Raw genomic sequence first — 144179 nt, forward strand, 5'->3', positions numbered from 1 at the left:
GTCTTTCTGTGTGTGTTTCTCTCTAAGTCATCTTTGTCTGTGTCTCTGTCTCCGTTTCTATCTCTCTCCCTCCCCTCACTCCAGTTTTCTTCATTGGGAAAAAAGAAACAAACAAATCCCTAATGCAGCCTGCTCTGACGCTTAAGAAGGTATCTTAAGAAGATAATTAAAATAACATACTTTTAAACTTTTCTCTTCAACTTGAAGAAGATAGCTTATCTTTTTATATCTTAGGAAACTGCTCTCCAGTAAAACAAAAATGGCTTTATCATCACTATTATTTAACACAATCCTAGAAATACTAGCTGTAACAAGAATAAAAGAAAGAAAATCAAGGGAATAAGGGCAGGCACAGAGGAATAAAAATGTTGCCTTTTGCAAATGTTATAATGATTTACTTAGAAAACCCTCCAGGAACAATTAAAAATTCATTGAAGCAATAAATTCAACAAAGTTGCAGGATATAAAACAAAATTTTACAGATGATCAACATTCCTCTGTTATTAGTAAAACCCAGTTTGAAGAGCTAGAAAGAGAAAATTTATTTGGAATAATTACAGAAAGTATAAAATATTTGAGGATTTACCAAGTTACCTAGGAACTAGGTGAATTCAACCATTTTTAATGTAAATATTATTTTATTTTTTCTAATTTTATTTTTTATAAGATTTTGAGCTCCAATTTTTTTCTCCCTGATCTCTTATCTTCCTCCCTCTTCAAGGCAACAAGTAATCTGATATAGATTGTATGTGTGCTATCATGTTAAGCATATATTAATTCAACTATTACATGCTTTTTACAGAAATATAGACCTAAATGCTTAGAAAGTTATTATTTGTTTGTGGAAAGGTCAAACTAATGAAATAAAAATTATAATAATACCTAAATTAATTTACTTTTTAAGTAACATGTCAACCAAACTATGAAAGGATCATTTTATAAAGTCAGAAAAAAAATTTTAATTAAGAATCAAGTCAAAGACTCTCAAGGGAAATGGTGAAAAAAAAAGTGAAAATAGAGACATCTAAAACCAAATCTCAAAATATTCTACTATACAGTAATCATGGGGGCCTAGAAGGTAGAATGGTACTAGTTAAAAATGCAAACAATTACAGTAGCAAAAGATTTGTTTAATCCAACAACTCCCATTATTGACATAAGAGTTCACTATTAAGGAAAATTACTAGAAAAACTGGTAAGCATTTTGTCAAAAAATTAGGTCCAAACCAATGTGTCATGTATCCAATTGAATGGTTACCCATATAAACTCTAAATAAATAGGATCTAGACACAAAAGGTGACATCACAGAATAAAAAGTAGAAATTGCTTTTCATATGGATAAAAGGATGAATTCATGAATAAATCCCTGATAGAAAGGGTCAAAGAAGATAAAATGGAAAATTTTGTTTGTATAAAATTTTGCACAAATCTAAATGCATTACATATCCAACATATAAAGGACTGCTTGCCATCTAGGGGAGGGGGTGGAGGGATGGAGGGGAAAAAAATTGGAACAGAAACGAGTGCAAAGAATAATGTTGTTAAAAAAAAATTACCCTGGCATGGATTCTGTCAATATAAAGTAATTATTAAATAAAAATAAAAAAAAAAGAGAGAGAGAGAGAGAGAAAAATCTAAATGCATTGAAATTAGAAGAGAAGCTAGTAAGTGAGAAAATATTTGCAGCACATTTCTCTGATAAAGAATTTCATTCAAGACATTAAAAGTCAGATTTTGGAGAGTGTGAAAGAAAATAGAAGGAGAAGGAGAAGAAGCTCAAATTTTAGAAAATTTTCCTGAGGAATTTAGTCACAAAGAGTAGAGTACTTTCTTTTACAATTTTTGGAAATAATTTATGCAGCATTGATAATAATTCTTCTTCAAAAGGCTTATAGAATTTTCCCATAATTTCATCAGAATCAGGGCTTTTTTTTTCCTTTGGTAGTTTCTTTATAGTTAGTTCAATTATACATAACAAATTGATTTTAATTTATAAGACTAAAAACCCTTCCCTAATTGATCAGTAATCAAAGGATGTAAAAGTAAGTTTTTAAGGGAGAAATCCAAGCTATAAAGAGCCATATGGAAATAAAATGTTGCAAATCATTAAAACATAGAGAAATATATATTAAAATAATTGAAATTCTATTTCTCATCTGTCACATTATCAAAGATTACCAAAGACGAAAATGACAAATATTGGCAGGGATAGGGAGAAAGTCACACAAATAAACTATTAGTGAAGCTATAAAATGCTCTAGCTATTCTAGAAAGCAATTTAGAACTATATCTTAAAATCTGCTAAAGTATGTATAACATTTGACTCACCTATACCACTACTAGGCCCATATTTCAAAGAGATCAATTAAAGAGAAAAAAGAGATAGATAGCGAGATAGATAGATGAATGGATGGATAGATGGATGGATGGGCAATGTATGAGTAGTTGGATGGACAGATATATGCATAGTAATCATACAACTGTAGCTATATATATTTATATATACATATATAATTTATATACAAATATAAATATAGTAATTTTTATCTGCAAACTATGTGTGCCCACCTATTGGAAAACAAATCATGTGCCTAGAGGGCACAGTGGATTGGGTTCTAGGCCTGGAGTGTTCAAATTCAGCCCAACATACTTACTAGTTGTATGAGTAAGTAGCTTAATCTCTGTCTTAGTTTCTTCAACTTCAAAATAAGTATAATAATCTCACCCATCTCCCAGGGTTGTTGTGAAAAACAAATGAAATTATAATTAGTAGGTATTTAGCACCAAGTCTGCCAAATAGTGGATATATAATAAAAGCTTGTTCCTTTCTCTTATGATATATGAACATAACAATATTTTTCTGTAAGAAATGACAAAATGGATAATTTCAGAGAAAACTTGTAATACTGATACAGACTGAAATGAACAAAACTAGGAGAAAAAAAGTGTACAATGATAATCTTATTAGGAGGATAACCAAGTCTGATGAAAGACCTTATAATCTCAATCAATGAAATGATAAAATAAGTTCAGAGAACTGAGTATAAAACACTTCACTTATCACCCAGTAGAGATGTGATGAACTGATAACGCAGAATAAGATATCAATTTTATAAATGACCAATGTGAGAATTTGGGAGGGAGGGGAGTTACAAGAAAGGATTGAGAGGGAGAGAATGAATAAAACAATTATTTTAAATACAATCACTTAAATATAAAATTTAAATTTAAAAAGGCCATTAGAAAAGAAAGCTAAACATTGAAATATTTTTAAAATAAAGCCATACTTCATTTTTGTAAGAAAAAATTAGATTTGCCTGATGCACTTCTTTAAATGATTTGACAGATTGTAATTGTATAGAAAATTAGAAGCAAAATTCCCTAAAAGGAATTAGAAAAAATTACAATAGATCATGCAGTTACAAATTAAGCAATAAACTAAACTGGAAAATGATAATTGAGAGACTAAAAAATTTCTGGTTTGGTTCCCAAATGGTAAAGTTATACTATAGATTTTTTTAAAGTATGGAAGCTGGTATAAAAAAACTAAGTTATAGCAGTTTGGACACGGGTTACATGTTTTATGCATAGTAAATTGGTGCTAGTTTGCAAAAGGGACAGATTCAATTGGGAAAAAATTAGAATAATCTAGAACTATGATGTAATTTGATTATGAAACATGATTGAAAAATAGACATAAAAGTTAAGAAATCAAGAATGTGGGATATAGTGAAAGGAGGTAGAAAACAGAAAAGAATATCTAATATACCTTAATAAAGTCCACGTGTGAAAAATAAAGAGAAGATGACTCCTGTAGTATCTCAGCAAAAATAAGAAAAGTGAAAAAAAGAAAATCAGAAATCCAATAAAAATTCCAAAATGAATAAAAAAGTAAATCTTGAAAATTTTAGGGAAATAATGTTATAAATAAAAAAGATTATGTAATTGATAAAACTAAAAAATGGAGACTCAAAGAAATCTAACCAGATTCATAAACTTTTTGGCAATCTGATTAAAGAGAACAGAAAATCAGAGCAAATAAAAAATAAACAGATAAAATCACAGAACATACTGTACAGTTATATACCAACAAAACTAAGAATCCAAAAGAAATCCAAAAAGAAATACTTGAAAAATATTAAATATCTGAATAGAATATGAAATAAAGACCTGAAATAATTCAATCTCAGGAAAGGAAATCAAACTAACTATAAAGAAACTACCAAACAAACAAACAAAAAGCCCTAATCCTGATGGATTTATGAGAGAATTATATAAACCTTTTGAAGAAGAATTGATATTATTCTCAAAAATTTTAAAAGAAAATACTCTACTCTTTGTGACTAAATTCCACAGGAAAATTTTCTAAAATTTGAGCTTCTCCTTCTGTTCTCTTCCACACTCTCCAAAATTTGACTTTTAACCTCTTGAATGAAATTCTTTTTATGAAACAGAATCCTAATAATTCATGGAAGTATAAAGCAAAGAAAAACTTTTAAACGAACATTGTTACTACATATTAATTCAAAAATTTTAAATAAAATCATAGAAATTAATATTTTTAAATCATTCACTAATTCCAAGTTGAATTTATACAGATAATACATGTATGGATCAACATTGGGAAAAAAAATAAAGATAATTAATTGTGTCTTATAACATAGTATCCTAAACTAATGAATGCAGAAACAGTCTAGCACTCATTTATAATTTTTTTAACCTACAAAGCATAGGCATGTAATATCTTTTTTTAATCATACAAGTATCTTTCTAAACATGAAAGTATTATATGCTTTGAAGAAATACTAGAAATTTTCCTAGTAAGTACATTATAGCAAGTATGTCCAAACCCCCAAATCATTTGATGTACTTCTAGAACTACTAGCAATAAGATAATAGAAAGAAATAGAAGTTATAAATATTTGCAAAGAAGAGACAAAGTTATACTTTATTTGGCTGATGCCATGGATTTGAAAAATCCAAGGGATTCAAAGAAACTGATTGAAACAATAACTTCAACAAATTTTTAGTTACAAAATAAACTCACAAAATAAAATAAACACACAAAAAAACAATGTTTCTTTTTTTTTTTAATAAAAAAAATCTCTTTGACAACTAAGGGAAAGATAGATTGGAGTGGGCAGCCATGACCAGAGACGTGAAAACTAACCAGCAAGCTATTCCAACAAATTTCCAACAATGGAAGTGACTGTGTGAATAAAGACAATATGAAAGTATATGAGAAAAGTTTTAAAAGTAGAAATTATAAAGAATTGATTCAATATATGAAGTGAATGAGAATAAAGAGTCAAGAATAACATAAGATACCCTTGACAATAATAAGGAAATTCAGGAAGTGGGGTGGGGTTGGAGGAAAACTTAATGGAGTCTTTTTGGAACATATTAACTTTGAAATGTCTATCCATTTTGAAATGTTCACTAGGCAACTGATGATACATGATTGTAAGTCAGGAGAAATATTAATAGCTGGGTAAAAGGATTCAAGAATTATCTGTAATTGCACCTAATAGAATTGATGAAATAACTAAGGAAGATAGCTTAAAGAAAGAGAATTTCCATGAGAGATCAACACCCATGCTCAGTAAGCATGACCTGAATGGAGATCCAGTAAAGGAAACTGAAAAGGAGAATGGACACATAACAAGGGAGATAGAATTGAGCAGTATCTGAAAAATCTAGAGAGGAGAATATTTAAGAGAAGAGGGTGATTGTTTCAAAGACTACAAAGAGGCCAAGAAGGAGGAGAACTAAGAAAAAGGCTTTAGATTTTGCAATTAAGAGCTCTTTCATAATTTTGGAAAAAAGGGTTCCAATAGGGTTTAAAAGTCAGATTTTAAAGAGTTTGAAAGAGAATGAAAGGAGCTCAAATGTAGACAGCTTTCTCGTCAAAGTTATCCACAAAGAGGAGAAACATGAGATGATAGTTAATGGGGCTGGTTAGATCAAGTGAGGGTTTGGTTTTGAACAGTTTGTGTGTAAGCAGCTGGGAAGCAATTACTAGAAAAGAAGGGAGAATATTAATGAATGGGAATAATAGAGGAGGTGATTTGCTCTATAACATAAGATAAAACAGGTTTGAGAATATATGTAAGGAGGTATTGCCCTGAGGGGAAAAAAAGAAGTGGGGAGGAATGTAGATAAAGGATCACATAGTTGGAAAAGATTTCTCATGGTACAAATTGGGGAGAAAAAAGGAAGTTTTTGAATAAGTGACATTCTTTTTGAATACAGTATGATCAATTGAGAGTATAGAGGGAAAGTATTCCCTATAAATCTTGAGAACGGATACAAAGGTATGAAACAGCTATGATGATTATGATATTAAGTCAATTAGGAACATACAAAAATATTGTGTTGTACTAAATGCCCCATTAAGATTTTGTAACCTAAATTTAAGTGGATCTAGTCAATATGGTTTCATGATTTTCTTTAACTCTATTCAGCAGCATGAATAGGGACAAAGGGCAGGGATATGATGGAATAATCCAAAACTGAGACCTGGCAAGGCATGTTTAGCATAGGATAAGAGGGTAAGGGATGTGCATATATAATGTTAGTAGTGTGCTAATTATTACAAAATGAATTGATGTAGACAATCAGTAGCTGGAGAGAGGTCCACTGAGGAAGTCAGATGATTGGATCTTTAAGATCCTTCTCTCAAGATCCAACCTCTTAATTGGCAGATATGCTGAGTTCTCTGGGACCCAAGAGAGCCTCCTCACAGCATTCCTGGAAGAGTGTGGACAGAGAGGAACCAATAATTCAGGATGAGCTTAATATTCAGTGCTCATGATTGGGTCATGTCAATGTAATAAAAACGACAATACTACCAAAATTAATTTAGAGATTTACCAAAGTGATACTTTATTAGACAAAATAAAGACAAAAATTATTTGGAGATACAAAAGATCTATGAAATCAAGGGAGATGATTCATTTATCTATTTTTTTAATTAATACTTTTTTATTATAAGTTTTTATTGACAGAACCCATGCTGGGGTAATTTTTTACAACATTATCCCTTGCATTCACTTCTGTTCCAACTTTTCCCCTCCCTTCCGCCACCCTCTCCCCCAGATGGCAAGCAGTCCTATACATGTTAAATATCTCACAGTATATCCTAGATTCAATATATGTGTGCAGAACCAAACAGTTCCTTGTTGCACAGGAAGAATTGGATTCAGAAGAAATAACCTGGGAAGAAAAACAAAAATGCAAACAGTTTACATTCATTTCCCAGTGTTCCTTCTCTGGGTGTAGCTGCTTCTGTCCATCATTGATCAATTGAAACTGAGTTAGGTCTTCTCTTTGTTGAAGAAATCCACTTCCATCAGAATACATCCTCATATAGTATCGTTGTTGATGTATATAGTGATCTCCTGGTTCTGCTCATTTCACTTAGCATCAGTTCATGTAAGTCTCTTCAAGCCTCTCTGTATTCATCCTGCTGGTCATTTCTTACAGATCAATAATATTCCATAACATTCATATACTAGAATTTACCCAACCATTCTCCAATTGATGGGCATCCATTCATTTTCCAGTTTCTAGCCACTACAAACAAGGCTGCCACAAACATTTTGGCACATACAGGTAAGGGAGATAATTTAAAAAGGAAAGCATATAGGGGATATGGTACTTCCAGGCCTTAAGCTATATTATAAAGTGGAAATCATCAAAACCATTTGATCCTGGTTACAAAATAGAAATGGAGATCAATGGAACAGTTTAAACAAGGAAGAATCAGTAATTATAGAACCAAATTATTCAGCATTCAGTAAAAACAAATATACAAATTGTATAGGAAAAAACTCTGTTGGATGAGATCTTCTAGTTGGTAGCTTTGACTAACAACCTAAACCTAATTATTGCACAATAATTGAAGATATATTTTCTGAACTTTTAAATAACTCTGACCTTTAAAATCATACTATTAAAAAATCAGAAGAGAAATAGCTCGGGAATCTTTTATAGCTCTGAATAGGGGGTAAATTTACAACTGAATAAGGGATAAAGTTAAATGTAAAAGAGAAAATAAATTATTCTAATTACATAAAATTGAAAGGCTTTTAACAAAACAAAATGAATGTATCTATGATTTCTTAAAAGGAAACAATTAACTGGGGAAAGATTTTTCTATCAAATACTCTGGTAAGAGTTCTACATCCAAACCATATGGACAAATAACAGAAATATGTTACCAAAAGCCATTTCTTGGTATGAACACTTTTCAAAAGAATAACAAACCAATAATAGCCATATAAAAAACATTCTTTATCAGTAATAGTAATAGATATCAAAACAACCTTGATATTTTACCTCACCCAGAAAATGGTTAGATATTAAAAGATAGGAATGTTGCAAGGAATATAAAAAGAGAGGCAAACTAATGCATTATTGCTAGAGCTATGAATTGATCTGATTAATCTGGAAAGCAATTTGGAATTAAGCAAATAGAGTTATTCAACTATCCCTAGTCTTTGATTTTGTGATTTCAATGCTAGATTTTTAAAGAAAGTAACTGATTAAAAGCCTTTGTATGTATTAAAATTTTTTGGAGTAGCATTTTTTGGTGATAGCATGACCTGAAAACAAAAGAGATGTCTGTCAACTAGATAATGACTGTACAAGTTATAGTTGCATGAATGTAATAAAATATTGCTGCATTCTCAAAAATTAACATGATAAATCCAAAGAAGCATGGAAAGATTTAGATGAACAGATGCAAAGCAAAGGATACAGAGCCAGGTAAACAATAGATACAATATAATTGAAAAAGAAAAATCACAAAGCAATAAAACTGAAAATTCCAAAATTATAATGTCCAAGGATGACCCAAAACAAAACATATCAAAAGACTCAAACTTTTCCTTTGTAGAAGTAAGAATCCATGAGAGTAAAACATTAAATAGAATGTCAGACTTGTTTATATCTTGATTATTTTTTCTTGCAGAAATGTTTTCTTCCTATCCCTTTTAAAGGATGACTCTTTGAGATGGGAAGGAAGAGAGGCACAAAGGGAAATGGGGGTAATTTTTTAAAATTTCGACAAATGTACCCGAATGCAAAATATTTAATCAATAAAAAGAAAAATACGGATCTGTGACTTTCAGCAGAATCAGTCTGAGCTAATCATATTCAAGAACTGAAAGAAAATGATTACTGCACAGATATTAAATTAAAATGCAATTCAAAAAGAAATGAATAAAAATGCTTTTGTTACTAGACAATTAAAAAAAACTATGTATACAGCAGGTATTAACTGATCTAGAGCCCATGGAAAGGAAGAGAACAAACATTTATTAAGCACCTGCTACATGTCAAGTACTATGCTAAGCACTTTACAAATATCCCATTCAAATCTTGCTACAATCCTCTGAGCTGCGTGTTCATTTTACAGATAAAAAACCTGAGGCAAATAGAGACTGACTTGCCTAGCATCATACAAATAGAAACTATCTGAGCAAATTATAGTTGCATTATATAGTTATTAGTTATATAGTTAATTAGTTACATAGCTATTATATATATATACATATATATAATATATATATATATATATATATATATATATATATATAAAACCTGAAGCAAATAGAGACTGACATCATACAAATAGAAAATATCTGAGTTTGGATTTAAATTCAGGTCTTCCTGACTCCAGGATCGACATTTTATCTACCACACTTGTAAAGGGCTAAAACTCTTAAGTGAATGCACTGAGGTCAGTTCAAGCACTTAAGGCTAATTACTGATTGGATAACACTCTATAAGCATATGCTTGGAAAATGGTCCTTTCCACTATCCTGTGCTGGCTCAATAATTGGTGTATACAGAGAATTGTAGGAGAGACTAGGGGGGTGGAGTAACACTAGCCAGGGTCACTTTCAGGTGGGAGACAAAGAAGGAAGGTCGAGGAGATTCTGCTTCTATCCAATTCAATCCTACCTCTAAAGACCAAGAATAAAAATTAAGGACTTTTGCTTATTCTGATTCCAGCTGATTCTAAGGTATCCAGGGTGCTAATGTGGTCATCACACACACACTAACTATCTGCCATGAAATGCCATGGGATCTGCTCATTTTAGAGGTATACATTAATCTGTGAAGGTTAACATAGTTCCTTGGGAAGTCTTATTGTCATTGAGAAACTTTGCAAGACTTTGCCAGATTCTATGAATTTTCCTATCCTAATACGATCTTAAAACTTTCTTGGGGGAAGCCATGTAAATTCCTCTCTAAGAGTACAGATGCATATTCACAAACATATTCATAGATGAGGGAAGATGGCTTAAAAGTTTGTTTGTATGGTATAGAAATATTTATATAAAATTTTGTGACTACTGATTATTATGAAATCCACATATAGATTGCAACTCAATCAGTGTTACCTCTCTGAGTCAATTTTGGATCACCAAACCAAAGTTTTAAAGAGTTCCCTTTCATCCTAAAAGTTGGTATACAGTGTATTAAGCTATGCAGACTAGTTCACATCTTTCTAGTTTTCGTTTTTGTTTTGGGATTTTTTTTAGTAAATTATCAATGCATTCACTCTAAAAACACAAAATATAGCTTTTTATTAATTTCTAATGATTGATATTTGCATCAGAAAGCATTAAAGTTTCTTTTGGAAAGGTCCCTTTTTAAGGGCCTTTTTTAAAAAACTAATTGTTATTTACTGTGAATTTACTGTATTGCTATTAACTTGGGAAATGTTTAAACTATGATTTTAAGCTATAAGCAGTGGAGCCTTCTGTGTAAGATAGAATATCCTAGGACTGTGATTTGATTTGCTCTGAGTTTGAGTTCACAGATAAGTGATTCAATTACTATAAAATTGCTTGAAGTTGTCTACCACTCAAGGGAAAATACAACAGCAATTCAAAGTCTGTATGATCTAATAATATTCAAATAGGTATAGATGAGAAGAGTGTGTTATGAATAGAATAATTCTTTCAACTTTATTTCCCCTCTGCACTATTTCCTCTCTGAATGGAAAGTTTTCCACCTGGTAGATAGTGAACTTGGCTATGAGACCCTTTATGTAATGTGGAATTCTGTTGTAAGACTAGCTATTTCAAAAAATATTTATGACTTTTACCTGCAATCAAATCGATCTGAGGGAACTTTTTACAACTATATCCCCCCTTAATTCATAGCAAAATTTTCTGACTATGCCAGGAAAACTTGCAAAGTTTTCATAATTATTTTTACTATTTTAATCAACTAACATTACTATGTCTACTATAATGGGCTACAGTAATAAAGGATCCTATTACTTTTACGTCTATAATTCTGAATTTGTGCCCATCACTTGTTTCAACTTTCTAACCTAGGCAATAACTTCTTGGATTGCCCATCCCCTTGTCTGTTGATTTAATTTTTATATATGAGATCATGTCCTAAAAGTCTCGTATTCTTTCTGTCTCTATGTAGATCTTCTCCCTCTTATGAAATGAAGCTAAGATATATCCTCAAAGCAGGAAAATGATAAAAATGTAAAAAATCTAAATCTTAATTGAATATTAGATCTTACTTTGAGAGAGACTATAAAATAAGGTTATTTTCCCTTGTGGATTAATTTATATGTGATTTTCTCAGGGATAAAGAATAACCTTAAAAGTCTAATGATAAATAGCCTTAGAACTTTTGCTGTAATTCCAGTAAATACAATGATATTTTTATTTTATAATTATATAATATATATGAAATATATATTTTAAGTTTTTTTCTTGGGGATTCTTCAGGTTTAGTTGAATATCCACAAATAAATTTCATACAAATATCTACATACAAAGGATTTTGATATGTTTTAGGAAGTATCTATAAATTTTCAATTTTAGATTGAAGTTTTCTCATACAGAGTTGCTTTGTTAATTGCAAAGAAACTTTTCAATCACATTTTACTTCCTGCTATTTACAGGTCAAATCACATCCTTTTTAAGATTCCTCCTATAATCTATAGATAGCATCATCCATATCATCTAGCTCTTGAGCAATATAGAAAAAAGAAATAGTATGTAAAAATTTAAACCCTCAAAACTTTTACATGAGTTACAAGTATCCAGGTCCTATAAGCCTTTTTATACACTTAAGTTATACACTTAACCCCATAAAATTTATACCATATAAAATAAGTACAAGACAGACAATATGACTGGGTTTTGTCAAGCCTTGTTAAATTATGACATCTTATCTTTAGCAGGTTTGAGTAGAAACCTCTACAAAGAAATATCTCTGCAAATCTGCAAAGGTAGAAAGGTCCATTCCAATGTAAGCAGACAATGATCTGGAACACACCTATCTGACACAGAATTTCCAAGAGAAAAATGTTTTCCAGAAGCTGACAGCTTCATGCTATAGATAGCTAAAATAGTGGAACAAGAAACCCGTTTTCTAAACGGACATTAAGATGCATTCCTTAAGTTTTTGTTTTTTTTTTTTTTTTGTCTTCTTAATGGAGTTATCTTAATTTGTCAGTGGTAGCTAGATGGTTCAGTGAATAGAACATTGGACCTGGTGTCAGGAAGACTTGCATTCAATCTGACTTCAGACAATGACTAGCTGTGTGACCCTGGGCAATCATTTAACCCCATTTGTCTCAATTTCCTCATATGTAAAATGTGCTACAGAAGGAAATGGTAAACCACTACAATATCTTTACCAAGAAAACCTAAATGGAATAATGAGGCATAAGATATGACCGAACAACACCAAAATTTATTGGTCATTTTGTTTTATGGAGTTCTAACTCTATTGGAAAGGTACCTAACTATCAGATTTAAGATAAAAACTCAATGTTTCAACTTAGGTCCTGGATATTCCAGCTCCTTATAAAATTACTGGTGATAATAGCTCAATTTGTAACTGTGAGAGATTGGGTCTTACAAAAATACTACTATTGAAATCCAGGTGCCTACCTCTAAATGTGAATATTTTTGTTAAATAGTTACTAATGTTTAAAACATAGCTCCAGAAGGTGTATGACAAAAAATTGTTTTGAAAATTATTGTCATCCTACATTCTTGCTAAAAGGTGTTGCTCAGTCTTCCTTCTCAAATTTGCTGAAAAACAACTGATTAATTTATATTTACTAGTTTTTAAAAGTATCATCTGGATTTTGCATAATTTATTCTCCACGTTTTTTTTTTCTTTCTCACCATAATCTTTTTGGGACTAAGCTTTCTATTTTACTGTACAAACAACTGACTTTCTGTAATGTAGACATATACATCGAATAATCCAGATTTGATGATACTTACGAGGAAGTGTCAATGTGAGGAACAATTAAGGAGATTACAAATAAGTTTTAGGGAAACATCTCCCCAGAATAAGTTCTCTTAAAAATCAAAGAAACAGAATTAGAGGGTTGTATGGAGACTTTCAGGCTGGCAAAGACAGAATGAGTCTTATGGGTCCTCTCTTAAGGAAGGTTTCCATTATCTTAGAGATTCCTCACCCTACCAGGATATTCTGATATGACTAACCTCAGAGAAATGCATTGTTCAACTGGAACAAACCTGATCTGTGGCAGCTCTAAAGACTCCAAGGTTTAACATATTTTCCCCAAAGTTACCTGATATCTATCCCCATTATTCATCCTCCCAAATTAGGAAAGTGGCTAAATAGCTTCACCTTCTATTCATCTTCCCAAATTAGGAAAGTGGCTAAGTAGATAAATAGATTGGCTCCTTTTGCTACCTATTAAACTAAAGCTGTGCAAAAATCCTATATATGAATGTATCTTCCTTTTTTCAAGGCAATGTTATCTACGTGGAAACTACCTATCAGCTGATGATGATTAAACTTTTTATCTTCTAGCCTTGCCTCCTGATTTATTGACCTCTAGCTCCAGTAAAAGAGAAGGTGGAAGGTATTTTTCAGAAGGATTTTAGGACCTCTGAGTTGAAGAATTCACCAAAACAAGGAACAATTGATTTATATTCTGAAAGTTAACTGCTGGACAGTTGATGTCCTTGTAATGATGGAAGTGATAGTTATTATATATTGATTTCTAAATGCAGACAGCATGGAATACTAAAATTGGGAGATACATGCATGGATTTTTTTCCTTGTAGATGATTTGGAGATGAATTCAACTGGATTAATGTTATTAGATTGCTACAGTAAGTTTTTTCTTTTATGTTTTATATTTTAGATCATAAGTTCATAATTATTAATATTGTGTTTAAAGGTTCCTTATATTGTAACTTTGAAAAAGATATACAGAAGTGCTATTAATATTTGGATTAATACCTAGAGTGATTCATATATAGCATAACAAAGCTGGATGCTCTTTGATCCAAAACTATGATTAACTACTAAATTAGAGCTATCACACAGTAGAAATATTTGTCTCAAAGACAATGCCCTTCTGTTGATTAATGATTGTCTTAGTATCTAAGGGTTAATGCTACAGAATTTAATTTGGATAAACAGTACAACAAACATGGGAAAATCAGAAATCCTGACCTAGAGCATAGAGGCAGGTAAGTGTGACACAGTGATTAGAGTGTTGGGGCTGAAGTCAAGAAGATGTGTTCAAATCCAGCCTCACACACTTTGGGCAAGTCACTCTGTCTCCTTAATCTCCTTACCTATAAAAATGGGAATAAAAACAGCAACTACCTATCACAGTTCTTGTGAGGAAAAAAATGAAATAATATTTGCAAAGCACTTAACACAAGAACTGATACCAAATGGGCACTATATAAATGTTAGATATTATTGTTATTTGAAAACAGTAAAATCCACAAGATCTAAAAATATCTTGAATGTAATGAAAATGTGAAATATATTTCAATGATAAACTTAGTATTCTCTAAAAAATCTGAACTACTATTTATAGCCAATTCAAATGACTTTTCATTTTATCTTTAACATTTGGTGATGTATGTGATTGGGCCTAGACTAGCTCTAGCAACTGCTTATAGATATTTCTTTGGGAATATGCCCATCTCAAACCTGCATTTGCTAGTTCTATGTATCCTAGTATAATGCACCTTGAAAAAGTCACCTAGGGAATATGAACTACACGTGTAATAATTTTTATAAATAAAAGATAGATTCAGGAAATCTTCATATTTATATCAAAACAACTAAAGTAATATATCTTGCTTCTACTCAAAGCAGCCTATAGCCCAGAAAAGAGGAGATCTAAACAGATTTTTAAAGATTCTAGCTCATTAATGAACATAATTTATACTTCAGAACTTCACATTAGCTATGTGTAAGCATACTAAAGTCTCACCATTTCTCTTTAAAATATTAACTTGTAATACTATAGAACAATCATTTATAATATCAGAAATTAAAATTTAGGGTCTTTGCCTGAAGTCCAGAGTCAAAACTATACTTAAAGGAAAACTAAGTATTACTCAGAAGTCCTTATTTCCTTTTTATCAAAAACTTACTCAGTTCTTTATAATAGAGGACAAGATAGTTGAGGGATAAATTTCTTGGAAAAATAAAAAAAATGTTAGTTTATAGTAGCTAGACAATGAATGGAAATGTTTTAGTTTAATTCGATGGAGTAAAGTGATTCTTGAGTATACTTTTGACCGTAGAAACAAAACTTCATCTTATGGTTCTGCTTGGCTAAAACTCTAAAAGTGATCTTTCTAACTCTGTCTCTCTCCCTGTCTCTCTCTCTGTCTCTCTATATCCCTGTCTGTCTGTCTGTCTCACTCTCTCTTTTCCTTCTCATGTTTAAATTTAATATATTTATTCCTGACAAATTTATACCAAATCAACAAAATCCTGAGTTTTCTGCAAGCATCCTTTGTAGACTCCAAGATTCCCGCATTGAGAAGATAGGGCAAGCATATTTTTTCATGAAGCATTTATTTGGCAAGTAATACCAAAACAAACAAAAACCTTTACTCCCAAAAGAATAAATATGCCAACATTTTCTCCTCCCAGCAGTTACCATCTTGCAAAGTACTTGAGTTATAAAACTTAAAGATATATATTTTTTACTTAACAAAATGTGTTCCAAATTTTCTAACCTTTTCTATGATAAGTGATGTGATATTTTTTTTAATTTAATATTTCCAAGTAATATATTGATAATTTAAAAAATATTTTCACATCAATATAATTCCCCAATTTTTTCTTTCTCCTCTCTCAACTTTATAATCCATACCTCATAATAAAAAGTAAAAAGAAAAAACAAGAAAAACAACAGCTAAACAAAACTAACCTACATATTAAACAGGTCCAACAGTAGGGTGCGATGTTCCACGTCCCTACTCATTTATCTTTACAAAGAAGGGAAGGAAGCACATTATTATATTTCTTTTTGGAGGCTAATTTTGATCATTATAATCTGAAAAAGAATTGTCATTTACATGGTGCTTACTATGTATCAAGAACTGTGCTTAGTTCTTTACAAATATTATTGCATTTGAATCTATCATCTATCATCCATCTATCTATTATCTACAATCTATCTTTGATATACTAAATGGCATAATGAATAGAAACTGAACTCAGGAACTGAGTTTAAATCCTCTCTGATATGTGACTTTGGACACGTCTCTCCACCTACATGTGCCTCAGTTTTCTCATCTCTAAAGTGAAGATGTGATTGCGTTCACAATATCATGCTACTTCTAAATTTATGATCCTGTGGAGCATATGATTTCTGTATCAAAGGGTATAGAGACTTTATTCACTGTCTTAGCATATCCCAAATTGCTCTCCAAAATATCTGGACTAGTTCACTGTTCTTTCAACAGAATGTTAGTATTTTTGACTTTCTACAAAATCTCCAATGTTGACTATCCCAGTCTTTTGTCATCCTTGCTAATATGCTGAGGGCAAAGTGAAACCAATGATTTGTTTGATTTGTTTTTCTTGAATAATTAGTGATTTGGAGTAGTATTTTTATATGGTAGTTAATAGGTTTTAATTTGTCTTTAGACCACTTTGATCACTTATTTGTTACAGAATGATTTTTAGTGTAATCCATTTGTATAACTTTTCTATATATCATGAACATAAGACAAAAGTGATGTTTTAGCAATGAATGTGAAAAAAACTGCTCTTAAAAAAAGAAACTCATGATGTGAAGAGAATATTTTGAAAAGGATTTTTGGAAATGTTTACATTGTTAAGTGCTTTTGTTGCCAAAAAAAAAATGCATGTGTTACTTATAAAAACCCTTATGTCTGTGCACTTTAAAAATTTGGAATCAATTTTCTAGCCTTTTTAAAAAATCTTCCAAATGGAAATTTCCTTCTGCTTTTTGGATTTATTTGCTGAAATTTTCTAAGTGATGTGCCTTTGGATTCATTTGTAAGAATAATTAATAGACATTGGGGGAAATGGAACTTTACTGATTCAATTTCTGTAAAAACCTTTGCATAATTGACAACTGGAACTTAAAAATGAGTATTTAGAAATAAGTATCTATACATTAGAAGTACATGCTTAAGTTTTTTATTAATAAGGTACATGTTAAAAAATTTTATTATAGCTTTTTATTTACAAGATATATGCATGGGTAATTTTTTAGCATTGACAATTCAAGTTAAAATTTTTAAAGAAACCATTATTCTAAAATAATGAAGCATCTGAGATACATGACTCCCCCTGCTGGAACCAAAATGTTCAGTTATTTCAAATCTAGGAAATTCAGAGACACACATATCTCACATCTATTTAGCACCTGCAGAAAGCTGAAAAAAGGTGTAAGGATACTGAGAAAAGCTGAAAATTGAAGAGAGCCATATGTTAGACTCAGGAGAGATATTGATTCATCTAGATTGTGAATATATTGAGAGTAAGAAGAGAAGAACTGGAAAGCAAAAAAGATATGTGTGCATATGTGTGCAGACATCCTTGAACCCTCAAAAATAAGACTTGTTTTGGATATGTTTCCAAGTTTGAATTAGAATGCTCATCAGGCATGTTTACAGTAGGTGAAGGCAATGAAAGAAAATATTTCTTTAGCATCTACTATGTATCAGACACTACAAAATCCTTTACAAATATATTTCATTTGATCTTCACCACTCTGTAGATAGGGATTATTATGATCCCTTTTTTATAGCTGAAGAAACTGAAATAGAGTTTAAGTGATTTGTCCCAGGTCATATAACAGATAAAGTAACAAATTTCCAAGATTGGATTTGAACTCAGGTCTTCCTAAATTCAGGATGATAGTAGTCATATTCAGGGTACTAAGTTAGCACTGAGTAGAGATTACTTGACTCACCTCAGCAGTGGATTTATCTGCGATCCAAGGCAGAAATCAAGATAATGACTCCTTCTATCAATTATGCCATGTTCAAAAGTGAACTTGGAGAGCAAATGCTTTGTAGCAACTACTTTAAGTGTAAGCCTATTCTTCCCAGGAACAACTACTAGGAGGGAGAATGTATCCTTGTTTGGAGCAGAAATGCTTTGTCACATCTATTATGGCTATTTCTTTTGAGGAAATGTCCCTTTGTGAAAGCTTACTAGTTAAGGTACTGAACTGATAGTACTGATATTATTGAGGAGACATTAACTATCTGTGGTGTTTAGTATTGAGGGAAAAACATCAGAATAGAGGCTAAAGCTAATAATATTAGAAAAATCCCACTGTCCTCCCACCCCAACATATGCCTGCAAACTTGAGAGAGAAACATAAACATGAACTGACTTAGCAATGCAAGAAGTTAGGAGAAGTATCTCCAGAGACTCTACTAACAGTTTCACAACATTAAGGTAGAACTATATTTTAAAACTCATGTCTGCAGTATAAATCAAGCAAATTCTCAGATGTCAGGCCCTTAGGAGAGGCTTCTAAGGGGCAGAATTTTCAGAAATGATGATGTCACTGGGACTAAAAATAGAGTTTGGCTCACATTTATATCCATGTACATGGGCCAGAAAATTAGAGTTCTGCTTCAAAAGACACTAGATAAATGCCCACTAGTGTCCATCATTCCAGATTTAGCACCTGCTATATGCAGCTCATAAAATATTTCTAGAATAGATCAAGAATCCTGACAATCATATATATATAAATAGCAAGAGGAAGTGTGTAATCATTTTTAAATGTCAGTCAATTAATAAGCCTTTATTAAGCAATGAGGCCTATTGGGTACTGTGCTAAACATTGGGAACACAAAAAAGACAAGAGACATTTACTGTTCTCAGAGAGCTCATAGCCTAATGCAAGAGACATACAAACAACTACATACAAATTAGGCATAAATAGAATATGAGGCTTTAAAAATATACTCATTTGGATGTTTGTATTGGAAAATGGTCAGGAATTGGGGGATTTTTAAACAGTGAGAATTGTTTAGAGATATACCAAAAATGGTATCAGGGAGGCGCAGAGAGAATATGTTGAATAATCCTCATAAAGAAACTTAAGGGAGGACATGAACAAGTTTACAGAATTATCAGGCATGGGTGGGATGTCATCATTATTGCTCTATGTCAATGAGAACCCTGACCCATTTGGATGTATTTTTGAAGTTATGTCTTTTCAATTGTATCTATCTCTTTGTGATTCCATTTGGGGTTTTCTTGGCAAAGATACTGGAGTGGTCAACCATTTTTTTTTTCTCTAATACATTTTACAGATGAGGAAACTGAGGCAAATAGGGTTAATTGGCTTAACTAGTCACAGGACTAGTAAGTGTCTGAGGTCAGATTTGAACCATAACAATGAATCTTCCTGGTTCCAAGTATAGTGTTCATATTTTTTAAAAGAGACAACAAAAAAATCAAATCTTGATTCAATTCAGTTCAAGTCAACGGGATAAATCTTTATTGAGTAACTAGTAGGTTCAAGATTAACAAAACTTTCCTTCCTCCATTTTTTCAATAATAAAACCATAGAATAAAAACAAGTGACATTTAAATAGTACTTTATACTTTGAAATGCATAATATATACAACTCATTTGATCTTCACAACAACCTAGTGAGATAGGTAGCACAGTTAGCAAAATTCCAACTTTACAGATGAGAACACATTGCTACTGAGTATCAGAGACAAAATTTATACCAAGATCTTTCCTAAAACAACATGAAGGAATTATGATCCAATCCAATCACTTTACAGATAAAGAAACCAAGGCCCAAAGGAGTGAAATTTCTTGTCCAAGATTATATAAATAATCAATTGCAGTCAGACATTATAGTAATGAACAATTAATTAATCAAGCAATTTTTAATTAAGAAGTTTGAACTTGTCAAATAGTCATGTCCCCAGATAACAATTCAAAAACTATTCAAATAACATAAAAAGAAAGAAAAATGAAAACAATTCTAAGGATGCTTGGACTTAACAGTAATAATAACTACAATCAATAAGAAAGGGATGATAAAGACTCGGTTTGTGTTGGTAATTTTAGTTTTGTGATTTTTGATCACTTGTTTTTGAGAGTAAATCTTGTCTAAAGAGATTGAAGAGTAGTAGTCACTCATGGGTTTGATCCCAATGCTGAGTGACAAAAGAAGTCTTGACCTGCTTGGTCCCCCCCTTCCACCTTCATTATATTGGTACAGCACAGCATTCCCGAGTTCAAGTAATCTACCAGCCTCAACCTCCCATTAGCCTCTGCTAATTAACCTCTGGGTAGCTAATTAGCTTAATGGATAGAGTTCAGATCCAGCCTCAGCTATTTACTAGCTGTGTGGTCCTAGGCAAGTCATTTAACCCTGTTTTCCTCATTTTCCTCATTTAGAAAGTAGAAAATGAAGGAAATGGCAAACAACTCCAGTATTTTGCCAACTAAACCACAAATAGGGTCATGAAGAATTGGGTGTGACTGAATAACAATTTCTATTATAGGTTTGCATCATCAATTTTTTCATAAACGTGTGCAACTTTAATACATTATTAGAAGATTAATAAACATTTATATCTGTCACCATACTATTCAGTCCAGAAACCAAGTTCTGGAGGACCCCCTGATCTCTCTCACTATTCTTGCAATTTTTCAGACGAAAACGTAACTCTTGGCTGTCATTACCCTTCATGTGTTGTCTCCTCCATTAGAGGAATAAGTTCCTTGAGCAGAAGGACTGCCTTGCTTATTTGTTTCTTTATTCAGATAGAAATGGCACACAGTCATCTTTATCATCATCGTTGTCAATACCACTACTACATCTATGTCCCAAAGAAAACAATGTTAAAGGGGAAAGGACATATTTGTACCAAAAATATATTTTTAGCTGCTCTTTATGTAATGACAAAGAATTGGAAATTGAAAGGATGGCCATCAATTGGGGAATGACTAAATAAATTGTGGTATGTGATAGTAATGGAATATTATTGTGCTATAAAAAATGATAAGCAGAAAATTTCAGAAAAGCCTGAAAAGACTTACATGAACTGATGCTGAGTGAAGTTAACAGAACCAGGAGAACATTGTATACAGAACCTTTTTTTAAATTTGCAATTTATTTGTTCTAGTTTTTTTCTACAAAATGATTTTTATATAATTGTACATGTATAACTTGTATTAGATTGTTTACCATCTCATAGAGCAGAAAGAAATAGAATTTGGAATCCAAACCTTTTTTAATATGTTGAATATTATTTTTACTTGTAATTTTAAAAATTATTAAAATAACAACAGCAGCAATTTAGTCCTACTACTCCACCCATCCAGGGCTCACAAATAATTTTTAGGAAAAAGTTCTCAACTAGAAGAAGAGAAATGGGCCAAATAGCTGTTTCCCAGGACTAAATCACATATTCAATTTCTACTTGTCATTCAGCTGACATGGGAATCTGGAACATGTGATAACTATTAAGTTTATATAATAGTAAAATAAGTTCAATGTATTATCAATGTATGATCTTTCTGAATGTCTCTACTATTGTTCTGTTGTTATAAGGAAGTTCACAACTAGTAAAAGCTTATAAATTAGCTACAAAATCTTCAAGTTATTCTCAATAATATATCTAGAAGCACTTCTTAATGTACTTGGAGTTGGTTCTCATGAATCCTCAATTTATATAATAAATTTCAGAGCTATATGCGAAAGTGTTCAAAGTCTTTTCTTTTCTCCCTTCATCCTTTACCTCTGCCAAGAGAATATCAATGATTGCAACACAGTTTTACCCCATAATATAAGCTAAAACATCTCTGAAGGTTGCAAAGCATAAGTTCAGTCATCATTCCAATAATTCATCCTATCTTTTAATAAGTGACCAACAATTTTAATATGTTGCTTCCTTGTGTTTTCATTACAATCCCAAACTCTTGACCTAAATAAGCTTGTCTCTCTCTCCTTGTCTGTCATTTGTCTGTCTGTCTCTCTTCTCTACATAAACAAATGAAATAGTGAAAATATTAACTAAGGAAAGGATAGCAAGAATCAGGACAAGGAAATGCTTATTACCAATAGATGTCAGCATGTTCTCTATAACTTATAGTCATAGGAAGCTGCCTAGAAAACTGAAAGAAAGGGACTTTCCAGACCATGAAGTCATTATGTATCAGAGGTCTTCAGGGTCCCAAAACCAGTTTTTCATTCCTAGGCCTGAAATTTCTCTCTTTCATATTTTTTGGATAGCTTTAAAAGTGGGTGAAGAAACAGATATGGAGAAAGATATTGAGAGGAAATGATTTTCTGGAGAGCATCTATTAGGCTTTTCAATGAACTAACATAGCCCCAAAGTGGCAAGTAAAGAGCAATAAAAGAATTCCTGAAACAATTTTCCTGTACCCACTAGAAGATCTCCTAAATTATATCAAATTCTTGGAATAGATGTCAAATCGATTTTCCTAAAATACAAATTGGATACATCTATCAATAAGCAAATATATTTAAAGTCACCATGATGTATCAGGTAGTGTGCCAAAAACTGGAGATAAAAGGATTCAAACTGTGGAAGAATTTTTATATTCTAGAGATGGAGACATGAACACATAAAACTATACATGAAATATATCCACGTAGGACCTGTGGTTTGTGAGTCTCCACCAAGGTGTCAGTAGGAGGACAAAACTAATTTCCTTTTTTAATTTCTCTTATTTTTAATTTATGAAATAAAACAAGCATTTCCATAACATATATATTTTTTTAAAAGATGATTGCACATAAAACTGTAAATCTAGAATACATAACTTGCTATTCCTTTGAAATAACAAAATTATCATGTAAATAATCTTCACATCCTAGAAATGGTCACCATTAGACATTTATATTTGTATGTGTATACAAATATACATATATATACACACACACATACAAATATATACACATGTGTGTATAATTATTCTATACATACTTCTATTTATCAGTATTTATTTTATTAGACACTATTAATTTCAAGCAAAAATATCTAATGAAATGACATACTCAAAAGATTTAAAATAGATTATTTCTTCCCAAATCACTCCCTTAAGTGTAAGACATTTTTTGCACAGATATATACATAGACATAGACTTGAAGAAAGTGAGCATTCATAGGTATCCTACTTAAGAGGGTCCTATAGAAAAATTCATGCAAAGAAGCAACTCATATCTCAAAAAGGGATACAGGATGATAGTAATGTTCCTAGGAGACATGTTCTTTGCCTGGGAATGGTTTGTCAGTGGTGCCCATTCTTAATTGGACAAAGTGTCTCTGATTTTCTGGTCTTTGGTCAGATGGGATAAATTAGTAATAATTTGGGATATTTTTTAATATAGATGATAGCTTGGATTTCTTCCCATAATAACTATCTGTACATTTCTCTTGACCAGTTTTCGGATTCTTGTTCTGATATATTTGTAGTAATTCTCCATATGTCTTGTATATCAGACTTTTATCAGATAAACTTGTTACCAAGAATTTTTCTCAGCCATTCCTTTTCTAATTTTATATACATTGAATTTGTTTATGCAGAAACACATAATCATGTGTTATCAAAATTGTTCATTTTTTCTGTAATACTTTTTATCCTTTATATGACAAAAATTCTCTTCCTATCCATAGTCATAAAAGGAATCTCCATTCCTGATCTTCTCATTTGCTGACCCTTTTATCTAAACCAAATATTAATTTGTATTTATTGTGGTATATACTATAAATATTGGTCACAATTGAACTCATCATTTCTCCTAAGCTCTTCCCCTCCTAATTCCCTATTAATTTAGATGGCAACACCATCATCTAGTTCATCAGGCTCATAGTCTATGTGTTATTCTTATAATTCACTCCATATCCAATTTGTTGCCAAGGTTTATCAAATTCAATTTTGCAATATCTCTGAAGCATCTCTTTCCCTGCTGTAATACTGCAACAATCCTGGTGCAAGCATTTATCATCTCATACTTGAACTATTGAAATAGTCTGCTGATGGTCTGTCTCAAGTCTCTCCTCATTCCAATCTCTCCTCTATTTAACCTCCAAAGTGATTTCCCTAAGTACAGGTCCAACCATGTCATCTCCCTACTCAATAAGCTCTTATGGTTTTTATCATCTCCAGGATCAAATACAAAAAATCTCTTCATCCAAAAGCTCTTCATGACCTAACCCCTTCCTACTTTAAATATATATATATATATATACATATTTATACATACACATATATATGTGTGTATAAATATTGATTTCCCCCAATTACATATTAAAACAAATTTTAAACATTTCTTATTTTGAATTTCAAACTTTATCCCTCCTTTCTCTTCCCGTCCCATTCCAAAAGAATGAAAGAAAAAAGTAGAAATAGCATGCTTCAGTCTGTATTCAAACAATATCAGTTTTTTCTCTGGAGGTAGATACTACGCTTCATAATTGGTCCTTTGAGTTTGTTTTGGATACTGAGAATAACCTCACAATTCTCCATCAAGCAATCTTGCTGTTTCTGTGCACAATGTTCTCTTGATTCTGTTCACTTCACTTTGCATCAGTTTGTGTCTTTCCAGGCTTTTCTGAAATCATCCTGCTTTGTCATTTCTTATAGCACAATTATATTTCATCACAATCATATACCAGTTGTTTAGCCATTTCCCAACTGATAAACATCCCCTCAGTTGCTGATTCTTTTTCTCCCTGAGGCAATTAGAGTTAAGTAACTTGCGTAGGATCACACAGCTAAGAAGTATTAAGTGTCTGAGATCACATTTGAACTCAGGTCCACCTGACTTCAGGGCTGGTGCTCTATCTAATGCGCTACCTAGCTACTCTCTGATTGCTGATTCTTAGTCACTACAAAAAGAACTGTTATAAATAATTTTTACAAATGGATCCTTTTTCCTTTTTATGTTTTTGGGATACAGATCTGGCAGTGATATTGCTAGATTAAGGGATTTGTACTATTTTATAATACCTTGTTGCCCTTTCTTTCTTATGCAGTCTGTTTACATTACTTATTCCCTACTACATATTCCTTTCCAGTGATTTTGGTTTCCTAACTATTCTTCAGACAAAATACTTCACTTCCTTTAATAGTTTCCTATGCCTAGAATGCTCTCCTTTCTCATCTTAGTCTACTAGCTTTCCTGTCTCCTTCTGAGTTCTAAATAAAATCCCATTTTCTAAAGGGAGTCCATCTTAACCCCTCTTAATTCTAATGCCTTTCTTCTTTTAATTATTTCCTACTTATCATTGTGTCTTCTCTATTAGGCTGTAAGCAGGAACTGTTTTTACTTCTTTTTGTATCCCCATACTCAGCACAATGTCTGGTACATCCTAGTCACTCAACAAATGTTCATTGACTGACTAATCTAAACCTAATTTCTGCTATTCTGTCTTCTAGGGTTTTTTTTTAATAGCTTTAGTCATAGTGAGTCTTTTGTCCTCAGTTTTACCATACAATATTATATATTTAGTATGTTGTCTATCAAATTTATTCTGCTTACCAACTTTTTAGTTTTTAATCAATACCAAAAAATTACTGTTTTAAAATATACTTTGACATATTGTCCTGATAGGACTCCTTTCTTCACACTTTTTCATTATTTCTCCTGAGATCTTTGACTTTTTGTTCCTCCAGATGAATTTTTTTTCTATTTTTTCTAGTTCCACTAAAAAGGTTTTGGTAGCTTGATTAGCACTGAATCATCAAATAATTTATGTACTATTGTATTTTTATCACAATACAATTCAATCATTGTTATTTAATATCTCTCTATTAGGCTTGTCTTTCTCTCTAGTGGTACAGAGTAGGAGAGTTCAGATGAAAAGCATCTTCCCACACAGAGATAGCTTTAAATATTGCTATAACAAAAAAAAAAAAAAAAAAAAAAAAGGAAATGGTTGCTAACAGGAACAGTCTCAGTACTTGGCCTCCATGTCCATGGTGTTGATGGCCAGTGCTAAGGGAACAGGGATATCCATGCTCCAATTGAAAACCCCAAGACCCTCAAGGCTTGATCTTGTGTGTCATTTAAGACAAAGTCTCAGTATAGTACCATTGGGAAATTGTCCTATTATCTATGGGATCAACAAAATGAAGGTACTCTCTAAATTACTTGCAGAACAATAATGTATGAATGAAAAGTAGGTAAGTAGGAAAGTTAATCTTAATGATACCATGCCTACAAAAGGCAAATATACCAATCTCTACCCTCAATAAGTTTATAATCTAAGAGGGAAAGACAGCAAATATGCATTAAGCTGAAAAGAGAAGAATCCTGGCTCAGAAGCATGATTAAGAGTTTCCAAGAATCCCCAAAACAGTGTAGTTGGTGGGAAATTGAGAGAAAAACTGTATTGAATCCCATCTTTAAATAGAGCCTTATCCCTGATCTTGAGTCAGAGAATAAGTACTGATAATATTTGAATATCAGACAGATTCAATCTTGCAGTACAATGCAGTTTCTCAATGATGATGAGTTTCATGGAGTAGGAAAGCATGATGGAGAGTAAGCAGTAAGCAAAATACAACAATATGTTGTTTACAAGAAATAAAAATAGAACAGAAAAATGGACATATAGTTTTTAAAAAGGAGCTGGAGCAAAATGTATTATCTTTATCTGAAATGAAAAAAGGCAGGAGCAGTGATTATAGTCTCAGACAAAGCAATAGCAAAAATAGATAAGAAATAAATGGGAAAATTGTGTTTTGCTTAAAGGATTGTCTACAATGAATTAGTTTTGAAACAAAATATGTATGTACCAAATGATATAGCAGCTAAAAACTTAGAAGAAAAGTTAAATAGGTTATTAAAAAATACACAGTAAAACTATAATTGTGGGGGACCTCAACTCACCTGTCTCAAACCTAGATAAATCTAAACAAAAAGTAATGAAGAAAAGGACCTGAATAAAATTTCAGAAAACATACTTATGATAATTAGATATGATGGATCTCTGGAAATTATTAAACAACAGTAGAAAGTAGAATACCTATTCTCAATTGTGCACAAACATTGACTGTGTACCATAAGTCAAAAAACTCACAACCAAATGCAAAAAAGCAAAAATAGAAAATATTCTTTATAAATAATAATGCAATAAAAATTATGTCCTATAAAGAAGTGTTATAGAAATAATTTAAAATTATTTGAAGACTAAATAACTTAAACCTAAAAGAAATGGATGAATTAAAGAACAGATCATAGAAACAGTCAATAATGCCACGTTGATACATTTAGGGATGAAGCTAACATAGTCATTAAGGGAAAATTTATCTCCAAAACTTTTATCAAAAAAAGAATAGTTAAATGAATAGGAAAGTTACTAAAACAGCTAGAAATTATACCAATTTTTAAAACATCAAACATGAAAACAAAACTCCTAAAAATCAAAGATTAACAATATTGAAAGGAAAAATGATAAAAACTAAGGGATATCTTTTTTAAAATACAACGAAATGCATCAGCTATTAGATGATTGAATTTTTAGAAGAAAGAGGAAAATCAAATTATTGACATCTAAATAAAAAAGGTGAATTTATAACAAATTTTAAAAATAAAAGAAATCATTTGAAACTATTTTACCTAATTATATACAATTTAAACAAAACAATATTTTTGTGGGCACTTAATGTTTTATTTTAAATACTTTTTCCAATTACACATTTTTTAAATGAACATTTAATGGTTTTTGTTTAATTCTGAGTTTCAAAGTCTCTCCTTTCTTATCCTCCTCATTTACTGAGAAGGCAAGCAATTTTATATAGATTGTTCATATGCAGATAAAACATTTTTGCATATTAGTCCTGTTGTATGCCAAGGAACCACAGAGCAAAAAAAAGAAAAAAATTTAAAGCATTCTTCACTCTATAGTCAGACTCCTCCCAACAATAAAAATAGGCATGATTTAGAGAAATGAAAAAGGAAACTCCTTAATGTTTAAAAGCATCAAAAAAAAATAATTATCATCATCATCTAGTTGCCTTTCAGCACATATTAAGCACTTTTAAAATGTTTGTTGATTTGAAGCTTGAATGCATTGCTGAGGTTGACAAAACACAATAAGAGACCATTATATTCATTTAGAGATGTGAAAATTTTCTTATTTCTGTCCTAATTCATTATATATCTTTGTCCCTATATGGTTAATAAAATAGCTAAAAATTCTTTGCTTCTGTTCCACTACTTTATCTTGGTTTGGGATTTAAGATTTATATATGCAGTTTAGATTGAAGAATTCTAAGCATTCTCTCTTATGAATAGTACCAATTAATCTAGCTAGTATTAATATAGCAGTGTATTTTGTTTAGGGTAAATATGAAAAATGTATACCTACAAAATCTTTAATCATTATTTGCTTTATCCAAAAATTTATTATAATTAAATTAGTGAAATTAAAATGATTTAGTAAATAATTGATTGATAAGCATATTTTCTAACCCCATCTATTATTATTTTTTTTATTAAATAACTTTTTATTGACAGAACCCATGCCAGGGTAATTTTTTTTTACAACATTATCATTTGCAATCACTTCTGTTCCGATTTTTCCCCTCCATCCCTCCACCCCCTCCCCCAGATGGCAAGCAGTCCTTTACATGTTAAATAGGTTGCAGTATATCCTAGATACAATATATATGTGCAGAACCAAACAGTTCTCTTGTTGCACAGCGAGAATTGGATTCAGAAGGTATAAATAATCCAGAAAGAAAAACAAAAACGCAAGCAGTTTATATTCATTTCCCAGTGTTCTTTCTCTGGGTGTAGCTGCTTCTGTCCATCTTTGATCAATTAAGGCTCTCTTTATCGAAGAGATCCACTTCCATCAGAATACATCCTTAAACAGTATCGTTGTTGAGGTATATAATGATCTCCTGGTTCTGCTCATTTCACTCAGCATCAGTTCATGTAAGTCTCACCAGTCCTCTCTGTATTCATCCTGCTGGTCATTTCTTACAGAACAATAATATTCCATAACATTCATATCCCACAATTTACTCAACCATTCTCCAATTGATGGGCATCCATTCATTTTCCAGCTTCTAGCCAATACAAACAGGGCTACCACAAACATTTTGGCACATACAGGTCCCTTTCCCTTCTTTAATATCTCTTTGGGGTATAAGCCCAGTAGAAACACTGCTGGATCAAAGGGCAGTTTGATAACTTTTTGAGCATAGTTCCAAATTGCTCTCCAGAATGGCTGGATGTATTCACAATTCTACCAACAATGTATCAGTGTCCCTATTTCCCCACATCCCCTCCAACATTCCACATTATCTTTCCCTGTCATTCTAAACCAATCTGACAGATGTGTAGTGGTATCTCAGAGTTGTCTTAGTTTGCATTTCTCTGATTAATAATGATTTAGAGCATATTTTCATATGTCTATAAATAGTTTTAATTTCTTCGTCTGAGAATTATCTGTTTGTATCCTTTGACCATTTATCAATTGAAGAATGGCTTGATTTCTTATAAATTAGAGTCAATTCTCTATATATTTTGGAAATGAGACCTTTATCAGAAACTTTGACTGTAAAAATGTTTTCCCAGTTTATTGTTTCCCTTCTAATGTTGTCTGCATTTGTTTTGTTTGTACAAAAACTTTTCAATTTGATATAATCAAAATTTTCTATTTTGTGGTCAATAGTGATCTCTAGTTCTTCTTTAGTCATAAATTCCTCCCTTTTTCCACAGGTCTGAGAGGTAAACTATCCTATGCTCTTCCAATTTATTTATAATCTCATTTTTTATGCCTAGATCATGAACCCATTTTGACCTTATCTTGGTGTACGGTGTTAAATATAGGTCAATGCCTAGTTTCTGTCATACTATTTTCCAATTTTCCCAGCAATTTTTGTCAAATAATGCGTTCTTATCCCCAAAACTAGGGTCTTTGTAATCCCATCTATTATTGAAACAAATAAGCCTGAGCCTGATATCAGTATTCAAAAAAATAAAGAAATGTTGGTATTCTATGTTGAATCTCTACTTTTTTCTCATCTATTCCTTTTTCTCACCTATTAATAACAACTGATGTTCAAAGTATTTTGTATAATGATATTATTTGATCCTCATTACAACCTTGTCAGTTATTATTACATTACTTTCCCCCCTCTCCATGAAGCTACCTTTTATTTTTTCTGTATATGATTTGTACATATCTATTTGGTTATTGTCTGCACCATTAGGCTGTGAGCTCCTTGCAGGCAGAGACTGTCTTTTATTTTTCTTTCTATTATCAATGTTTAGTGCAGTGTCTGATCTGTAGTAAATAAATTATTAAAAATGCTTATTTTCTTTTTAAAATAAGTTTTTATTTATATCTTCATTTTTTCATTATCAATTATCCCAAGTATCATCTCCCAAAGAACCACTCTAAATAACAAATAGTAAGTTTAGATGAGGGAAATTTTTCAGTACAACTAATAGATATGTTAAAAAAAAAAACTGAAAACATGTACAGTATATAATACCAGTGGACCTTTCACCTTCATAAAGCAAGATGAGGGAGCTGGAGGTATTCTCATATATCTTCATTTAGGTTCTACTTGATCTTTAAATTCTTGTTTTATTTACTTTTGTATTGGGTATATAGTTCTTTCTTTTTATATTGTTGTAGCTTATATATATTTGGCTTTATTTACTTCACTGTGTGATAAGTCATATATATCTCTTCATGCTTCTCTGTATTCACATACATCATTTCTTATAGCATAATAATAATCCATTACATTTATATTAAGTTATTCCCCAATTGATGGGAATTCATTTTGTTTTCAATTCTTAACTATAACAAAAAGTGCTGCTTTAAATATTTTGTATTATTTGTGGACTTTCTTTTTATTGATAGCTTCCTTGGGATATAAATTTAGTAATGGAGACTCTGGTTCAAAATATGTAAACATTTTAAGCCACCTTTTTTGCATAATTTCAAATTGCCTTCCAAAATGGTTGTACCATTTCACTGTTTCACCAACAATGTCCTAGTGATACTTATCATTCCACAGTCCTTCCAATGTTAACTATTGCTTTTGTAATTTTTGCCAATTCCAGGGAGTGAGGTGAAACATTAAAGTTGTTTTTGATTTGTATTTCTCTGATTATTGGTGATTTGAAGCATTCTTTCATGTGACTGTGAATACTTTTCAATTCTTTTGAGAACTTTTTGTTTATATCCTTTGACTACTTATCTATTGGGGAATGATTATTAGTCAATTCCAGCCTTTTTTTTTTCAAAAGGAGATAAATACCTTCATAAGTATCATGGAGTTCAGAAAGATTTGTTTAAGTTCAGAAAGATAAGTTTAAGAAAGATTCTTCACAGACATCTTGGAAATTACTTTTGGAGAGACTTAGGGTCACCTAGTAAATAGCTTTTTAAGAAGTTGATTCAGCAATCTTTCACCAGTTTTTTTTCCCTTCTCATTTTTTTAACCAGCTTTAGAAATAAAATTGTTGGTCTTCCTGAAGTTGGGGGTCTCTCTCTGATGTTGAACTGCAATCTCATGAGGTCTTAGCATTTTTATCTTGTAGCTTGTATTTTTGCACTAGTAAATTAGGTCACTTTTATGTCTCATTTTTTACCTAGCTCTTAGTCACTGAGAGGGCATTGCCTCAGGCAAAAATAAGGCCTGAAAAGACCTTAATTTTGAAAGGCCAAGGTCACCTACTACGTCCCAGGCCATTACCAGTCATTTTGACATGTCTTATCACTGACTTCCAATGACTTTGGAAGAGAAAGTAAGGCTGGCAAACTTTGCACGGCTCTACCTTACTTAAATTTAATTCACTCACAAGTTAAGATATCACCTTCATAACGTCATTGGTCCTCCTCAAGAACAACGGATGAGCAACAACAGAACTGAATTAATAGCAATACTCAATTTAATGTAAATGTTTAATATCAGTATTTAGTACATAAAGGCACCATAACATAGCAAATGGAGAATCGATCTTAAAAGTCAGTAAGATTTGAATGCAAACAAGAGAACTGCTCGGCTCTGCACACATATATTGTATCTAGGATATACTGCAACATATTTAACATATATAGGACTGCTTGCCATCTAGGGGAGGGGGTGGAGGGAGGGAGGAGAAAAATCGGAACAGAAGCGAGTGCAAGGGATAATGTTGTTAAAAAAAATTTACCCTGGCATGGGTTCTATCAATATAAAGTTATTATAAAATAAAATAAAATATTATAAAAAAAAGATTTGAATGCAAGTTCCATCTCTAATAAATACTAGCTTTTAGATGAGAAACTTGTAATCAGCAAACTACAGTCTGAGAGCCAAATATAAAAACTATTTTCATTTCCCAGAACTACACAAAATCAGGTGGCACAAAGATCTGATCTTCAGATCATAGTTTGTTGACGCTTGAAATAAAGAAAAACTAGATCAATTCATTGGGCATATAACTAAAGAAAATTAGCAAGAAGAAAAACAACAAGTCACAAAAACTCCCTATTAAAGACTAAAATAGAAATTCAGAAAATAAGAGTAACAAAATTTAAAGAACAAACACAAACCAAAACAGAAAAATGCATTAAATTGGTAAATCAATTTAAGAGCTGGTTTAAAAAAAAAAAACTACTATAAGGGTGGAACTTCATTGATTAGAAAACCTCACTTTAATCTTTGTTTATCCTTTGTTATTGTTCAGCCATTTCATGTCCAACTCTTAGTGACCCCATTTGGAGTTTTCTTGGCAAAGATACTGCCATTTCCTTCTCCACTTCATTTTACAAATGAGAAACTGAAGCAAACAAGGTTAAGTGAGTTGCCCAGAATCATCCAACTAGTAAGCATCTGAGGATAGATTTGAATTCAGGAAGATGAGTCTTTATCATCCTAGTATTTTATCACTCCATATGTAATAATGAAAAAATATTTTTTCTTCCTTCCCTCTTACTCCATATTGAGAAAGCAAGCAAAGTTGCTGTTACAAAAAAGTACAGTCAAGAAAAACAATTCCTTGAACTAGACATTTCCTATAAAATTAAATAATAAATTTCTCAGTCTGCACTCTTAATCCTTTAATTCTCTTTAAGGAAGTGGATAGCATATTTCACTGTGAATCTTCTGAACTGGTTGATCAGGCTAAATGCTGATTGCTAGGGTGAAGCATTGCTCTTATAAGCCAGGTCAAGAAATATCCTCTATCCCTGAGCACGAATATTGTCCCCCTGTGCTTGTGCCTGAGCCGTTGCCCTATGTGCCCAGCCAAATGCTGATTTTTTGAAGTCTCGGTGTTGCCCCTTGCATGAAAACTAATGGATGTCCCTGAATCTGAGGCACAGTCCAAAAAGCATTCTGGAAGTTTGAGGAAGAAAGAAAGTCAGCCACACTGTTCCTAGGAGAGTGAGAAGATAATTTTCAATTTTACAGTAACCACACTTGAAAGTTTTGCTGGCCATTGCAGGCTTCAGACAGGGTGAGTGACTGGTATTGAAACCCTTTTCATTGATTATACTCAGAACTTCCCAGTAGTTGCTTGGTTCTAAATTTGCTTTTGGTACATATTCTAGGGCCCTTTGGAACAAAACCCCAAGACATATATTTCTTCCTAGTCAAGTTTGGATATATGACACAGAATTGGACAGTGACTAACAAAGCTGCCACTGACATATATTCCTGTATCCTGAACAATACTGAGCTTCTCCTTGCTGTCTTTGGAACACCTTGTACTAGGACCCAACTTCTACTTGTATAAGAGTATTCTTCATATCTAGACCCCAATCCCCAGTATCTGAACATATTTCTGACTATCTCCCTGTGCTAACCTGGCCCAGAAAAATGACTTACTGTGATTTTTTTCTTTACTTTCCTGATTAAGATTTGGTCTGGAGCATTTCTAGATTGTTTTAAAAGTTTTGTAAAGAGTGGGAGCTCAGTTGTACTTCTTCCTTTATTTTGCTACCTTGGCTCTCTCTAATCTCTACCTTTTTCTGTCCTTCATCCTGAATCCTATGTTTAGTTTATTTCTACACCAAATTCTCTCTGTGTGTGTGTGTGTGTGTGTGTGTGTGTGTGTGTGTGTTTTCAATCCTCCTTTATTTGGAATTTTCGAAAATGTCGATGGTAACAACAACAATAACCATCATTTTTATAAAGTACTTTCTATATTCCAGACACTGTGCTAAGTATATTACAAATATGTTCTCATTTGCTTCTCACAACAGCCCTAGGAAGCAATTGCTATTATTATCCTATTTTATAATTAAGGAATCTGAGGTTAGTCAAGGCTAAGAGATTTGCCCAAAGTCATATCTCCTCCACCTACTCTTTCTTCCACATTCTTCCAATTCTTCTCACAAACTCCAATTATGAGAGATACTAGATTTAATTATTTTCCCTTCCTTTCTTCCCTAAAGTATTCTTTTTTTTCTTCCTTTTATTCTGCTTAAGAGAATTAAAATAAAATCACAGCAAGTTGTTTGTTTACCTTATTTAATTCCCTTTATAAACCTTGATTTTCAAGGATGGTTCTTCTACAATTAGACTATAATCACTCCTTTATAGTATTTGATCAACTATATCAAACAATATCTTCTTCTGTAAGTTTCTCTTGACTCCTATATTCACATTTTAAAGTCTGTACACAGTTCTAGTTTAAAGGATGCTTGAAAGTCCTCAATTCCATTGAAAAAAAATCATCTTTTCTGTGTTCGCCCATACACATACACCTTTGTCTGTAAGATTATGTTCTGTTTCATAGAATGAGTTATTCTTGGTTGCAAGCTTTTATCTCTGATATCTAATATGATATCTAAGAATATCATATTTCAAGATCTTTTTTTGTTTTGTCTTTAAATTTCCTGTGGTAGTAGTTTCCAGCATTTGTGTGATACTTTTTGTCATTCCTTAATGGCTGAATTTCTTTACAATTGCTTTCAATATTTTTTTAAGTTAACATTAAGTTCTAGATTTTTACTGACATTCCTGAGAATTTCATTTTGGCTTTTCTTTAATGAGTTGGCTGTTGGATTCCATTTTCACTTTGCCCTCTTACTCCAACAGGCAAATTTCTACTTTTTATTTATTTTTAAAAATGTTTTACAGATCCTTTATTTGTCATGCTCTTTTAGGAAGTCTGATGATTTTTGGATTATTACTTCTTGATGAGTCATTTGCTTTTTTCTATTTTCTTACATTTTCTTCCATTTTTTTTCATTTTTTGATATCAGTTTAGTATTTCTTATTGTCTTACATACAGAAACATTGATTTCTATTTAATCACATATTTAGTACAAGAAGGGACCTTCAAAGTAATCCTCTTCAAATTCAGACTCTTCATTTTACAGATGAGAGCACTGAAACAGATAGGAATTAAGTGACTTGCTTATGATCAAATATCCAATAAGTGGTTAAGATAAGATTTAAACCCAGGTCTTCTGACTCCCAGTCCAGGGCGCTATTCACTATGGCATGCTGCCTCTAAACTGTCTCATTCTAATTTTCAAAGAATCCATTACTTTGATAAGTGATGCAGAGGATAAAATGCCATCCCTACAAGTAAAATCATTCAGGATTCTATTTACCTCAGTTTTCTTACCTATAAAATGGGCTGGAGAAGGAAATGGCAAGCCATTACAATGTCTTTGCCAAGATAGTACCAAATGAGGTCATGAAAAGTTAGAAATAACTAAAACAACTGAATAACCACAAACATATCCTATGTTAACAAGTTTATTCTCCTTTCATTTCTTTCCTCTAGATTTATTAGTTCATTTGTAATAACTTTTTTTATTTATTGCTTCATTTCCTCCATGAATTCCTTATGGCCAAGATAAAGACATTATATATATATATATCTTATACATATATCTAGTGTATACATATATATATATATATATATACATATGTTATATAAGCATATGCACATATATATGCATTGTTACATTTATATATAATATATATGTATAGCATATAAGATATATAATCTAATCCATATATATAATCTGTGTATATATGTATGTGTGTGTCTGTGTGTATGTATGTATACAATCTGAGGATTTACTTATAGTTATTCCTTTCTTCTGAAGGTTTTTTGTTTTGAATATCCCTAATCCATTCAGTCTCTTTATCTTGGGTGTCTTTTTCTGTTTAGCCTTTCATCCTTAACTGGGACTCTGTCAGAGCCAGAATCTCCCTGCTCCTGCAGTCTTAGTGGGCCTTTATTGGTCTTGATGCAATATTATATGGAGTTCTGTTGCTGGTTTTCAAAGACCATGAGTGTTTGAGCTCATAATTCTGTCAGGTTCCAGGCCCTTGGGCATAGGCAAGCATACTTCAAACTTTCAGAATCTCTAGAGAATCACACATTGATTGCCGCCCTTCCAGTGTGATTGCTGCTATCTCCTCCACCCACATCTGGGGTCACAGCTTCCAACTGCTCAGGAGCTTTTTCCAATCATTTTTTTTCTTGCCACTTGTCATAATACAGAGCTCTGTTGGCTCCTCATATCCTTAGAGAGCTTTTAAACCTTTCTGGAAGACTTTTGAGCTCTGTGCTTTCTCTTAACTTTTCTGACTAAAGCCCTTACTTAGTGCCTTCTGGATGTTCTCTAATGCAGAACTATCCTGGATGAGAGTATTCATTGTAGGCTCTTTAGATTTCTTGATCATTATTTGATTTGTATTCTTATTTTTATCTTTGCTTTAGTATTTTTGAAAGATAGATTACTCAGCTTCTGTTCTATTCATTGTCATCTTAGACTCTCATAGGAGTTTCTGAGAGTAAGTCATAGACATCACATAAAGTTAAGAAAGCCAGGCAGAGATCCTCCATCCAGATTATGGTCAGTTCTTTTATTTTTGAACCAATATTTTTGAACCAATTCTTCTGGGCCTAATGTCAAATTTTTTTTTTATTACAAACAATAACTAACTTAGGGCAGCCACTTTCACATACCACTTTTACATAATCCAGACCCTCTCCGGCTTAGCCACAAATGAATTTTTACCAGGACAAAAGTTAACCTAGACAAGCAAATGTTTTCACCCAATAAACCCATATTCTTATTTATATTATATTCGCTGCAAGTATCAAAGTCTAAGTATTTTGGTGCTATATTTTGGCCAATAAAAACCATCAATCTCCCTATGTACAAAATAAATAAGCAAAAGGTATGGGGAACAGGAAAAAGTGTATCCAGGGAAGGAGAAGTCAGGAAGGGAGTAACATTTGAGCAAAACTTTGGATCATATTAAGAATTCTAAGATACAGAAGTAAACATAAACAACATTCTAGATTGGGGGTGGCTTGTATAAAAGCAAAGATGAAATTTCGTGTGTGAAAAACAAAAAAGCTAGTGTTGCTAGAGCAAAGAGTATATGAAGGGAAGGAATTTATGGTGACTGAAAAGGAAGGTTGGAACCAGATAGTGGAGAGTTTAAAATGACAAGTGAAGGAATCTGGATTTGATCCTAAGGACCTTCTGGTATTCATTGAACAAGAGCATGACATGATCAGACTTGTACTTTAGGAATATTATTTTGTTAATATTACTTTTGCAATATGCTTGTGATTTTAATTGTCCTTTTTGAGAACAAAAGATGAACAACAACAACTTTGGCAACTAATTGACATTGCATTATTCCCCTATTCAGAAGTCTTAAATGACTTTCTTTTTTATTGCTTCTGGACAAAATATAACATTCTACCTAGCATTTAAAATCCTCCAAACTAGAATATGATTTTCATTTTCCCACTTTCCATTATAGTCTTATTCCATGCAATTCTCATTCTTTCACTCTCCATTCCAATAGAAATGACCTGCTATTTATTCCTCAAATATAGCACTCCATCTACCTCCTTTCTATCTTTGAACTAACTCTACATCTTAAAAATTTTAGCTTCTTTCCAAATTCAGCTCAGGTACCAACTTATTCATAAAGAATTTGATGCTTCCAATTGTTAGTGGACTCCTCTTCTTTGAATTATGGTATAGACAGAGTTTGCATACTTTTTTATTTTTTATTATAGCTTTTTATTTACAATGCATGGGTAATTTTTCAGTATTGACTCTTACAAAACTTTCTGTTCCAACTTTTCCCCTACTTCTCCCCATCCCCTCCCCTAGATGTTAAATATGTTAAAATATATGTTAAATGCAACATATGTATATATACATATATATATATGTATACAATTATCTTGCTGCAAAAGAAAAATCTAATTTAGAAAGAAAGTAAAAATAATCTGAGAAGGAAAACAAAAATGCAAGTGGACAATAACAGAAGGAGTGGAAATGCTATGTTGTGGTCCACACTCATTTCCCATAGTTCTTTCGCTGGATGTAGCTGATTCTCTTCATTACTGAATAATTGGAATACATTTGATTCATCTCATTGTTGAAGAGAGCCATGTCCATGAGAATTGATCATCATAGAGTATTGTTATTGAAGTATAATGATCTCCTGGTTCTGTTCATTTCTGTTCATGTAAGTCTCTCCAGGCCTTTCTGAAATCATCCTGCTGGTCATTTCTTACAGAACAAATATTATATAACAGTCATATATCACAACTTATTCAGCCATTCTCCAATTGATGAGCATCCATTTAATTTCTAGTTTCTAGCCACTGCAAAAAGGGCTGCCACAAACATTTTTGCACATATGGGTCCTTTTCCCTTCTTTAAGATCTCTTTGGGATATAAGCCCAGCAGTAACACTGCTGAATCAAAAAGTAGTTTGCATACATTTAAAAAAAAAATTTGTATGTGGGTACAGGAGATTATATCCTAACAGTAGATTATGAAGTCTTCTAGAACAGATACTATTTTATTTTGTCTTAGTGTCCCCCAATGCGCAGCACAGTATCTTGAACATACTAGGATCCTAATAAATGTGAGCTAAGTTGAACTAAACTTTTCAAATCCAGAGATGCATTTCTGCATTATTGATAACACAATTAAATGTGCCTATCCTCTTCCCTCCCCACCAAACTTTTACCTATCCATTTTAAAGATACTCATTCTGAACAGCTATCACTCCTCAGATTGTATTTTATCTTTTTCAAATAATTGATTTCTTAAAGACCACTGATACTAATTCTTTCTTACATTCTTAGAATCTCCAAGTCCTATTTTAAAATTTTGAACAAATAAGTTTTGGTAAAAGAATAATTCTAATCATAGAATTTTTTAGATACTTGTATTTTTTATGTATAAACCCCTCTAAATTCTATGTCCTCAAGGGGGTGACCACTCTCTCATTCTAAAAGTATCTTGAAGATACAGGTACCAACTGTTTTTTCCCACTGTATATATAGTTTATTAGTTATTTTTTAAATGAATTTGTCTTGATAAAACAAAATAATCTTAAAACTCTTCTTCAACAAGCACTTCATCCCTACCGATCAAACAAGATTCCTTGATAGAAATTACAGAGACACTATAACAGGATTACATTCACATTCACAATCTGACTCTCTGACTCTGGATTCACATAGGTTTCCCCTTATTCCAGCCCTGGGTTCTATCTTTCCTTTGTGAAGACTAGTAGAAGCTCCAAATTATAGCATTTAAAAGTTTTCTTCTAGATTTCTCATCACTGTCCCAAAAGAAAAAAAAAAAAACACTCTATGGGGAGGTCATCAGGAGCAGTGTGCATTCAGTAGAGGTACCCACCTTTAAAACAACTGGTCACAATTTTCCAGGGATGTGCTTGTCTTTAATATTCACTCAGTAGATACAATTAGCTCATTTGTATAACCAGTGGGAATACAATGTATGTCGATGATATTTATTATGTTGGTCTCATAAGAATAGCTACAAAAGATTACTCCCACCAGAAACCTAGCACACATGCTCCCGTGAATATACATAGCACCTTTGGTAATGCTGGGCACAAACTTAGAATATAATGCTATTAAGACATATGTGTGCTGAGTACCTGTGGGCAAAGCAATTCATGCCTTTAGAACTATAGGGCTTTTCCTCTCTCTGCTTGTAAAGTCGTCACAGATCTCCCCTATGTTCTTCTCTTCTTCACAGCTCAGCTCTAGCATATGATAGATACTCAATAAATGTTCATTTGTTTGCTTGTGGCAAGGTAGTGGCAAGCAGGTAGGCCTTTTGATGCCTTTTAAATGGCATCATATAGACAGCTTCCTACTCTGCCTATGCATAAAGGATGATCCTGAATGTTTTTCTCCTGATGGTCTATTCACTATAACTGGAAAGATCAGCAAAACAGCCCTATAACTGATTCTTTCCATGACAGATTCTGTCATCAATGAGAGATAGGTTCGGAGTAGGTTGCTTTCATGGATTGTTTTTCAGATCTTCAGTTTTTCTCCCTTTGGTATCTTGACAGAAAGAAAAGTTATTTATCTCAAAAGCTTTCTTCAATGGAGTTAGATGGGAGAACTATGCTTTACTAAGGAAAATTTGTGTGTGTGGGGGAGTGAGGCACAGGGGTGTTGCTTAATCCATACATCAGTATGCTAGAGATATCTTATAATAGGAGCACCTTATTCATTGAAAAATCAGAAAAATAAAAATATTTCCCTCTATTGAAAGGAAAGAACAAAGCCCAACTGGAAGTATAGACATTAGATCACGGCCTGATGGCAAGCTCCATTTCCATGGAAACAGAAGACAGAAAAAGTAAAAATAAAAGGTTTTTTTTTCCATGTAATAGCGTGTTTTGTGTTATGTGTTTTAAAAAAAAATAAAATCATCAAGACACACTCCATTCTCACAGCCCTGACCCTCACGCTTCTGCAATCCATTGAAGCCAACAGACAGCTGCAGAGTGACAAGAGGGCTTGGTACCCCTGCCAAGATCTGCTATCCATGTAAACCAGCTGGAGCCATGAGGAGACAAATTCATAATACAGACCCCAGAGGTGGTGCAATAGTTTAAAAAAAAAGATAAAGGTGGAGGAGGATTCAGAAAGAATCCTATCCTAAAAGTCCAGCTGCTTTTTAAACAGCCTTTAAACTACCAAAAAAATCATCATGATTTTAAAAATGTCCCTTGTTAAAAACATGATTTTAAAATGGAGGCAATACTCTGTTTCAACACATAAAGTCAAAGCAGACATCCTCTTCTCATGGTAGAGGAAAAGTACCATAGCAGTTGTATTTTTTTTTTCCTTTTTGAAAAATAATTTTTGATCTTAAAAAAATTACTTTCATTTCCTAATATATCCCTCATAAAGGTGGAGGGGAAAGGAAGTAGTAGAATTAACCTCTGCAAGAAAAAAAAAAAAGGAATTGGGCACATTCTTAGGTTCCTTTTATAGAACCAAGCTTTATCATCATATTTACAAAATATTCAGTTACTATTTGTGTTGTTGTGGTTCTTTATATTTTGTTTGTCGTAGACTTTGTATGTATTGTTTTGCTGGTTCTGCTTACTTCACTTTATATTAGTTCACTTTAATTTGTGATTCTTTGAATCTTGTTTCTTATGAGAGTAATATTCATGCACATAATTTGTTTAGCCATTCCTTAATCAATGAGCATCAATTTTTTCCAGTTCTTTACTAGAAACCATTTAGGAAACAAAATACCACTGTTTTGATTTATATAGTAGCTTTCTCTATTTTTATTTTATTGCTTATGTGACTACTACCAAGGCCTCTGCTTTAAGGATTACATATCAATCGGTTCAATAATTCTAAAAAAGCAAAATGGGAATTATGCGAAGAAATGAGATTGTGTTTTGGATGTCCTGTTTGCTGACTTTAGTGTGCTAGGCTTAGACCAATAAACAGCTTCAATCCAACAACCAGCATCACCACTGAAAGATGTTACCTTCAAGTGCTTCAAAACTGGGCACCCAGTCTACAGAGTATTTCTGTGAGAGCCATCTCAGAGCAATACCACAGAGTGATCAATTCATCTTAGATTCTATATCTACTTCTTAGTGTGCCTGATGCATATTCTTTCTATCCTTTTTCTTCCTTCCTTCCTTCCTTCCTTTTTCCTTTTCCTTCCTTCCTTTCTTCTCCTTCTCTCTCTCTCCCTCTCTCCCTCCCTCCCTCACCCCATCTCTCTCCTCCTCCCCTCATCAATTTTCCCTGAATTACTATGACTCATGATTGTCATAGCTATGAGTTATGGTTACTAAGGCAACCTGACTTTATAGGCAAAGAAAGTGGAAAAGAAACATACACGGCCCCAACATTTGAAGGCAATGGGTTTGGCAAAGGAATTTTTAAAGTTTATGCCAAATACTTTATAATTCTGTTAAAAATGAAAAGAGTTCTTTGTCTACTTCCTCTACCTAAAGATAGCCACCACCACCAATCCTATATTTACCTGAAACAAATATCCAGCTTAGGTTGTAACTAGTAATTAAAGCCACAACGGATCTTTTTGTATAATTGAGAAAAAGTCTCCACATGCACCAGCATAAATTCTACCACTATCTATCTAGTATATGCCTTTGTTCACACTAGCCACACTCTTACAGAAAGAACTTAATTCTACTATCATCACCAGATGGGATTCATTAAGCTATAGTTTATATGTTCCCACTGGTATATTTACCATGTCTCTTGTCAGTTAGAGGACAATTGCTCAAAGCACTTTATTGAAATGCCATGAGAAGTGTAGCAATGTAACATTTTCCCTATTGCTGCCTCTATGTCCTCATCTGTAAAATGAACTACAGAAAAAATGGCAAAATGCATCAATCTCTTCACCAAGAAAACACCAAATGGGGTCACACAAAATCAGATACGACTGAAAGTGACTCAACAAGTCTTTGCATATGCATTTCATAGCTTTTATAACATTCACAGATTATATTTGCTCTGAAAGAGCAAAGTCTAAAAAAGGATTTTGCCCCATAATTCCATATAAATAAAATCTCTGAATAATCAACAAAGACCTAGTATGAACTGCCCCCCCCAAAAAAATATGGGAGTTAGAAGGCAGTTTTCATCTCAACCTAAATATTCAGCAGTCCTATGGAAACTGAAGAAGTCGAATTCAAAAAGTCAAATAAAACCTAAGGAACTTGAAATGTTGACAGAGTATGAGGCAGTCAATAGGATTCTGAGTCATAATAGTATAATAAAAGAGATGAGGCTTCTTCATATACTCACATTAAAGTTGTTAATACTCTCATGCAGAGAAGATGCATAGAAATCATAATTATACAGAGGACTAATAGATGGAAGAAAAATAGAGAAAGCATTCAGGATGTTGAAAATAACCAATATTGGTAGTTCTGTAGTATGCAAGTGGCAGTTTCTAGAGCTGAGAAATAGTCCTGTTGCGATGCAGCACTGGAAGTATGAGTTGTCCAAACACCATTTTCCTCCTCCCAGTGGTATTGTAGGAATCTATGAGAATACTAATGGAGACATTTGTCTTGTTATTTACCTTACTAATTCTGATTGATTTTGAGTTGAGCAAAAAGCTACCATTTGGATATCCCTAACTTTTGGCAAATAGTAATATAAAGGAAGAACCAAGAGTGTACAAGACAACCTTTACTCTCCTATTTTTACTTAAAAGACCAAGCAAACTTGAAAGCATATACTGATTCAAAATGACAGCAAAATGGCAGAACTTCTAGATTATCAAATTGATAGCCTAAGGCCCATAATCCCACAAACCCATAAGCCCCATCTCTGGGGCTTCAGCCAATCCTCAGACCCCTTGGTGACTCTAACCCAAGAAACTGAATCTACTTATAATTCACCATTCTTTTGAAGTGACAATGAGTAATTGATGCTAGTTCTACAGCTCCACAATTCCATAAATTATACCTTTGTTCCTTTATATGCCTAATATTTAGCTCAGGGACTATATTATCAAGTAAGCTACTATTAAATCAGCCTGTTGTCTAACCTCAGTTTGTTGTCCTTCTAACCATGCTCAGAAGAAGATAGAGCGTCCTTTCCAAAAGACCACAGTAGTGATCTCCAGGAGCTAATGGACCACCTTAATTGGTCTTCAGTCTACTCCCTTGAAGCACTAGGGTTTATTGGACAAATACCTAGCATATCAGAAAGAATTCTGTTTATCGAATGAATGGTTGGTATGTTGACCTGTTAAGCACCTGCAAAAGCCTGGAATTTATTAATAAATAGTTATTAATTAGTATTGAGATATTTCACCACCATCTAAAAATCAGATGATCAAATGGGAAAGATCCAGACAAGATCAGATTGGTCTACAACACTTGGAGGTTCTTCTCTGTATAAAGAGCTTTCTGTAATAGGATGAATCCTTTAGATACAAGATAGAGACATTGTCTCTCTCTCTCTCTCTCCTTTCCCTTCCTCCCTCCCTTCCTTTCTCTCTGTCTCTCTCTCTCTCTCTCTCTCTCTCTCTCTCTCTCTCTCTCTCCCTTTCTCTTTTCCTCTCCTTTTCTCTTACTCCCCCTCTCTTACTTCCTCTCTCCCTTTTTTTCTCCCTTCCTCCTCCCTTCCATCCTTCCTCTCCCTTCCTAACATAATCTCTGCCAATACCTATAATCTGTCTGTGGCTCCAAAAAAATCTTTTTTATTACATTATGGGTCACATGCAGCAGATGAACTATAATGTGCAAGCAGAAGGAAAAACAGCATGGTCCCTATTTACTAATTTGAAAAACATGTTTAAAATTCTATTTATGATAGAACCACAAGACATCAGCAACCCATTGTGTGGGGTTTTTCAAAGGCCAAACTAAGGCTCTCCATGATTCAAGTTTAGAGATGAAAAGTTCTGCATGATGCTTTTTCCTTTAAAATAGGACTTCTTTAAAAGCTTAAGACCCTTAAGTGCCAACACACACACACACACACATACACACACACACACACACACACACACACAATATGCTTTTGATTTTTCTACTGAAACTTTTTTTTAAAAGGAAATCAAGTTTTCCCTCCCTGCATTTAGCAAATGAGAGAGTGGAGACAGCATTATGATGTGAAAAAAAAAAAATCATGAAAGAGAAGATTGTAAAAGCTAAAAAAGAGATATAACTCAACAATCTCTAAAAGATCAGGTCAGTGAAATTGAACAGCATCAATTCCAGTGAAATATCATCTAATTTGATAAGAGTTAGAGACTTCCAGATAGGATGATAAGGTATAAAATCTTAGAGGAATGAACTCTTCCCCAAAAATCACACTAACAAGATCTAAAACAGCACTAATAAAACAATGATCATGAAGACTAAAGAGAAAAAGTACTCAAGAAAATGGCCAGAAACCTATAGGTTCTTGGAGTAGGAAGAAGGATGTGTGGTAGGAATTATGGTACATAGGGTCTAAAGTCAAATGGATTTTAGTCCAGGCCTACTACTATAATCACAGTCGACAATCATGCAAATAGCAGGAACAAAATAGAGGAGTAAAAACAACACTCCTAGGAGTAGGAGATAAGCCTACCATAATTATCATTTGGAGATTGCATCAAGAGGAACAAACAGAGGAAGCCATCTCCGTGGCTCATCAGAAGACAGAGGAAGTTGCAAGAAATAAGACCTGGTTCCAGTTTCTCTATCTAGCATGACAAGAGCAGCAGCAATACAGATTTTAAAGAGGATAAGACCAAAAAGAACTTGTTCACCTCATTTAAGAGTGACAGAATAGAGCAGTGCCTGGCCCTAGAACAAAGTCCCAGTGAAAGAATTGAATGTAGATAACATAATAAACAAATTAAAATTCCAAATATTAGAAAGAAATATATTGGGTTAGGAACAACCCAAGAAGTTAATCCAGAAGAAGATAATAAATACAAAATTAGTATGTAAATAAAGCCTCAGAGAAAAGAATGATCTAGATACACAGATTCCAAAAGTGGATAGAAGAAATAAAATAAGAGTTTTAAAAATTATACTGGTGCTCTTTGGAGGGTGAAATGCCAGGTGAATAAATAGAAGGAAGAAAACCTTACCTAAGTAAGAAATGCAGAAAAATAGAATGGAACAAATAAAATTCAAATTTCATTTCATGAGAAAATGAGAAATATTGTGTTAATCCCGAGTTGCTAAGTTTTTCACAGTTGATTATCTTTACAATATTGTTATTTCTCATAGTTTTGCTTCCTTCACTTTTTATCAGTTTATGTCTTATCAGATTATTCTGAAACTATCTCCTTCATCGTTTTTTTATAACACAATAGTATTTCATTATACTCATATATCGCCATTTGTCCAGCCATTCCCCAATTAATGGGCATCTTCTCCATTTATGGTCCTTTGCCACCAAAAAAAAAAAAAAAAGAAGGCTAACTACAAATATTTTTTGCATATGGGCCCTTTTTCTTCTTTGTTCCCTTTGTACAACAGATCTAGTAGTGTTCTTACTGAATTAAAGGTTTTTTTTTCTCAATTTCTTGCATTTTTCAGTATAGCTGCATAAATTTTGTTTAATTTTATATAATCAAAATTATCTATATTTCTTGTGATCCTTTGTATCTTTTGATTGCTCAATTATTCTTCCTCTATGGATAGATCTGACAGGTAGTTACTTCCATGATCCATTAATTTGCTTATTATATCACTTATTATATATAAATCATGTATTCATTTTGGTTTTATCTTGGTATATGGTATGAGATGTTTGTCTGTGCCTAGTTTCTGACAGACCATATTCCGTATTTCCCAACAGGTTTTGTCAAACAGTGAATTATTGCTCCTGTAGCGGAATCTTTGGGTTTATTAAACACTAGATTATCATCTTCATTTGCTTCCATAAATGGTGAACTTAACCTAACCTACTATTCCACTGATTGACCAATCTTTTTCTTATGCAGGATTAAATTGTTTTGATCATTATAGCTATATGGTATAGTTTGAGATTTAGTATTTCTAGACCGCCTTCCTTCATATTTTTATCGATTTTCTTGATATTCTTGGCCTTATGTTCCTCCAGATTAATTTTCTTATGTTTTTTCTAGTTCTATAAAGTAATAAAGAGTATTAGTGTAAGGTGTATTTGTAAATGAATTCTATTATTTTCCAAGCAATAAACCCCAATATCACATAAATTATTTGCAGAAAGGGAAAGGGGTGACTCCTTCTATGAAGCAAAAATGATCTAGATAGCTAAATCATTAAATATAAAGCAAAGAAAGAAAATTATAGATTAATTATGTTTATGAGTAGATTATGCCAGGAAAGCAGAGTTGGTTAAATCTCAAAAGTTATATGCAGAAAACTATATTAATAATTTTTTAAATCCATATTACATAGGTTTAGAAAAATAATTATTTTAAGACAATTTGACAAAATATAACACTGATTCATGTTTTGAAAAGAAAAAGCATAAAAAATTTTATTATTGATAAATATAGCAAGCAGCATGTATTTAAAAGAAAGTTATATTCTATAATGGGGGAATGCTAGAAGACTTTTCAGTAATAAGGCAAATAAAACAGGAATTGTCACAATTATTATTTTTACAGTTTTAGAAATTGAAGGAATATGTGTAGACAAAGAAAAATAAAAAGCTTTTTACAGATGATATGATATGATAGTTTGCTTACAAAACCTTAAAGATTCAACTAAAAAATAACTGAAACTGTCAACTTTATCAAAATAGCAGAACATAAAATAAATACACATAAACTATCAGTTTTTCTGTTTATTATAAACAAAAAGCTTAGCAAGCAAAACTAGAAAGAGAAGCTCTATTCAAAATATCTACAGAATATATAAAATACTGAGCAGACCACTAAACAAGGCACACAAAGGAATTTCATTAATATCACTATAAAACTTTTTTGCAAAAATAGGAATGTATCAAAAGGGATATTTTGCACATGGTTAGGTCATGCCAATATAATAAAAATGATACTATTAGTTAAATTAACTTACTTATTTACCATGCCAGTCAAATTACTGAGAAATTATTTTTAAAGCTAAGGAAAAAAAATTCATCTGAACAAACAAAAAGTCAAAAATCTCAAGGGAAAAAAATATACGTGTGTGTGTGTGTGTGTGTGTGTGTGTGTGTGTGTAGAAAGAAAGAGGATTTAGTAGTAGTTTGTCTTCTGGGTCATTCCCCAAATGGAATGAAATGAGTCATTTGTAATCTATCTGAGAGATAACAAAAGGAGGATTACTTCATCATAGCAGAAAGACTGGAAAGATGGTGGAGAATTAGTTATGAAAGGCTTAGGGAGCCACTGGAACTTATTGAGTATGGAGGTGACATGGTTAAACCAGCATTTTAGGAAAAAATCACTTTGGCAGGTCAATGAATGAAGGATTGAAGACTGAGGAGAAATATAGCAGGCAGGCTAGCCAGCAGACCATTGCAAAGGCTCAGGCATGAGATAATAGAGACCTGCCCCAGAGTATCAGAAGAGAGAAGGGGATGTATTTAAGAAATATTGCAAAGGTAAAAATCGACTGACCTTGGCAAAAGATTGAATATGGTGGGTGAAATAGTGAAAAGTCAACGATAAAACTTAGATTGAAAGTCTGGATTAAGGATTAGAGTACTGCTCTCAAAAAATAATAGGGAAGTTTGGAAGAGAAGAAAGTTGGGAAAAAAGATGAGTTCAGTTTTGGGCTATGTTGAGTTGAACCAGAGAGGGTGAGCCATACATGTAAAGTTATTTTGTGTCTAGGCAAACTAGGAAGCTACACCATTAGCAATAACAACCAGTTAAATCTCTAGATATTTTCAATAACTTTTAAGGAAAAAAATCTAACTTAAATAGGGTGGTGGGAAAGAACAGGGGCTTATATTATTCCCATCATACCCTACACTTGGTGATAAGGTCTTAAATGTCTTTTAGACATTTTTTTAACATTAAAATGACTTTAAGGAACAGAAAAACAACCTATATTTTCTCAACTGAAGGTCTACAACAGCTCTCAATCATAAAAACGATATACACAGTCTCTGGGGAATGACATGTTAAACTGACCCATCTTCTTCTAGAGGCATATGGGAGCCAACTTACTTTGTTAGCAAGCATCTTGGAATCCTGTAAATACTACAAATCAGGGCTTGATTTATTATTTTCTTAATTGCATAGACTTAAAAAAATGATAGAGAAAATGTTAAGAAAGAAAATAAATTTTAAAATAGGTCATGCATACATTAGGGAGTGGGAAAGAGTCAGTTAAATATTTACCAGCACATTTTTATGTCCTTCTGGTTACAAAACCAATACTAGCACCTGTCTGGTGGGTTATTTTGGAAAAGAGGACAGGGGCTTGGCCATCTGAAGTCTTTTTTTTGTGACTCAGCATGAAACAATAAAGTATCATTATAATCACACTAATATAAAAAAAGTTTACACTAAATTAACTTGCCTTAATTATTAAGGACAAATTTGTATAAAGAAGAGATAAACTCTTTGTGTAATGAGGATGAAAGACAAAAGAAGTGTCTTTTAACATAATAAGTACTCTGAGAAATCTTAAAGGAACAAAGGGGACAACTATGCTGGATAGCTATGTGACCTTGGGCAAGATACTTCACCGTGTTTACCTCAATTTCCTCATCTATAAACTATAGATGAACTATAGAAATAAATGGCAAACCACTCTAGTATCTTTGGTAAGAAAACACCAAAAGGAGTCATGAAGAGCTGAACAAGGTGGGCCTGATGCTAGACAGAAACAGGGACAAGAGCCAACTAGCAGCTCTGTTACATATATCCAAGAGTTAAATCATAGATCCAGTGTGGAATGAAGAAGAGGCCTGAACTAGGGGTGGTCATTCTGTATTTATAGCTTAACAACAAGTATTCAATATCCTGAGACCATTCTCTGAGCAAGGAGCAAGAATATAAGTGAGTTGAATTTGTGTGGCTTGGATCTCCAAGCAAAGTCTGAGATTAAACAATCAGCCCACTCTGAAACCTAGAGCTGATTAATCAGAACCCTAGCAAGGTGGAGTATGAAGTTCTACTCTGAACAGATAGATCTAGCTAGCTAGCTGATAGAGAAATGGAGCCAGCAGCAGTCTACTGGAGCTCCAAAGAGAGCTTGCCAGAGTGTTACCCAGAACTGAACTGATTCAGGAGCTTGCAAAACTCCTGACTAGGAAGGCAATGATCAGCTTTCATCTTAGTTTAGACAGCTCTGGCTGCATTGAAATTTTTTCGGTGCCCAGTCTTAAACATTCCTGAGATCCTTGAAGAAAATATTTAGTACCCAGAGGAAGCAGCAACAAGACCACAGAGGTTGCTAATCAGAACCAAAGAAGGCCTCAGAATTCTGCCCAGAGCTTAGCACTAAATTAAAATCTCATTATAGGAATTAAGACGAGAAAAATTAGTAAAACACAAACTCAGAAAAAGAGAATGATTCCAAACATCTATAAATAAAGACTCAAAGGAAATACATAGCTTAGATAAAAATTCAAATAGAAGTCCTACAAGAGATAAAGATTTTTTAAGTTAAAAAAATCGTATAAATTAAATAATAAAGATTGGATAAGAAATGAGAGTTTTGGCAGAAAGCCTTAGAAAAATAACACAAGAAGTATAAAATCTTAACTCCAGTAACTTACTCTTTGAAAATTTTGATAATTTTAATGAGACAAGCAAAGAGTGAATTCATGATACAACTTTGTTTTTTTAATTAAAAACAAAGTCAAAATACTGAAACAAATAGAAGAAAACTTAAATTATTCTATATAAAAAACAACTGATGTGGAAAATCGATTAAGAAAAGATAATTTGAGGATCATTGAACTATTTTAAGAATCATGATTAGATGTTTGTGTGTCAGCCCTCTTTGTAATGGCCAGAAACTGGAAACTGAATGGATGCCCATCAATTGGAGAATGGCTGAATAAATTGTGGTATATGAATATTATGGAATATTATTGTTTGGTAAGAAATGACCAACAGGAGGATTTCAGAAAGGCCTGGAGAGACTTACACGAACTGATGCTGAGTGAAATGACCAGGAGATCGTTATATACTTCAACAACAATACTGTATGATGATCAATTCTGATGGACATGGAAGTGGCCATCTCCAGCAATGAGATGAACCAAATCAGTTCCAATGGAGCAGTAATGAACTGAACTAGCTATGCCCAGTGAAAGAACTCTGGGAGATGACTAAGAATCATTACATTGAATTCCCAATCCCTATATTTTTGCACATCTGCATTTTTGAGTTCTTTCACAGGCTAATTGTACAATATTTCAGAGTCCGATTCTTTTTGTACAGCAAAATGATGGTTTGCTCATGTATACTTATTGTGTATCTAATTTATATTTTAATATATTTAACATCTACTGGTCATCCTGCCATCTGGGGGAGAGAGTGGGGGGGAAGGAGGGGAAAAATTGGAACAAGAGGTTTGGCAATTGTCAATGCTGTAAAGTTACCCATACATATAACCTGTAAATAAAAGGCTATTAAAATTAAAAAAAAAAAAAAAGAATCATGATTAGAAGGAAAAAAAGACCCAAACCATCATGCTTCAAAATATCGTGTTAAAAAACTATCCAGATCTCTTAGAACCATAGAGCAAAATGAAAAATTGAGAGAACTTAACAGTCACTCTGAAGAAGTCCAAAATTACAATTGCCAGAAATGTCATAGCCAAAATGCAGAGCAGAAACTCACAGGAAAAAAAAAATGCTGCAGGAAATAAAGAAAGAAAAAAGAGTTGAAGGAAATTCATCCAGGATCACACAAGATTTAAGGAGAAGAGCATTTAAAATATGATATAAAAGGCAAAAGACATAGGCTTAAAGCCAAATATAACTTATCCAAAATAATTAAGGATAATCCTGTGGGGAAGAGAGGCTAAATATGAGCCTTTATTGAAAAACAACATTTTGGTAACCAATAAAAAAAAAAAAAGAAGAAAAGTAAGGAAGGAAACAAAGAATCCACTAGTGAAAAAATGTGGTGTCATAGTTTGGGGATTTATCCTACATAATCAGAGAGAAAGAGGATGAGATTAAGACTGGGTAATTTTACTTCAACCAATCAGGTCAAAAGAGGATGCTATACATAATATACATACACAGCATGTGCTCAGACTCACACACACATGCATGCCCTCATATACATGCACATATATCCTCAACTAGGTGAAAAAAATACATTTAACACAGCAGAGGAATAGAAGGTAATAGGAAGAAAAGATTGGGGGAATAAATATAGCCCTAAGTCACTTTCCCCACTCAGATCAGTATAAAGAGACAAATATGATTAAAGATACTGAGGATAAAAGGGATCTATAAAACATTTTATCAAACTTTTTGAGGTGGAAAAGAACTGGCATCTGAAGGCAAATACCTTCCATTGAGAAATGGCTGGAGGAATTATAGCATATAACTTATTGTTTAACACAGTACCTGGCCCAAAGTAAGGATTTAATACATGTTTATTGATTGGTTGATATGTGATAAAATACTATTGACCTGCAAGAAATGTTGAAGGGAATGGTTTCAGGAAGACCTGATAAAGTCTTGTATGAAGTGATGTGAAATAAAGTAAGCATAACCAGAAAAACATTAATATTTTAAAGATTAAAAAAACTTTGAAAGACTTGTAAACTTTGATCAACACAAAAATCAATTACAAATCCAAAGCATTCATGATTAAATATATTTCTATCTACTCAGAAAGTGCTGAGGTGCTCAGAGTGAAGATTAAAGCATATTTTTCTTTTTTCTTCCTTTTTGAATATGGCTAATTTGGTAATTTGTTTTGTTTGACTATACATATTTATAGCAGGTTTTCCTTTTCTTTCCTTCTCACTCTAGGACAATTTTCTTTGATTATTTCTTGCATTATTGTGTCAAATTTCTTTTTCTAGTCACAGGTTTCAAGTAGCCCAATTATTCTTACATTTTCCTTTCTTGATTTGTTCTCTTATAAGACATTTCACATTCTATTCTAATTTTTAACTCTTTAAATTTTGTTTTGTTATTTATTGGTCTCATACTTTCACTGACTTCTGCTTGCCCAATTCTAATTTTCAAAGAATTATTTTCTTCTTTAGACTCTGAATCTCGTTTTTCAATTGGTAAACTTTTTTTCATAATCTTACTGTTTTTCTTGGATGATTCTTTTTGTAATTTTTTTTTCCAATCTCTCATACTTGATTTTTGAAGTCTTTTTTGAGTTTTATAAATTCTTTCTGGGTAGATAGCCATTTAACGTTACTCTTTGAGGTAGATGAGGCTTCTTTTACTTCATTGTCCTCCTCAGAAGATGAATTCTTGCCTTCTTAACAGATGGGAGAGGAAAGAGTAAGAAAGAAAAAAAAATAGAAATTGAAAATAATTGAAATTAAAAAATGAAAAAAATAAGATGATGAAATATTATTGTACAATAAGAAATTATGGAGGAAGTAGTTTCAGACAAACCTGGGAAGATTTGTATGATGAACCAGAAAAACAATTTATACAAAAACAATAAGAATGTAAAGACAGACAATTTAGGGGATAGGAATTTTAAATTTTTATATATTTATTTTTAAATGAAATACAAAATAAGAAAAATTGCTACATGCACAGAACATGAAAGGATTCAAAACATAAAACAATATATATCCATTTTAAGAAAATCTATATAATAAATACTATACATTGTGTTCAGAATTGTCCATCTTCTTTGCTTCCTTGTAGATTTTATCTTGTTCTTCACTGTGCACTTTTTACTTTCTTTTTTCCACCTTCCCCATTCAAAATGCATATATGTATATGTATGTGTGTATATATATATATATGTGTATGTGTGCATGTTTTATATGTATGTACATATACACAATGTATACATCACAATACAAATATACATGCATTATACATATCTTCATATACATATATATAGAAATGTATAATCATATTTGCATATGCATTTGTGTAAGACTATACTATGATAGTATAGTTTCCCTATTTTTCTCTTTTGATTAAATCAATTTTGCCTTTAACTTTGAGGTCATGATTACTAACTCTGCTTTTTTTACATGATAAATTGTACTCGTGATCATTATTTTATATCTTTTATTTCCTATCCCTGCTGACTCCTCTGCTTTATTTTTATTGGCTACCTTACCTTGCTATTACTTAACCTACCTCCCATCCATAGATCCCTTTTATTTTCTCCCCCAGTTCTATCCCCTTGCCTTCTTGTTTCTAAATTTAGAAGACTTTAAAGCTTTTCAAATATATATGTTATTTCCTCTTTATTCCATTCCCCTTAATCTACACATCATTCTATATTCCCACCTTATCCTATTTTCTTACCCTCTTATTTCTTATAAATTTAGAAGACTTTTATTCTCTTTTAAATGTATATCTTCATTTTTTAACCCAGATCTGATGTGAGTAGGATTCCCTCTAAAAATCCCTCTATCCTTTCCCATCTCCCTTTCTCCTTAACCTCTTAATTTTGTTCTAAATTTAGAAAACTCTAATACGTGTGTGTGTGTGTGTGTGTGTGTATTGTTCAGTCTTTAACTTATTCCTGATGAAAATAGGGTTCCAGAACTACCAGCCCGCCGACTCTCCCATCTAATTCCTCTGTGTCAGTTCTTCCTCTTGCACCTCTCTTGTATAAACTAATTGCACTGTTTTACCTTTTATTCCATGGTTTTGCTTTTCCGAATTACATCATACTTAGCTCTACCCCAATTTTTCTTTTGAACTACGCAATTACTAATGACAATCTTAGGCATACGGTTTACATTACTACATGTCAAAAAAAAAAAAAAAGTTTGTCTTTATCTAGTCTCTTATAATTAGCCATTGATGTTTACTTTATATTTCTCTTGGATCTTTCCAATTCTTTGCTCTGAGAAAAGAGCTGCATAAGTACTTTGGCACCTATAGGTCCTTTTCCTTTTTAAAAAATATCTCTTGGGATACATACCTAGTAGGGATATTGTTAGATCCAAGAATATATATGAATCTTTATTTTTTTTAGCCTTTTAGGCATAGTTTCAAATTACTCTACAGAATGGTTGAATTAGTTCACAATTCTGGTGGGTCAAATTTAAGGAATCACAGAAACAATTGATGATTGTATAAAAGATAATAACAAACCCGAAACAAAATGCAAAAAAAAAAAAAAAAAATTGATGAAGCCAAAACAGTTCTTAAAGAAAAAATGAAGCTTTCTATAACACAGTAAATATAAATAAGTATTATATGTAATAAGGATAAATTAGAATCCTTTCTAATGAAATTGGGGGCCAAAGCAAGTTTTTTTTCTAGCACTTTCAGCACCACTATGTAATATGATATCTATAATGAAACTGAGAAAATACAAATAAGCAAAGAAAAAAAAATTGTACATCTCCTTAAAAATAAATTTTCATTGTCTTTTTTAGTCACTGAAATTTTCCCCAATAATCCTCCCCTCCAGAGAGACATTGCATATAAAAAAATAATTCTTTTAAAGAAAAAAAAATTTAAAGGAAAAATTAGCAATATTCATCAGTAATTTGAAAAAGTTTGTAAATTTCTTACCAAAAGGATTGAACTGATTCACAACTCTACCAATATTGTATCTATCTTTATGCCCTCCAACATTTACTATTCTACCTTTTGTCATTTTTCTCAATTTGCAGAATATGAAACTTGGCGGTTGTTTTAATTTACATTCCTTACATTATTAATGAAAAATTAATAATTAAAGAAAAATGAAAGGGAGGAAAAAAAATAAATGTTTTATTATAAAACCAAAGAAAAAATTTAGAGTGAGGAAAGAAAGAGAATAAGTATATATAAAAAGGTTACTTTGTGCCAAGTACTGTATTACATGCTTTGTACAAATATTGTCTCATTAATCTATTTAAATCTTGTTATCTCTTTAAAATGATTTAATTGTATTAATGTCTAAAAAGGATATGGTTAGAATTTTTGCCTTTTTACATTATTTGCATTTTCTCTATATTCTAATACAATGGCAATTTTATTTTTATTTTCTGCAAATGTTCATGTACTGCCATGAAATATGTATGTTCTTTTGTGACTCCATTCACAAGATTTTTAGTTTTATTTTCTGTAGCAAAAAGACAGCATTTTAAAGAGATGTTGCTGTACCAAATCATAATCTCTAAGCTGTATGGAACTGAAAGTTTTCAAAATATAAATATGTAGTAATCAAAACAAAAATTATATGAAAACAGAATAAAATACTTATTATCCCTGTCATCTTATCTCCTAATGGAATTGCACTTAGGATAATTTTATTGAGCCTATGATAGAAGAATCTCAGTCCTCTCCTTCCCCTTCACCCATATTGTCCATAGTTTTCTTGGCAAAAATACTAGAGTGGTTAGCTATTTCCTATTTCAGGGAATTAAAATAAACAGAGATTAAGTGACTTGCCCAAGATAACAGCCAGTAAATTTAGGAGACTGGTTTTGAACTCATGTCTTCCCGATTCTAGGCATAAGGCTCTATCCACTGAGCATCTGGCTGCCTTCTGATGATTTACTGAACTCTGAAGAATAGTTATTTAATCCATCTCTGCAATAGGTCAAAGAATACGACATATTAAAGAATAAAGCAAAATTGCAACCTGTCCCAGCACTATTTCTACCTGAACCTCACCAAACGAGGATAATTTTTCAATAACAACAATAGCACCAACAATAATAGTAATAATAATAGGTTTCATATCTTGTCCTACAATTTGCAATGCACTTTATCTGATTTATCTCCTTTGATTCTGGTAATCCTATGAGTTGGGTGTTATTAGAATCCTAATTTACAGATTAGGCACACCTACTAATCTCAGTAAATTGCCGAGGATTATTATACAGCTAGTAAACGTCTGAGATGGGGTTTGAACCCATGTTTCCCTGGATCCAAGACCCTATCTATACATGCTGAGCCACAACACAGGATATAATACCTTTCCCTCTACCCCCCCCCCTTTTTTTTTCCAAATCCTTCTGATCCTGACAATGCCATAGTTAAATCCAGGGCTTGCCACTTTAAATCATTTTGAAATATCCTCCGGGAAATCAAAGGACTTCTCTCTGCCGGAGAACTCAGAGGGTCACAAGTCCCGTAAGCATTCTTCCTGCTTCATCAGGATATCCTGCAATTTCACTTCAGACTCTGTGGATGGGCCCTGACCATTGTGTTTCCCAAGTTTGTGGAGGGGAGGGTCAGCAGAAGTCAAAGCAGCTGCACCAAGCAGAGGAAAAAGTAACTATGGAAACCTGTGTTATCAGCATCCTCCATGTATTTCCTCACCTCCTCCCCAGTCCTCCAGCCCAACCCCTTGAGAGTCCAGCTCCTTCCCACTCAAACCCCGAAACTTAGAAACTCATACGCAGGATTGGGATGGCATCTGATCCCTTAAATGAAGTGCCTTTGGGTCGATTCACCGTTTTGCCCCAAGGTTCAGCCAGCCTAAAGCTGGGTAAGCAGCAGATAGCCTGAAGGCAGGACGCCCAGTCTCAGTAGATGGAGTCTTTGATTAGCTGTCCCTTGGGTTTTCCCTGTCTAGGTTTGTTGACCCTGCTGCAATTTGTGACCCTGAGCTGCATTTCTTCCTCCGAAGCTCTCATTGCTCCGTCGTTGGTTCCCCGGGTCAAATCTAGCTACAATTTTGGCCGGACTTTCCTGGGACTTGACAAATGCAACGCCTGCATCGGGACATCCATTTGTAAGAAGTTCTTTAAAGAAGAAATCAGGTCAGAAACTCAGTCAAATAATTCCGAAAGGAAAAAAACAACAACTCTATTCCCAAGACCTTTGCTAAAGACAAAGCAGTATGGAATTTATGGGCTAGAGTTGTTTTTAATCTCTTTTAATCATCCTAGCAATGGTTTGGAAAATGGGGGGAACTGAGCCAGGTTTCAGCCCTCAATATGACATTTAAAGTTGAGGGAGGGAGAGGTTTAAGCAGAGATTTAAACATTTCCTTTCTATAAATAGGCCTGCCTTGGACAGCTATAACACTGCTTTGTATAGAGTCATTGCCCAGTAGCTGAGCTCACAGCAGAATTACTTTCTAACTCCAGCAAGTTTCCCATTCCAAGATGTGGCCCCAAGACAATGTTAAATTTCTTATACACAGGGCACTCACTGCTAGAAACAGGTGGACTGCTCTAGTAAGGGTGTAACCTCAGAAATTGTTCTCCAAACCTTAAGCTCTAAAGAGTATGGTTCAACTTCTTCCCCAGATAAGAGACCTAAAATCTTTAAAAACTCCTGAGTAAAAATTCTCTCCTTTCTTCTTTTCCTACAGTTGAGGCTGACCTCTTCTAATTGATGTTGGACAAAAATATGGTTTCTCCTTTTAGGAGATTTAAGTTGCCATTTTAAAAAAATCTGTTTCTGCCCATGCCAGTGATAAAAATATGCAAAAATAGACTAGCATACAGTCCTTCTTAGGACCATCTCTAACCAGATTTAGAAGGCTTTTGGTATCCATTGAGAATAACTAAAAAAAAAAAAAAAAAAGAGAGAGAGAATAACTGACAAATTGCTAGATGATCTTTTTACCTCAAATTCCTGACATAGTTCCTGGTACATACTAGGCTCTTAAATAAAGATTCTAATTAATTGATTATTTTAAAAGCAAGAACTTTCTGTAAATGCTGTATAATAGGGAGCCCAGAATTTGAAATCAGAGGGCCTAGATTCATCAATCATGTTCCAACTATTATGTGCCAGGAATTGGGTTAGTCACTGGGCATACAGTTATAAAGAATGATAAGATCCTTATCTTTAAGGATATTTAAGGAATGATAAGAATGAACATATAAACAAAAAGTTCTAATTTTCTTTCTCTAGATTTCCTCATCTTGAAAATGAGAGCTTTGTCTCTTCTAGATCTGACATTATATATATAATATGCATATTTCAGAAGCAAAGATTTATTGGTAAATGTTTAATAACTAGCTCTAAGAATGAGAGTGCCAAAGATACTTTTCAATTTATGTAGATTAATAATATTTTCTCCATCACTTTCTTAAGTATAGGCAATCTATATAGTTAGATAGAAGGAAAACAACAAACTAATGCTACAAATCAATTTATATCATTGCTGATTTCTGAATGGCAAAGACTTACTCACACTGCAAAATTTTAACAATAGGCTCTCCTTTAACTTGTTCAGGCTGGCTCCAGCACAGCCTTAAATAGGTGTAAATGAAGGGAAAGGTGTGTTTTAGTGCTACTTTATGCTGTTCTATAACATTTCAGAGAACCTGGACTAGATATTCCTGACCTTGAGACCAGGCACTGGATGATCCCTTGGTATTGGCTTCCATACCTACCTTCCCTTGATCTTCCCATCTCCTGTATAGAAGCATCTTAAACTACTTTTCACAGAGTTCAAAATAAATGAACACTTGCTCCTTCTTCCTCATTCAGTCACTACCATATCACCTTAGAGTGTGAACTCTTTTTGCCAAAGCATTTAGAGGATCTTTTCTTGGTATTCATTTTAAATTGAAATAGAAAATGGAAAAAGGGGGAAAAAGGAACATTTTCATGTATGCAGCAGAGCATAATAAGAGGATTCAATATAAAACAACAAATTTCTATTTAAAATTGTTTACTTAAAAAAAAAATCCATGTAGGGGCAGCTAGGTGGCAAATTCAAATCTGATCTCAGACACTGAACACTTCCTAGCTGTGTGACCTTGGGCAAGACACTTAACCCCAATTGCCTTAGCAAAAAAAAAAAAAAAAAAAAAAAAAAATCTATGTAGTATAAATACTATACATTGTTTTCAAAGCTACCCATATTTTCTGGGCTTCCTTCTAGGTTTTCTTTTGTTCTTTTCTGTTTAAATTTTTTTTAATGTTATTTCTCTACCCACCCACACACATCAGAAGGCTACAATTAAACATGAATATATATGCATGTTTATATAAACATACATATTATACATACATGCAGATCCACACATATATGTAAAACCATACTGTTCATATTTTGATTTGTCAGTTCTTTCTTTAGAGGTAGATAACATCTTCCTTCATAGGTCCAGGTTTTTCCATGTATTTCTAAATCAACAGCTCATCATTTCTTATATCACAGTAGTTTTCCATCACAATTATGTACCACAGCTTGTTTAGTCATTGCTTAATTGAAGGGTATCTGTCATTTTAATCAATCTGATAGGTAGTCTATGATATCTCAAAAATTTTTTTAACTTGTATTTCTCTAAATGATGATTTAGAGCATTTTTCACATGACTATATATATATATATATATATATATATATATATATATAGTTTTGGTTTCTTCATTGAAAAACTGCCTGTTCATATCCCTTAATCATTTATCATTTGGGGATATGACTCATATTGTAATAAATGTGACAAAGTTCTTTATATATTTGAGAAATGAGACCTTTATCTGAGAGACTGACTATAAAAAAAATTCAGCACTTTTCTGCTTTACTTTTAATCTTTGCTACATTGGCTTTATTTACATAATAACTTTTCTATTTATTATAATTGAAATTATCCATTTTACATTTCAACAGTGCTCTTTGTCTTTTGTTTCTGCTTATATTATTCTCCTATCCATGAGTCTCATAGATAATGTTCCATGTTCTAATTATCTTTCAATATCTCCCTTTATACTTAGGTAAGGAAACAATTTTGGTCTTATATTGCTACATGGTTTAATATATTGGTCTATGTCTAATTCTTGCCAGACTGATTTCTGGCTTTCCCAACAATTTTTACTAAATAGTGAATTTTTTCCCAAAAACTTAAATCTTTACATTTGTCAAACACAAAATTCTATAGTCTTTTACCACTGTGTATTGAATATTTATATCTACTTGTTCCACTGATCTATCTTTATATTTCTTAACAAGTATTAAATAGTTTTGTTATTTACAGTCTTATAATATAGTTTAAAGTCTGATGCTGCTGAATCTTTTTCCTTTACATATTTTTCCTTTAGTTCTTCCAAATGAATTTTGTTGTGATTTTTTTCTAACTTGGTAAAATAATTTTTATTATTTAATAGGGATGATATTGAATAAATAAAACAGTTAGGTAAAATTGTTGTTTTATTATGTTGGCTTTGATTACCCATGAACAATGAATATTTCTTGATTATTTAAATCTGACTTTATATAGAGAATGTTTTATATTTATGTTCATATAGTTCCTGTGTATTTTTTGGCAAGTATACTTTCAGATATTTTATTCTATCTAGTTAGTTTAAATAGTGTAAAACAATATTGAATAATGCTGGTCATACATAATAGGATTTACCTATTTTCCTCTTTTAAAAAGAACTATTTTAGTTTTAACTTTGAGATCATGTATGTAATAAATGTAATGTTATGTAATAACATTATATAATAATGTAATGTAATAATTTCTACTCTAGACCAAGGATCTTAAAAGCCAATTAGACCCCAATACTCAGAAGCAGGTACTCGATGAAGGCAACATTATACAGTAAAATAAATACTTGTTTAAATATTGTCCATCTTTCCACCTTGTGATCTTGGGCAAGTGCACAGAATGATAGATTTAGAGCAAGAAGGGACCTTAAGGGTTATTTACAATAGTAAATTTCCTTTTACAATAGTAGAAACTGAGTTCTAGAAATCCTTGAGTTCTAGGGATTGATTTGATCAATCAGTCACAGCTAGGATCTTCTCACTCCAAACTCAATCTTTTTTTTTTTCCATTGGACCATACCGCTTCTCTACTCTCTGAACTTTAATTTCCTCATTTATGAAATTAAAGAGTTGTACTAGATAAGTCTCCAAAGTTCCCTATATTTCTAAACCTATGATCCTAACATAACTTTCATACCTCCCAGCTTTCAACTCCATCACAAGGTTACCCTTCACAGAAGCTGGAGGCAAAAACAATTTCTCTGAGTTTCTGTTTATTTATCTGTCAAAGAGAGACTTGCTGCCCTCAGAAAGGTCAGGAAAAGTCATTGACCAAAATAGTTCCCTTTTAATTTTTTTTCAAACTTCATTAAATGTTTCCAGTTACATGTAAGAGAATTTTTACCAATCATTTTTCATTAATTTCAGTTCCAAATTCTGTCCTTCCCTTTTCCTTGAGAAGGAAAGCACTTTGATTTTAATTATACATGTGAGGTCATATCAAAAATATTTCCATATTAATCATGATGTAAAAGAAAACATAAATAAAATAAAACAATATAAATGAAGATTTTTAAAAATTATGTTTAAATTTACATTTAGCATCCATCAGTTCTTTCTTTGGAGTGACCAAAATATTTCCTAGAATTCAGATCTGGAAAGGAACTTAAAGATCATCTGGTTTGACCTTTTTTTTTCTTCTTTTTTTTAAATACAAATGATCCCAGATAGATTGTAATATGTATAATTAAGGTTTGAACTAAGATGACATTGCCTTCCTTTATTCTTTCTTTCTTTTTTTCTTTTTCTACATTAGATTTATTTGCTGACATCCTATATACTAGTTCTCTTAATTATTTGTTTACAGCATGACTGCTTATGTCCATCACTAGCCTTTATGTGACATGTCAGAAAACTATGACCCAGGGACCAAATTTAACCTGTCACCTGCTTTTTAAAAAAATAATGACAGCTTTTTATTTTTCAAAATACACAAAAAACGAGTTTTCAATATTCACCTTGCAAAACCTTGCAAAATCCAAATTTTTCTCCCTTTCTTCTTCCCTACCTCCCCCCCCCCCAGACAGCAAGTAATCTGATATAAATTAAACGTGTCTTTGTAATTGATAATATTCAATCTATTTGTGGCTGTGTTTGAATGATCTTGAGCAAACCATTTCATCTTTTTGTACCTCACCTTCCTCATCTATAAAATGAGGAAGACTAGATTAGATCAGCAACTCAAACTTTTTGGTCCCAGGATCCTTTTACATTCTTAACTCTAAGATTTTTTGTTTATGTGAGTTACATCTATTGACATTTAATGTATTATAAATTAAAACTGATAAAATTTTACAAAATTATATATTGTTTTCTAATTTACTAATTTATTTACAAATGAACATAATAAATCTGTTCATATAAATAGTATTTTATGAAAATGATAATTTCCAAAATAAAAAATTAATAAGAATGTTATTTTTAACATATTTACATATTATGTTTTTTACCTATTTTTGCAAAATTTCTTTAATTTCTGGCTTAATAAAAGATATCTGGATTCTCAAATCTGCTTCTGCATTTAATCTATTGAAATATGTAGTTTGGTTTGATTTGACCTCACAGAAATATATAGTCGGAAAATACTAATACTAATCTTAGTATTATTATGAAGAGTTTTGACCTCAAAGACTCCATGAAAAGGTCTCTGGGATCTTCATGGGTCCTGTGGACCACTCTTTGAGAATCACTATCCCCTCTAGCTCTAGCTGACATTTTAATGTTCTATGATTCTGTGACCAGGGTCCTAAAAAATCTGTTCAAGATAAGATAATTTTGTTTCTATCCTCCTCTTTCCTCTTCTGGTTCCTGATACCCCAATTAGAGATGTACCTGTCAACACAGATACCTCTACCCTTACTCCACACACACTTCAAAAAGCTCCACATTTCAAGGAAATGAAAAGTAACCTTTCTCCACAGAGGTCCTAGGGACTCTAAAGATGAAGGACCTTATTGATTAAAACAGGAAGGGACCTTAACAATTCTCCTTGCCATTTTACAGAAAAGGAAGCTGGGGTCAAGAGGTGATTTTATTTGTCCAAGGTTTCACAGCTGGTGAATGGCCAGGATTCAATCCAGCTCTTCTTACCTCAAATTCAGAGGATACCAGATAAAGTTTAATTTTTCCCTGTCTTCTCTTTCTTTCAACTTCCTCTTTCCTTCATTCTATTTGAGTTTTGGTGGGTTTGTTTTAATCTCAGATTAATTCTACCTCTTCTAACATCCAACTTCCAAACTAATGTGATGGTGAACAAATCTCTTCATGTTCATCTGTAAAGCTAAAGTGGAAAATGAGAGAGAGTGGATTCCCCGTGGTTCCTTCTAGTTTTCTCTAAAACTCTCTAAAGGGATAATGGTATTGAACGGCTCTTCATTTAATTGGGAAGTCCTAAAAAGATATTTCTTTTTTACAGGTTTGACAACTGGCTTGCTTCCCACCTCAAACTTCCTCCTGATTACTTTTCCACTTATCCTGCAAACTACTCAGATGATACCAAAAGCTGGCGCCCAGTGGAGATTTCCAGGCTAATAAGTAAATACCAAAATGAACTTTCTGATAGGAGAATCTGTGCATCAGCTTCTGGTTCAAAGAACTGCAGCATTGAGAGAGTCCTGAGGAAAACAGAAAGAGTCCAAAAATGGCTGAAGGCCAAGCGCCTCACTCCAGACCTGGTGCAGGTAAGTGATGAGCTGGCTCTTTCAGAAATACATGCATTCAAGCACCCGGGGTAAATGGCAAAGGAATTCTTTCTGTATGATGTCCCTCAAGCTGACTCATGCCAGTCGGGACATGTGTCTGTGGGTTCTTATATCAGAAATGTTGTCCATCTGAATCATTCAATAAGCACTTATTAAGCACTTACTATATGCACTATGCTAAGTGCTAGGGGCCCAAAGAAGGGTAAAAGACAGTCCCTAATTTCAAGGAGCTCACAATTTAATGAAGGCGGGAACATTTAAACAATCATGTACAAGCAAACTCTATATAGGATGAATTAAAAGTAATCTCAGAGGGAAAACACTAGAATTAAGAGGGTGAGAGATAGGCTTTCTGTAGGAGATGGAATTTTACCTGAAACTTGAAGAAAGTCAAGGAAGTCAAAAGGTAATGATGAGAGCATGGGAAATATATATATATATTTCTCTGTCTCTCTGTCTGTCTGTTTCTTTCTCTCTCTCTCTCTCTCTGTCTCTCTCTCTCTCTCTCTCTCTCTCTCTCTCTCTCTCTCTCTCTCTCTTTTTCCCTTAACTTAGAAGACTTTGCTTCTATCCTTGACAATACCATTTTTGGTCTATTAGCTTCTTAAAGGTGGTACAATAAATTAAGTGCTCTACCTAAAAGCAGAAAGTCCTAAGTTCAAATCCCATTTAATAGCTGTGTGATATTGGGCAAATCACTTCATCTCTGTTTGCCTCAGTTACTTCAACTATGAATTGGAGGTAATAAAAGCACTTACCTCTCAGAATTGTTGTGAGGATAGAATTAGATAATATTTATAAAAAGCACTTAGCACAGTGCTTGGCACATAGTCGGTGCTATCTATGCTAATTACCATCATCATTATCATTCTGTATCTAAGGCAGAGGTCACTAATTGGAGATTATAAAATGACCCCAAAGAATATGAACACCTCCCCATCTCCAACATTCTCCCTATTACAGTGGAGTAGCTACAGCTTTTCTCCAAGACATCAACATTTAGAAAAGGGTAAAAAATATAAATTAAAAAAATTTAATTTTTAAAAATTTGATATATTTACAGTCAGCACTTTTTATACTTTTAATTTGTTATATTTACATTTAATCATAATTTTTCACTTCTCTAGTAGTATACTCAAGTGTCCCAAGGTCTCTATTTGTCCATTGCCATTCATCTCACCATCCCCCAAATTTCAAGATTTACAACTTCCATGAATGACTAACATTCAGAGTTCTATACACTCTTCTCTTCCCTTTCCATTTAACTAAATTTGCTTTAATTATTTTTTGGTGAAAGAAATACAAGAGCTAATTAAAATAAATTCCGTTGAATGGGAGGAGTCAGGAACAACATCCCAATGGTGCAGAGGCCTTGAACATTGCTCTCATGAGAGATGGGAAAACTTCCACTCAAATTCTGCCATTGACTCATCCTGACCATGTTTTTCTGGGCAAGTCAGAGAAGGTGCAGAAGTACAGTGAGGGAGCTTCCTCATTCAGCAATTTCCTCTACCTGTGAAATTAGCAGCCAAATTGGTTTTATTTTTGCATCATGAATTTCAAGTTTTTTATGAAGATAAATTTCTTATACTGCTTTGTTGGGCACCAGAATTTCTGGATACAGCTCTGGATGCTGCTTTAACTCATGCCAATGATCTTGGGTGAAAGGCTTGCAGACACAGGATTAGAGCCTTTCTCCTCATCAAAACTGACCTGTTCTGTTCCACTTCCTAGGGCTCAGCTTTTTAATCTTTGGGTTGCAACCTCATGTGGAGTCTTGTGACTGAATGTGGAGATTATGAAATTATTAACAAATATCTGATTTGTATACCTATTTTACATACCTTTATACCCAAGGTCACATAAAAATTTCTCAGACAATAAGGGGTTACTTGGCAAAAAGCTTAAGAAGCTCTGCCTTAGGAAACTACCTGGATCAGTTGAAAAATTAATTCATCTTAATTACTGGTAATTCCTTAGCTGCCACTCAAGACAGACAGACAGAGAGACCTACAGAGAGAGAGACAGACAGAGAGAGAGAGAGAGAGAGAGAGAGAGAGAGAGAGAGAGAGCTTGTGTATAAATAGATATTCACACATATATAGACATACATGGGTATGTCTAGGTAGATATTGATAGATCTACATATAAATCTGCATATAGATCTACATCTACATTTATATACTCAGATTTGTCTGTGTCTATATATACAAATGTGGTCCTTTAATATCTAGCTTCTTAAACTGTGGTTCAAGATCCCAAAAAGAGTCTTGTAACTGAATCTGGGGGGTCATGAAATTATGATTAATCATTAGGAAAAGTTTGACTTGTATACCTATTTTATATACCTATATACCCAGGGCCATATAAAAATTTCTCAAGTGAAAAGGGATCATGAATGGAAAAAGTTTAAGAAACTCTGCTTTAACATATATTCCAAATCAATAGTCCTCAAACTTTGTAGCTTCAGGTTCCCTCTATATTCCTAAAAGTTGAGGATCCCTCTTCCAAAAAGAGCTTTTGCTCATTTGGATTATATCTCTCAATATCTATCATATTAGAAATTAAAATGTATTATTATTAAAATAAAATAGTTTTGATCCCATGAAAGGATCTCAAGGACTCCCAGGTATCCTTGGATCATATTTTGAGAACTGCTAACCTAAATCAAAGGAATAAATTTGGGTGGAAATTTTTAAAGTTAGGGAAGTATCTTGAGACAAGTGAGCCCTTCCCCCCATTCATACCATGTAGCTGGCTGCTAGTATGAGGCCTTAGGGATCTTCTCCAGCAAGCTCCAGAGAGAGTCCCAGGTTGCTCTCTGCCTTATGTCTTCCTGAGCCATATTCTTTTAACTCCCCAGAGATGAGTTGGCCCCCAGACCTGACTTGTTTTTAAGGTCTGCAAAGATCCAGGGGTTTTGCTCAGTATTCCATCTCTAGAGGAGTAGTAAGAATCCCCAGGCAGAGGAGAGAGGAGGAAAAAAAAAAACAAGAAAATGAAAGGAGACTGCAGGGAGGAGGGAGGAGGTATAACTATGCAGTCCCTGAAACAGGCAGACAGGGCTTCTTACAAAGAATTGAAGGAGAGCTTCCATCCTCATCATCAGAGGTCTAGTCCAAATTAGAAAGACTGCCTTTCCACCCTTTTCAGGAGGGGTAGAATACTGTTTTGTTTTGTTTTGTTTTTTAAACCATGGATGGCTTTCTTTCAAGTGAATGGGACACATGCCCACCTCCTGAGCCAGAAGCAAAATACAGCAAGGGTGACTGCCAAGGAGAGGAGGGGACCAGGAATTAAAATCAAGGATGGGGGAAAAACAAACAAATAGCACGAAACATTTTATAGTGTGCTAGTGAAAACAGGCATCGTTCCCACCCCCACCCCCCTCACTACTACTACTATCTCTAAAAAGGGCTATGTCATAATGACTGAATATCCTGAATATGCTGACCAACATCCCTAACCACAGCTTAGTCTAGCATCGCTGGTGTCTTCTTGCAAAACCATAAAAAAAAAAAAAAAGGTTTTCTCTCCAGTGCAGAGGGTCCTTGATCCCACCTATTAGTAATCAGCCAGGGGAAGAATTATTTCTTAATCATGCTTTCCTCTCCCTTCCCCTAAACTATATGATGATGTACATGGAGAAATTGCTTCTTCCCTCCAATACTGACATCTCCCTCAGCAGTCTGAGCCTCTGCATCCACAAGATGGCAATATGGAGTTTTTTAAGCTTTTCACCAGAGTTGCCAACATTTCTGTTTCCCACATCACATTTCTTTTTTTTAAGTGGATGGATTATGGAAAATAATGAAATTAACCAAAAAGTACATTGGTTGTTTAATTCAAATATGAGTTTATGAGCAAATATTATGACATTTAGATGTAATTGGTAAACAAATTACTCTTCATTCACTGGAGGGAGGAAAGAAAAGGGAATGGGGTTGGGTAGGAGGTCCCTGTGATTTTGTGGATAAAAGGAACTCCATTAGAAATTTTCTCTTACTTGCAGATCTGAGATTCACCCAGCAACTAACAGTCTTAGAAAGCCTTAGAATGTTGCCTGGGCACTAAAATGTTAAGTGACTTGCCTCAGAGACAGAAATGTAACCCACATCTTGAGTCCAAGACTGAGCATCTATCCATTGGGTTGAGATCCCTCTATTCATTGCTGTTTCTTTCTAATTTCAGAGTTTGTTTTTCAGAATACAGGCAGTATCACCTAGTGGATAGAGATCCAGCTAGCCATCATTATTTAAATATTCATTGTTCTAAGGTTTCTAAAGTACAACATGTCTGTGAAGTTAGTAGGGTTAGTGACTTAATTGTAATAATCTAAGTAAGTTTTCTATTGGCATATCAACAATGTATTTGTAGCCCTGGTACCTAGTCCAGTACCTGACTGTAATTACTTAATAAATGCTTGATGATTGATTCAAAAGGTGATGCCTCAATGCAAGAGAGTTACCTTGAATGGTGGAAATGTCTGGTTTTGTGAAAGGCTCTCTGGGGCCATTTGGGATCACTGACATCACATATATGTTTCTTGAAATAGTTTCAGAATCCAAATATGGTCCAATGGATAGAATGGCTATGACTTTAAGCAGGTAACTTACCAATATACCATATAAAGAGATCCAGCCTTGGAGTCAGGAATATGTAGATGGTAATTCTAATATACTCTAGTTCTAACCAAGGAAAAGTTCCTTAATATTCAAGGTTCCCGGGCAATCCTCTAAGTCTTTGTAGAAATTAACTAGGAATCAAGAATCCCACTTTAAAATATTAGTAATATTAAATATATAAATATATTAAATATAAATAATAAATTTATAAATTTAAAAGACCATTTTATCCTTTAAGTTAAAGGGTGGGAGAGTATCTTAAGTTTTGTTTTCCTCCCATCATTTTCCAAACTACTTTTATGTGTAGGACTAATATGAAATGGCCCTGTCAATGGAATGGAGTAATAGAAAACAGCTTAAATATTGTTTCAGAAATCACATTTGGCAAAACTCTGTTTTGGTCAAAGTATTTATTTTAGGCAGAAACATTGCACATGAAAGGAAGCTACCATGAAAATTCTCTAAGGATGTGACTATAAAATTAAGGTTTTTCACTTGAGACTTGTGAAATCAAGTTCACTGCTTTGCAGTCACATCTCACATGCACAACACCAACTTAATTTCTACTTGAAATCATAGCATTTTTTTAAGAGCTGAAACTATTGAAAGCCTTCCCCTGGTCATTGGAAGAGATTTCTCTAAAGGGATCAAAGTATCATCCATTTGTTTTATCTTTCAGGCCACAAAATCATAGAAATTAGAGTTCATCTAGCTCCTAAAATTGATGCCTAAATTATACTTGATAGAGCTTTAGAAAAGAAAGAAGACAATGAAAGGCTTTGAGAATTGAAAGTTGGCAGGTAGGGAATGAGAAGGGGGTAAAAAGAAGAGAAGACAGAATAAAATATACTACCATCTGTTATTTTCCTCATAATAACAACAGCTTATATCAATAGAGAGATTTATGGTGTACAAACCATTTTCTGTGCAACAACTCTGGTAGATAGTGCAAATATTCTTCCCACTTGATGAAGAAACTAAAATTAAGAGAGTTTGAAATGATTTATTCATAATCACACAGCTCAAATCTCTTGTCTCCCACAAAACACTCTTAGTACTTCCAATACGGTTAGCTTTTTTCTCAAAATGCTTCACACACTACTTGATTATTTAAACTTTCCTTTGAGGTAGCTAGGAAATCAATCCATTTATCCCAGCCTGAAATAGTGAGTAGAGTGCTAGATTTGGAGTCAGGACTCCAACTGGGTTGGAGAACTGGGTTCATAGCCCATCTCTGACATTTAATTTAAGACCACAGGCAAGTCACATTTCTGATCTCTCAGGTAACATTGCCTATTTTGTGAATAAGTCAACAGGTACAAAGGGATTATAGATTGAATGAAAATTACTTGCTTATTCCAACAGACTTGGGATGGAAATTACCATCCACATCCAGAGAGAGAACTATGAAGAATAAATGTGGTTTAAAGCATAGTATTTTCATCTTTTTTTTTTTTTGTTTTCTTCTTGTGATATTTTTTCCCTTTTGGTCTGATTTTTCTTGCACAACAGGAAAATATGGAAATATGTTTTAAAAGATTCCACATGTTTAACCTGTATTAGACTGATTGCTGTCTTAAGGAGAGAAAAGGGAGAGAAGGAGAAATTTGGAACACAAAATCTTTACATGTATTTAGAAAAGTAAAATGTTATTAAAAATTAAAAAAAAAGTTATTTGCTTAAGGTCATAGCCATTCTATCCGCCGGACCATATTTGAATTTTGAAACTATTTCAAAAAACATACAAGTGATATCAATGATCCCAAATGACCTGGACAAGCATTTATTAAGTACCTACTACAAGTCAGGTACTGGGTTAGGCACTAGGGATACAAATACATTAATGATATTTCAATCGCATCCTTGCTTAGATTAATACAATTAAGTTATTAACCTTGCTAACCTCATGGGCATGTTGTGCTTTATAAACCTTAAAACACTGAATAAATTACAAGCTATTATATAACCATCACTATTTAATAGAGATTAGTTTAGCAGGTTACTTAGCAACAACTATCCTTGTTAAATAAATGAGGCAGTGAGAAGTAGCAACAGATAGAGCATTGGACTAGACAATAACAAAGTACTAAGTTCTAGTTTCGCCTCAGATACTAGCCTCTGAATCTCAATTCCCTCATTTTTAATAGGGTTAATAGTACCTACTACCTCCCAGGGTCAATCTCAAGATCAAATGAGGCAGTGTGTATAATAATATGCTTTCCAAATCTTATAGCCCTAAATAAATGTGAACTATTATTACTGTTATAGAGGGCAACTCAGTGGATAGAGTGCCAGGTCTGGAGTCAGGAAAATGTAATCTTCCTGAGTTCAAATCTGACCTCAGACACTTACCTGAGGCAAATAACTTAACCCTGTTTGCCTCAGTTGTAAAATAAGCTGCAGAAAGAACTGGAAATCACTCCAGTGTCTTTGCCAAGAAAACCCCTAGTGGGGTCATGAAGAATTGGACACACAACTGAAAAATTATTATTTTAAAAGAGACTGGGGCCCATGAAGAAGTGAAACCTAAGAAAGGTATGTTCTTGATGGAAAGGCAGAAAAGGTCTAGAACATGAGTTGCTGTCTAGTGAGATTAGACCTGAAATAAATACCAAAGCATGAAGTCCTGAGAAATCATAAGTGTGAGAGCACTGGAAACCAGTGATTAGAAGTGTATATAAAATACTACTAATGATTATACAAGCTTTTTTATAGCCATTTTCAGGTTTGCAACATGCTTTTAAAATGTTATTCCACTTTGTCCTTACAACAGCCCTAAGAAGGAGATGCTACTAAGTCACAGAGAATGATTTGCTCAGGATCACCCAGCTAGTAAGCATCTGAAGTTGCATGTGAACTCAGGTGTAGTGATTCCAGGCCCAGAGTTCTATCCAATATGTCACCTAGCTGAAGATAAAACACAAAATGGGACAATAATCTCTCAAAGAACTTGTTTTTCCCAGCCCTTTTCTCCACCCTCCTTTGAGGGCTTGTCAACCACTATAAGTAATTATCTTATGTCAGTGACCTCCACCATTGGGTCCAAGATTTATACGTTTTTCTGGATTTTGTGTTTTTCAAATCTCATCAGGATTGAATGAAAGTTACCTGCTTAAAATCATAGTCATTCTAAATCTACTGGACCATATTTGGATTCTGAAACTATTGGTAGAATAATTATTAGAAACTATTGGCACTACTTAGTTGAGCATTTTTATGAGTCTGGTACTAAGAAGACTAAAGCATCATTCAAAAGGAATGATAGGTTCTGCAGACAGAAGAGACTATAAAGATCTCTTCTATCTGCTTTGACCCTTTTATTTTGCAAAAGAAGGAACTGAGAACCAAAGAGAGGAACTCTAAACTATACTGGCAGGAAGCAGCAAAACCAAGATTATCATCAAGTGGGTGGTTAAGACATACAGACAATGCATTAAGGAGTCACCAAATGGTGGAAAGTGAATTCCTAGGATATTTCAGGGCTAGATAAATACTGACTTTCTTCAATGAAGGAAGAGACTCTGCAAAATGTTTTTACAATTTTGGGGGAATGGCACACAGAAAGAATTTTCAGTCTGCTAAATAGTTCTTTTTTCCCTACAATCTTAAAAATAGTGTAGTCTGCAGAATGTACATATATCAGCCCCAGATTTTCATTTTGTCCTCTCGTTTCAGTATGGTTATTATTCTGGATAGAGAAGCTACACGACTTGTTAGACTAACTGCTAGTTAGATACAGAACTTCAAGCTGTTTCATTTTTTGTTTTTTGGACAATCATTATTAGTAGCTCAGTGTAATCTCCCCTTTGCCTCCCTAGGGTACTATCCATATGTTCTGAATTGGATGCTCTATGGCTCGCGCTTTTGGTTGGTCTGTTGCTTCCTTTCTCGAGGGACACATTCTTTTTTTTCCCCTTTTATTCCTTCAACTCAGGGGACCAAATTCAGTCTGTGTTCATTTTCCTGAGGCCTATCCACAATTACTTATTCTCTTTTCTTCCCTGTGGATAAAGATCCTGGCTCCATGAGAAAGCCTCCAATATTGTATTATCCACACCCTCACTAACATTTCCCCATCTATTATGTAGTAAAATGGAACCCAACAGCTATCCAGGAAGTGTGATGACTTGGCACATGTCTGTTTCCTTTCCTTATCCTGCCAAACAGCATTCATTTCTCAGAAATAACTTTTTGCATCCTAGATTTTTTTCCCCTCACCCAACCCCACCCAAACTGTTCAAAGTCCTTTTTGAGAATGATCAGTTGCTTTTTTTCTTAAATAAATGGAACTTACTAATTTCACTCTTTTTTAAAATGATCCCTATATGAGATTCCTTTTCCAGATATATTCAACTAAATCAATTTTTATTAAGCATAAATTCTTAAGACTCAAAGGCAAAAACAAATCCTTCTTGTTTTCAAAGACTTTATTTTTTACTAAGGAGATACAACATGTACACTACTCCATACTTTATTTCATGATTTAGCCCTTTAATTTTATTTAACAAAATGGAGCTATTAATAGAGTTAATTAGACTTGGTCTTTTCAGACCATTTTTCAGATATTATTTTCCAGCTATATCTCAAAGTCATTGCCAACAGCACAAATAAGAGAATAATGATCAGGAAAAGTGGTTTGAATTAGAGATAATTTGGAATGGTGAACAGAGTCATAGAGGAATCAGTTGGTATGCTCGTCACAGAAATATGGTAATGTTAATTTGATTTACAAGTGAAGAGGCAGAAAAGGGAAGAAATAAACATACAATGACAAGGCAGATGTCAAGAAGATGACTATGGTGGATATATGGAATATGAAGAGGGGACTGGACAATGCAGTAATGGAGAATGCCATCTTTATCCAGAGAAAACTAGAGATTGAATATAGATCAAAACATAATATGTTCACTTTTTTGTTTGTTTTTTCTTTCTCATGTTTTTTTCCCCTTTTGATCTGATTTTTCTTGCACAACATGACAAATATGGAAATATGTTTAAAAGGATGGTATCTATATAACTTATATCAGATTTCTTATTGTCTTGGGGAGGGAGAAGGTCAAGGAGGAAGGAAGAAAAATGTGGAACACAAAATCTTATAGAAATGAATGTTGTAAATTATATGTGTATTTGGAAAAATAAAATATTATTGAGAAAAAAAAGAAAAGAAAAAGGGGCAGGCATCTAGAATCAAGAAGGAACAATGGGACAATTGTGTTTGTGTTTTGGTACATGGTCATAGGTGATTCCAAAGTTGAAAGGATTGTTAGGAGATCCAGTGGTCTGGAGGGCAAATTATAAGAAGATGACCAGGATGAATAGTGAGAAGAAATGTGAGCATAAAGTCTAACTCAGTTGATCTACAGCAAGTTATGTTAGAGATGAAGAGGATTCAACTTTCCAAGAAACTACCATGAAATTTGGGTATACCCTAATAGAAAATTATTAACATAATGACAGAAAACTGTTAATAACAAATGTTATTTGGAGGCAGCTAGGTGGTACAGTGATTAGAGCACCAGCTCTAGAGTCAAAAAACCTGAATTTAAACCTAAACTCAGATATTTGACACGTGATTGCCTCACCAAAAACAAACCCCAAATATTACTTGCCACTCCCTTAAATGAACGTTGTAATGTCAGAATTTCAGTAATATCTTTATATTCTTACTCTTAGAATATTTAGTTTGGGATTAGGTTGAGCTGAATCACATCCTGGGTTCCCCCACACAGGAATTTGGTCTTGTGGGGAAGCCTGCTTCTAGCTGGATCTCAGTATCTAGTGTCCTTGTCCCCCTTTTATTGGGATTCATGGCATCAAGGGCAAAGTAACCAAAAGGAAGAGGATTTCCTTGCCCAGATGGCCAAAGGTCACCAGATTGATTTGCCCAGGGTCATAAAGCTAATTAGTGTTAAGTGTTAAGTGTCTAATGTCAAATTTGAACTCAGTCCTCCATACTCCAAGGCCTGTGCTTTAACCATTTAGCTGCCCCCCCCCTTCCCATCTTCTCCTAAAAGTATGAGAACCTTTTGCCTAGATCTTGGAGTTGGGAAATCCACTGTGCTTTCCTTCGTGGGACATCCTGCAGGTACTAATTTTGCTGTCCTGTTAATCTCAATTAAAGGTGCTTTTTTCCTTAACCCGTGGGTTTGAGTTATTTCAGGACTTGACAGTCTAAGACCCAGAAAGGTCTATGTCTCGGATCCTTTCCACCTTTTTGGATTAACGCAATGTAACTGAAGACTCTTGCTACCTTTGCCTCTAATTTGATCCCCAGACTACTTCCCCAACTTTCCTCTATACTCTTCATGGTAGGAATCCCAACATCCACATGTGCTCACATAAACCAATAATGTAGGCTCCTCCATATATCTGTTTGGGAAAAGAAAAGCCATAGTTTGATATCAGAAGATACCAGAAGCACCCAAATTCAATAATAAAGAGCTCAAGAGATTCACCTGATGGGCTTTCTAATTCTCAGTCATCTCTAGGCTTCAGATCTCAAACTTTTGCCTGGGCTGACCTGGGAGAGAAGCAAGGACAGGTGAGGAGGGGAAAATGTTTAGAATTCCATTTGTGCCACCTGACAGGAGGATTTCCTTGTACAGCAGAAAGCAGTGAGCTGGAGTCCAAACTGAAGTTACAGGCTGGGAAACTCAGCAGATCTGACAGGAGCTACTGCTCTCCATCCTTTCTTTTTTTTTTAAAGGCAAAAAAACAAACACAGTGGAGAATTATGACCAACTTTAGCATACTTAAATCAAAATGACAGACCATGAAATAATGTTTTTCACTTTTCGAGCCTGCCCTGACTGAACTGCCTGCCACAGCGATTATTTCATCTGCCACAGGGAAACCTTTATCACATCCTACAAATGACTGTGCAGTAAAGCCTAGTCAACCCTGGAGACAGCTAGAAACACTCTCTCTCTCTCTCTCTCTCTCTCTCTCTCTCTCTCTCTCTCTCTCTCTCTCTCTCTCTCTCTCTCTCTTTCTTTCTCTCTCTCTCCCCGCCCTTCCCTCTTTTATTCTCTCCCCCTCTCTCTGTCGCTTTTTCTCTTCTTCTCTCTCTTCTCATAATGCAGTGCAATATGACCCAAGGTATTCCTTCACTGCTGAATATTCCCTCCCCAACTCTACCAAAAGATCTCCAGATTACAATGGGTTGGATTAGGGAAAAGAGGCTGAAAAATACATTTAGGCCAAGAGCTTTGATATTATATAAGGAGCATTGGATTTCAATTATTCAACAAATTTGTTGTGGCAATCAACTGTTTTATTAACCAGAACAGTTCATTGAAGCAAAGGGGGCTTGTTGATTTTTAATCATTTAATCAACAAGAATTTATGGATTGTATATTGTGTCAAGCACTAAGCTGTTAAAGACTCAGAAATTTCTGCCAACAAAGACCTTGGCACTGTCATATGGTCCAAAATCAGAAATGGATTTAGCTTTACCAATGGTTATTATAATTAAGGAAGAGCTATTCTCATCTATTTTGCCTCTGTCATAGAGATTTTCTTTCTGACTCACAGATGTCCCCTTCATTAGAATGTGGAATGACTCAGGAGTTCAAATCCAGCCTCAGCCACAGACTAGTTATTTGACCCTGGGCAAGTTATTTAATCCCAATTGTTTAAGAAAAAAAAATGTATTTAAAAGAATGTGAATTCACTGAAAGCAAGGTTGTCTTAATCTATAGTTTTTATCCCCAAAGCTTATCACAATGCTTTGCATGCATATAATAAGCATTTAAGGGATACTTTTTAATTCATTGCTACTACCATTTTATACAGTTCTAGAAATACTAGGAAGAACAATACAACAAGGAAAAAAATTGAAGGAATAAGAATACAAAAAAGAGAGGAAAAAATATTACTTTCTTATAGATACTCTCGATGATTAAGACCAGCAGAGGTGTGAAACAGGAAGACATTCTCCAAAGAACTGCAAAATTCCCAGAGCTGCCAAAATTAAATGTAATTGGGACATGTTTAACAAATAAATATAATATATTATAATATATAAATAATTCTCACTTGTCCTCTTCTAAATCAATATGCAGTATGCAAGAGTCTGTTTCTAACTGATTTTGATATCACTGTAAGTGCTTAGTTGTTGTCTTTGAATAATTCCAGTTGTACCCAACTGTTCATGACCCCATTTGGGGTTTTCTTGGCAAAGATACTAGAGTGATTTGCCATTTCCTTCTCCAAATGAGGAATCTCTAGATTAGCTAGAAAGTATCTGAGGTCAGATTTGAATTTATGAGAATGAGTCTTCCTGATTCTAACCTGTGTTTTATCTACTACCATGTAGCTACAAATCTTTAGAGAGTCAGCTTAAAAAACAGAAACAATAATTTCAGTAAAGTAGTCAGATATAAAATCACACCCCCTGCCCCCCAAACAAATCAACTTTTTGATTCAATCAGTCCGTAAAACCCAGCAGGAAAAAATGAAAAGAAAAATTCCATCGAAAATGACTAGAAAATGTATAAAATATCCTGGAGCCCAACTAAATACAACTACAGAATACTTTTTTTCAGACATAAACATATATCTAAATAATTTAAAAGGGATTAATTATTGATCATAGGGTCATACCAATATTTTTATGAATAAATAAAAAAAAGGCCTTCCAAAATTAATGTATAGGTTGGTTGCTACAACAATCAAGTGATCAAAGGATTGTAAATGGGACTGATTGGGTGGTTTTCTCAGTAATTGAGACTAAATCACATGATCCCCATACCCAGCCTTAAACCCTGGGTGGCAGGGAGTCAGTAGTCTCTAAAGACAGACCTTCACAAAGTGGAGTGACCCACAGGAAGTGATGAGACTCTCAGGAAGCAGACAACATTGGTCAAGGTCCTTTTAGTCTATCCAATGAAAAGGCTCGGGCCTTCTGCTTTTTAAATCTTGGACAAGCCAGAAGCTGGCCAGGTTCGAGCACATGGCGGGAGTTGGGATGGCTCTCAGGTGTATCTGGGCCTCTCCCTGCAGGGATTAAATAAATGCTTTCACTTTGTACTTGAAGAGTACAAGAGTCTCTATAAATTAATTTGGGAAAGGGAACTAGCACCAGTCCCACACAATTGCCCTATAGAATTCTACAAAATAATAGAAAATTCATCTGGAGAAACAAAAAGACAAGAATCTTAAGGGAGAAAAATGAAAAGAAGTAGGAATGGAGATTAGCAGTGCCAGATTTCAAACTTTAATACAAAGGAGCAATCATCAAAACTGGTTAAAAAAAAAAAAAATAGAAAAGTTGACTAATGGAACAAATTAAGTTCCCAAGCCTGAAAAGCAATCCAACATAGTAGACTAGTAATCAGTAAACCAAGGACTTAATTATTGAGATAGGCACTTATAATTCCACTAACATTGTTGTGACAAATGGAAGCAGAAAGTTTAGCCCTAAAAGTATACATTTGAAGCTTATCTCATATTATCTTAAGCTCCAAATGAATACATGACCAAGACATAAAAGGTCACATCTTAAAAAAAAAAAAAATTGGAAGGAAAGAGGCATCTCTCATAACTATGGATTGGGAAAAAGCTCTTTATCAGATAAGAGATATAGAAAATCATTGACAACTTCCGGCCAAGATGGCGGAGAGGAAATACACTGCTGTGTAACCTCCGCGCTTTTCTCTCACTATCCATTTCATTTCATGCCTCTGAATTAATGCTCGACTGAAAAAAAACATACAATTACTTACCAAGAGAAACCATCCTTGAGACTCGTCAAGAAAGGTCTGTTTTTGCGCGAGGGCGGGGACGGTTATTAAATCGGAAGCAGTCTGCGGGCAGCAGCTGCAGCGAGAGCACAGATAGCAGCTCAGAGCCGAGCAGAGCGGAGAGGGGGTGGGGCGTGATCGCAGCCGTCTCTGCGGGGAGAGCTTTGCTACAGGATTAGATACTTTGCTCCGGCAGCAAGTCAGCAACCCAGCAGAGAAGCTAAAAACACCGGGAGTGAAGAATACAACCCCAAACAGCTGGAGTCTCTCGGGACCTGGCCACCCCTCCCCCACAGTGTCTCAGCCCGCTCGGATCTCAGAGCGCTCGGATCTCAGCGCGCAGGCGCCATAGCACAGTAGGACCCGTGCCTCACGAATACCCTGCCCCTCCCCCAAAGAAAGCAGCCTCCATTCAAGGGTTTTTTTTCTTCTGTTTCTTTGACAGTTTGTCTTTGATTATTAGACAGAATGAGCAAGAAACTGAAAAAGAATTTAACCCTTGACAGCTTTTATACAGATAAAGAGCAGACTCCAAATCCTGAGGAGACTAAAAACAAACAGTCCCCAGGTGAATCCCCAAAGGAGGAGATCATATGTTCCTCAGCACAGATGAATCTCATGGAGGAAATTAAAAAGGCTCTCACAAGAGAGCTAGAAGAAAAATGGGAAAAGGAGAGGGAGGCTTTGCAAAAGGGGAAGGAGGCTTGGCAAAAGGAGAAGGAGGCTTTGCAAAAGGAGAGGGAGGCTTGGCAAAAGAGCCTGGAGAAGTCAGTTAAAGAGAGAGTGGATAAAGAAACCAAATCCTTGAAAAATAGGATTGGTGAACTGGAAAACAAAATTGGCGAAATGGAAAAAAATTCCAAAGAACAAAAGAACTCAATTGGACAATTAGAAAAAGATCTTAAAAAAGTGAGTGAAGAAAATACCTCACTGAAAATTAGGGTCGAACAATTGGAATTGAATGACTCGAGGAGACAAGAAGAATCAGTCAAGCAAATCCAAAAAAATCAAACAATGGAAAAGAATGTGAAATACCTTCTGGGGAAGACAACAGACCTGGAAAACAGATCCAGGAGAGACAACCTGAGAATCATCGGACTTCCAGAAAAGTATGGTGAAAAAAAGAGCCTGGACACTATTTTCCAGGAAATTATCAAAGAGAACTGCCCAGAAGTCATAGAAACAGAGGGTAAAATAGACATTGAAAGAATTCATCGATCCCCTACTGAAAGGGATCCTAAAATCAAAACACCAAGGAATATAGTGGCCAAATGCCAGAACCCTCAGGCGAAGGAAAAAATACTGCAAGCGGCTAGAAAAACCCAATTCAAGTATCAAGGAGCCACAATAAGGATCACCCAGGATCTGGCAGCATCCACATTAAAGGATCGAAGGGCCTGGAATATGATATTCCGAAAGGCTAAGGAACTTGGTATGCAACCAAAAATAACTTACCCAGTGAGATTGAGCATCTTTTTCCAGGGAAGAAGATGGACATTCAACGAAATAAGCGAATTTCATCTATTTCTGATGAAAAAGCCAGAACTTAACAAAAAATTTGATCTACAAGCACAGAACTCAAGAGAAATCTAAAAAGGTAAAGATTAATCTTGGGATCTATATTTCGGCTATAAAGATGTATAAAGAAAACATGTATACCTTGTTCTAGAAACTAGATGTGGAAAGGACATTGTACCAGAAAAAAGGGAAAGTGGGGGTACTACAATTCATGAAGAGGCAAAGAAAACCTAGTATATCTGAGAGAAAGAATGGAGAGGGATGAATATAGTGAGTATTTTACTGCTTTCAGAATTGGCATTAAGAGAAGAATTTTAGACATATTCAATCTATGGTGAAACTTCTCCCACCTCATTGAAAAGTGAGAAGGGAAAAGTGAAAAGGGAAGGAATAAGCTAAGTGGAAGGGAATACGGTAACTGGGAGGGAAAGGGGTAAGTTGGGGGGGGAACTCTAAGGCGGGGGGAGGGATACTAAAAAAGGGAGGGCTGTGAGAAGCAAGTGGTGCTCACAAGCTTAATACTGGGAAGGGGGGGAAGGGGGTAAGAAGGGAGAAAAGCATAAACCGGGGTTAACAAGATGGCAAGTAATACAGAATTGGTCATTTTAACCATAAATGTGAACGGGGTAAACTCCTCTATAAAGAGGAAGCGGTTAGCAGAATGGATCAAAAGCCAGAATCCTACAATATGTTGTTTACAGGAAACACACCTGAAGCGGGGTGATACATGAGGTTAAAGGTAAAAGGTTGGAGCAAAACCTACTATGCTTCAGGTGAAGCCAAAAAAGCAGGGGTAGCCATCCTGATCTCAGATCAAGCTAAAGCAAAAATTGATCTAATCAAAAGAGATAAGGAAGGGCACTATATCTTGCTAAAGGGTAGAATGAATAATGAAGTATCTATATTAAACATATATGCACCAAGTAGTGTAGCATATAAATTCTTAAAAGAGAAATTAAGAGAGCTGCAAGAAGAAATAGACAGTAAAACTATAATAGTGGGAGATCTCAACCTTGCACTCTCAGAATTAGATAAATCAAACCACAAAATAAATAAGAAAGAAAGTCAAAGAGATAAATAGAATACTAGAAAAATTAGATATGATAGATCTCTGGAGAAAATGTAATGGGGACAGAAAGGAGTACACCTTCTTTTCAGCAGTTCATGGAACTTATACAAAAATTGACCATATATTAGGACATAAAAACCTCAAACTCAAATGCAGTAAGGCAGAAATAGTGAATGCATCCTTTTCAGACCACGATGCATTGAAAATTACATTCAATAAAAAGCCAGGGGAAAGTAGACCAAAAAATAATTGGAAACTAAATAATCTCATACTAAAGAATGATTGGGTGAAACAGCAAATTATAGACATAATTAATAACTTCATCCAAGAAAACGATAATAATGAGACATCATACCAAAATGTATGGGATGCAGCCAAATCGGTAATAAGGGGAAATCTCATATCTCTAGAGGCCTATTTGTATAAAATAGAGAAAGAGAAGGTCAATGAATTGGGCTTGCAACTAAAAATGCTAGAAAAGGAACAAATTAAAAACCCCCAATCAAACACTAAACTTGAAATTCAGAAAATAAAAGGAGAGATCAATAAAATTGAAAGTAAAAAAACTATTGAATTAATTAATAAAACTAAGAGTTGGTTCTATGAAAAAACCAACAAAATAGACAAACCCTTAGTAAATCTGATTAAAAAAAGGAAAGAGGAAAATCAAATTGTTAGTCTTAAAAATGAAAAGGGAGAACTCACCACTAACGAAGAGGAAATTAGAGCAATAATTAGGAGTTACTTTGCCCAACTTTATGCCAATAAATTCGACAACTTAAATGAAATAGAAGAATACCTCCAAAAATATAACTTACCTAAACTAACAGAGGAAGAAGTAAATATCCTAAACACTCCTATCTCAGAAAAAGAAATAGAACAAACTATCAATCAACTCCCTAAGAAAAAAACCCCAGGACCAGATGGATTTACATCTGAATTCTATCAAACATTCAAAGATCAATTAACTCCAATGCTAAATAAACTATTTGAAGAAGTAGGGATTGAAGGAGTCCTACCAAACTCCTTTTATGACACAGATATGGTACTGATACCTAAACCAGGTAGGCTGAAAACAGAGAAAGAAAATTATAGACCAATCTCCCTAATGAATATTGATGCTAAAATCTTAAATAAAATATTAGCAAAAAGATTACAGAAAATCATCCCCAGGATAATACACTATGACCAAGTAGGATTTATACCAGGAATGCAGGGCTGGTTCAATATTAGGAAAACTATTAACATAATTGACTATATCAACAACCAACCAAACAAAAACCATATGATCATCTCAATAGATGCAGAAAAAGCATTTGATAAAATCCAACAGCCATTCCTAATAAAAACACTTGAGAGCATAGGAATAAAAGGACTTTTCCTTAAAATAGTTAGGGGCATATATTTTAAACCTTCAGTAAGCATCATATGCAATGGGGAAAAACTGGAACCTTTCCCAGTAAGATCTGGAGTGAAACAAGGTTGCCCACTATCACCATCATTATTCAATATTGTATTAGAAACACTAGCCTCTGCAATAAGAGTCGAGAAAGAGATTAAAGGAATTAGAGTAGGCAATGAGGAAACCAAACTATCACTCTTTGCAGATGATATGATGGTATACCTCGAAAACCCCAGAGATTCTACTAAAAAGCTATTAGAAATAATTCATAATTTTAGCAAAGTAGCAGGATACAAAATAAATCCCCATAAATCCTCAGCATTCTTATACACCACTAACAAAATCCAAGAGCAAGAGATACAAAGAGAAATTCCATTCAAAATAACTGTTGATAGCATAAAATATTTGGGAATCTACCTACCAAAGGAAAGTCAGGAATTATATGAGCAAAATTACAAAAAAGTTTTTACACAAATAAAGTCAGACTTAAATAATTGGAAAAATATTAAGTGCTCTTGGATAGGCCGAGCGAATATAATAAAGATGGCAATACTCCCTAAACTAATCTATTTATTTAGTGCTACACCAATCAGACTTCCAAGAAAATATTTTAATGATTTAGAAAAAATAACAACAAAATTCATATGGAACAATAAAAAGTCGAGAATCTCAAGGGAATTAATGAAAAAAAAATCAAATGAAGGTGGTCTAGCTGTACCTGATCTAAAATTATATTATAAAGCAGCAGTCACCAAAACCATTTGGTATTGGCTTAGAAATAGATTAGTTGATCAGTGGAAAAGGTTAGGTTCACAAGACAGAATAGTCAACTATAGCAATCTAGTGTTTGACAAACCTAAAGATTCTAAATTTTGGGATAAGATTTCATTATTTGATAAAAACTGCTGGGATAACTGGAAATTAGTATGGCAGAAATTAGGCAAGGACCCACACTTAACACCACATACCAAGATAAGATCAAAATGGGTCCATGACCTAGGCATAAAGAACGAGATTATAAATAAATTAGAGGAACATAGGATAGTTTATCTCTCAGACTTGTGGAGGAGAAAGAAATTTGTGACCAAAGATGAACTAGAGACCATTACTGATCACAAAATAGAAAATTTTGATTATATCAAATTAAAAAGCCTTTGTACAAACAGAACGAATGCAAACAAGATTAGTAGGGAAGCAACAAACTGGGAAAACATCTTTACAATTAAAGGTTCTGATAAAGGCCTCATTTCCAAAATATATAGAGAACTGACCCTAATTTATAAGAAACTAAGCCATTCTCCAATTGATAAATGGTCAAAGGATATGAACAGACAATTTTCAGATGAAGAAATTGAAACTATTACCACTCACATGAAAGAGTGTTCCAAATCACTATTGATCAGAGAAATGCAAATTAAGACAACTCTAAGATATCACTACACACCTGTCAGATTGGCTAAGATGACAGGAGAAAATAATGATGAATGTTGGAGGGGATGCGGGAAAACGGGGACACTGATGCATTGTTGGTGGAGTTGTGAATGAATCCAGCCATTCTGGAGAGCAATCTGGAATTATGCCCAAAAAGTTATCAAACTGTGCATACCCTTTGATCCAGCAGTGTTTCTATTGGGCTTATACCCCAAAGAGATACTAAAAAAGGGAAAGGGACCTGTATGTGCCAAAATGTTTGTAGCAGCCCTGTTTGTAGTGGCTAGAAACTGGAAAATGAATGGATGCCCATCAATTGGAGAATGGCTGGGCAAATTGTGGTATATGAATGTTATGGAATATTATTGCTCTGTAAGGAATGACCAGCAGGATGAATACAAAGAGGCTTGGAGAGACCTACATGGACTGATGCTAAGTGAGATGAGCAGAACCAGGAGATCATTATACACTTCGACAACGATATTGTATGAGGATGTATTCTGATGGAAGTGGATTTCTCTGACAAAGAGACTTAACTGAGTTTCATTGGATAAATGATGGACAGAAACAGCTACACCCAAAGAAGGAACACTGGGAAATGAATGTGAACTATTTGATTTTTGATTTTCTTCCTGAGTTATTTTTACCTTCTGAATCCAATTCTCCCTGTGCAGCGGGAGAACTGTTCGGTTCTGCAAATATGTATTGTATCTAGGATATACTGCAACATATTTAACATATATAGGACTGCTTGCCATCTTGGGGGGGGGGGGAGGGAGGGAGGGGAAAAAACGAAACATAAGTGATTGCAAGGGATAATGCTGTGTAAAAATTATCCTGGCATGGATTCTGTCAATACAAAGTTATTATTAAATAAAATTAAATTTTCAAAAAAAAAAAAAAGAAAAAGAAAATCATTGACAATAAAATGGACAATATTTGTTATGTAAAATGGAAAAGATTTTTGTGAATGATATTAAGGAGTTAAAATGAAAAGAGAAAGTTAACAAGGAACAAATCTTTGTGGCAAATTTCACTAATAAACTTGTGGCCCTGTAGCATACACACACACACACATACGCACAAACACACAATTTATGAAATATAATACATAAGAATAAAAGAAATTCTCTAACTTATCAAAGATCATGCTTTAAAAATGCTTTAAATCACTAATAATAAGAAAAATGTCCAGTAACATAATTCTGAGGATACACTGGATTGCTCTGCCTCTTCTCTCTTGATTCCAAGTTTTATTGGCTTTCTTTAGAACTTAGATCAAATTCTAGGCCTTCTGCACAAAGCCCTGATTTTTAGTGCTTTTTCTCTGAGATTATCTTCCATTTACACTGTATATATCTTGTACATACATAATTGTTTGCATATTATTTCTGTCCCCTTCCATTAGAATGTGAATTCCTTAAGGGCAAGAACTGTGTTTTTGCCTTTCTTTGTATGTCCTTTGCTAGACACTGTCATTATAGTACATAATAAGCCTTTAACAAATGATTGTTTTAACAGACTGCCACAGAACCAGGAGAACAATTTATATGAATATTACATTGTAAAGGAAAGTAATTGTGAAAGACTTAAGAACTCTGATCAAATTAATGACCCATCTTGTCTCTAGAAAACATGATTTAATCATACTTTTTCCTTCTTAAGCAAAGGTAATAGAATAAAAATCAAATATAAGACTGTCATTTTAGACATGGCCAATGTGAGGATATTATAATTGTTTCTTATAAGAGAGAATATAAGTGGAGAGGAAAGAAATGGAATGATGACATAATATTTTTAAAAAAGGGAGAGGGGAAAGAAAAGTAAGTCAATTTATCTTTAAAAAAAAAAAAAAGATCAGCAGAAAGTTCAGAAGGGATATAGTCAGGGAAGTGTTTTAAGTACAGTTTTAAATTTAATTATACAATGTCAACTGGATTGTATCCATGGGCTTATTTCTTCTAAGAAGACAGACATATATATATATACTTGGGAACACCAATTTAAAGTCAGGGTGGGCAAAGGCAACAGGAGTTATAAAGGCAAAATTCACAGTGGAGGTTGAGTAATTGCATAGTGGTCTGATCAGGTTATCAAGACAAAAATCACAGCTCAAGGGTGGGGTGGGGTAGTTGCACAATGATCTTTCAGGGCATTCCTGGACTGAGTTGTTTTTCAGAACTGAGAGTTGACATGAATCAAACTGAGATGGTTATCTGGTGTAATGGGGGAGTTCTGAATTTAGTGTGCCAATATTACAAGGAACTTCTGATGCACTCATGCTTTGCTTTATCTCTTACTCAACTGATTCTGATTCCCAAGTCATTCTGGTCTCTTTTGGATAGTAAGAGAGCTAGAGTAAATCAAGGACATTTTCTCAAAAAAACTATCAACTATAGGAACTAGAAATTTAAACCCACTTCTTTATGTGGAGAAATGTTTGTAAAATGTTTCTCTTCTTTGTGTAAGAAAATGTTAAATTAATGATGATAAAAAAGACAAAAATTTTAAATTGTTCATACATAATCCTACATAGGGAAATAATCCTTTAATAGAAGATTTCCAAATATTCTTGTTAGGAAAACTAATGCTAGATTAAATCTTTGAGATGCAGACCAAGAAAATAAGAGAAACATATAACTTTTTCATTACAAAGGAATAATGATAAGGCAACCTACAATCCTACAAAGAGGTGATAGACTCAGGGTTTAGAATGAAACTTTTTGTTTGGTACATGGTCAATGTGAGAATTTGTTATGTGGGACTATGTCTATTTGTTTTATAAATACTCTTTTTCTTTTTTTTTTTTAATGGTGGAGGAATGAAGATGAGAAAGGAAAATCAATTTTGTTAGTTAACAAATTAAAGTTAATTTAAATTAAAACAAAAGAGTACCTAAATCGTTAAAGCATTCTGTCCTTTATCTCTTAAAATTTTTTACATTTCTCAGTTTCAAGAGTTAATCTTTGCAGTATTACATCTCTATTTGGGTATTTCTATTATTACAAGTTTGCATCTTCATATATCAGTCTTTTCCTTGGAGGTCATCCTTCCCTCATTGGGGCTTCTAGCCGCTGGAAATAGAAAAAATTCCCCCAAATATGGGGGGGTGGGGAACAGGGAAGGGATTGCTTTTATAATCTGATTTTATAGGAGTACTTCTCCCAAAGGTTTTGGTATAATCTTGAATGGAAAAGTGAATTTCATCTGTAAAAGTTATCTTTTTCAAATCTTTAGTATGGACATATATCAGAGATATTGTGGAGTCAGTTTCAGATTACCACAATAAAGTGGAAATCTCAATGAAGTGAGTCACACTCATTTTTAGATTCTCAATACAAATATTATTATAGTCTATTATTATAATCTATTATAGTCTATTAAGTGTGCAATTAACTGTATCATGTCCAATGAGATATTTTACATTTTCTTCTATTTTTTCATTTTTTGGTTTTGACTGACTCTTGATGTCTCATTGAGTCATGCACTTCCATTTGTCCAATTCTAATTTTTAGTGAATTATTTTCTTCAATTAGTTTTTTTTTTTTTTTTTTTTACCACCTTTTGCATTAAACCAATTGTACTTTTGAAGGAGTTATTTTGTTCAGTGGATTTTTTTCCCCATTTCACCAATATTATTTTTTAAGGAGTTGTTCTCTTTTTCCACTTCACCAATTCTATTTTTTAAGGAGTTGTTTCCTTTTTCTATTTTGCCAAATTTATTCTTTAAGAAGTTGTTTTTTTCAGTATATTTTTTTTCCATTTTGCCAAATTTATTGTTAAAGAAATTGTTTTCTTCAGTCAATTTCTGTTTCCTTTTCTAAGCTAATCTAAGCTCTTTCATGCAACCTTTCACACTTCTATATAGCATTCATTTCTTTTTCCATTTTTCTTCTATTTCTCTTTTAAGATCCTTTTTGAACTCTTCCAAGAGAGCCTTTTGAGCTAGAGACCAGTTCATATTCCTCTTTGAGATCTCACCTGAAGGCATTTAGCCATTGTTTTCCTCTTCTGGGTTTGTGTTCTGATCTTCCCTGTCTCCATAGTAGTTTTCTATGGTCAGATCTCTTTTTCCTTTTTTGTTCATTTTTTAAGTTGACTCTGCTCCTAGGGCTCAGGGGAAATTTGTCTCAATCCCTTTTCCAGGGGGGCAGAGTCCTCTTCACTGTCTGTGTTAGGCTGAGGATGGGACTGGGGGTATTGCAGGCTTTCCCACTGCATTGGTAGGTCTGGCCAAACTCCACTTATTATGCTGGAGTTTGGAGGCTCAAAATTTGTTTTTTGTAATTGGATTGGAAGTCTCCCAGGTGGTCTGCTGATCCACTAGCCTTCTTTAACCAGGACAGAATAACTAACACGGCTGTATTTTGGCTAAGAGCCTCCTGCTAGATTCCCTGAGCCCAGCCTGCCCATATCAGGCCTCCGTGCTCTGGGCTGTGTTCCCTCCTGCCCAATAAGATAGACCTTTCCTGAAGTCCTTCCAAGATATCTTAAGCTGGAAAATTGTTCTGTTCTGAATGTTTGTGAGTTCTGTTACTCCAAAATCTGTTCAGAGGCTTGATCTAGCGTTGATTCTGAGGGAAGTCAGGGAAAACTCAAGCAAAGTTCTGTCTGCTCTACACCATCTTAACTCTACCCCTGTGCAATTGCATCACATCTAGAAAAATGATGTACATACTTAAATTAAAAAATATTTTATTGCTAAAAATACTAATTACCTGAGGCTTCAATGAGTCATAATGTTTTTGTTTTGAAAGGCCTTGTGTCAGGGTTGATGCTGGTTGCTGGAGGTTGCTGAAGGCTTTGGTGGGCTTTGATAATTTCTTAAAATAAGACAGCACATTGCTCCATTGATTGATTTTTTTTTTTTAACTTCACACTTAGAGGCCATTGTAGGGTTATTAATTGACCTGATTTCAATATTGTTATCTCAGGGAATAGAGAGACCTGAGGAGAGGGAGAAATCAGGAACTACTGGTGGGTAAAGCAGTCAGAACACACATAATATGTTTGCTGTACCCCAAAATAATAACAATGGTAATACCAAAGATCATAGTTCATCCTAATGAATATAAAAATAATGAAAAAGTTAAAAATATTGAATTTCCAAAATATGACACAGACATATTGTGAACACATGCTGTTAGAAAAGTGGTGCTATAAATATGTTTACATATATTGGATTTAACACATTTTAACATGTTTAGCATATATTGGATTACTTGCCATTTAGGGGAGGGGGTGAGGAGGAGGGGAAAATTTGGAACACAAGGTTTTACAAGGGTTAAAATTGAAAATTATTCATGCATATGTTTTGTAAATAAAAAGCTTTAATAAAAAAGAAAGAAAAGTGGTGCTGAGGGACTTGTTCAACAATCTGTCAAAAACAGTATCTGTGAAGCACAATAAAACAAGGTATATCTGTATTCCAGTATTTGTATTGTCTTGTCCATGGCAAATATTTTTTCTTCAGATTTCCCATTATTAGTTGTTGTTGTTCAGTCATTTTCAATTGTGTCTTTTTGGGAATTTTCTTAGCAAAATGGTTTACCACTTCCTTCTCCACCTCAATTTATAGATGAGGAAACAAACAGCTCAAGATCACATAACTAGTAGAATCAATAACAAATTCTTCAGCTTTTCTCATTTTTGGAGACTAAGTAGAATGTTTCATAGCCATAGTTTGTGATTTCTCAATGTTGTTTTCAGTCTTTTACCTCATTGGCCTTTATATTTCGAAGAAACTAATCCTAAAAACTAATTTCGTTTCTTTGTGGGTTTGAAATCCTTAAAATCCTTGACTTCCTCACACTTACCACTGTTGCAGTATCTCTAATAGTCATTGTAGTATGCTCTTTAAGAGCAAAGATTGAGGTATTTTGGGGGAGTATTATTTGTTTTTTAAAAACATTATATGAGATTAATGAAATTCCTTATTTATGTGCTATGAAATTCAGCCCTAAACTAAACTAAAGAGAGGGAAACCAGTTCAGTCTGGCTTATCTAGTCAAAGTTAGACTGAGTTCTTCTGGTGACAATAGAAGCACAATGACTATCCAGAGTGAAACCCTGGCAGAACTATTGATTCTCCCAAATGACTGGCATATCTATGTATCATCATAGAAAATGAACAGACAGGAAATGATTGGCTACCAACATAGGACTTGTATGCTAATCAGCTACTGGGCCATGTTAAAACAAAGATCAAAATCAGTTACAAATTAGAAGAAAGAATTAAAACGAACAGATTATATGGCATGCAACAGCAGCTAGTCAGCATTGAGAATAAAGGGCTAGTCAGCAGTCAAGAAGACCTGTGTTCAAATGCAGCCTCAGAAACTTAGTTGTTTGATTTCAGGCAAGTCATTTGACTGCTGTCTGCCTCAGTTTCCTCAGTTGTAAAATGGAGATAATAATAGTATTTGCCTAACAGGTTTGTACTAAAGATCAAATAAGGTAAATCATTTCTTAATGCACAGTGCTGGCACAGTAGGAACTTTATAAATATTTATTCTTCTCCTTTCCTTTTCCCTTCACAAAAGGAGACATTTCCAACCTGAATTATTTAAACAAGCTGTTGATGCCAAAATATGGAAAATGGATAAATGTCCATATTAACTCAAACTTTCAGAATTTCTTAAGGAAATTTAAATAATGTGAATTTATTGTCACAATAAAAAGAACAAAAGAGCCTAGTAATTGCCATCATAAGCAAAAATTTGATCTTCTCACCAAGGGGAAAGCTATAGCCATTAAGGGATTTTATAATACCAACTTGTATGTAAAATATTATTACATAAAATATTAGAAGATCATGAACATGCTTACTGTGAGCATCTCATAAAAAAGCAGTGGCAGGAAAACATTTACAGAAAGCATGGTTCAACATTTTGTTCAAGGTTAATTTAGTCACATCACCATGAAAGTATTTAAGGTTAAAACCATGCCACAAATGGGTCAAAATGAAAAGGTCTGTAAAGATCTCTATGACAAACCCTTCTTCATCACTGAGAGTGGAACTACCATATTTAGTCTCCAACATCCTAGTCTTTTCTAAGTGCTTCAAAAAAATAATGGAAATAGTTCACCTGTGCTCACACACACACACACACACACACACACACACACTTACATATTCTTAACCCTACAAAAATGGAAAGAGCAGCCAAGAAGAATTAACACATGAGGTAATTATCTCATAGAGGATTTATTCAATTCCTATAGCATTTCATCTTTTTCAATAGTATTTTATTTTTTCAAATACGTTATAGTTTTCAACATTCATTTCTGTAGGAATTTGTGTTTCAAACTTTCTTCTCCCTTCCTTCCTTACCTCCCTGCACCCCAAGATAGCAAGCAATCTGATATAGATCAGACATATGCATTTCTTCTAAACACATTTCCATGTTTATCGTATTGTCACGAAAAAAAAGTCATGAGAAAGAAAAAGCAAAAAAACAACAACAAAAAAGGTGAAAATACTATGCTTTGATCCACATTCAGTCTCCATAGTTCTCTCTCTGGATGCAGATGTCATTTTCTATCCCAGTCTATTGGAATTGTCCTGCATCATGGCATTGCTGATAAAAGCTAAATTTATCATAGATGATTGTCACATAATCTTGCTTTTACTATGTACAATGTTCTCCTGGTTCTGCTCACTTCACTCAGCATCAGTTCATGTAAGTCTTTCCAGGCTTTTCTGAAATCAGTCCAGTCATCATTTCTTGTAAAACAATAATATTCCATTACATTCATATACCATAACTTATTAAGCTATTGCCCCAATTGATGGGTATTCATTTAATTTTTGCCACTTCAAAAAGAGCTACAACAAATATTTTGCACATGTGGGTCTTTCCATACCCCTTTAAGGAATAAAAAACAAAGTAAGAAGATGAATCATTCTGACTCAAGGCCTCAGAATAAGTATGAAAAATCTTTGAAAGTCATTTGCTGAATAAAAGGACATTAGACTGGTAGTCTGTTCCATTTGGCTGAGGGATTCTGTCATAATTTCTGGGGCCTTTAAAAAAAAGGATGAATTACCTGAAATCAAAAGGTTCTAAAGAGTGGAAGTAGCATCACTTTCCAGAACATTCCTGTAGAGGAAACTTTTGATGGGTGACAGGGAATAGAGACTCAGTTTTGACTTGGACTAAGTCTTCTTCCCTTCTATCACCTGCGCAGAAGGACCTCATGGGCTTCAAAGGGTCCAGCATATTGGACTTCCCATTCTTCCATCTCTGGACAAATGTACTGAAGAAGTGTCCATATTGAGATCTTATGGATACTGATTCCTCATGATTAAGAGCAGCTTTTTGATAATCACATGAAGGGAAAAAATTACTTTCAACAACCAGTAGCTCTACTACTACAGATATACATCTCTAGCTATGCCAAAATAGATAAATAAGTATGTAGACAGATGATAGAAAGAAAGATAGATGAATAGATAGATAGATATAGATACATGAATATATAGATTAGATAATCCAGAGATGGATGGATGGATAGATAGATAATAGATTAGATAGATATCGTTAGTTGGATGGCCAGATGATAGATTAGATAAATAGATAATTAATAGATGTTAATAGACTTAACAAAGATAAGCTCTTGAGGCAAAAGTGAATTTGGGCAGGACTAGTTTCACATGGATTAGGGGTAGGAGGTTAAGAGATGGCCTTAACCACTTCTTATTGTTAATTCTCTCAGTCTCATCTAATATTTTTCCATGCTATAGTTCCTTTCTACCTGCTTGAACTCCCCAGGGCCCATATCTATTCAAAGTGGCACTGTTTTGCTTTTAAAGGACACAGAGAATTGCTTGTATTTCTATCCCACCTGCACCCTCTACCTTAACACATATAAAAAAATCTTTATACTCTTACTAAAAAAATTAAGTGCAAATGACTCATAATTAATAGTAAAAGATATAATCAAGCAGTATAGTAAATTAAGTAATAATGTAGACTCCTAATTTTTTCAGTGAGAATGTGATAGACTATGCTTCATTATTTTTTTAAACCTTAGCTTACCACTTTACCAGCTAAATCAGAAATTCAAAGGTTTAAAGTTTAATTTATTTTGAGCCTTGACATTAATACCTATCATAACTAGACAAGATACATTCCAAAGGTACATAGAGACAAATAGGATATGTATATCACTAGGAGTGTTTAATAAATTAGGACAATCTTATCCACTAATTATGTAAAGGTTTAAAAAAAAAATCCGACAATTTTTATATTCCCTGATGTTAATTATTTTTTCTTGCAAACCAATTGAAACTAATTTTTATGTTTTTAGCAAATTGGCTCAAAACTCACTGAAACTCTTTATTTGGAAGATTTTTTTAAACAAGTCAGAAAATTTTGATTCCAACATTTTAAATGTACAAATAGGAGGCTTTTTAAAATGATAATAAACTTACATAATTTTCAAGAATGAAAGTTTAGTTTTAAAATGTTTTGCTAATGGTAATAGTTTCATACTTGTTGTTCAGTCCTGTCTGATTCTTTGTGACCCTGTATGGGGTCGTGGCAAAGATAATGGAATGGTTTGCCAGTACCTTCTCCCGCTCATTTTAGAGATAAGGAAACTGAGGCAAACAGGGTTAAGAGACTTTCCTGGAATCACACAGTTACTAAGAATGTGAGGCCAGATTTGAAATCAGGAAGATGACTCTTTCTGACTGCAGGCCCAGAACTCTATTCATGGCACAACCTAGCTGCCCAATAATGTCATACTATCCTTAACTATATCTCAAAGGACAGTGTATATTTAGGGCAAAGTTTATGGTGAATGATTAAAGGTTATGTAAATCCCTAATTCAAATTATCTTCTAGATAATTTTGAATTTTTTGACTGACTTGTCAGGTCTTGTTAGATCTTCATTGTTTTTTATCTTATAATATGGATGATGAAGAGTTCATATTCAGAATAGGAAAAATTGTCAGCTTGCTTTCTGGTTGTCTTTATATAATTAGTCTTATCTTCATTCTATGATTTCTTTGCAGTAATATTATGAGTCATTTGTCTATTTTATGAGGGTGAGTTTAGCTAAATTTAGATGATATAATCTATAACTTCCTAACCAATCACACATCAACTGCAATGCATCTCAATGTGTTGAAAGGAAATGAATAAGAGATAATGTCAATATCTTCACATTATAGAATTCTTACTTTCCCCTCAGAATTACCTCACACATTATACAGGACATATGACTACTTGACATCCAGAGGAAAGGCTCCAGTTTCAAACCATATATTAAATGTGCTAAAGCGTCCTCTATCCCCATTCATTATCTCCCAGATCACCTTTTGAATTCCCTGGGCCTGCATTCTATTCTCTGGAACAGTGACTGGTAAGCTGACTTGCTACTACAACAATAAACACTTTCCACTTTTTGGTTGGAAAATATTCAGTTATGTATATATTACCTTTCTCACCCAGTTCCACACCTCTCCCTCTCCCTTCGCCTCTCCCTCTCCTTCTCTCTCTCTCTTTCCTTCCTTCCCTCCCCCTCTCACTACTCCTCTCTTCCTTCTCCCCCTCTCTCTGTCTCTGTTTCCTTTTCTCTCTCTAGCTCTGTCTCTCTCTCTGGCTCTCTCGCTCTTTTCTCTCTCTGTCTCTGTCTCTGTCTGTCTCTCTGTCTCTCTGGCTCTGTCTCTCTCTGTCTCTCTGTCTCTGTCTCTCTCGATTTGCCCAGAGTCACATAGCTACTAAGTATCTGAGGCTGCGTTTAAACTCTTCTAACTTCTCTGTGCCTGAGGAGGGCACTTCTATCTTTCTAGTCTCCCAAATTCTTACCCTCCTGATTGTGTTTGTTTTTCAATCATTAGAAACCACTTTCTCCAAGTCACCAATGATATTTTAATTGACAAGTCAGTAGACTTTTTTCATTAGATCATTAGATCTTTTTTTCAATCTTCATCTTTCTGAATCTCTACATATTGGATACTACTGATTATTTTCTCTTCCTAGATACTTATTCTTCCTCCTCTCTGGATTGTCCTGACATTCAGTGGTTCTTCTACCTACATGACCATTCCTTCTTACTCTCTTTTGTTATATCATCACAGATATCCCACCCCTAAACTTGAATATTCCCCAAGGCACTGTCATAGATACTCTTTTCTCCATGTCCACTGACTCATTTGGTGACTATTTCAGCTCCCAAGGTTTCAGTGATTGTTTCTGTGTAGCCAACTCACACCTATTTACTTGATTCTCAACTCTCTTCTGAATCTAGTCCTACCTTCACTAAATTGCCTATTACATATTTCAGATTTGATGTTCCACAAGCCTCTCAAAGTCAACATGTCCAACAGTGAACTCATTATCTCTTTTCCATACTTACTTATCTTCCAAGCTACCCTCTTTCTATTAAAAGTATCCCTGTCCATCTAGTCAGCCAGATTTGGAAACTTGGAATACTCTTTGACTTCTTACTTTCCTTTATCCTACATATCTAAGTAGTTAACAAAATATGTCATTTCTTCCTCCACAATAGTTCTCTTATCTGTCCCTTTCTCTCTACTCAAATAGATGTCATCTTGGTTCAGGTTCTTAGTATTTCTCACTTAGACTAATACACTAACCTCCTGATTTTTTTAGTCAAATCAAGTTTCTTCCTTCTTCAATCCATCCTAATTATAAACTGCCAGAATGATTTTCCTCAAGGGAAAGTAGCACATCTAACTACATTACTTCCCTATTCAGCAAATTGCAGCAACTCCCAATCAACTCTAGAATCAAATACTATTTTATCTGCAAGTCACCTTTTAAAATATTCTGTTTTGGTACTATTTTTATAGTGTAATATATACAAGTTTGAAAGACATAATTTCTGAATAATTAATCATTTTATTAATTATGGCTAGCAAATAATAAAGGGACGGTCATTTGGTCATCTCTTGTAAACTCAAGACAAAACATAACAGACTTCTACATTCTTTTATACCTTTGGAAGAATGGGTGTTCCTGGCAGGAAGCAATCAACTCTGATCAATTAACAATTTGTGAAAGAATTATTTCTCATTACAATGAGAAAGAGGTTTATTCTAACACAGGGTTGGGGGGAATATAATTCTGATCACTCAGAACTTCACATAGAGACTTGTTTCTTCCCAACTACCACAGACTAGGGCAATATAGACAAAAGGAGGAATTCACTTCCACTCAAGACTTGTCTTAACTGAAACATAATGAGCTGAAATTCACCAGTCCACCTAGACTAGAATTTCTGTATCTTTTGATCAGATCTAAGTTTTCTCAGTTAGGTAAGTTTAACACAAGATTTTATCTTGTCATCAGTCCTGCACTTCAAAGACTAGTTGAATAATCTACAGGAGCTGATTTCTGAATGAGGAAATAGAAAGGAGAAAAACCTTAATCTTAATTCAGTAATTGGTTTTTAATGTGAGAAAAATAATCATTTCTCTCAGTTGTATGCATAATAACATATATATATATATACAATATACTATAATATACAATATAATACACATAATGCATAATCATTTGGAAAATGTTGCTTTAGGCAACTTTCTGACACTGTAAATTTCTGAGGTGCTAATCTGTCTTGGTAGAGTGAGTTTCTGGGAATATATACTAATCAAATGGCAAATCAGTCTCTATCCTTATTTGTATATAAATATATATATATATATATAGGTGTGTGTAAATTATGTATTTCAGCTATTAGAATTATTTGTGTAAGATGTAAGATTGGTCTCATTTTTGTCTTTATATCCACAATACTTGGCACATATTTTGTACTTAATAAATGGTTGTTAATTTATTGATTTTTGGGAAGAAAGAACATCTATAGGCTGTAAAGAAAGATTAGAAATATCCTAGAGAAACAAAGGAGAAAAGAGAAAAAAGAAGTGAAAATATTTCTTGAAATCAGACTATGTCAGATAAAGGTCATACAAAAAGGTGGGAGGTAGGGGAGAGAGGTAAACTTCTGAACCACACTTTTACCAGCGTTTAACAAAGAAAGAATTTTAAAATTTACGTAAGTAAAAGTAGAATATCAAAAGTTCTGTATTAGAAAGAAAAGAATAGGGCATGGGAGTGTGTGGAGATGGGAATCAGATTGTTCCATATAAAGCAAGTTATGGACAAATTGTGCTTATTTTTTAAAAAGAGTTCAACCTATGATAAACTTTGCCATGGGGCCTTCATTATGGAGTTGAAGAACATGTTGGATACCACTGTGAGGCCACTGAAGCTAGTGTATAGGTGAAGATTCAATCTACAAATTCTTTAAAGTTATTCTTTAAGGTTATTCCTTAAAGCTCTCCAAAGAAACTCACCCAACATTCAATGGATTAGCAAAACAGTGCACATACACAGAGAGATGAGTGAGCTAATGTCTGAAGTAGGAAAAACTATGGTTTGTAAAGGGTCAAAGGCTCAATTCTACTGTTCAGTTGTTCAGTCATTTTTCAGTTGTGCCTTATTCTTCATGACTTCATACATAGAGCATCTACCCAGCACACTAGAAATTTTGCTTTGTTCATTTGTTATTGTTGTGTTGTCCAATTGTGACCTTATTTGGAGTTTTCTTGCAGAGATACTGGAGTGGCTTGCCATTTCCTTCTCCAGCTCATTCTTCTGATTAGGAAATTGAGGCACACAGAGTTAAATGAATTGCTCAGGACCACATGGCTAATAAGTGGCCAAGGTCAGTTGTGAACTCAGGAAAGGCAGTATTCCTGATTCTAAGCTCAACAACATTCTATTCAATGCACTATCTAGCTGCCCTAATGCTACTCTATTATTGATGAATCTTGCCATGCTGCCTGCAGAAGATTTAATACACTTGCAGAATGTTTAATACACTCATCATTACCACAAGTACAAATTACATTTTTAAAGTTAAAAGTTTAATAGACAAAATTTAGGATAATGGAAAACCAGAGAAACTGAACATAGTGCATTGGACTGAAAACTGCCATCAGGATAAGTAAAACTTGTGTTCAAACTCTGCCTCAGATTGTGTTATCTGAAATAAATCATTTAAGCTGTAAATGCCTACAGGCAACTCTTTAAAAACATAAATTATGGAGCAATGGCCAATCTGCTTGGGGGGAATAGTGAAATGCTCCTGAGTGAGAGCTCCCTGTAGCAATTAAATCTTTTTTTTTTTTTTTTTTTTTGCTGAGGCAATTGGGGTTAAGTGACTTGCCCAGGATCACATAGCCAGGAAGTGTTAAGTGTCTGAGGCTGGATTTAAACTCAAGTCCTCCTGACTTCAGGGCTGTGCTCTATCCTCTACACCACCAAGCTGCCCCCTCCTCAATTTTTTTAAGCAGGATTTAATGAGGAGAGGTAAAGGAAAGGGAACAAGCATTTATATGGCACCTAATGATGGGGATGAATAAAGATTATGGCAGGTCACAGGGAGGAGCATTAACAGGAGAGGGCTTGAATTGTCCAAACTACTCCAGGGAAGAGTACTGACAGCATTAGCTCGTCCTTTAGCTGATCTTTTGTTATTTTTAAATAGCCTTTATTGTAGTAGGTCCTCCTTAAATTTCTTGTTGAATTCCTTGAATTGACAAAATTATGACTTCACAGTTACTGTATCCAATCAGAAAGTCAACTAGATGTCAATCCTTGAGGTTATTTTTCTTCTATAAAAGAACTTAATGGCATCCCACTTCTTTGTTAATTTCTTTAGGATATTAGGATGCCTCTCTTATGGCATCATGGGTTCATTAGGAACTGCCCATCTTATGGCAGCAAGTTCTCTAGGAACTTAGTCTGTCTTCATGGCATTTTCCCTTCTATTAATGGAGAGTTCCATTAGAGAATTTAGTCCAAGTTTTTCCCTTTGTTAATAGCTAAATGTTCTTTTGGAACTTAGCCTGTCAATCAATGACATAATAATAAATTTTTTCCTTTTTATTTGGAAGTGATGTAAGCCTACAAATTCTTTTGAGATACCTTGCAAAACCAACCTGAAAACCCAATATATTTTTGGGTTCAACCTACCATATTCTCAACTTTTGGGGGGCCATATGGTGAGCCATAGAACCCCAATATATTTGGGGATTCAGCACTTCTACACTCTCATATTCCATCACTAAAATGAAACAGGCATCATAGTTAAGTGATGTGATTTATGATGTGGAGTTTGTCACCAAATGATGGCAGGCACCAAAAATTGGGGCCATTCACAATGGCCATTTTTTTTTTGGCAAAAGATAGATTTATTTAGGGAAGAAATTACAGACAAAATGGAGGGATATAATAGACATTGGTAATGGTAAATATGAAATAGAGTTGAAAGAGCATATGACAGACAAATTCCTCAGTGGAACTCACAATTACCCAGAAGAAAGGGAGCACCCCATGAGGTTGCGCCAATGCCCTTAGCTGGCAGTTCCTGAAAGGAACTTAAGACCCTAAAAGAGTCAGTTAGCTATAAGGAATGGAAGTGGGGGTGGGAAGCAGAGTGGAGTTAGGGGAAATACCACAAGGCAGAGTGCCCAAGGTGGCTAGCCCAAAGGAAGGTAGAAGCCATGGGATGGCCCACAAGTAGATTTTATAGGGAAAAATTAACCTCTGGGGCATGACTAGGATTTCTATAAAGAGTCTCAGGAGTCTGACATAACTTGGATCAGTTCCCCAAAGGGTGGGACTATGGAAGCTAAACTGATTTCTATCTGAGCCTTCTCCTTGCCTGCCTCAGGGATCTATTTTTATCAATTAATTCCTCTGCTAACCACATCTAACATTGAAGACTTCATCAGTAAGTGTTCTCCAAATATGATTGTAAATTATCTCACTTGGATCTCATTTGATCTGCACAATCACACTGTAAGGTGGGTAGTGTTATTGTTTATTATCCCCATCTTACAGTTGAGGAAACTGAGATAAACAAAGGCTAAGTGACTTTCATACAATCAATAAGTGTCCAGGACTAGATTTGAACTCAGGCCTTCCTGACTCCAAGCTCTATCCATAGCTTCACCTAACTGACTCAAAAAATAAACACAATAATTGTAATCTTAAATATTATTGGCTAAATTTATCCATAAAACAGATGAGTTGCAAAGTACATTGGAAAACCAAAAACACTATACAAATGATAAAACTAAAGGAAGGTTCTTTGAAAGATTTTAAATAATTGATAAAACTTTAGCTAACATGATTCAAAGAGTAAAATCAGTTAAAAGATGAAACTACAACAAATCCAGAAGAAATTAAAAAATAATTACCAGAATTTACTAGATCAATTATATGCCAACAAAACTAGGATTTTAAAATAGGTAAATAGAATTACCTACAAAATAATAGAAATTAGAAAATGGACCTATAATTTCATTAGTAAAGGAATAGAAATAATAGAAATTAGAAAATGCACCTATAATTTCATTAATAAAGTCCTCACCACCCAGATGAGGACTCTTAGTACTTTCTCTCCAATGGAGCTATCTACAGCAGAAGTGTCAAGCACATGGCCTGTGGACCTCCCTCACTCCCTAGGGTACCCAGAACCAGATTATAATGTAATTGGGAAATTTTTAACAAAATTAGTAAAACACAATACAAGGCCTAGAGCACAAAGAAATTGCCCAGGGTTGTATGGATAGTAAGTGTCAGATGTAGAAATGGAACTTGGATCTTCCTTGTTCTAAGACTAACCATAATGTAATTCTCAAGAGAATTTATATAACTAAATCCATAAATATATATATGTATATATGTATATATAAAGTTTTGTAATCCATAAATATATATATATGTGTGTGTATATATGATATATGTATATATATTACATATAGTTATATAAGGAACAATTCACAAAGCTTATTTGAATGACTTGTATATTGAGAGGTTTTTTTCTGCTATAATATTGATCCACAAACAAATTAAATTGTTTAGGAAGTCCTCAAAAACAAATCAGAAAAAAAAAAAGGAAAAATTAATAGCTTCAATAAATTTGTAGGCTACAAGATAAATTCACAAAAATTAACCAGAATTTTTATAGTGTGTATGTATAAATACATACACAGATACATATAGATATACATATACATGGTTATGGATATACACGATCATATATACATAAACACATATGTATTTGTGTATATGTGTAATTGCTAGATGGCACCATAGTGCACAGTGCTGCAGTCAGAAAGACATATCACACTAACTAGTTTTGTGACCCTGAGCAAGTCCCTTTATCCCGTGTTTCTTCATCTTCAGTTTCCTCATCTGTAAAATGAACTTGAAAAGAAAATGGCAAACTGCTCCAGTATTTTTTGCTAAGAAACTCTTCAATGGGGTCATGAAGAGTTGAGCATGACTGAAAACAATTCAGCTAAAATACACACACATATATGTACGCATTCATACACACACATATGACCAATAATAGAAAAGAAAGATTCAAAATAACTACAAAAGGTACAAAATATTTGAGGGTCATTCTAACAAGGAAAATTTGTTATTTTTATAGATATAAAATAACACTACTTAAAGAAATAAACAGTTCAAGTAGCTGAAGAAATATTCACTAGACATGACTAGATCTTACCAACATAACCAAAATAAATATATAGATTTTATGCTAAACATAAAATAATAACAAAATTGATTTATAGAAATAAAATGTCTAGAAAGTCACAGGAAATAATGCCAAATGTAGAAATGAAAGAGAAATAAATTAATTTAATGATCCAATGTTCAAGAAACCTGAAAACATAAATAAGCTAGGGAAAAACTCCTTAGCTAACAAGAACTGCTAGGAAAACTGGGAAGTAGGCTTATAGAAATAAAGTTTAGACCCCATCTTACATCATATTCCATAGTAAGTTCAAAATGGATATTTGGCTTTAATATTAAAATATTAGAAAAAAATGATCATATGCTTCTCATAGTTCTAGGTAGTAGGTGAATTCTTAATCAAGGGATAATGGCAATTATGAAAAATAAAATAGGCAAATTTAATAACAAAATGAAAAAGGTTTGTATGAGCAAAATGAATAAAGCTAAGATAAAAAAGGAAGTAGTTAATTGGGGGAGTAAAAAAAATCTTTGTATTAAATATCCCTGAAAGAGAGTTTTCTGTACAAGATATCTAAGCAACTAGCAGAAATAAATAAGACCAAAATTCATTCCTCAGTAAATAAGTGATCAAAGAATATGAACAATCAGAATCACAAACTATTAAAAGTCATGCAAGAATGCCCCAAAATACTAATGTAAGAGAAATGCAAATTTTTAAAAACCTGACATTTCACCTCACTTTCAGAAAGCTGGCAAAAATAACAAAATATGGAAATAAGCAATATTGAAATATAGGCATGCTAATGCATTATTGATGAAGATGTGAACTGATGCAACATTCAAGAAAACAACTTAGAATTATGCAAAGAAAGTGAATAAAATATACTCTTTAGGTTCTTATAGAATGAGAATATTTGTAGTGGCACTTTTTATAGTAGCAGAGTCCTGGAAACAAAGTATATGACACAACAATTGAGGGATGGTTAAATAAATTATGGTATATGAATGTGCCATGAGATATAATGGATATGATGAATATAGAGAAGCATGGAAAGATTTATATGAACTGATATAAAATGAGCTTAGCAGAACCCAGGAAAATAGCATACACAATGAATATCACAATGTAAGTAGAAAGAATCAGAATATTAAAATAATCAAAACTGACTGTTGTGAAATTAGAATGATCAATGAAGTATAGTATTTTCACCTTTTTTTATTTGTATGTTTTTTTCCTTCTCATGCTTTTTTCCCTTTTAGTCTGATTTTTCTTGCACAACATGACAAATATGGAAATATGTTTAAAAGAATTGCATTTATTTAACCTATATTTCATTGCTTGCTGTCTTGGGAGGGAAGGAGGTAAGAAAGGGAGGGAGAAAAATTTGCAACACTAAGTCTTACAGAAAGGAATATTGAAAACTGTGTGTATTAGAAAAAAATAAAATTCTGTTGAGAGAAAAAATGCTAATAAGTAGTATTAATTTTATTTAACTATTTTAATGTGTTACAAGAGATTTCTTTGAAGTTAGCAGTGATTTCTAAATATTTATAATGTAAAAATAAAACATATCCATAAAAGCTCTGAGAAAAGAAAGGGAACTGCTAGATGGTGCAGTGGATAAAGTCCTGATTCTGAAGTCAGGAGGACCTGAATTCAAATTCAGACTCAGACTTAATACTTGCTAACTGTTTGACCTTGGGCAAGTCACTTAACCCCATTTTCCTCTCCCATCCTCCCAAGTTTTTTTAAATTAAAAAAAAAAGTTTTCCTGACTTAAAGCCCAATATTCTATATCTGACTTTGATTTTAGAAGGAAGGAAAGAAAGAGAAAGTAAAAAAAAGACTCCTCTTTTTGAGTTAAAAAGTCACCTCAGAAACTTACCTGGGCAAGTCACAACCCTGTTTGCCTCAGTTGACCCCCAAAGAAAAGATATGAGAAGTCCCACCCCTCCCTATTTCTTTGCAGAGATAGGGGACCAGAAACATAGAATACTACATATAAATTTAAGACTTTTTTGATGTATTCATTAATTTTATAAAACTTTTTTTAAAAACTTGTTATAAGAGATAGCTTTCTTGGAAATGATGGGAAATGTAAGTGATGTAAAAATAAAAGATATTATTACTCAAAGAAAGTTGGGTGATAAAATTGTAATATTTGTAACCCAGTTATAGTGATGTCTGCTCCAGCCATAGACATAAACTATCCATAGACATATAACAATCACCTGCATGGATGTTTCAATTTACAGGGTCTGCCTAGTCCAATGCTACGATGTCCCTCACAGAGGCTCTTAGATCGCATTGTCCGGAGATATGCTGAAGTGGCAGATGCTGGCAGTGTCTTCATGGATCATTTTACTGAGCGGGACAAATTGCGCCTTCTCTATACCCTTTCCATCAATACTCATCCCATCTTGTTACAGGTAAGTTTCTCTGCAGCCAAAATACTCCAAATGCTTATATTGTATAATTTTTGCCTGTTTGCCTCAGTTTCCTCATCTGTAAAATGAAATGAAAAAGATGTCAAACTATTCCAGTATATCTGCCAAGAAAACTCCAAATGACATTGCAAAGAGTTAGATGTGAATGAAACAACTTAACAACAATCACCAAACATACCAGGATCTTGTATTATCCACTTTTTTCAGTAATTGTGTAAGCACAAAGAGAAAAGGCAGTATGCAGTATGGTACAGTAGAAGGAATTCTGGATTTAAAGTCAAAATATTTAGATTCTAATCTCAGCTCTACCATTTCCTTCCCTCCTGTGTGACCTTAGATACATCATTTTAGTTTTCTGGGCCTATGTTCTTCAACTACTAAATGAATAGTTGGCTCCAAAAGTCTCTATAGTGTCTAAGTCTATAATCCTTTGTGTCCTGCCATAGAAAAACCGCCTCTGCTTCTCAGACTTCCAGCACAAATGTGGGTCCTCAACATAGTGAAGTCTTGATACATTTGGCAAAATAGTCATTTCCATACTTGAGAGTCAAGTAGAAGAGTGGCATAAAACCCAAACTATAAAGAAAAAGACTGCATCCTATTTTAAGACAAAATTTTCAATTTGCACTTTAGGTGAGTGATTAAAAAAAAAAAAAAGCCAGTGGTCTGTGAGCAACAGCCCTTAAGTCACATGGCTAAAGCTTTTTTTTTTTTTTTTTTGGGGGGGGGGGGGGTGGGAAGAGGGTTCATAGTCTTGCCAGAATGCAAATTCAGAGTTAACTCCATAGGCTGAATTTGGAGGCCCAGGAATAGCAACACAGACATCACTTTTCACTGTCCTTCAAAGTTATTTTAAGGTTACCAATTTAGATACAGTTGCCCAAAGAGCAGTCTATATTAGAAGTCCTACACCTAGGCTATACACTTAATCTATGGAAAATACTTTGTTTCAGACCATTATACCTCACTCCACATCCATTTATTTCTCATTTCATTCTTGTCTGGCCATAACAACTCATCATCCCTGTCGCTGTCATGTAGTAACAGGAATAATTTTTAAAGATCCCCAAAAGCTATCTTATTACTATAGTGAAACAAGAGCTGAGAACCATAGACTGTTAGAAGTAGGATACTTAGAAATGGCTTAGTCTGTCCTCATCATGGGAAAAAGAAGGAGATTGTTGCTCAGAGAGGTAGAGGGAATTAACAATGGTCACACAGCAAGTTTATACAGAACTGAACTTGAAATATTATTTCTAATGATTTGTCCATTATGCGGGATTCCTCAGGCTAGAGATTATTCCTTCCTCTATAAGGATGGCAATCAATGTTTTCAGTTGTTCAGTTATTTTCAATCATATTTGGGTTCTTTGTGATCCCATTTGATTTGGGGGGTTTTTTGGGCAAAGATACTGGAATGGTTTGCCATTTCCTTCTCCAACTCACTTTACATTTGAGGAAAGTGAGGCAAATAGGGGTAAGTAACTTGCCCAGGATCACCCAGCTAGTAAATATCTGATGCCAGATTTGAACTTGAGTTTTCCTGACTCCAGACTCAGTGCTTCATCCATTGATCCACTTAGCTGCCACATTATTGATTTCCAAATAGGACAGCTCAAACAGTTCTATTTGGCCACAAGAACATCATTTGAAGCGAGCCAATTTTTTTCTTTTTTAATCTTTCCCTTGCTTTCTCCATTTTTCCATCCCTGAATCCTATGCCTTTTCCCCATTCCCATTTTGTTTTATGTTTGCTGGACTTGGTGCTTGTGAACAAAGTGTGGAAATAAGGCCTTGGGGTACAGCCATATATCACAAATGCCCAGGATATAAAAGACACCCTGTACATCTCCAAGTATATTTCTCAATTTCTAGGGACTGATCTTGGAAGAACTGCATGATGTTCACATGTCCTTCAGAGTCGACTGATATTTAAGAAGAGAAAGATACAGCCTGTGAGAATGGGATATATTCCACATGATAAACACATGTGCACATTTTATGAATCAAGTTAGAGTGGGACTGGCCTGAGCTACTTACTCCTTTGATCATTACTAAGAAAGTGATTCACTTTAATGTCCCCAACAGTATGAAATTAGGTATATACAATCACACAGAATTTATTGTTTTTAATTAAAGGGACAGGAGGATTATTGTTATAACAATTAAAATTCTATCAAGTCTCAGTCTAAAAGTCACAGACTTCTTAAGTATGTACAGATGAGACTATCTCTATTTTCTTTAGAAAAAAATTAAAATATTTTTGAAAGAACAAATTTATGAATTATAACTATATTTAGTCAAAGAGTAAAATAGTTAAATTTGTGATCTAACAAGTGGAAAAACTTTCATTCAAAAAAAGGAAGCAAGATTAAGAAAAATGGATCAGGATTGATCCAACCTTCTCAGCAATCAACATCCACCTGAAGTTACTTTAAATATGGTTGCATCATTTACCGTTTTCCAGTTGGTACCCATTGGCATTTTCCCCCTGGATGGTAGAATTTAGCAACATCAACACTTTTACCAGGCTCTAACTGAGATAATAAATGATAAGCAAGTTATACTTACTGATCCAAGAGATTATAACCCCTACATTCAATTCTAATGCTTATGATAAGAAAGATGCAATTATCTTTACAGTTAACATTAATATCAGTAGGTATTGGGATTTGTTTAAAGATATAACAAAATAATTGACAAACATTATGGTTCAGATTTCCAGGGAACAAATCTACAAATTCATTATGTAAATGAATTTCTCCTGCCTATTTAATGTTTTGACAACTTTCCAAATATTCCTAATTATTGTGAACTACAGTATATCTTTGTATTCTAAAAGTGGCACTCTCTATATCTAGAATAAAAGAGTATTAGAGGATCTGAATGAATTGCATATCAGACAAATTATTCCATAAATTGCTATGAAGTACCAATTTTTCATCTAGTGGGAAAATAGGAACAGGAAAAGAACTCAAATACTTTTAGATGTTTTGAATAAATAAGCTCATTCCAGAAAAATACATTCATATATGAAAATATGTAAATGGATTTAAATATATACATGCATATATTATAGACATATGTGGATATATCTGTATCTACCCATATATTATGTATACACATATACATACATATATATAACCATGTGTACATGTACAAACTAGATAAACGATAGATAGATCTGTAATTAATTGTCATAGTGAATAGACTGCTGGGCCTGAAATGGGGGATATCTGAGGTCAAATGTGATTTTGGACCCTTATTAGCTATGTGACCCTGAGTAAATAACTACTCTGTTTGCTTCAATTTCCTCACTTATAAAATGAACTGGAGAAGGAAATGGCAAACAACTCCCAATATTTTTGCCAAGGAAACCCCAGATCTGGTCATAAGGAGTTGGAAATGATTGAACAACAAATATATGTCTATAAATATATAGACACATACATATACAATTAATATAATAATAAATAAACATGTATTACAGTATATAGTCCTTTGAACATAATTATTAGAAAATTGGATTTGGATTTTAATTTCATATTAACTACAAATAAAAGCTAACACAGATTTTGTAAAATTATATATAACTGGATATAAGCTTTTCAATACAAACTTATATCTAAAGGTTTCAGTTCTTATTCTTGGGATTCTCATGGCAGGTTATCAAAGAGTTTGTTTAATACTTCTTTCATTCAGATCTTCTAATAGCCAGTGTTCAGTTTTTACTTTTAAATATCACAATAGCAAAGATATTGTCAACCAATTACAATCTATAACCCAAATCTACCATGCCATGGATTATAGTTGTCCCCACCAAATCTATCAGACTCAATATAAATATGAACCTAAATTATCCACTTATAAGTCAGATTCATCTTCCTTTTCTAAATCCATACCAGGTTACTGACAGCTCTAAAACTTAATTTGAAACTAATTGGAAATCTTGTGAAATTCCTAAAGATAAATCTCCTCTTCGAATTTTCTCTTGTTCCGGTATCTAACAAGTAAAAGTCTTTTTTCTAAATCTATTTTTTTCCCTCTGGTCATCCCATTTAGTTTTCTGAATCTATAATAACTTACAAATACCTTATAATTTAGACTAACTCTATTGCAAGTTACTATATTTCTCTTTATAATATTCTGCTTTCTACTACTCTTAATTTCTTACCCTTAAATTTCTGTTCACAAAAAAAAAAAAAGCTTACTATTTTTAAACTGTATCATTAGTTTTACTTTCCTTTCTTATTGTTTCTGTCTCTTGCAAATGAGTGCACTTTCTGGGTATTGGATTAATTATTTTTAAGAGCTTTTCTTCATATTTAAAGATTCTAGTACTCAGACTGCTCTCCATTTGATTATTTTAAAACCTAATCCTCTGTAAGTGTAATTTGTATATAATTCCTTCAATTTGCTAAAAATTTTATTCAACTAAATCATTTATTTAGATTCACTTGCATGAGCCATTGAAACTCCTCCTCACTGTAAAATAAAGAATTGATGTACTAAAATATGTCTATTTTCAATTGGAGAAGAAAAATGAAAAGAAATTGCTACTAGAAGAAAGGGAATAATTTAACCAGCTATTAGTAATAAAGTTCCTAGAATACTTTTAAAGAAGAAAAACCATAAAACATCTTTTCTATTCTGGTGCTAAGTAGATATACAAGGTACCTCAATCCTAAGAGATAAATTCAATACAGGATTTGAGAGAATTTTTATATTCCACAGTTTCTATGAGAGAGAAGTAAAAGAACAGGTCTAGTTGAAATATTTTAAGGATATTGAACTCAGAAAGAAATGAGTTCAAATCCAGCCTCAGACTGGTGTGTAGTCCTGGTCAAGTAATTCAACCTATGACTAGCTTAGTTTCCTCACCTACAAAATGTACCTACTTCCCAGAGTTATTGGGCAGATATAATGAAATAAATTTGTAAAACACTGTGCAATATTCAGGCACGATATAAATACTAGCTATTATTATTATTAAATTTCGATTCCTAGTAAATTCAGAGAAACTTCACCATGGAATTCAAGATAAATTCAGTTTTATTGCTTATAATTTTTAAGTTCATTTCACAAACTCATGACTGATTTGATTCACATTATTTTTTCCTGAAAGGCCATAAAATTTGATCCCTTTTTCGCAAGTCTCAGAAATGAGATTTTTTTAAAAACTCAATTTTATTTCCATAATAATTTTTATGATCTTTCCTTATTTCCCAATCAACTATATCAGGGAAAAGAAACAGATTTCTGCTCAAATTGGAAATTTTTCATTTTTTTTAAACTGACTCCATTTTTTAGCCCTTCTCTCTTAAAGGTTAGTCATATATCCCTGAAAAGGGGGAACCAATCAAATTATTATCAATATTCACTCATTAATAAATCAAAATGACAGTATGTTAGCAAAGTTAGATAACTTTTCTGGAATCTATAAGTTTACTCTAGCAACTCTCACTACCAACTTAATTACTGGGCTCAAATTTTTTTTTTTTTTCCCTCAAGTTCCTCAAGCAGCTTACCTTTTTTTTTTTTTCCCCCAACTTTAAAGTCAACTTTTCCCATTTAGATTTAGAAAATTCCTGGAATCTTGCAATATAATGTATACAACTAGAGAACCTCCTGGAGGTTTTGAGAGCCCAATTTGAGAGCCTAAGAAAGCTTCTAGAAAGAGGGTTCTGGACCAGCAACAAACTTGGAGAAAGAAAAGGATCACCCATGAGGTTTTTTTAACAAGAGGATCATAAAGATTAAAGACATTTATTGAGTGGCAGATCAGGACCTTTCACCCCTGAGATATTCTGGATTTGGGAATCCTGGTACTCTCTGGAGAAGAGAAGCAGAAGTCTCGGGAGAAATGAAAAGAGGAATGGTAGTTCTATTCAAGATGTATAAACAAAAAGAGGCATGCCCTCCAGAGAAGCAGAGGGCACTAATCTTGATTTTCCTTCCATTTGAGATTAACTGATGGCTTATTTGTAGACACTAGCCTTGCCAAATACCACACAGTGATTTAGGATTTCAAAATAACATACAAACCAGGTCTAAAGCTCCAGACTAAAGTCATAACAGTCTTTAAAATAATAGGGTAAAGATGGGGGAAGAATTTATTCCCTTGATCCAGTTGATGAGTTCACTATAAAGTTGAGGACTTTATAGAGAGTATGTAACCCTATGTCTGCAGTCAGGAAAACATGTCCTCAAGAACAGTTTGGACCTGCTCAGGAATGCACTGTTGAGAAGACACACGTTCTGGACTCAATTTCAGTAAAAAGAGACTGCCCCAAGAACATGAGCTATCTGGATCTCAAGAGGATGGATTCATGTATAAGAAGTTGCCCTGCTGTGCCTCTAAATGAGAGCAAATTAATTTTTTTAAAACTCTTCTGATATTTTAGTTTTTTGTTCTTTCCTCTTAATTGGGGTTGGAGGAGGGAAGAAAGGATTGGCATTAAGATGGAGAGCTTGCTTTTATCAATTTGATAAATATTCTGCTAATGTGTGAATATACCCATTTTTACCTTGAAAGGATCTAGTAGAGTTTCTAATTGAGTTTTGGAGCTAAGATTAGGAAGAACTTTTGTAGAAGAAGCTACTCTTGTGAGCAATTATAAAAGAGAAGGGTTGTGAGGTGCTATAGGGCATAGTGGATAGAGCCCCAGAGCTGAAATGAGGAAAGCTCATCTTCCTGAGTTCAGATTTGAACTCAGATCCTTAATTAGCTGTGCAATCCTGTGCAAGTCACTTAACCCTGTTTGTCTCCATTTTCTCACCTGTAAAATGAGCTAGAGAAGGAAATGGAAAATTGTTCCAGTATTTTTGCTAAGAAAAGCTTGAACATGCTTGGAGAAAGAAAAGGATCACCCATGTAGTTTCTGTAACAAGAGGATCATAAGGATTAAAGACATTTCTTGAGTGGCCAATCAGGATCTTTCACCCAGAGATGTTATGGATCCAACAATGAGAAAGGGTCTTGACATCTAACAACTATCCAAAAGTACCTCCTTCTAAAGCAGTGCAAGATCTCAGAATACTCCTATAACAATGGAAGTCTAAATGAAAAAGAAAGAAGCATTTATTAAGCTCCTACTATGTGCCAAGCATTTTATAAATATCATCTCATTTGATCCTCACAACAACCCTGTGAGGTAGGTTCATCGAGCCATTAATTACTCAATTAATTGATGTGTTATTATTGTCACTAATTTATTGGCAGCTTTTACTGTTCTATTTATTTTTGAGGAAACATTAAAGTGAGATACTCTATCATACAGCTAATTTAAGTTTCTAAGTCTGGACCTGAACTCAGTCTTTCTGACTCCAGACTCAACCCACTTTTCACTCTGCACTCTAGCTATCTGTGATTGGTCTCTGAAGATTAAAAATGACTCACCAAAATGTTAGAGTATTGATTGTTTTGTGGTCCCAATATGTGCTCATTTTATGGGGAAAATGAACCCACAGTGTGACACCACAAGAACTTGAATGGATGAAAAAGTATTTGTTAAATAGGAAGTTAAGCATTTATATAGCACTACTATGTGCCAGGCATTAATTGCTTAGTGCTTACAAACGTTTTCTTTGATCCTCACAACAATCTAGGTGCTATTTTGCATTTTATAGTTGAGGAAACTACCTAAACTTGAGATTAAGTGCCTTGCCCAGATCATGCAGCTAATCTGGGGTCAAATTTGATTCCAGGCATTTCCACTAACAAAACTATGTTTCTCATGGTCATCTATTGGATTGTACCAAGGACTCTGGTGGTAAAAAAAAAAAAAAAAAAATTTCTGATTCTTCAGCTCCATTGGCAGCATATATATCTGTATAGGAGGGTAAAGGAAGGGCAGTAAAGGTCCCTATGAAAGGATGAGGAATCCATCAGAATAGAGAAGGTGTTATTTTGTTGAGAGTCCCAGATCTAGTTCCATTCTCCTAAGAAAGATATCTTAATAACAAATTATTAAAAACTTATGAATTAATAACTCACAGAACTTATTAGAATTGTTATGAACTAGCAAGAAATTGTTAGAAGTTATTAAAATTTAGAACTCATGAACTAATTACTCTTAGAAGTTACTAGAATTTAGAATTCTTGTGAACTAATAAAGAAGTTATTAGAACTTAGAACTTTTAGGAACAACTAACTACAAGTGCCTTGTGTATTTTCTATATCTGTTTATGGGGCTTGTGAAAGTTTTCATCAGCAATTACTGTAGGAGTGAAGTAATCACTGGGTTCTCTTTGCATTGTTACTTTAAATTCTCAGGTTCTCTTTGATTGTCTAATTAGAAGTCTCAAAGATCAGAGTACTTGGAAATAACAACTAATTGTTTCTATTTTGGCCAGATCTGAGGGTCTTCCTCTCCCAGATTGATATATATATATATAATATATATATAATATATATATATATTATATATATATATATATATATATATATATATATATATATTTGACGAGGCTATTTTCTGCTTCATTTTTTACTTAGCTGTAATCACTAAAAGGTGTTGTCTTAGATTAACTGAGATGAGGAAAGATTTTTACTTAAAAAGGCCAAAGTGTCCAGGGCAATCTCTAGTTGTTCTGCTCTATGTCTTACCATGGGACCCAGATGACTCTGGAGGAGAAAGTAAGGCCCTTCCTCACTTAAATCCAGTTCATTTGTATGTCCCTAATGATGTCATGTTCTTTTCAAACAAACAACACTTTAAGTGCTTGTATGTGAGACAAGATTTTAATAGTTTGCTTATAGTAAATAGGATTAAATGCAAGGAGTAGAAGAATCTAAAGAAAATTCATGGAGCACAATCCTTCTGGCTTCTGTTGTAAGTAGAAGTAAATTTGTGTTTGCTGATGAATATTCACTCTGGCCTTTATCTTTCTCCTTTCCCTTTAAACTAGCCTTAGAATATTCAGAAAGAGTACACAGTAGGAGGCACAGGCTCGCCACCAGGACTAACTCCTGGGGAGGCCCCTGAGATTTAGCCCTTCAGACTGTCCTTCTATACCGATCAGCTCAGACAAAGAAACATATGGAGCTTTCTGAGAGGAGCAGGGGAGTTCCTGCTGGAATAAAGAAGGGAGGCAAAAAAAAAATCAGTGCCTTCCCCTTAATTCAGAGATGGTAATGAGACTCAATAATGTCTGTGAAGAGTTATTTCACCTATTTTATGCAATTTTCGATATCATAAGCCCATAGTCATGGAGTATCCCAAGCCTTCTGGTTGCAGACATTAGGGAAATATGATAGGGTTAATGGTGCAATTCACACCTCCATCAGAAATTTTATCTGCTCTTTGAATTCTAGGTCTGTTTTCTGTCTTCTTTCTCCTTCCTAGAAATATTAGTGAACAAATCATTGGATACAAGTCATGGATATAATTGCAAGACCTCTAGAGTTTTTCCCAAAACATCTGTTGCTGTACACACTAGAAATCTGAACCTCCCAAAACAGGGACTACATATGCAAGCTGAGGACCTTTTGCCCACATCTATGGAAGTATAGGAACAAACTATGTTTGCAGCTTTTCCTAAAGTAAACTCCAGATGGGGAATAATGAGCCAAAAAACAAATGTGTGTCTGTCTTAGGTCAACACCAAGGATAGGAACCAGGCTGTGTGAGCCCCTTAGTTTGGGGGGAGGTCTGAGTTATGTATAATATCTTATGACCTCATCTAGAATGTGAAGCTTGACTTCTAATTAACCTTAAGTGTTGAATTCTTTTTGGGGGGAACTTCAAATATTTTTGATGATTTTGATGTTTGATTTTTTTTTTAAAAAGCCAGCCTACTAACCCCAACAAATGATAAATTAACCAATCTCAACCAGAATAGTTTTATTTATTTTTTTAAGCAAGCTTGGACTGAGTGTCCTATTAAGGCAGGATAACTCAGAAGAGATTGAAATATTATGCTGTATAAGTATCTTTTTTTTATTCACCCAAGTGCTTTCCTTTCTAGGAAAAAGAAACAACTTTTTTTTTCCTTTTTCTTTTACCCATTTTACCCTTTCCCCTTGTTAGTTATCTTGTTAAAAATCCTTTTCTCCAATAATTCTGGGATTGTAACAGGCGCTTGTGAGTACCTAAGCAGGCACGAACCTCTAAATTTTGTAAAATTTTGTTGAATTTGTATCATTTGGGAATAACTATAAATTCCAGATCTGTTATCTATGGGTGTTTTGGATCTTCATAAAAGTTTTTTGGATGATGCCTACAAACTTAGCACACACCTCTAGGGGATGCAATAAGGAAGAAAAATCAGAACATTTCCAGGTGCTAGATAGCCATGCACATTAAGGATATGGAGCAGTATGCTAAGGTATATTTTGATTTGTTGGGATAACCAAGATCCAATTTTCAGGACACTTATAAGGGGGAGAAATGCTGAATTCCATTCAACTAATTTGATAAGTTCCCAATCAGCATAAGGAGTTGAGAAGACATAGACTTTTGTCAGGGTCACAAAAGCAACTCTTCATAAAGAGCATGGACATATCCATACTTATTAAGAAGATACAAAGATCTGCTTGTTTTTCAATGCCTGAGGTTTTCTCAAGATGAGTGACTGGAACTCAGGAGGTGAGATTTTAGTCAAAAAAATCATGCTCATAGGTTCGTTTATATATCAGAGCAACAGACTATTTTCAGCCCTTTTTAGTCAATCAAAACATTCACTAAGGAACTATGCAAAGGTGTTTTCTTTTTCCCTTTCACCTTTCTACAAGATGAAGGGATTTCTCCAAACACTCCAGAGCACTTGATGGTGACTTGTGGCAGAACCACATGGCTGAAGTAGATAGGTACTTGCTCATGCAATTTGAGAGGAATGTTCTTGAGAATGGACATTCTAGGCCAAGAAACAGCGAAAGCTCAGGCAATGAATTTCTGCAGAAACACCTGGAAGAAGCAGACCTATGCTTGCTTTATATAGGACAAGAATAGAGTTTATGGACAATGCTTTTCATGCCTCAAACTCTTATAAAGAACATAAGATACTTTGAATTTCTAGGCAGGATGATCCTGAAATCTAGAGATTTGCTGAATAGCACTACTCTCTCTTTAGTCTGACTCTCTATAATTTGACTTTCAACATCTTCATTCAACTGAAACTGCTCTTGCTAAAATCATCAGTGATCTGACAAGTCTAATGGTCTTTTGAAAATCCTCATTTTTTTCTTGACTTCTTTGTAACTATTAGCAGTGTTAGTCACCCTCTTCTTTAAAATACTCTTCTATGTTTATGCCATATTTGTCCATATCCTCTTCTTTTCTGACTGTATCTTCTCAGACTCCTTTCCTGGATTTTCATCCAACTCAAGCCCACTAATATGGGTGTTACCCAGGGCTTTGTCTTGGACCTTCTCTTCTCCCTTTATCCTTTTTTCCCCCACTTAGTGATCTGATCAACTTCCATGGTTTTAATGATCATCTCTTATGCTGGTCATTCTCAGATCTTTTTATATAGTCCTAATCTATTACCTAACCTCCAGATTTTCATCTCCACCTGCCCATAGACTTCTTAAACTCAACATGTCTAAAATTGAACTCTACCATTCCCTCTACTACTGAATTTCCCTTTTACTATCAAAGGAACCACCATTCTCATAGGCTCACAACATATGTGTTATTTTTGACTCTTCACTCTCATCCCCTATATTCAGGCATGCCAAGTCCTTATGAATACTTAAAATGACTTTTTTTTTTGGGGGGGGGGTTGTGAGTTGATAAAATCTTTCACTGCTAAGCTTTTATTAATTTAAGTTTTTGTGATCCACATTCGGGGAAACTTAGGCATGATATTCTGGGAAGAAGAAGTACAAAAGGTCTAAAAAAGAAAATTATGTGTTTTTTGTTGTTGTTGTTTGTTTGTTTGTTTGTTTTGGTGAGGCCCTCATGATTGGACTTTGTTTTTGTGACCCAGAGGCTTGTGGGGGTATGGCAAGAATTACTGGCCACCAATAACAATAAAAAAGAAGATTCAACTTCTAGATATTTTATATTTCGAAATATTAACACCTCTATTGCTTCAATCCTGGAAGAAGTATTGACCCAATGCTCTAAAGCATCACATTTTTTAAGTTGGGAAGATCTATCAGGTCATCTAGTCCAAATGACATCACTTGCCCAAGGTCAACCAGGTATTAAGTAGAAAAAGTTCCTTTCAAATCTTTCAAAAATAATTTTCTTTCTACTAAACTATACTGCCTCTATCACACATTTTCATTATTGACTTAGGCATCATTTTTTGCACATTTTTGGTGGTAAGGGGGGCTCAAAGGGTCTATTGATAAATGTCTCATTACATAACATCATGACAATTTACTTATCCTACTTTGTAACAATGGTTCCATTCCTGGATACACACACAAACATTCACATTATATTTATTATGTATATTTTTGATGTGTATATTCATATATACAAATATCTGAGGGATAGAGAGACTGTGTGTGTGTGTGTGTGTGTGTGTGTAATCCCATTATATGTTTGTGAACATTTAGTCAAATTTAATCAAAACACTGGCCCAGGACCTACATAAAACCAATCTACAAGTAAATAATGGGTTCAATGAATGTTATAATAAAACCAAGTAACAGGGTAGGTTAAGGACTAGTGAACCCTGGCTTGCCTTATTTTACTTAAATATTCTATTAGCAGATAGAGGATTACTGTGATTAGAAAATGGTGCAAAGGGCTTGGGTGGATTTTGCTGACAGATTTGAAGGGAGGGATACCTGTCTGCAAATTCAATATTCATTTGTCATTATGAAAAGAGGGGCAAGGAAAGAGAAAAAGAAAGCAACAGAAAGATGAGAGAAATGGTGATTATTTTAAAATATGTTTTTTTCTGTCTTCTATTCTAGATCTTCCCAGGGGCTGAGGGGTGGCCCTTGCCCAGATATCTAGGCTCCTGTGGCCGATTCCTGGTCAGCACCAGCACACAGCCCCTGGAGGAGTTCTACAACTCCCCTGCAGACCAGGCAGCTGACTTGGCGTTCCAGCTCCTTAGCATTATGGATTCCCTGAGGAACAATGACTTGAACTATTTCTTTTACTTCACCCGCATTGATGCTGGCACGTTTGGCATTTTTGACAATGGACATCTGTTCATACGAGATGCCAGCACAGTGGGCGTCATTGACAAGCAGCAAGGTACTCAGCATGTACTCTAAAGAGCAGCTGTCATAGGAGAATTTTAACAAGACAGGGGAGGTAGAGGGGAGGGGCAAGGTGGGAGGCTGAGCTTCACCTGCCCATCTTTCTTATCATTTCATTTCTGAGCACAAACATCTTTGGTTTGTCAGAGAGCGTGATCATTCAAAGTTCAGGGATCAGCAGAAAATATAATTCTCCCAAGTCCTAGTCAATTGTTAGAATTACTACTGGTCCTGAGATCTAAATGGCAAAGCATGTTCCAAGAGAGAGACATTCAGGTAGAACAATCCATGCTTCTGTTGTGATATATTCATGTCAATCCTGCTCCTTTCTTTCCTTCTCAACATTTAAATCCTCATTTTCTCTTCTGAGATTGTTATGTTGGGGGGGGAGGGGGAACTTTTGTTGCAGATGCTTTTATTCCTTATCTAAATTTTAAATGTCTGGCTGACTCATTGGTATATTTTGTAATCCATTTTGACACATTTGCTTTTTATAAAGTTTCAAAATTAAAAAGCATGGAAATGAGTGAGGTAGATGAGTGAATAAATCATATATTTTTTTAAACTGACAAGGTAGCCACTGAGAGCTTGGCATCTTTTCATTATTTTCCCAGTTGATCATCTGACTCACATGTTGGGTGATTTCCAGAGCTATAACTAGCTAATCTGCGTAAGTGTCAATGAAGTAGATGGGGGAAGGGAGACTGAGCATCCTTACCTGGGGTTAGCAGAGGAAGCAAAGCCTGAGTACTATTGTATCCTCTTAATTTTCTATCCCAGAGCACATTCCTGTCCTAGATATAGCTCTGGTTATTTCTCATATCTTTAGATTGCGTTTTAAGAGGAAAGAAAATTACTGTCTTCCTAGTAACCTATTAAGAATTCTACCCGTTTTTATGCATGGATTTAGGATTAAAATCCCAGGATTGTGGCTACTTTTCATGTAGATTTTGTTAATTCACTTTCACCTTCATTTCTATGATGAATAAATGAAGGTTTTACTTCCATCTCTTTTGAGTAAATCTCTTGTCCATCTCAGAAGAGAAACAAGTTACTTGTTCTGGGAGCCAATACAAAGAAAGGACATCTCTAGGGAAAAAAAAAGAAAAAGACATTAATTTTCCATCATGTTGAGGAAGAATGACATTCAAATAAAATCCGTATTTTTATTTCTTTCCTTTTTCAGGTAGCCTGACTCTAGACAGGCAAGAAGAATACAAAGACATATTTAGTTGCCTGGTCTTAGACTGCCGGTATCCATTTCCTTCTTGCAATACAGTGAAGGAGAAACAGAACTTGGTGATGGTCTGTCAGCAGCTTCTGCCCCGGCTTCTCAAAGGGAAATTTCCCCAGCTTATACAAGCGGAGATAGATTCTGCCCTGGTTCTTTGTGGGAACCCTTTGCTCTCAGACCAGGAGGTCATCAGTGCAGCCAGCAAACTGAAGGGTATCTTGAAACCACTGAGAACCTGTGATCCTCGTTATGCTTATCGCTATCCAGACTGCAAATACAGTGATAGGTACTGAGAAGACTCGGTGTTCTCATGGAGGAAGATGAAGGAACACCTGGCATTCACCTGCTAAAAAGAAAATATGGTGGAAGGACTTAATAAAGTATCCCACCATGGTTTATATGCTATTTCCACAATATGAAAATGCTTGGTGGAATAGTGGATAGAATGGTCTCAGACGCTTTCTAGCTGTGTGACCTGGACAAGAGAATGACCATTGTGAATACTTCACAGGGCTGGTTTCCAACATTTGGTGCTTACCATCATCAGGTGTCTGCATAACATTTGGCACTACATCAATCACATCAACTTAATCTCCATCTGCCTCAGTTTTCTCATCTATAAAATGGGGATAGTAATAGCACCTGAGGTGGTACAATAAATAGAATGCCAGGTTTGATCCTGGACAATTCACTTAATTATATTTGCCTCTGTTTCCTCATCTCTGAAATGAGCTGGATAAGGAAATGGCAAACCACTCCATCATCTTTGCCAAGAAAACCCCAAATTGGGTCACAGTCAGATGACTGAAAACAACTCAACAATAACAACACAAATAATAGCACATACCTAATAGTATCAAATGAGATCAATATTTGCAAAATGTTTAGCTTAGCAAACCAAATGCTAGCTATTATTATTGTTATTATTAAATGGTTAAACCAATTTTCAACCTGTGTCATCTGACTCCAAGTAGAGGACCCTTTTCTGGACATCATACTACCTCAATTACTGTTCTTGCTTTGTAGAAGCTAAGTATCAAACAGCTGAGAGCAGATGATCAGCAGTGAATAGAAAATTTCTTTTCCCACTACAGCAAGTGGTACCTGTTGGTGGGCAAAGGCAAACAATAACATATTGCTGGCTCTCTTTTCTCCCAGTCTCCCACTCCTGTGCTTTTGGTCTTTTCTCTTTCCTTCCTCCTCTTCTTTCTCTCTCTCCTTCTCTTCTTTCTCCTTTCCCTTCCCCTTCTTCTTTGTTCTTCTCCCTCTCTCCTCATCCTCTTCCTACTCATTGCCAGTTTTTCTTCATAGAATCAGAGGATGTTAAGAGCTGAAAAGCTCTTATCCAAATATTACCCCCAATTTAAGGCATCCTACCTTCATAGTCTTCCCCAAGCATCTCAATCTATAATACCTTCTCTATCCTCTGAGCTCCTATAACAGTTATTATTTGCACTATTATTATTACTAAGAGCTTTCATTTATAAGCAACTTTTTAAGTATAAAGTGCTTTACATAATCTGATTCTCACAACAATCTTGTGAATTAGGTGTTATTAATATTCTTTTTTTTACAGATATAGTAATGAAGGCATAGAGAAATTAAGCAACTTGAATACAGTCACATAGCTTAAGGAATATCAAAGGTGGGATTTAAACTTAGGTCTTTTTGGATTTCAAGTTCAGCACTCATTGAGTACTTATTTCCTATTTTGTGTTGTTCATTGCTTTTATATATACAAATAGAATTTGTAGAAGAATGAAATTTGATTAGCAAGGTCAGTTAATCACTCTATTTGACCCATTGTTATCTCCTTATTAACAGATATAGATATATAAATGCTCCTTCTCTAGCCTGAGGAAGTTTGTCAAATGATCAATAACTCCAAGGACCCTTTTCCCTCTCAATCCCACTTCAGAAACACCTTGATAACACATCACAATATTAAGAGTTTTTCCTCTTTTTTCCTTTGGAGATTTTTCTCTTTCCAATAAATATACTTAAACTAACAAAAGGCTCCTGGATTAACGTTATGTATAAAAAAAACAAAGTAAACATTTAAAACCCAAAAAAGTAAAACACACTTTCTCATGTTTTAGGTTTCCCAAGGAAAGAAAGAAAACAGGATTAACACATTGGGATGTGTAGGTAGGCAATTTTCAGGATTGCTTCCATCCCAACATCTCTCTGACTGGATCTGCCCAAGCAATGTAGTTCCCACAATACTCTGCCCTTTCTTTTAGAATTGCCTCTGCCTCTATCATTTTCTTTTTTTTTTTTTTTTTTATTTATTTATTTTTTTTTAATTTTTTTTTAATTTTTTATTTAGTAATTACATTATATTGACACTCATTTCTGTTCCGATTTTTTTTCCCCTCCCTCCCTCCACCCCCTCCCCTAGATGGCAAGCAGTCCTTTATATGTTGGATATGTTGCAGTATATCCTAGATACAATATATGTTTGCAGGACCGAACAGTTCTCTTGTTGCGTAGGGAGAATTGGATTCAGAAGGTATAAATAATCCAGGAAGAAAAACAAAAATGCAGATAGTTCACATTCGTTTCCCAGTGTTCTTTCTTTGGGTGTAGCTGCTTTTGTCCATCATTTATCAATTGAAACTCAGGTCTCTTTGTCAAAGAAATCCACTTCCATCAAAATATGTCCTCATACAATATCGTTGTCGAAGTGTATAATGATCTCCTGGTTCTGCTCATTTCACTTAGCATCAGTTCATGTAGGTCTCTCCAAGCCTCTCTGTATTCATCCTGCTGGTCATTTCTTACAGAACAATAATATTCCATAACATTCATATACCACAATTTACCCAGCCATTCTCCAATTGATGGGCATCCATTCATTTTCCAGTTTCTAGCCACTACAAATAGGGCTGCTACAAACATTTTGGCACATACAGGTCCCTTTCCCTTCTTTAGTATCTCTTTGGGATATAAGCCCAATAGAAACACTGCTGGATCAAAGGATATGCACATTTTGATAATTTTTTGGGCATAATTCCAGATTGCTCTCCAGAATGGTTGGATTCGTTCACAACTCCACCAACAATGCATTAGTGTCCCAGTTTTCCCGCATCCCCTCCAACATTCATCATTATTTTTTCCTGTCATCTTAGCCAATCTGACAGGTGTGTAGTGGTATCTCAGAGTTGTCTTAATTTGCATTTCTCTGATCAATAATGATTTGGAACACTCTTTCATATGAGTGGTAATAGTTTCAATCTCATCCTCTGAAAATTGTCTGTTCATATCCTTTGACCATTTATCAATTGGAGAATGGCTTGATTTCTTATAAATTTGAGTCAGTTCTCTATATATTTTGGAAATGAGGCCTTTATCAGAACCTTTAACTGTGAAAATGTTTTCCCAGTTTGTTGCTTCCCTTCTAATCTTGTTTGCATTAGTTTTATTTGTACAAAGGCTTTTTAATTTGATGTAATCGAAATTTTCTATTCTGTGATCAGTAATGGTCTCTAGTTCATCTTTGGTCACAAATTTCTTTCTCCTCCACAAGTCTGAGAGATAAACTATTCTATGTTCCTCTAATTTATTTATAATCTCGTTCTTTATGCCTAGGTCATAGACCCATTTTGATCTTATCTTGGTATATGGTGTTAAGTGTGGGTCCATGCCTAATTTCTGCCATACTAATTTCCAATTATCCCAGCAGTTTTTATCAAATAATGAATTCTTTTCCCAGAAGTTAGGGGCTTTGGGTTTGTCAAACACTAGATTGCTGTAATTGACTATTCTGTCTTGTGAGCCTAGCCTTTTCCACTGATCCACTAATCTATTTCTTAGCCAATACCAAATGGTTTTGGTGACTGCTGCTTTATAATATAATTTTAGATCAGGTACAGCTAGGCCACCTTCATTTGATTTTTTTTTCATTAATTCCCTTGAGATTCTCGACTTTTTATTGTTCCATATGAATTTTGTTGTTATTTTTTCTAGATCAATAAAATATTTTCTTGGAAGTCTGATTGGTATAGCACTAAATAAATAGATTAGTTTAGGGAGTATTGTCATCTTTATTATGTTCGCTCGGCCGATCCAAGAGCACTTAATATTTTTCCAATTATTTAAGTCTGACTTTATTTGTGTGGAGACTTTTTTATAATTTTGCTCATATAATTCCTGACTTTCCTTTGGTAGATAGATTCCCAAATATTTTATGGTATCAACAGTTATTCTGAATGGAATTTCTCTTTGTATCTCTTGCTGTTGGGTTTTGTTGGTGATGTATAAAAATGCTGAGGATTTATGGGGATTTATTTTGTAGCCAGCTACTTTGCTAAAATTATGAATTATTTCCAATAGCTTTTTGGTAGAATCTCTGGGGTTCTCTAGGTATACCATCATATCATCTGCAAAGAGTGATAGTTTGGTTTCCTCATTGCCTACTCTAATTCCTTTTATATCTTTCTCGACTCTTATTGCCGAGGCTAGTGTTTCTAATACGATATTAAATAATAATGGTGATAGTGGGCAACCTTGCTTCACTCCAGATCTTACTGGGAAAGGTTCCAGTTTTTCCCCATTGCATATGATGCTTACTGATGGTTTTAAATATATGCTCCTGACTATTTTAAGGAAAAGTCCATTTATTCCTATGCTCTCAAGTGTTTTTATTAGGAATGGGTGTTGGATTTTATCAAATGCTTTTTCTGCATCTATTGAGATGATCATGTGGTTTTTGTTTGTTTGGTTATTGATATAGTCAATTATGCTAATAGTTTTCCTAATATTGAACCAGCCCTGCATTCCTGGTATAAATCCTACTTGGTCATAGTGTATTATCCTGGTGACAATTTTCTGTAATCTTTTTGCTAATATTTTATTTAAGATTTTAGCATCAATATTCATTAGGGAGATTGGTCTATAATTTTCTTTCTCTGTTTTCAGCCTACCTGGTTTAGGTATCAGTACCATGTCTGTGTCATAAAAGGAGTTTGGTAGGACTCCTTCAATCCCTATTTTTTCAAATAGTTTATATAACATTGGAGTTAATTGTTCTTTAAATGTTTGGTAGAATTCACATGTAAATCCATCTGGTCCTGGGGATTTTTTCTTAGGGAGTTGATTGATAGTTTGTTCTATTTCTTTTTCTGAGATGGGACTGTTTAGGATATTTACTTCTTCCTCTGTTAGTTTGGGCAAGCTGTATTTTTGGAGGTATTTTTCTATTTCATTTAAGTTGTCGAATTTATTGGCATAAAGTTGGGCAAAGTAACTCCTAATTATTGCTCTAATTTCCTCTTCGTTAGTGGTGAGTTCTCCCTTTTCATTTTTAAGACTAACAATTTGATTTTCCTCTTTCCTTTTTTTAATCAGATTTACTAAGGGTTTGTCTATTTTGTTGGTTTTTTCATAGAACCAACTCTTAGTTTTATTAATCAATTCAATAGTTTTTTTACTTTCAATTTTATTGATCTCACCTTTTACTTTTAGAATTTCAAGTTTAGTGTTTGACTGGGGGTTTTTAATTTGTTCCTTTTCTAGCATTTTTAATTGCAAACCCAATTCATTGACCTTCTCTTTCTCTATTTTATACAAATAGGCCTCTAGAGATATGAAATTTCCCCTTATTACCGCTTTGGCTGCATCCCATACATTTTGGTATGATGTCTCATTATTATCGTTTTCTTGGGTGAAGTTATTAATTATGTCTATGATTTGCTGTTTCACCCAATCATTCTTTAGTATGAGATTATTTAGTTTCCAATTATTTTTTGGTCTACTTCCCCCTGCTTTTTTGTTGAATGTAATTTTCATTGCATCGTGGTCTGAAAAGGATGCATTTACTATTTCTGCCTTACTACATTTGAGTTTGAGGTTTTTATGTCCTAATATATGGTCAATTTTTGTATAGGTTCCATGAACTGCTGAAAAGAAAGTGTATTCCTTTCTGTCCCCATTACATTTTCTCCAGAGATCTATCATATCTAGCTTTTCTAGTATTCTGTTTACCTCTTTGACTTCTTTCTTATTTATTTTCTGGTTTGATTTATCTAATTCTGAGAGTGCAAGGTTAAGATCTCCCACTATTATAGTTTTACTGTCTATTTCTTCTTGCAGCTCTCTTAGTTTCTCTTTTAAGAATTTAGATGCTACCCCACTTGGTGCATATATGTTTAATATAGATAGTGTTTCATTATCCATGCTACCCTTTAGCAAGATATAGTGTCCTTCCTTATCTCTTTTAATTAGGTCAATTTTTGCTTTAGCTTGATCTGAGATCAGGATGGCTACCCCTGCTTTTTTGACTTCACCTGAAGCATAGTAGATTTTGCTCCAACCTTTTACCTTTAACCTGCATGTATCTCCCCGCTTCAGGTGTGTTTCCTGTAAACAACATATTGTAGGATTCTGGCTTTTAATCCATTCTGCTAACCGCTTCCTCTTTATGGGGGAGTTTACCCCGTTCACGTTTATGGTTAGAATGACCAATTCTGTATTACTTGCCATCTTGTTAACCCCGGTTTATGCTTTCCTCCCTTCTTTCCCCTTTCCCCCCCTTCCAAGTATTAAGCTTGTGAGCACCCCTTGCTTCTCACAGCCCTCCCTTTTTAGTGTCCCTCCCCCCGCCTTAGAGTTCCTCCCCCTATCTTACCCCTTTCCCTCCCAGTTCCCGTATTCCCTTCCGCTTAGCTTATTCCTTCCCTTTCCACTTTTCCCTTCTCACTTTTCAATGAGATGGGAGAAGTTTCACCATAGATTGAATATGTCTTAAGATTTTTCACTTAAAGCCAATTCTGAAGGCAGTAAGATACCCACTATATTCATCCCCCTCCATTCTTTCTCTCAGATATAATAGGTTTCCTATGCCTCTTCATGAGATGTACTACCCCCACTTTACCCTTTTTCTGGTACAATGTCCTTTCCACATCAATTTCTAGAACAAGGTATACATGTATTCTTTATACATCTATATAGTCACAATATAGTTCCCAAGATTAATCTTTACCTTTTTAGATTTCTCTTGAGTTCTATATTTGTAGATCAAACTTTTTGTTAAGTTCTGGTTTTTTCATCAGAAATAGATGAAATTCGCTTACTTCGTTGAATGTCCATCTTCTTCCCTGGAAAAAGATGCTCATTCTCGCTGGGTAAGTTATTTTTGGTTGCATACCAAGTTCCTTAGCCTTTCGGAATATCATATTCCAGGCCCTTCGATCTTTTAATGTGGATGCTGCCAGATCCTGGGTGATCCTTATTGTGGCTCCTTGATACTTGAATTGGGTTTTTCTAGCCGCTTGCAATATTTTTTCTTTCACCTGAGGGTTCTGGCATTTGGCCACTATATTCCTTGGTGTTTTGATTTTAGGATCCCTTTCAGTGGGTGATCGATGAATCCTTTCAATGTTTATTTTTTCCTCTGTTCCTATGACTTCTGGGCAGTTCTCTTTGATAATTTCCTGGAAGACAGTGTCCAGGCTCTTTTTTTCATCATGTTTTTCTGGGAGTCCAATGATTCTCAGATTGTCTCTCCTGGATCTGTTTTCCAGGTCTGTTGTCTTCCCCAGAAGGTATTTCACATTTTTCTCCATTGTTTGATTTTTTTGGATTTGCTTGACTGATTCTTCTTGTCTCCTCGAGTCATTCAATTCCACTTGTTCAATTCTGATTTTCAGTGAAGTATTCTCTTCACTCACTTTTTTAAAATCTTTCTCTAATTGTCCCATTGAGTTCTTTTGTTCTGTGGAATTTTTTTCCATTTCGCCAATTTTGTTTTTTAGAGAGCTGTTTTCTGTTTCCAGTTCACTAATCCTATTTTTCAAGGATTTTACTTCTTTATCCACTCTCTCTTTAACTGACTTCTCCAGGCTCTTTTGCCAAGCCTCCCTCTCCTTTTCCCAAGCCTCACTCTGCTTTCCCCATTTTTCTTCTAGCTCCCTTGTGAGAGCCTTTTTAATCACTTCTATGAGGTTCATCTGTGCTGAGGAACAGACGATCTCCTCCTTTGGGGAATCACCTGGGGACTGCCTGTTTTTAGTCTCCTCAGGATTTAGAGTCTGCTCTCTATCTGTGTAGAAGCTGTCAAGGGTTAAAGTCCTCTTCAGCTTCTTGCTCATTCTGTCTATTAATCAGAGACAAACTACCAAAGAAAAACAGAAAAAACTGGAGTCTTTCTTTGGGGGAGGGGCTGGGTGTGTTATCGAGCTTCCTCTACAGACTGCAGGGGGTAGCAGTGAGGCACTAGCAGGATTGTGCTGCGCCTGCGCTTTGAGATCCCAAAGCGTGCTGAGTCACTGAGGGGGGGGAAGGGGGGGGGCGGCCAGGTCCTGAGAGACTCCAGCTGTTTGGGGTTGTATTCTTCAGCCCCGGTGTTTTTAGCTTCTCTGCTGGGCTGTTGACTTGCTGCAGGTTCCAAACCTGTAGCGAAGCTCTCCCCGCAGAGACGGCTGCGATCACTCCCCACCCCCTCTCAGCTCTGCTCCCGTGCTCTCACTGCCGCTGCCCGCCGCCTGCGCCCGATCTAAAACCGCCCCAGCCCTCCAGTAAAGACAGACCTTTCTTGGCGGATCTCAAGGATGGCTTCTCTTGGTAACTATATGTGGGTTTTTTTCAGTCAAGCATTGATTCAGAGGCTTGTAATGAAGTGGATAGTGAGAGAAAGCGCGGAGCTTATGCAACTGTGAGCCTCCTCTCCGCCATCTTAACCGGAAGTCCCTGCCTCTATCATTTTCACACAAGTTCTAAGACTCTAGGAATCTTCTACATATCTTAGGAACGAAACTTCTCCAGACTACCCAGAGTGTACCATCTTGTTTCCAATGAGCTCACGGTTAAAGGTAGCCTAGAGGTATGATTCTTCATCCTGTCCCATCTCTTTCTTTCTCTTTCCCTTAGAGTGTTTCAGGGCATTGGAACAGGAACTTATTAGCCATTACTACTTTTGCACCCCTTCTTTCTCTGATCCTTACTAGATGACCATTCAGTGGATTCTGCTCATTTCTCACCTGGCTACACTACTCTGAGACTCTGATTTCCCCACAATGTCCCAAGAAAGTTACTGGGGAAAACTTCATTATCAAGCAAGATTCCATCAGTCTTGGTAGTCTACCCAATTATTACCTTCTGCCCATTTGTTTGGAGGTATAAAGTATAAAAGCTTCAAGAGACAGTTTTCTAGATAATTAATCATGCTACCAATAATTAATAAAAGGGGTTAGTGGCGCTCTTGAATGCCAAAGACCCCCATCATGGAACATGCCCTTGGAAGACGGGTGTTCCTGAGAGTGGTAGTTAATTGTGACTGGTTAACAATTAATGAGAAGAATGAATATTATATATTATAATGAAAAATGGGGATTAATCTAGTGAGGGGTTGAAGGCCAAACCCTGATCACTCAGTCTTGGACAAAAAGACTTATCTCTTATCCAAACTACTCTTCCAAGGCCAATTTAAACAAAAGGGGGTCCATCTCTGCTCTGTGGAACACAGTGGGCCAGACTTCACTTTCCATTAAATTCTCTATAAGATTCACTACTTAAGTTCGTGATTCCAACCTCTTCCCAGAAGTAAGCTTTGAATAAATATCCAAATGAAGGATATGGGAAAATCCAGGATCTTCCCAATATTTGATTATTGTTATGAGATTATTTAATAATCATTTCTTTGAGAGGTTGGAATCACGAACTCTAAAATCTTCATTTAAGCTGGGAGATCAGCTCAGGCATAGTCCCTTATATCTCATCAGGCTATACTATTTTTCATCCACTCTGACTTCTCTACCATCTCCCACCTCCTCAATCTCTCCTCAGCTTTTCAGGTGTTTTAGATTTTGTGTTTTAGATTATATGCTTTTTGAGGTCAGGGACTTTATTTGTTTTTGTCTTCTCATCATTAGCACAGTGCCTGATACACAATAAGCCCAGAGAAGTGTATCAGTCCTGTTCACCTATTTTGCATGGGCTCAGGATAACAGACAATGCTCTTGTGCTTTCTCACTCTCCAATGGAGTGATGCAAGCTATGTGCCTGCTACCATGCCTTTTAGCATGATGTTTCACAGCAGGTTACCTTCAACAGGATGAAGATGACATTAAGGTCAACTACCACACAAATAGTAAATTATTTAATTTAAAATGCTATAAGCCAAGACTGAAGTGGAGGGAGAGTTGGTGTTCAATATTTTGTTCCCAAATGATTGTGCATTCAATGCAACCTCCAAGACTGAGATGCAACAGAATATAGATCAATTCTTCGCTGCTTGTGCTAATTTTGGCCTGACAATTAAACACCAAGAAAAAACAGGTTCTCAAACAGCCAGTGCCACACCAACTATGAGTGGAACCATCCATTACAGCAAATGGAGAAACTTTTAATGCTATGGATAAGTTCACTTACCTCGGCAGTATACTTTCCAAGGATGTCCACATAGATAATGAGGTTGATGAATGCATGGCCAAGCTAGTTTAGGGTTTGGGAGTCTCCAAAGGAAATATGGGTAAAATAATTCTAAGCTGTATACAAAATTGAATGTCTACAGAGCTGTTGTGTTGACCTCAATGTTGTATGGTTGTAAAACCTGTAGAAAACACCATACCAGGAAATTGAATTGCTTCGATTTAAATTTTTTTAGGAAGATTCTGAAGATCACTTGGTAGGATAAAATCCTAAGGTCCTTTCTCCAGATAATTTACCAGGCGTTCAAACTGTATTATAGAGCGCAAAACTCTGATATTCTGGCCATCTTGTTTGAATGCCAAACATTTTGTTATTCAGTCATTCATTCAATCATGTCTGACTCTTTGTGATCCCGTGGACCATAGCTCATCAGACCCTTCTGTTTCAATCTATCCAAGTTCATGTTTGTTATTCCCATGACACTACCAATCCATTTCATCCTTTATCATCTCTTTTTCTTTTTGCCTTCAATCTTTCCCAATTATCAGGATCTTTTCCCCAATGAGTCTCATCTTTTTGTTATGTGGCCAAAGTATTTAAGCTTCACTTTCAATATTTGTCCTTCAAATAAATAACCTAAATTAAAAATTTTAAAGTATTAACTAATTTGACCTCCTTGCCGTCCAAGGGATTCTCAAAAATCTTCTTTAGCCCCATTTGCCTTAAAGACTATTTTACAGAGAACTCACACAGAACAAGTACTCACAGGGAGATCAGAAAAAAAAAAAGGTAATAGAAAGACATTCTTAAAATCTCTCTGAAGAACTTAGGAGTTGATTATGAGACATGGGAGATACTGGCACAGCACTGCTCAACATATGTCTTCATCAGAGAAGATGCTGTTCTCTATGAGCAAAACAGAACTGAAGTAGATTAAAAGAAATGAGTTGCACAAATTTAGGGAATTCACACTAAGCATTCATATGGACCATTCATGCAATAAGAACTTTCCAAGCTCTTATTATTCAGATCAGTCATAGTTGGACACGTTATACACCTTGACTCTTGATATAGTGGTATCATTATAGTCTTCTTCAAGCACAGACAACAATAACCAACAGCCAGTAATTGTTGACTAACTATTTCTGTGGCTCTACCATATCCATCTTTAGAAGATAAGCAGCTGCTTTCCCCTTGGAGCCTACAGCTGCCAATGTTTTGGAAGAACCTCTAATTTGGTTTTTAGTTCCAACTGCATGTATGTCCTATTCCTCCCTCTTCCTTCTTGCATTTCATCTCAACTTCAAATTCATTTATCTTAAGTAAAACCCAACTTTTACCTTTTGCCTTGGACAGAGAAGCATGGGGAGACTTTTTGTCACAGATTCCAGTCTACTAACCACATAGTTAAGAGAAGACTCTTAGATGGACCATATAATTAGAACCAAAGTGCCTTCAAAGAGCACTAGTGATCAAACCTGAGCTTTTTTTTTTTTTTTTTTTTGCTTGTTCTGTCTTTTAGTTGAATTCTTTCAGTGACAGCATCCAGCTGTAAAGGAGGAGACTGTGGGTCTTCCCTATTAAGCTGGATATGAAGAATAAATTGTGTTAAGTGATTATGATTGATTAGATTACTATTGTACTCTCAGAAATGATGAGGAGGATGCTCTCAGAACCTAAACAGATTTCCATGAGCTCTCATACAAAGTAAAATGTACTATGTGCAAAGTAACACTCATATTCCAAGATGATCAGCTACAAATGACACAACTGTTCTCAACAATACAACTCTGAGGGATTTATGATGACAAATGCTATCCAATAGCCCAAAATACTGATGGTGTCTGAATACAGATTGAAACATACTTTTATTTTTTTTTTTGAAGCTTTTTTGTTGTTATTGTTGTTGGTTTGTTTTCTTTTACAATGTGACTAGTGTAGAAAGCACTACACATACAAAATGACTACACACGTATAACTGCACTTGTATAACCTATACTGAATTGCTTGCATTCTCAATGGGAGGGAGGAGGGGAAAGAATATGGAATTAAAAGTTTTAAAAATGAATACTAAAAATTGTTTTTTCATATAATTAGGGAAAAATAAAAACACAAAAAAAGAAAAAAAAAAGATTGCTATACGGCCTCACAAAATGAGCCTCAGTTCTTTGCCTCTGAATTTGTTTTCAGTTTGAAGAGATTAGACACTATGACCTTGAGGGTTATGAAAGGTCAGCTCAACAGCTTTCTGGTTATCTGAATCTGCTGAGTTGAGGACTCCTCACACAAAAACATCACATCTAGACATGAACTTATGAAATATGAACCTTTATTGAATTGATGCTATGTAGAGACTGTGTTAAGAGTGAGCTCACTATTCTCAGAAGCCTAAGTGGAATGGGAAGAAGTGTTGGGGATGGGGAATGGCTGTACTTTTGTCATTGCCATATAACTTTGAACTAACTATCCCTTTGTAACAGCTAATTGATATTAAATGGAACTTTGTACTAGTCAGTCACTGGTAGTTCAGGGAAAGGAGAGAAAAACAACTAGTGGAGGCTTAAATGGATGGCATTAGAGAAGAGAAACCCTCAAACCTTTTAGGATACCTTTGAAATGCTGAGAAAGTGAGAATGTTATCCTGATTCTAGAATTGGGAGTCAAAACATACTTGCTTTATTAGCTTTGCTTTGGCAGCCTCCTTCCCTCTTATTTCTCCTTTGGCCTTTTTTTCAGGCCCCTACTCATTAATCTTCCTTATTCCCATCTCCCCTTTCACATTTCTCTCATAAAAGCCTGGAAAAGAAGATATAAAGGTTGATAACCTTTAGACATTAGTCAACTTCTCCCAATTTCTCCCATGTTCAGTCTCTTGCCTTTTTCACAAGTCTAAAACTCCTGCAAATGATCTATTCAATTTCCTTTTCCTGATTATTTAAAATCAAGTTTTTCTTTGCCCTACTCTCAAAACCTTCTACCACAGAAACTAAAAGTGGTTATTCATGAATGAAAACATTTGGAAAACCTTTTGATTTGACTTGCCACAAGATAGCTTTTATGGCATTGGCAAATACCTTAGGTCAGAATGTTATCCCGTTTTATACTTTGTGTCCCAGCTTCTTTCTTAAACTATGGTTTGTGATCTCAGATGGGGTCTCATAATGGAATATGGGTGCTATAAAATTACGATTGATTTATTATCAGTAAATGTTTGAGTTGTATGCCTATTTTATATACCTATTTATCTGGGATTACATAAACATTTCTCAAGTGAAAAGAGGGTTGCAAGTGGAAAAAATTCAAGAAGTCCTACATTTATGTGACATCAATAATCAGTAGACCATTGAAACAATATTCTCTCCTTAGTCTTCATTGTCATAGCCTCTCTGGCAATTTGAGTCTTTGTGTAAGGTACTCCCCCTGTTGTTATTTGGATAGTTGATGTACTAAAAGGATATAAAATGAGCACTTCTATGGAAAAAAAAAAAAAAAAACTTGACACTGTTCTGGGGACACGAGAAGAAAGCAGCCCTTCAGATAAATGTGCTTTTGAAAAGACTTTTTTGAAAGCAGCTCAGAAGCAAGAGCACTGATAGGTGTAAAGATGGCTACAGTACATTACTTCCCAACAACCAATTTTAATGTGAATCTTTCCAGGACTTCTTAATTTATTGATGGGAAATTCTTTATCAGAGAATAGTTTGGGGGTTGCTATATAATAACTAAATATTTATGTCATGCCTATGGCTTTGGGATAGAGATGGGTTATTTCCCACTAGGAGTCTCTGCTTTGGAGTACTAGAGTCAGAAAAATAAAACAACAGAAAACACGACCAGAAGTCAATAACCAAAGAAGGTATAAGAGATGAGAAATGCTGCTCAGAGAAGCCTACATATCAGAAGATAGAACACATTTGCCTGAGAGCCTTGTGCACAACTGACAAAGAGAACAGCTATTGAGATGGGAGTTAAATGGAGGAAAGTTCTACTATTGTAAAGAGCTTATTGGAAAAAAGGAGAATCCTTTATTACAAAAAGATGTCATGCTTTGTAGTACCACTTACCACTGTATAGAAGGAAAGCTCCTAGAAAAACTTGATTCTATTGCTTTTGACTGTCCACTATATAACTTTAGAAGGAAAAATATCTGGAAGACAAAAGCACAACAGCTTTACAGATTCCAGGATTAAAAAGGATAGTTTGCTTTGAGGTACCACCTCACAGCTATCAAAGTGGCTAATATGAGTTTTTTAAAAAAAGGAAAATGTTGGACATTGGAGGGGATATGGAAAAACTGGGACATTAATACACTCTTGATGGAAGTATGTACTGATCTAACCATTTTGGAGAGCAATTTGGAGCTATTCCCAAAGGGCACATTTGTATAAAAAAATATTTACAGCAGCTCTTTTTGTAGTGGCTAAGAACTGGAAATTGAAAAGATGGAATATTATTGTGTTATAAAGAATGACAAGCAGGATGACTTCAGAAAAAACTTGGAGAGACTTAAATGAACTGATGCATAGTAAAATGAATAAAAACCAGGAGAACTTTGTACATAGTGATAACAATATAGTTTAAAGCAGAACTGGGAATGACTTAGCTATTCTCGCAATATAATGATCAAGCCAATCTCAAAGGCTGATGAAGCATACTAGGCACCTCCAGGAAAATAATTAATATTGTTTCAATATAGACTGAAATATGTTATTTTCACTTTCTTTCTTTTTCTTTTGAGTCTTCTTATAAAAAACTAATATGGAAATATTATGCATAATTGCACATGTATAATCTATATCTGCTTACCATCTCAGGGAGGAAGAGGAAGAAAGGGAGGAGAAGAAGGGAAAGAAGGAGGAAAAGAATTTAGAACTCAAAACTTTAAATAAAAATGTTAAAATAAATAAAATATTAAAATAATAACAAAAAGGAGTGGAATAAGGTAGGTGTTGCTTAGCCTGGAAACATGAAACACTGCTTCAACATCCAGTTAAAGAAAATTACTTGGGAAGTTGTACAGACACATAGTTCAATGTTACTATTAGTTAAAAGAGCTTAACAAAACAACAGCCTAAGAAGAACAGAGAAGAGGTTTTGTCCAGTAGGAAAACAACAATAATAGAAAAGCAGTTTCATCCAGTAGGAGAAAGTATCAGAAGAGAAAGCAGGAGATTATCCCTCAAAGAGACTACACACATGTCCAGACCTCACATACCTCATTGTTACATTTCTTTAAGGTCATGGATATTCTCTTCACCACTAAGGACTCTCTACATTTGCAGAAAAATGTGACCCTAGTTTATGGGTGGAGTTATTTTTTCTTAATACTTACCTGTGTTTTCCATGAAGTAAATGTTATGATTATTCTTGCCTTTACCTTCCTATTTAGTGTTTCTTGTTTAAGAGTGGTTAGTAGTAATAGTAGGAGTATATCCCTCTCCATATTGAGCTTATCTCTAGAACACAGTGAATGAATTGTAGCCATTTTGCTACTCACAGTCAGCTTTTTGAAGTGAGAAGAAAGGAGAAGGGAAGAAAGAGATCAAAGAGAATAAGTTCATTGATCCCAACTTGCCCATGTTCCATGTGAATAGGAGAGAACTTGAACAAGGATAGCCTTCAAAGTTACACTTTGTTCTACCGAGTGAAATGTCTTTTAAAGTCAACAAATGACAAACACCAGGATCTTTTATTCCCTAAATTTCTAAGTTGTCTGATTACAAAAAAGCTCTCCCCCCAAAAAGTTTACTTTTTCATTTTTATGAATGAATGAAAAATGATTCAGTATTTATTTACCATGTGCCAAGCACTATGCTAAGGACTGAGAAGATAAAAAATGAGACAATCTTCAAGGTGCACACTTCCTAATTAAGAGAGACAGTACTGAAAAAAAAAAGTTCTGCTTTGGATGGATATAAAGTTCTGAAAATAGGAAGAGTCATCAATAAGACAGATGGAAAGTACTAGTAGATCAGATCCAGAGCTTGCTGTATATAATGAAAGTGTAGTGCCTAAGACTTGGACAACCTGAAAATGCAGTGGCTGAAGAATACTGAAAGATCTGGTAGTTCTCCATTTCACCAGAAAGAACAGAATTGGGGGCTTTCATCTCTGTCAGGTTTTGTAAATGGTCAAGTGGCTATGATGTGTGCCTAATAAAGGAGGGAAAGGGGGAAAAGTAAGGCAGGAGATCAGGACTGGTGATTGCAAGACTTTCCACCACCAGGAAGCCCCAGTGGTCTCTAGGAAACACTGGGGCAGCAGATAAGTGGTAATGGGGGAAAACAAGGGGGAAAATCATGCTTCCTGATGGTAGCGGGTCTTCAAAACACATGGCAGAGTTCCAAAGATCTTGTGATAGAGCCATCTGCATCCAGAGAGAAGACTGTGGGGGCTGAGTGTGAATCACAACATAGCATTTTCACCTTTTTGTTGTTTGCTTGCATTTTGTTTTCTTTCTCATATTTTCCCTTTCTGATCTGATTTTTTTGTGTAGCATGATAATTGTGTAAATATGTATAGAAGAACTGCACATGTTTAATATATAATGAATTACTTGCCATCTAGGGGAGGGAGTGGGGAGAAGAGAGAGGAAAAACTTGGAAGAAAAGGTTTTGCAAGGGTAAATACTGAAAACTGTCTATGCATATGCTTTGAAAACAAAAAGCTTTATATAGATATATAAACACAAACACACATTGTGTATATTTTTTAATATATACTGTCTTATATATATAGTCTGGCTAACTGTACTGGATTATGTATGTACAAGGTATCCTTACAAATCCCTCAGAGATTTATTTTTGAAACATGTTACAAAAGCCACAAGTAATTCACTGAAATGGTGGCCGGGGCTAGTTTTCCCCCACAATATGCTACTAGTGAGTGGTTTACTACTCTCCTTTCCCAAAGGGGCATCTTTCATACTTGTGCAAGACTTTGGTAAAAGTCAAAACATTCTCACCCTATTTACTCCTCTCTCAATAAAATCCACTAAATAGGTTATTCTTTATTGGTAAACAGATTTTTTTCCCATTTCAGAAATTAGGGTTGACGTTTATCAAAAGACTTAAACTTCTAGAAATCTGGCTACTTTTCACATAGCCCATCAGGGAAGGATGGAACAGGGTACTAATGGTATGGAGAAGAGGGCATGACAGTAAATAGATAATACATAAGGCATTTGGTTCCCTCCTGGAGAGAGAGAAGGAAGTCAAGACTTTCTTTCTGGCTCATATTTGATCAGCATTGCATGGTGCATGCATTCCATGATTCATTCTCAGATCATCCACACTGTCCAAGTCTAGACTGTCACTAAGCGGGAAAGACCTGTTACCCAGGAAAGACTGTCCCCACTCTGCGGCCAGCTTCCATCAGCTCAAAGGACAAGTTATACCAGAAAGAAAGTTTCAGAGACATGAATGAAAGGACATTAATGGAAATTGTCTCTCAATCTGTCTCATTTCTTTGTCACAATCCCAAATTTGCTGCCTATTTTCTTCTTCCTTTTATTTCCAGATTCAGAAGTTAACAGCATTACGATGATACAATCTTATATGGAAAGGTAGAAGAAGGGACCTTAGAAGTAGATCAACTAGTCTAACCCCCATTTTACAGATGAGAAAAATGAGTCCCAAAGGTTAGACCTTGAACCCAAATCTTCTGACTAGCACTGTCCCATACTCTTTCAAATAGAACATATTGCCTTCATTTGATAAACATATGAAAGCCTACTTTCTGTAGTAACAAAGACAGAAAAATAAAGTAGATAACTACTGATTGGTGAATGATTTCACATGTTTTGGCACACACATAAATGTGGTAGAATACTGCTGCATCAAAAGAAACAATAAATGAGGAAACTACAAAGGCATGGTGTGGTATAGCAATCAATATCAAATGATGTAAGCAAAACCAGGAAAAACTATACACACAGTACTTATAATAATTGAAATAGAAGAAACAACAATTATAAATTACTATTTGTATATGAAAGGGTTTATTATATATGTGGCAAAGTGAATAGAATGCTGGGCCTGAAGTCAGGAAGACTCATCTTCTTGAATTCAAATCTGCCCTTATATACTTAGTCACTAGGTGTGGGCTCAAAGCAGCTCTCAAAATTTAAAATGTCAAATAATTTTTAAAATTTAATAAATTGAATGTGAATGATTGAATAAGAAAGCAAAACCCCACAATATGTTGCTTGCTAGAAATATACCTATAAAGCCAGAACATACACAAAATAAAAATGAGGGGTTGCAACAAACTTTGTTATGTATTAGGTTATAAATTACAAAATACTGTTAAGAATGAATGAATGTATGAAAACATATTTATTAAGTGCTTGCTATGTGGAAAGCACTATATTAAGCTGAGGTGATTCAAAAGAGTTAGAGTAAGTAAAACAGTCCTTGTGCTTTCTGTGACCAGGAGATAATAATATTCTAATAGAGAGGACACCCTAAAGAGGTTTCAGTTACAAGTCAAATGGAAGGCTCCCTTGATCTTCTGCCAAAGCAAATGGCAATGTATCATCTTTAACATCATTAGTACTGATATTTTTGATGTAGAAGTATTTCACAATGCCTAAGACTTTGGTGGCAAGAATGCTCATTCCAGGATCTTGTGGAACTGGGATTCCAGCATCTGGGGACTGCTGCTTATAACAATGGCTGAAAATAGAGCCCACAGTCTGGGGGGTTACTGCTGGTCTCAGGGATCTTGGGCTCATCTGCTTGTTAGTGGCAGTTGAAGGTGGATTTTTCCAGAGATTTCTCCACTCAATGGTGATGGGAGGGATCAGGCTGCAATCGACCAGTGGTCTAAAAGGGCATTGCTATTTTCAATGTTCTTAGGTTGAGGGTCCTAAACTATTTCCATTTGGTTTTCAGGGGAGGTAATGATCAACGCAGAAGAGTTATTGTAATGACTAAGTTTGGCCCTGAAAAAGAGATTAATTCCCTTCCTTGTAGAGGTCTGAGATTATTGATGTGGTATACTGGGTTTATTCAGACTTGATTGTTGAGTTAAATAATTTTTCTGAACTTTTTTTCCCTTCTCTTCTTTGTGCTTCAGTGGGTTGATTAGAAAATCTCTCATAAATTTACTATCCTAATCCACTTGATAAAGTTATAAGATATACAGGGCAGTCAACAGAGACAATGACATATAAGACTGGACTTTCTAACTTTGAGCAACCCATTTGTACCTTTAGAAGTTACGTGATCTAGACTATACCAAACTGTCAGAGAAAGCAAACAAAAATTCACAGCATAAAGAGATGAATTTAAAAAAAAACTAGATCATGCTGAAAGGAACCATAAACAAGGATCTAATATTAATATTAACAAACATGATGCAATGGCATTCCCACAAAAATTCACAAAGTTAACTTGAATCACAAAGAAATATAGACAATGATGTCATAATATTAATAACAGAATACTTAATGTGTCTCAGTTTTGGACAAATTTAATAGAAAAATTAACAAATGGAAAAACAAAGAACTGAACAAATTGTTGGAGAATCTAGACCTATAAGACATGTTTTCTAAATGGTGAGTTCTCTGAATGAAACAGATAATAAATGTACACAATCTTTAGCAATGTGTGTAACTTCTATGTGCATATGACTGTGCAGTGCATAAAGATGTTGAAAATAAATTTTAAAAAACAGGTATAGTAAAAACATTAACAAGTAATCAGTTAAAGGAGCACAGACAAAAGACACAGATTAAAATGGTAACTTAGCATGAAATCTTAGATTGTTATTGCAATATGTAAAAACAAAATGATGTTGAGACAATATGTCGACATTTCTGTGATGCAGCTAAAACAATCCAGAGAGGAAAAAATCATGTTCCTGACAACATACAATAACAAAATGAAAAAGGAATGTTAATCTAATGAACTGAACATGTATTTTAAAAAAACATATATTTTAAGAAAGCCAATAAACAAAAATAATCACAAAAAGAAGAGATTAAAATTAGAATAGAAATAAACAATGAAACTAAAATATTATAGAAATGAAAAATCAAATGAAAAGCTGGTTCTTTTTAAAAGATTACCATAACTGATAAACCATTAGTCATCCTGATCAAAAACAATAAAGACAGAAAATCAATTAAGTAATAAATGAATAAGGTGAAACCAAAATAAACCAGAAGGAAAAAAAAAAAAAAAGACCTTGGGTTCTTTTCACAACTATATGCTAACAAAACTCAGGGCATATAAGAAGTGGAGAAATACCTTAAAAATATAAAATATCCAAATAAATAGAAGACAAAATGAGATTTTATATAATCCAATCTCAGAAAAAAAAAAAAGAATTGTAAAGGACATACCAAAGAGGGCCCCAAAACATCCTGGTGCATATAGATTTCACAGGAAAATCTAATCAAACTTTTAAAGAACAATTAATGCCAGTACTATTTTAATTGTTCTCAAAAACTTTGAGAATTGAGAAAAAAGCTGTCTTTTTTCTCTTTTTTTATGAGACAAATATAATTCATGTCATTATCTAACCCAGTGATATGATAAAGCAATGGAAAACTTTAGATCAATATAATTAAGGAACACTAATTCAAAATCTTTTTTAAAAAATCCAAGCAAACTACAACAATTCATCCAAGATATTATTCATTATGACCAAGTTCATTTTATACCAAGTTCAACATTAGGAAAACAATCAATATAATTTAAATAAATTAAAATATCTAGATTATCACACTACATCTTATTAAATGCTGTTAAACACATATATATAGTTAAAATATTAAAAATAAAATAAACATTTTAAAAATAAAGCTATCGAAAACTATATGATTATCTTTATAGCTGCAGAAAAAAATCTTTTACAAAGTACAACACTCATCTTGCTAAAAATAAATAACTTGCAACATATGAATGTGGAAGAAGTTATTTTTAAGGTAATAAAAAGTATCTACCTAAAAGCAAACAAAACAAAATGAACATCATATGAAACTAAAATATTTTCTCAATCATTAAAGAAGTAAAAAATGGATGCTTACTCTCATTATTATTTGATATAGTTCAAGGCATAAAGATAATAACAAAATCTAAGCAACAATTATATTTCATTCAAAATACTTAGAAAACCAAAAGTTTTTGGGAGCCAACCTACTAAAGCACACAAAATACTTGTTTATATTCATTCAGTGACAAAGTATGCCTTAATGCAATAATGAATAATATCAAAATAGTTGCTTACTGCTGAGGCATGCCAACACAATAAAAATACTACCTAAGTTAATTTACAGTTTGAAGCTTTACTTATAAAATTATCAAAGGAATGTATTATAGAACTGGATAACATAATAACAAAATTTACTGAAACAACCTAGAATGTTAAAGGAAATAATGGGGAAAAAAAAGGAATGAAAAAAAAAAAAAAAGGAAATAAAGGGAAAAAAAAATGAAGGAATAGTACTTCCAAATTCAGGATATGCAGCAGCCATCAAAATCATTTGACTGAGTATAAATATTCATATTATCCATATTCTACAAACATGTTTAAAATAGACTTGTAATCTTAATATTAAAAATCATGCCACAAAAAAAACAGAAAAAAGATATACTTTTAATAGTTATGAGTACATAATATATTTTAATTTAATTGTATTTTAATGAAACAATAGATGCAATGACAAAAGATAAAAATATATAACTCTGATCACATAAAATTGAAAAGCTTCTATCCAAGCAAAATTAATGCATGTAGGATAAAAAGAGAAGTGACAGAATAGGAAAAAAAATTTTTATATTACATTTCCAAAATATGTACATACATAAAAAAGTCATTCCCCAGTAGTTAATTGGTTAAAGGATATGAGAAAACAATTTTCAAAAGGGGAATAGCAAACTATTAACAACTATATAAAAGAATGCTCCAAATCACTAACAATAGAAAAATACAAATCCAAACGACCTTGAGGCTTCACCTCGATGACAAAACATGAAAACAGTTCATGTTGGAGGACCTGTGGGAAGATAGGCTTATTAATGCATTGTTAATGAAGCTATGATTCTGCACAACCATTTTGGAAAGCAATTTAGAATTGCACAAATAAAATAACTAAACTGTCCAACCTCTGACCTAAAGATTCTACTACTACCGTGTTTCCCCGATAATAAGACACTGTCTTATTTTTTTGGAAGAAAAACACCAGAGGGCTTATTTTCAGGGGAGGGCTTATTTTAATGAACATTGACAGCAATTTTAATAAACAGGTAAATGTGGACAAAAAAAGTACCTTTATTCAATAATGATGATGTCATCTTTTTCAACAACATTGTCATAAGTGACCATACCCTGAATTCCGTCCTGGATGTCATGCACCTCTATTTCCTTCAGAAGAAGTGGACCCAATCTGTCATGTCCAGCAATATAGCTCCCTTTAAATGAACATGTCTTGTCCAGGTAACCTGCTCGTAGTGCCTTGGCGACACAGCTGTCAGTAATTTTATCCCATGACTTCTTCACCCAAGTCACGACTTCTTGCAGACAGGGCTTCACAAAGTTTCCGCACTGATTTCTTCCCATTCTATTTTCAATGTAGTCATTGACTTCCATGCGCAAATGGTCCTTGAATGGCTTGTTTATTGTAATATCAAGGATCTGGAGAAAGGCAGTCATTCCTGCAGGAATCATTACTTGATCTATTCTTCTCTCTGTAAGGAAGTTCTTTATTTCTTTAGTGTGGTGAGTGCTGGCTGAGTTCTTTTATCCTCCATCATGCCCCCTGAGTTCTTCTTTTATCCTTCATCATGCCCCTTTTATCCTCCATCATTCCCCCTCACTCCTGCTTACATACCGGGTTTTTATGTTGTCCTGCCTCAGCTCTCCTCCGCGGCACTGCTCTCAATGGCGCCAGCAAGCAAATCACTGGGGAAGAACAGGATGACATGCTCACTGCTGCAGCTCTGATTGGATGCAGCTCGGAGCGCGGCGTGCATTTCACCCAAGGGGAGAAAAGGGGGGGGAGACACGGTGCATACAGAGGGTACCGTAATATAGCATGTAGCGCAGGGGATCACCTTCACTATAGTAGCAATCTCAATAGGGCTTATTTTCGGGGGAGGGCTTATTTTAGAGGAATCTTACACAGTAAGGGGAGGGCTTATTTTCGGGATAGGTCTTATTATCGGGGAAACACGATAGGTATACATCCCGAAAAAGTCATTGATAAGAAGCTCTCCCTTGCTATATTTACAGCAAGACTTTTTGCAGCTGCAAAGAACTGGAAGCAGAGCAGAAGCAGAGCAGATACCCATCAATTGGGGGATAGTTAAACAAGTATGCTTCATAAAATTAATTGGATATCATTTTGCTATAAGTAATAATACACAGAACAAACACAGAGAAGAATGAAAAGATTTACATGCTTTGATGAAGAATAAAATTAGCAGAGCTAAGAAAACAATACACACAATGATTACAACAATGTAAACAGAAAGAACCATCACAAAAGCATCAAAAGAGAATGTTGCAAAATTATAAACAAACATGGCTTCATGGAAATGAGAAGACATCACTAGCTTATTCCTTTGCAGAGTTGGGAAATCTACAGGTATCATACACTGCATTTATTAATAGGCTTTTTTTTAATGTATTGATCAGATTTTTCCAATTTTTTTTTCATCACCTTTTTTTTTTTTTTTAATTATTTTTATATGACAGCTCTCTGAGAAGAAGGAAATACAGAACGTAAAAGCAAATGAAACTCATAGCCCAGTATTGAATAAACACAAAGACCTGACTACTGGAGTAAGGACTCACTGACCAAAAAATACTGGGAAAATGATACAGTCTGTAGGAAATTAGATTTAGATGAACACATCACTTTTATAACCAAGGCAGACTTCAAATGCATACATTATGTGGGTAGAAAAGATCATATCATTAAATTACTATTACAAAACCAAATTATCCTTACTAACCCCATTCTTCATTTAAACCCTGACCTCCAATCCCTCCAAATCTTTCTTAAGCCATCATTCCTCCACTAGTCATTGTCTCTTTTCTCCCCCTTGAACCCTTCATGAACCTCTTCATTTCAGTTCCACACTCCTCGAGTCCCCAGTCCCCATTTCAGCTAATATTATGCCCTGCCAAACTTCATAGCTCACTTCCACCACCCAGCATTTTAGCTTCTATATACATGTTGCTGAACAAAAGTGAAGAAAAGCACACAACTATTCAGACTGGTTCTACTGCAAACATGTTATAATTTCAACAGGACCCTCACTGCTGATAGACAAGTCTACTATACCTCCCTTATCAACTCACTACCCTATTCTCCACAGCAGCTTTTAAAAAATATTTTTATTGCTCCTCAAACCTCCCATGATTCCCTCAATACCTGCCCTCCTCTCAGCTGGAACTCCAGCTTCGTATTTTACAGAAGAAATCTGCCACTATCTCTTTTTCATTCCCATCTTCTGTGTGTCTTTATTCTTTACCAAGGTTAAAGTGGACTTTTCCAGAGATTTCTCCTCTGCACCTTTATCTGCACAGGAAACCTCTTCTGATCCCATTTTCTCTAACAGATTGCCCTTTATTTCTACTCTATCACTTATCTTCCACCTCTCTCTATTGGCTCCTTCCTTTTGTTTCTCCCAATCTAAAAAACAAAAAAAAACCCTCACTTTATCCTTCCATCTTCATTACTACCCTATTTCTTCTGTTCTTTGTAGCAAAAATTCTTGAAAAAGTAATCTCCAATAGGCACCTCCACTTTCTCTTTATCTTAATCCTTTAAAATATGGCTTCTGACTCCTTATTCCACTGAAACAGTTCTCTCCAAAGTTACCAATGATTTTTTAATTGCCAAATCCAATGGCTTTTTCTTTTTTTGCTGAGGCAATTGGGGCTAAGTGACTTGCCCAGGGTCACACAGCTAGGAAGTGTTAAGTGTCTGAGGCCAGATTTGAACTCAGGTCCTCCTGACTTTAGGGCTGGTGCTCTATCTACTGGGATACCTATCTACCCCCAATGGCCTTTTCTTAACCCTCAACTTTCTCTACAACTTTTGGCTCTCTTGAGTACCCTC

At 34.2% G+C, this 144179-nt stretch overlaps 1 protein-coding gene across 1 annotated transcript; it reads left to right on the top strand.

The window, feature by feature from the left end:
* The first annotated feature begins 57469 nt into the window (after window positions 1-57469).
* DIPK2B (divergent protein kinase domain 2B) lies at window positions 57470-120749 on the top strand. Its single transcript, XM_051984986.1, has 6 exons — window positions 57470-57613; window positions 57701-57887; window positions 64274-64538; window positions 104142-104315; window positions 117208-117496; window positions 118688-120749. Exons 1-6 carry the CDS (start codon window positions 57535-57537, stop codon window positions 119026-119028), a joined length of 1335 nt encoding a protein of 444 aa, XP_051840946.1. The 5' UTR covers window positions 57470-57534; the 3' UTR covers window positions 119029-120749.
* The last annotated feature ends 23430 nt before the right edge of the window (window positions 120750-144179 follow it).

Source organism: Antechinus flavipes, chromosome 3 (genome assembly GCF_016432865.1).
Source record: "Antechinus flavipes isolate AdamAnt ecotype Samford, QLD, Australia chromosome 3, AdamAnt_v2, whole genome shotgun sequence".
Lineage (NCBI taxonomy): Eukaryota > Metazoa > Chordata > Mammalia > Dasyuromorphia > Dasyuridae > Antechinus > Antechinus flavipes.

What these genes read in the sequence shown, in the direction of transcription:
- DIPK2B (XM_051984986.1), top strand. Translation starts at nt 57,535, where the DNA reads ATGGCATCTGATCCCTTAAATGAAGTGCCTTTGGGTCGATTCACCGTT. An exon ending in TTCTTTAAAGAAGAAATCAG is followed by an intron (nt 57,888 to 64,273) that starts GTCAGAAACTCA and finishes TCTTTTTTACAG; the next exon opens with GTTTGACAACTGGCTTGCTT. An exon ending in CGTCATTGACAAGCAGCAAG is followed by an intron (nt 117,497 to 118,687) that starts GTACTCAGCATG and finishes TTCCTTTTTCAG; the next exon opens with GTAGCCTGACTCTAGACAGG.